The sequence below is a fragment of the Watersipora subatra genome, chromosome 3 (genome assembly GCF_963576615.1).
Source record: "Watersipora subatra chromosome 3, tzWatSuba1.1, whole genome shotgun sequence".
NCBI classification, from domain to species: Eukaryota; Metazoa; Bryozoa; class Gymnolaemata; order Cheilostomatida; family Watersiporidae; genus Watersipora; species Watersipora subatra.
This window is the reverse complement of record NC_088710.1, coordinates 20,085,854-20,215,069: the sequence shown is the minus strand read 5'-3', so window position 1 is coordinate 20,215,069 and position 129,216 is coordinate 20,085,854. Positions and strand designations below refer to the sequence as shown.

The window sequence follows — 129,216 nt, the reverse complement described above, 5'->3', positions numbered from 1 at the left end:
AATCTGACAAATAAAACCATCAAGTTTTAAGATTCATGTACCAAACATCTAAGTTGTACTGAACTTGTACAAACAGAACAATGAGTGAATTCATTTAGATCTTTATGGAAAGTTTCTACAAGTAATAAAATTGTATATGAAATTTGCCACATTTACATAAAGAAATCGATAGGCTTGATGAAAGTGGTTGGTAGTTTGAATATCATGTTTAGAAGCATTTGGTCGTTTACGTCAAAGGATACGGTAGTCATTACCAAAGAAAAAATGAAAGTATTTGACTAAAACTATCATCATAAGGCAGTTGTATAGGTAACATACTAATGACTAACCATGTGAGAAAGAAACCCTACACAATCTTCAACTTACAAGGCAGCTTTGTAAATACCAACAAGCCAATTTTCCTTTTAAAAACGTTTACTTACCATCATCACAAATTTTTGTAAAAATATCTGCAATGACGGCAAAAATTAACACGAGACACCCTGCCACAGAATACTTAATGTTTACTGTAAGAGTACCTGGGTACTATTTACATGTCTGATTGAAATTCAACTGTATTTTTCACAATTTAAACATGTTTTGATTAGCGGCTTAGCCTGAGATCTAGTAGCTGACATGAGAGCTAATGTTCTATGTGATAAATGCAAACCATCATCGCTAATAGAGAACAAGCTTATTGCTTGGCAAGTTTGTGCTACATTGCCAAACCTGCAACGCTAATTTTAGGTATACAATAACTCATGCATACCTTATGCTTATTAACACACATATGTCACATGATGAAACTATTTTTGATGGCAGTCATATGCAAGTGTGATGAATTATGATTGACACCAAAGACATGCCTGTTTCAGCAAATGATGTCAGACATTATCAGCGGTGTAACATAACCATCTTGCTTATGTAGGCTAAACTTCACAAACAGGCTCAAAGTTGAGCTATTGATAAATTTCACCAATATTTGTAAAAAAGCAAATAGAAAAACAAAAAATTTTTTAAGATAATAATATAACTTTAAAATTATAAATATTTTCACAAATATTATTTTATGTAAATAGCAATGTAAATTCTTACAAAGTATGGCTAATATAATTTAATAGAATGTTATATACGTAAAATGTTTATAAAATAGCTATGTGCAGTCTTATCGTAATCATCACTTGAAAGGGCTCTTAGTGCCAGAAACTTGTGTAAGTGTGCTTTCTTGCTTACATAAAAACTACTTAAACTTGGTGTTATATAAGGTATGAGAATTGGGTAGAAGTAAAATACTACCTGTCGGTACAGTCAATTCCCTAATATGAAGTGAATTCGTTCAGAAGATTTGCTTCGTATTAGTACAGTGTGGTGATAAGAAACAGAGGTTGACTTGTTTCTAGTAGTCATTTGTTCTGATAGCGTTTAGATTTGCTTGTATATAAATAATAATACAGGTAACCAGAAACTACATTATGTACACATATTTATTGAGCCTGGTTTTTAGTAATACTCTGATGTACTTTTTATTTTGAATGTATTAATTTAGATGTTACAGCGATTACGCTGGTGAGATTTATAAAAGAGGTTTCAACAAGAGATTTTCAATGTGTACACGCGTATGACCATGCAAGAAGTGTGTGCTCACACTCTATTATCACTTTATAATTACTCTAATATCACAATTTATAATGTAATTACTCTATAATCACTATAATAATTTATCCATTACTCAAATTGTATCTCCAATCTGCTTTACCATCTATTACTTTCCTACTTTCCCAAAAGAACCACTACACCTTATACCAAACACCTTCCCAATTTATATTATAGAGCAGTGTTATGCAAAAATAGCTTTTTCTTTCAATATGCATAATGTACCTTACTATTTTCTGTTTTTGTCTCATGGTTTAACTCATTTTAAAGACATTGACCAGTGATGATAATGATAACATCTATTTACCTATCTATATGCTTTTATAGTGGTGTGCTGACATACATGTAAACACTTTTCCAGAAGCACAATGCATATTATGCGTGAGTGTTAATACCGTACACGGTGTATATGGTGTGTGTATGTACTGAGTGGTCTAGAACGACTGACTGAGCAACTGCAGCCTAGTGGTGTAGTGGTCTAGAATGACTGACTTGTATACAACAGGATGGGGTTCAATACCCAAAAAGGCCACTAGTGGTGACAGGAGTGACATCCAACCTTAAATTTCTCTCTGCAACTGGGTATGTCTCCAGTCACTTAGGTATCCCTGCTACTGGACTTAGATAAATCCAGCCAAGATCACAGGAATATTGTTTGTATAACAATCCTCTTAAAAACACACACAGCCTCTGCTAAGCAGACATCGCACTCAATCTTCCAGGGTTTGCTCTGACATAAACCATGTAATCTGGAGCTATAGCAGTGTATAAAAACTTTCTGTGGTAAGCTATTCATAATGCCTTTGTGTATATGGTACCATGCTGTGTATGTAGCATGTGAGTGTACAGTGTGTATGAGGGTTGTATGTAGTATGTGAATGTACAGTGTGTATGAGGGTTGTATGTAGTATGTGAATGTACAGTATGTATGAGGGTTGTATGTGGTATGTGGTATGTGAGTGTACAGCAAGTGTGTATGAGGGTTGTATGTAGTATGTGAGTGTACAGTGTGTATGAGGGCTGTATGTAGTATGTGAGTGTACAGTATGTATGAGGGTTGTATGTGGTATGTGAGTGGACAGCAAGTGTGTATGAGGATTGTATGTGGTATGTGAGTGTACAGCAAGTGTGTATGAGGGTTGTATGTAGTATGTGAATGTACAGTGTGTATGAGGGTTGTATGTGGTATGTGAGTGTACAGTGTGTATGAGGGTTGTATGTGGTATGTCTCAAGTGTAATAGAACAGTATGGTAATCACACAATTACAAGGGTAGATGACTTCTGTAACTGTACTTTCTATATCACTATGTATTGGCCTAGCTTTGGTCTCCTAGTATAGCCTTAACATACTGATATAACCCAAGTGTGTTGATATCACCTTGGCCTCCCTATATAACTAGCATATCAATATAGCCTTAGTGTGTCGATATAGCCTTGAGCTACCAGTATAACCTTTGCATATCAGTATAGCATTATGTCTATATAGCTTAGCATAGCTTGGAAAGACTAGCACAGCTAAAACATATTGGTATAGACTTTGTGTATTGGGATGGTTGTGGTGCAATGATATAGTTATATTGGCGCAAGCTTTGTATTGTTGAGTTTTAAATTTCAAGTCAAAAGGTCATCTGTTAAAAAGTCTCCTACATAAACAATAAAAATATTCAGCAAGCTATCCGTATCCGTACTGCACCCAATTTGTAGTTCAGTTCATCATAGCAGATCTTGTTACTTTTCGAACATCTCAACTGTCCGGGTTATCAGTACTGTTCAATAAACAATCGCCATTTGCCAATAACTTATCACATTCCTAATTGTGCCTAAATGCTAACGAGTATGTTTAGTACCGACTTTTGGCTATTCTATTTGACCTTGATCGACCAATGCCAAAAAATAGTGAGGATATATTACAAATTGCTCAAGCGGATAAGCATATCAAATTACCAGCTATTATTAAATATTTTCTTAAATTCCATTATCTTCTGAAATTTTGATATCGTATTTCAAGATCATATGAAAATGTAAGTCAGTCTTGATAGGTATATAACCTTGGAGCTTTGAGAAGTAGTTTACGTCACTGTGGGCTGTTGAAAATTGGACCCTATCTCAATTGTAAAGCTGGTATATTTTAGCAGAGCATTATGCGTGCTCATTTTGCAGACTTCCAGATTGTAAAAAACCCTCTCATTTAGGAACACCAGGTAATCAGATTGCAAGCCTCCATTGCTATTCACGACACAACAACATACACGTGTTACATTAGAAATTCAATAATAAATAAACTGATATCATATGCTTAAATGACCTTCTTTTGACAAGCTATGAGCAGTTATGATTTAGTGCCAGTCAATTTGACGCTAATTCTTTACAGCTTATGGAAATAGAAAAGCATTTCTGCCAGGTATTTATGATTATGACACATTCTATAAAATTATGGAGTATAATAGTTATCACGTATGCCTTGAGGCACACTATATCCGCATTGCAGCGAGGCATGCTCCGCAGTAAGCTCACTAAACTGAACCTGGGACCACCTGCTTGAAAGTGTCACGTTTTAACCTTCCTAGTTTATTGCACAGCAACACTGTCACACGCGTCCTGGATAAGAACCTTATACACACAACACGGCTAAAAAGCTTGTGTAAAGCACAGAATATTTTGCTAATAACAAAATATAACATATATGCTTAGGCTGAAAGCTTTTCTAGATATGTATATCTGGCTTTCATCTATTAGCTAGAAAGATAATTATGTTACAAAATGCTTTACGAAGGATATAATCACTCAGCTTGCATACAATTATGGAACTCCTCTCCTAAAAGCCAAGATATCCTCATATCCTGTTTGCACACAAAATCTTAAAAGTTTGTCTCTACTTACTTGCATTGCCGACTTGAAAAATACTGATGGAAAACAAAGAAAATGCTTCCTTCTTATTTTTTAATCGGACCCACTAGAATTTGAGCTTCTTGTCTCATACTATGGAGATGAATGTCTCATCCACTAACCAACACCACCATATTGAAGCTGCTTGTAATAAGATTGAGTATTACACCTACCATTACTTACTGTCTACTTCAACCCTGGCAGTCTGGGTCAGTGTGGTCAAGGAACCGTGAAAGATTGTCAAATGTAATAACTATATGTACAATTATTCCGGAGTACTAGGATGTGGTTGATTGGTGCATTTGTTTCAGTGATAGTCCGCTATGTCAATAATTGGGAGTTCAAATCCCACATGGTGCTATCTTTTTTCTCAACTGTCAACCATGGCTTCGGACAGATGGATAGAGACGGCTCTTATTATAGTAAATGTTGTCAGTAGTAATAAGCTTCATTATAATGAGAGCTGTATTGACATCTCTCTCAGAGCACGGGACTGCTAGTGTACTAGTGACAATAACCATAACAGTGGTAGCCTCAGTAAGCAGATTTGAAATGCTCTGAACCAACAACCATGGTTGTGGATTCAGAGCGTTTTATGCTTTTTTTTAATATATCTACCTATTCAAAAATATTGGTAGATATATATTTTTTTATTCTGCTGTGAATAACTCAAAATTAATAACAGTATGATACACTAAATCATCAAATATATAGTACCTTACTATAACTGTTATATATACTAGTCTGACAGTCTGGTGTGCTATGAGAGATCATCAGGTCAAATAACCATATACCGTATACAATTACAGGCAACACCTGTGATTATTTGAATAGTGAAGTTGTTAAAGTGTTGGACTACCATAGGGAAAAATCGTGAGTTCAAATCTCATATGCTACAATCCTTTTTGCAACCACCAGCTGTGGCTTCAGACAGGCAGACACACGATCTTATTATGGTTATAGATGATTGAATTTTCATTAGCTTTCCTGACTAGAGATACCAATTCGTGGTCGTGAAATTGGCATACAATTATTGGCTAAATGATGAATTCTTCAAATGTCTTAGTGAGCTATATAAGCAAGAGTCGTATGGGATGTAGGTAGATATATTAGATTACAAAAGTGTAAGAGTTACCTGCAAGCAAGTACAAACACAAACAGAACTGAACAGCCTTTGTTCGTTAATAGAAAAATAATAGATATTGTGTCATTTTGGTTAATTTACATATTTATATAATTAACATATTGCCTCAGTTGCTCGCGTGGGCCTCCATTTCCTTTTTCATTATTAATGTCATAATATGTCAATGACAACACCAGGAAAATATTTTTCTCAGTTAGCCATATTTGGCCATAAGATGGCCATATTTAGGCATAAACTTGGCAATATACTCACATGACTGTACCATCTCATCCTCAGAAAATAGTTTAGGAACAATGTTGACAAGTCATTAAGCCTACGCCAAGGTCAATTCAGGGTGGGTTCACGAAGATGACCAAGGTTGCCACCTTGCCTATTAACCAAGGTTATAATAACATTTGATTGGCTGCTGTGATTGCATAACACATCTAATTGGCTATTAGAGGCACCAAACGCCGAACAAGGCCGATGGCGCAATACAGAGCTTGCTTGTTGTATTCCTACGTAAATACACAAGTTTCCTATATCTGTCATCAGTGGTGTACTTGTCAAAAGTAACTGCCTATCAAATATTTTTATGCCAGTCATGCTAATTTGGTTAAAAACCTAAACATGTTTTTCTTTTTTATCATGCTGTGAATAATTCCAAAGTGAAAAACAGTATGATACACCAAATCACCAAAAACATGATGCAATATTCAAAGCAATAAGTGCAACACCCCTGCAGATGTTCAATAAGGGCTGATCAGGCATAAATCATCATTTGCAAATATCCTAGAAGGGTAACAAAATTTCGAAAATGATCTATCACATAATATGACATACAATAAGCATTTATTTAGTCACACGTGTATCCGTAAACTTGAAGTTATTTCCATCATGCTACTTTCAAAGATATATGACCAACGCAGTAATTACTCTATCAATGACACATGAACAAATTTAATATAAAATATTAAATGTGTTTGTTATAAGGCGAGTGTTCAATTATCGTAGCCTGAAATGTTAAAACGCTTATGAAGCTGTTGGAACATGGCTCTTGTGTGTGTACCACTACTGTCAATGAACTTAGTTATTGTACACATTCGAGTACTCCAATCAAGGCAAGAACTGGACTATTCCTTTTAAACTCTGAATGCTTCAATTCTGCTCAATCATGTACTCGCTACTCATAGGGAATCTATAGAAATTACTTGTATCTACTGTGAATAGAAACTAAAGCCTGTTTCCCATATATGCTGCAAAGCACCGGCAACAGCACCGGAAACAGCACCACAGGCTATCAGCGGTGAAATATGAGCCTATGCGCCGGGTACCGCCGAGTACTGCTGGCAGTTGCCGGCTGCTACTAGACTCATATGAAACAGCATTATAGTGCTTTACTAACATTTCCTATAGTATTAAGTTCTCTATTTATCACCCCTTACCTACAACCATCTATTGTATATATACGGTAGAGGTATATACACATATACTTGTATATGTATGTATGTATATATATATATATATATATATATATATATATATATATATATATATATATATATATATATATAATTAGACAGGTGCTATGACTACGGTTTCTCACGGCTCCCCAAAACACTGTTTCATACTTGGTCTAAAACAGCAAATATATATATATATATAAAGTATATAGTACTTTTCAGTATACAGTATTTGGTATAAATTGTATGGTATACAGTATATGGTATAAATTGTATGGTATACAGTATATGGTATAAATTGTATGGTATACAGTATACGGTATAAATTGTATGGTATACAGTATATGGTATAAATTGTATGGTATACAGTATATGGTATAAATTGTATGGTATACAGTATATGGTATAAATTGTATGGTATACAGTATATGGTATAAATTGTATGGTGTACAGTATATGGTATAAATTGTATGGTGTACAGTGTATGGTATAAATTGTATGGTATACAGTGTATCGTATAAGTTGTATGGTATACAGTATATGGTATAAATTTCATGATATACAGTATATGGTATAAGTTGTATGGTGTACAGTATATGGTATAAATTGTATGGTGTACAGTGTATGGTATAAATTGTATGGTATACAGTGTATCGTATAAGTTGTATGGTATACAGTATATGGTATAAATTTCATGATATACAGTATATGGTATAAGTTGTACGGTATGCAGTGTATGGTATAATTAGTATGGTGTGCAGTATATGGTATAAGTTGTATGGTGTACAGCATATGGTATAAATTGTATGGTATACAGTATATGGTATAAATTTTATGATATACAATATATGGTATAAGTTGTATGGTATACAGTAGGCCCTATATGTTATGAATTGTATGGTGTACAGTAGGCTCTATATGTTATGAATTGTATGGTGTACAGTGTAAGGTATATGGTTTCTTAAACTCACTCAAAATAGTTCTTATTTTATTTGTGTCATCTACACACTAGCCAGTGAGACAAGCTGTCACGGTCATTGTGGGACGAATAGGCAGAGTGTCAACATATCCACATGTTTACGAAAAGGCTACAGACTCATAACTACATTTTTGAGTAGCAGAGTTTTTCTTTTCTTATACAAAGTCATGTCATTTGTTGCTTTATATAAAACAGTATATAATATATAAAATATATAAAAATATAATAACAATATATAACAATATAATAATATATAAAATATCTAATACATATCACATTTTATACACAACTTTATTGACTGACAAAATACCTATTCATAGATATAACTGAATAAATTAGCGAGAAGAATTGTCAATGACCTTCAGCGGAATAATTGACTTTCTAGGATAACCTGAAATATCAATAATTTAATAGGAGGTTGACTACCCTATGTACCTGCAATCTTTAAACACTACAATTATCTCCCACACTAAATATCAACATGATAAGGACTCCATTATGTTATAAAGTCGTCATGTGCCAAACAGTTTGATGGTAAGAAAGCATTTATGTCTACAAAAATGTTGACCAAAGTTCATAGCTTGAGACGTTTCTTTGCCTCCAGACTGCATGCAACTCCAACTTATCCAACAAAAAACTCCAAATTAGCTCTCCACCAATGATCTCTTCTCTCATCACTCCTAAATTGAGGCTAGTCGAATCTAAGAACACTAGTAGAGCAGGAACATGAACTTATCTTTCAGCCTTTTCCTTTGGAGGGTGGGCTACTCAAACTAAGATGTTTTATAGTCAGAAATTTATGCTGAATTCAATTATAATGTTTCTACACCTATGTGTTTGCACATTTCTGAGCTAGAGAGCATTTTCGAAATGGGAGGGGGCAACTCCAATTTTGCTTGGAAAACCTTACATATCAGACAAAGAAAACTATTTTATAATCTCAAAAATTAATAAATGCTTTTATTTGAGATTAAGTGAGTCAATTCTCAGCATTCCTTAACTCATGCCAAGGATGCAGCAAGACCGCTTGTTTCACTGTCTTGATTAGTCTGTGAATGAAACCCTAGTCAGAGTGACTAAACTTCAATATGAGACAGCCAAACAGTGTTCAAACAGATGGTTGATATTGGAAGAAGAGAGCATTCAATGTGAAATTACTCAAAAAGTGCTAATCATTGAGAACTTCGATGAGAGTTCAGACTTCTTGTCATTATGCCTGTTATAAAAAGTATTGTAACAAACTCGTTATGGAAAAAGCTGAGAAAAGACATGAGAAGAGACAGAAAGAATGTAATACAGCAGAAGAGGTGAGATCAGATATTTATAGCTTTACAAATTTATGATGATTACTCTATGATGATGGTACTTTGGTAGGAGAAAAAGAAAACATTTTCATTTTTGTTTGCACATTTTGTGAGCAGCAAAATTAACTCTTTGCAGTTTACATGACTTGTTATAGCCTACAATTTGGACATAAATTTATAGATAAATTACTTGTATGATCCTTCCTTGGTTTTTTGCATATGACCACACAAACTACACTAAATATGGCATGCTGTACTATGCAGAGATGACTAATCTGAAAGTATGGTGTAGCAAGGTGTATGAGGCTCTTGTGAAGAAGAGGTATTTTACTTATCAATCACGACATCATGCACGGTCCATTCAGCTCTATCGCTTGTGATCAATCTATTGAGCAAGCAGTTAAAAGAGACTCAAAGTCTCAACATAGAATCATAGGGTTTAACAGGAATCATCGGCCTCTCAATGCTGGACTCTATCTCACCCAGAACGAACAGCTGTGCATACAGACATGAAGAAGATGCTAGTGCCTGGTGATTCGGATGCAGCAAGTTATGAGATGCGTGAAAAGGCATGGAAGGCTCATGAGGAAATGAGGAAAGTCATGAAAGACTCATAACAGCAAGAATAAATCCGTTTGCGTTTCAAACCACCAAGCTAGTACATATTACCAGTGGTGCAAAAGCCTCCATTGAAGTGAAGCAGGATCTTGAAATGGCAAATGTGATAGGAGAGAAACAGCTTTCAGAATTTGTCCAGAGGAGGTTAAGCACCCAAGCGATTGATTTCAATGCATCCATCAAGCCAAACAAGCTCAAAACCTTCCCCACATTACCATCAGCTAAAAAAAATCAAAATAAAAAGTCCTAGCGTGTTCGCACAGACTGTTTGAGAATTTGTTAGTGATCAGCCAACAGCGTAACTTGGATTTAAGAAAGGTGTTATCATTCTCTCTTGGCAACATCAGCTGGTCCCTGGCTAACTCTGATGGCTCCATATTGAAGACTGCTAAGTTGGCTCTAATGGCTGCTGTTGAGGAAGATGCTGATGATCAACCATCAATCTATGTTAACCAGGATCAGCTACCAGTCTTTGACGCTGTTGTGGTTGATGCCATGGCCGAAATTCAGACCCTGAAAGCTCCTCCAACTTTTGGCATGGTTGCAAGTCAGCTTTTGCAATGGATAGTTAGTATTGCAAATGTATATCACACATGTCGTGTGGATGTTGTTTGTGACACATACCCTGATATCAGCATTAAAGGAGGTGAGAGAAGTCATAGAAGTGTGGAAGGAAGGCAGAAGGTTGCTGTGTTTAGTCTGAACTTCTGAATTTTCAGCAGATGGCTCAAACAAGCCTGCTTTAGTGAAATTTTTAAAGGATACATGGAGGAAGTCAACTGTGAAGCAGAAACTAGATCTTGTAACAGCTTTTTCTCAAGAATGCCACATGATTAGCTATGACCTTGATGGATCAATCGCTGTATACCAAATAGATAGTTTGACACCAGACCACGAGGAAGCAGATACGCACATGTTATCACATATCGCAAAGATATTGGAAGACAAACCCAGCTTAAAAGTTCTAGTTAAGTGCCAGGACACAGGTTTTTTCCTATGCTGTCTATCTCTAGTGAATGAGCTGCCATCACAAAAACTCATTTACTGCTGTGGTAAGAAGCAGTTGAGATATGTAAACAGGCTGTCTGTCTACTGTCCTCACATCCGAACGATGCAAAGCACTGCTTGGGCTCCATATTCTAAGTGGATATGACAGTGTAAGCGCATTCTATTCCAATGGGAAGATAACTTTCTTCAAGCTGCTATAGAACAATCTTGAATTCTGTAACACACTGAAATCATTGGGAACAGATTTTGAAGTTGATGGTGCAATAAGATAATCTATTGAGACATTCATATGCAGATTATATAGTGAAGAGACAAATTCCATCAATGAAGCAAGGTATAAGATCTTCTGCTCACCGTCTCGCACATCACAACCAAACCTAACACCCACACTAGATGAGTTAAATCTCCATATATCTAAGGCTGCCTATCAGGCCGCGATATGGAGAAGAGCCAAGAAAATCATCATCAATGTCCCATCCCCCAGCAACATGGTTGGTTTATGGAAGATGGAGAGCTTAAAGCTAGATGGATAACACAACAACCAGCACTTCCTGATGTGCTCGTGGACATGTTTTGTCAATGCAAAACTGGGTGCCAGTCTTGTTGCTGTCAGTGCAACAATACAGATCTCAAGTGCACGGACATGTGCAGAAGCAGCTGCTGTAGCAATAAAAATAAAGAGGATGGAGATGAAAGTAGTGATGCAGAAGACTCAAATGACTGTGAATTAGAAGGTTAGTATTTGAGTGGTATTGTAACCAAAGGTGCACTTCATGTTTGATTAGAATACATACATGTATGTGTCACACCGTATAAAAGACTGACTAATTGCGATTTCACTTGCATAATAAAGTAAACGGTTCAACATAATAAGCATTAATGACAAATATATGTACACTAAAATGTTATATATACATGGTCTGAGTCTTTAAAAATACTTTTCATGTTGTTTTGCAGATCTGTAATGATATATGAGTTGCGGAATAACAAGGACAAACTGTAAAGCTGCCACAATATCAACCAAACTGAAAACACATAATATTATATAATACAATTCTAATATTATAATATTTGAAGAATAAATATTTTAATGCTATCAGAATTGATTCCAACTTAGGTTATTGCTAATTATTTAGCATTTACATGCCATTTTCATTATTACAATGTTGGTAGAAGCACATGAAACATTACAGATATTTATTTAATTAAAATAATATATTAATTAAATTGCTCAAAAATGAGCAATCTGAGAGGTGTAGAAACCAGATATTTGAAATCAGCTCAAAATTCTGATCTAGATGCCACTCTTATCACATAGCCCACCTCCAAAAGGAATAAATCACTTTTTTGACAGCTTTTTGATGCCCTCCTGCTCTACTACACAGGTTCTTATCACAAAAGCTTTTAGCAGCTACAAACAGGCAGCAAGCAGTAAACCACAAAACCCAAAATAAGTAATGCATACAATGTGTTTACTTATTCTATGAAAAAAATGAATTACAGTTGTCAAACATCAGTTCAGTGTAATTTTAATAGAATTACAATGCTCTAAAATGGTTGCAGTGTCCTGTTATTACTAATTGAGAATACAGAGTATTTTCAATATTAATCAGAATTAGCATATGAAAAATCTTATAGAGTAATTGTTTTAGAGTTAGTCTTAAGTCTAATCTTGAAACAAAGTCTCCGTGCTAGCATTATAAAAATTTCTAACTACATGAATCTGCTTGATAAACAATAATATGTGAAAATCCCTTTTGTTAGCCTAAGAACTAGATAGCGTTGTATAATATAACTTCATGAAGACTAATAGTTGTTGGGTGTGACACACTGGATTGCGACTTTGGGATTTTTCATTTTTACCATGATAGATACGATGGTTCCACATTTAGCTGTCATCGCTACCTACCGGCACATAGTGAAATGCTGTTAGTTGAAGCTGCTAATGAAACAATACAACAAAATATACAAAATAGCTAGAGCTCAGACTTTTACATTTTTGTGTAATAATTATCCTTAAAAACAATAATATAAATGATTTATCAAGTTGTGAAAAAATAAATTCATTTTTAGCTTATCCACTAAAAAGTATAACTTTCATAAAACTGGCTTGTTTCCTTCTTCACAAACAAGCAAATTTACATGACATGTTCATTTGTTAGTAGCTAAATGTGTTTTTAGAAAGCAAAAATCCATTTAGAAGATAGTTGAAGTTTACTTTTATTTGACTTGGACTCGGAGTTACGCATTTTTGTGATCTAGCTTAAAGTTAATTTCTTTAAATATTTTAGTGTGCACAAACTCTTTTTCTCCAATTTTAGGTAACACCACCGAAAGATGATGATAGACCGTTTAGTTGTCTTCTACAGTAGTAAATTGATAAAGTCAGAGTTGTCTTCTTTCTTCTATAATACAATGTTTAAGGCTAAAACAGAACGAGCGTAACGTCTCGACCTCGTTGCAAAACCTGAAGCTCGAACTAATACAACGCAAATTCTCAGCCATTAAATGAAGGAGCGCACGCTATATTTATCGATCGTGAGCTAGGGTCAAACTTAGGGTTAAGAGCGTGCTATAGTTTCGAAGTTCCCATTCAACATTTTAAATACCACTGCGTAACAATTTGCAAGTCAGAGTTTACGCGTCCTTCCCGACACTGCTCAGAAGTTCGCGGGTAAGTAGTAGTTATAAAAAACTAGCCAATATGTGGTACGGTTTAGGTTAGTGCTACTCAATGTATCTAAACCGGCTTTCTAGTTTAGTAACGTTTGAATGGTTATATCACGGCACACCAACACTTCTCTCCGTGGCATTATTTTAGCAGCAATCAATTAGTAAGTATAGTGCCTTAAGTTTTTTGCTTTAGTGCTGCTCTGTTGGGTTTTCAACAATATATCTTTATTAACTATATATTTGCTGGTTTAAAACCTGTTAAATGATTCATAGTTCATTTCTTTTTATTATTGTTAGCTCCTGATCTTTGCAGAAGTAAAATAGTGATTTATGTTTACTTAATTCATGTTTTAAGTTTAGTTTGTATCAGAGTGAACTAGGCATTTTTGGTTAATTCATAAATTTAGTCATGTATACAAAATTATCTACTCTGTAACATCTGCCTTGAAATATAGTCTTGTCTATTGGAGAAGCAGGGTTATTCAGCTAACAATTACATTTAGCTAAAATGACCAACTTAAGTGTAATCTCCAAGACTGCCTATTGACCAGCACTGACCATTAATTTTACTCAGCCTACCTTCTAAAGTTTATCTTGTTGTTACACCAACCTGAAAGTTTCTTGGCCACGACTTATCCTAGGTCATTGCATATGATGTGCATTTTAAGTTAAAACTCTTTGTACTTAATAAGCTAGATTTAGCATACCTGCTAACCAACACATGGCCAACTCTAAGATGTCTTTTAATAAAATATATATTCTTCATATAATAACTTTATTCCTATTAAGGAGTCTTATGTTTGTAGGGAATAAAAGTAATGCTGTCTTTTTATACTGCTTTGCATATTAGTTTGTTGTAGGAAAGCAATTGTGTTTGACAGTTTTAGTTACTGAAATTTTCAGTCAATATACACTACTTTTTACTTGCTTATCCTTTCGTAGTCGGTCACTCTGCGTTCACATCTAAATTAGATAGTATTGTTTGTTTATCCAAACAACAGATCGGCTCTAATTGATAAGCGCAGGTCGTGTTTTACACGAAGCCAATTAATTGTTGTTCTATGACTACCAATGTTTTGATTGCTCTCCACTCAAATATGCCAGGAGGAGCACTACAACTACTCAAGTTAGTAGGAAATTTCCTAGTTGGCTGACTGCTCCAATCATTTCTAAGTTCCGTTAATAACGGTAAAAATTGTTATGTTTTGGTACGGCGAAGCTCTGCATTGACATGTGATGTAATATATTAATCTCGCTAGGAAGTGATTTACAAGTTGCACCACCTACGGTGGTCCTATATTTAGGCTTATCATTAATTGCACTTTGTTCTTTTACTTTGAAAATCAATCTTTGCAAATCATGAATGCCAATGCGTAGCCATAAATCAGTTTTATCAGAAATCTTCACTCAATGTTGGACGATTTCATAAGATTTCTAAAAGCTCTTGAGCAACGGGAATAAAATTGGTATGAGTCGAGAATGGTCAGGAATCATTAGATCTTAAAATGTTTGTAATTAAATAATAATAACAAGGTTGGATTTTAAGTGACAACAATTATATTTGGCTATTGCAGGTTGGCCTGGCAGTGAATGTAGCGGAGATGAGAGCAGTTATAATGCGGTGCTGCCATTGGTTTGTCATGTTGTGCCTCCTTCCTTTTGCCACGGCATCTTTCTACTCCAACCTTTGGGCCGTGCATATTGAGGGAGGCGAGAGTGTAGCTAGATTAGTTGCTGCTGAGACGGGCTTTAGCTACGTCGGTGAGGTAAGGTTCATCCTGGCTTCCGGGCTCCGGCTCAGCTATTCCTGATCGCACCTCTTTTGGTTGATGAATGTCCGCAGATCTAATCCATTGATTAGTGCCTGTCATCTAATGGTTCACTCGGTGCAGGGATTTACATGATAATTATGTGAATGGAAATATTAATGTTACGTAATAATGACAAATGATTAGGTATGGTAACATATACATAAAGCAGGAGACAAAGACTGTATGGAATGACGATTTCAAGTGTTATGGTATTGTAGATATTTAGCTACCTTTTTTGTCCATTGCCATGTGTTGCATCATTATGTCTACACAGGTAATACTATACATTCATGTGGCCGCCGAAGTGTATCGTTTCCGCTTCCACAACTAATTCTGTCATCTATTCCATCTCTTTTTGTGTTTATTAAAAGATAACAATACTTTTAAAATGGCTAGGCGCATTATCTTGAAAAAAGCAAAAAAGAATAGATGACCATAATATGTCTGAGCAATTCCTTGAGGATCGAGTATGATGTGATAATTTTACTGCAAGCAGAGGCTGTGTGTGTTTTTAAGACCATTGTTGTACAAACTATGATCTTGGCTGGGCATGTCTGAGTTCAGTTACAAGGGAACCTCGATGACTGGAGACATGCCCCGTTGCGGAGAGCAATTTAAGTTTAAATTCCTGTCACCACTAATGACCTTTTTAGAGAATTGAACCCCAACCTGTTGGTTGCAGGTCAGGTGTTCTAGACCAGTAGACCACGGCTGCTTTCTGTGGTCATAATAAGCGCATGACTTAAGCAGAAACCTGTACAACTCAGCCTGACTTAAGCAGAAACCTGTACAACTCAGCCTTAATACTCTTATCCATCTGTCTTATATTTTTGTGTAGTGCCAAAAAAATTATTCATTTCTGTTTGTTTTCAGATAATGGCAGGCTTCTACCACTTCAGACATAATAAAGTGCAGAAGAGATCTACGATAAATAGCGCATACCACAGTGAATTATCACTTCATTCAAAGGTTTGTTGTCTGCCAAATTTTTACTGAATAGCTGAGGCGGGTGCATGTCAATTCTTTGAAGGTCAGTTTCTTATGTTTAATATGAAATGGTAAGCGTTTCACCACTGACTATATCGATGAATGCAGTTGATTTGTCGGCCAAAAACACTTTGAAGTCAGCGAGATGAAGGTGGCGCTGCCTGCATACTCTCATTTAATAACATAAATTTTGTAAGAGAAAGAATAGTAACATTTATTTGAACAGCGTTTTAAGAGGTATACAGACAACCTGGGGTATGTTTGTTGCTCACCCAGACCTTTGTGAGATATTTTATATTCGTAGCTGGCTTACAAAACAGGCTACCACTAATTGACTGAAATATGTACTGCTATTGATTAGCCCACATCGATGAGTTTGTCTACATAAATCAATGGATATCAAGGAAACATCCCAATAAATTGGTTTAATTTGTTTCAACTAGTCAGTTAGAATCAGGGTGGAGTACTGAGCTGACACATTTATTTGGCGCTTTTTAGGTCATCTTTTTGGTTTAGTACTGAGAGATTACAACTATGAACTAGTGTACCTTTTTGTTAATTTACCCACAAAGTCAGTAGTTGCTTGATCTACTACATTCAACGACCAATTTGCCTGCCAGTGTTTTATCTTCCACGCTGTTGGTAGGAGCATTATCTGTATTCAGACAGATCGGCATGATTGTTTTGCTCAGAGGGGGTAAAGGCATTGTACTAGAGAAAGTATAGGTTGTGTGAGTATAGGCTATGCCTGCATTCATTCTACTGGTCCTACTGCTGTCTGCCGCCTCTACTGAACAGCTCATTGTCCTCAAAACCTCCTCAACAATTGTGGTGAAATATATTGATATTGACAGCATCTCCAGGTCAAAGGTCATGCCGTTATCCTCCGCTCCTGATATATCACCTGGCTATAACACTTGAGTCTTGTTGACAGGTGCTGTGGGGTGAACAGCAAAGGATAAAGATCAGAAAGAAACGTGACACGCTTATGTTTAATGATGAGAAATACAGACAGCAATGGTATCTGGTATGTCCCTCAAGCAGACAAGAGTTTTAAAGATTTTTGGTTACATAGAGGTTTGAGAGCAATGGGTTGTTAGCTGGGTTAAATATTTGGGTTTATGGGATAGACGGTTATTGAAACATTTTCTGATTTGTATCTGTAGTGGCTGTAGCATAAATAATATTTAGGCTTACTCCATGTTGTGACCATCTCACATTCTTTCTAACCAACCTCTTATTGCCATGATCAAACCTATCTGAAACTGAAGCAGCACGGCAGGTGACAGCAGGTGTTTGGTTCAATGAAATCGTTCATTAGTGTGATTTTAGTTCAAAGTCTACATGAACAGATAATGTATAGTATTTTTCAAACAGTGTTGAAGAAGGTGGAAGGAAAGAGAGGAAATGGTGAGAGAGATAGGGAGAGGGAAGATAGGAGACTAGAGAGAAAAACGATAGGTTGGGAGAGAAATGAGGAGAGACAGAGAGAGAGTGAGCTAGATACATAGGGAAAGAAATGGGAAAGGAGGGGATAAGGAAGATAGAGGAAGTGAGGAGGAAGAGGGAGCAAGAGGGGACAGAGAAGTGGACAAAAAGCTGGGGAGAGCTAAAGAGAATGAAAAAGTTACATGTACACTTATTGCACTTATGTATATTGCAGCAAGACCGGGGCAAGCGGAACGGCATAACCATGGGAGTCGCAAGTGCCTGGCGACAAGGCTACACCGGAAAGGGAGTCGTTGTAACCATATTAGACGATGGTATCGAGCGCTCTCATCCAGACCTCATTGACAATTATGTAAGTCTAGGTTGCTGGGTGCCTGGCTGAGTCCGTTTAGTATCAGAATGCTACGATTGCCCTCACATTGTGCATTCTATTATTGATTGCTAGCCAGACGAGTGCTGTTGCAAGGATGCCAACTGCAATTTGAACAGCTTTGTTCCATCTTCAACTATTGATTGAAGCTTGATTCTTATACAGAGGTTATTCAGTATCCATCCTCTCATCTCCTCATGCACTCTCTCTTCAAGCCCAATATTTGGCAACGGCGTGTTCAATTCAAGAGTCGGAAGTTTTTGTTCAAATTGTTTTTGTACCCTATTCTCTCATTTGATAAATTTGATAGCTTTGCGCATAATTTGACATTTAGAGAAATTTCCAGAAATTATTAACTCACTAAGATTATAATTATTTTTACTTTTATGAAAAACTAGAAAGATAACTGGCTATACTTTTGGTTGATATACAGCAATCAATTATATAACTAAATAACAAGAATGAAAACATGGATTATGCTAAAAAAATGGCATCAATGTTTGACATGCTTAAATAAAAAACATCTGTTTAAAATCCTTCATCGAACATGGGTGTCTCAACACAATGGCATGTGCATCCACGTCTATTATATTCTTCTATCTGTCTGTCATTCTCTATCTAATGCTTTTGATCAATTAAGATATTGCCCATGGATGTAGAAGACAGTTTTGTCCTGCATTGATTTACATATAAGATTCAGTTAAACTGTGAACCTTGTTTGGCTGATATCCAATTCTTTTATGCCAAAACAGAAATTGTTCCTGTCTTGTTATGTTTATGAGACTACTCTCCCTCTTCAAATACCAAAGATTCCTTTTAGCCATCTTTGCTAAGATCTGGGTGGCTAGCTACAAAATTTGATCAATTGCTAATAGCTGATGTCCATATAAAGTACATATAAAGTGAATTAACTGATGAATTGAAGGGTTTTATTGGAATCACAAATTATTGGAATGTTACAGTGAAATGCCAGATGATAATGGGCATTTAATTAATTTACAGCATGCTGAAATTTCTGAGTATGACTAGTAGCTGCATATAGTCTGTAGGTAAACCACTAGACCACGAAATGCTTTATGGTTTCGCGCATTTCCTCTTCTGCAGGATCCCGATGCGAGCTATGACATAAATGACCAGGATAGTGACCCGACACCTCACTATGACTTCACCAATGAAAACAGGTAAGGTCACAGACCTTTAAAACACTCAAAACTGTACAGAGTAGCGGGAGTTGGTTTCAATTTGTTAAAATTCTTTAACTATTCTTTATATGAGATTCCTCTGTAAGGTTTGAGGCGCCTCTGTAAGGTTTGAGGCGCCTCTGTAAGGTTTGAGGCGAATATCTATTTTGTTCGTAAAGTTTTCGTTGGGCTTTGCTAGGAGTGGGACCATTTTTTAACCACACAACGTCTCAATAAAAAAATTCGGGTTTGATTTTGCTCACGAGAATTGGAATGGTATATTATGTGTTTTTATCACTGAATGTGAGTTACTGTATGAGATGTGAGTTACTATATGAGATGTGAGATACTATATGAGATGTGAGTTACTATATGAGATGTGAGATACTATATGAGATGTGAGTTACTATATGAGATGTGAGTTACTATATGAGATGTGAGTTACTATATGAGATGTGAGTTACTATATGAGATGTGAGTTACTATATGAGATGTGAGTTACTATATGAGATGTGAGTTACTATATGAGATGTGAGTTACTATATGAGATGTGAGTTACTATATGAGATGTGAGTTACTATATGAGATGTGAGTTACTATATGAGATGTGAGTTACTATATGAGATGTGAGTTACTATATGAGATGTGAGTTACTATATGAGATGTGAGTTACTATATGAGATGTGAGTTACTATATGAGATGTGAGATACTATATGAGATGTGAGTTACTATATGAGATGTGAGTTACTATATGAGATGTGAGTTACTATATGAGATGTGAGTTACTATATGAGATGTGAGTTACTATATGAGATGTGAGTTACTATATGAGATGTGAGTTACTATATGAGATGTGAGTTACTATATGAGATGTGAGTTACTATATGAGATGTGAGTTACTATATGAGATGTGAGTTACTATATGAGATGTGAGTTACTATATGAGATGTGAGTTACTATATGAGATGTGAGTTACTATATGAGATGTGAGTTACTATATGAGATGTGAGTTACTATATGAGATGTGAGTTACTATATGAGATGTGAGTTACTGTACATGGTACGTGATGTTTATATCTACTGCCTTTTGTTACGTTGCTATTACTCCCTGGTTGCTTGCAGACACCTGCTTTGCCAGTGAAAATCGCTTCCATCCAACTCCCTCTGTGACCTCTATGACCCTTGTACATGAGGTTATCACAGTACATGTTCAGAACATTTGATTTTAGATCCTTTTGTTGTGGCGTGTTGTTTTAGGCTTGTTTCATCTGCTAAGAAGGGTTAAGCGTTGTTTTTAAAGACAAACTTCCGCAAAATTTCAGTAGATCTTATCAGCAAGTATTACTTGATATTTTTCTATCATTCGTGATTGTTTTTGATGTTTAAAATGATCTGATTGCCGGAATGTTTGAAGATTAAAATCGACAAAGCATGATCGCAGTTAAACACCGAAGAAAAATATGTTTCAGAATGATGTCACTAGTTACGCGGCAGCATGTCTCTCACATTATTGATATCGGCTAATGCTTTCAAGTTGCAGCGTAATATGTCTCTTTGCTGAAGTGCAACTATAGATGTCTACATCACCCTTCTGCTTAAATCTTAGTGTTCTAAATGAATGAGACAGGATCTCATTCAAACTATAATATCTCTGGACTGAGTCTTCAAAGACAAAACTTACATCAAATTGAAGCTTGATATCTTACCTTTATATTAATTTTATTTCATTTGGATCACTTCAATGGTGTAAGTTCACTTTTATACAAACAAAAGTATTACAAGCAAAGCGCGATGTGTTTGAGCCACACTACCGGCATTAAACCGATAGATGACTGTTGACATGACTAGCTAGTTGATGGTATAGTTGGTACTAAAGGTACACACTAGGCTATATTTAGTGCGATATCTCGCTGCATGGCGCTAATTTGCGCTAGAACTCGCTCAGCGAGCTCATGCAGAGCGATAGTGCCAGTCATTCTCTAGCACAACTTTATCGCTCGTGAAATGCATTTCGAGTAGTTGGTTTTTCCCATAATGCAATTTTATGGCTGGTAATTTTTTGTATCGATGTTCACCAACGTACAGCAACAAATTTTGCTATTTAGTTACGATTGAAACATCATCAAAATGAACATCGAGTTGTTCATAGATTTAATAAAAGCACACCTAGTCTTGTATGACACAACACACAAAAATTACAAAGGATCCCAGTTGAAAACCAACATTTGGGAGTCAATCGTTGCGCAGGTTGACCATCTTGATAATGGTAAATATTTATTATATTAAAAATAAACAACTATTATAAAGTAAACTATATATAAAAATCATATGTTAAAAATACAAGAGTCATTTTTTTTATTTCTTGTAGTGTACAATCCGTGAATAGGCCTAATAACAAAAGCCGAAGTTAATTATGTCGTTGCCTAGAAGACGCCATATTGACTTGAAGTCATTAATAACTCTGAAGAAACTAATGATACTGAATTTTATTGGCAGTTTGTGAGTGTGCAGAAGTTATGGCTTGCTGGTAAATCGCTGAAGTGTGTTTAGGCATGCGCCAGCGATATATCCGCGGTCTTCATGACGCACGCGATAAAACCGTTTAGTGTGTTCGCACCTCAAGGCTTATAGCGCAGTCCTTGTCCTTGATTCGCCATCGTTCACATTTCGTAGTCCATGTGTTACTTGAATATGTTATAAAGGTGATAGATATCTTCTCCAGCTTGAAATATGGCTACATAGCTGGTGTTTTGCAGTTAAATAGCTTGCCTTCTTTTGGTGTCACTTTCAAATTAGAAACTTCAGAGAATCTCGTGTTCGCTTTGTTCAAACACATTCCTTGATTCCATAATTGAGTACCTTATCAGATGTAATTAGTGGTATGACTCTATCCTACGGTAGTCAGTCAACCGGTGACCACATCGCTGTAACGTTTGCTACCTACGTATTACACGTATGCATGCATCGCTGCGTGTCATGTGTTGCTGCTCACGCCGCACATGGCATGTTATAGAGTCTGTAAAAGATTGCTTTGACTAGAAAATTTTGTAATGTGATGTAATCTTTCAGCGAATATTTGACTTCACACTTGAAGTAGTTTTCAAAATGGATGTTCGAAGTTTCTGGAAGCATCCGCACTTTCATGAGCAGTAGTTTAGAGACATAAGAACTGCCAATAAAATGAAAAGAAAAATCTATACGTTAAGTTGGTTTAAGTTCTCTGGCCAAGATATTTATGCTGGAGATTTCTATATGAATTCACGACAAGTTTTTTACGTGTTGTAAATTCCAAGCTTAGAATTACGATAATGTTTCTTTTACCTAAAACCTTCATTCAGGCGGTGTTTTCAGTTTTTGAGTTGTGGAACAAATTAAAAATGGCTAATAGGAATATATGCTCTAGCATACGACTGTTTTAGCCTAACAGATCTCTGACCACATCAACTTTATACATAGATGGTTAAATAGGCATTTGCATGCGTGTTGTGTATAAATAATACTAGGTATTTCCATATTAGTTGATACACTTGGTACTCCTCTTCATTGTACGATCTACAGCTGCATAGTAAATATTTGGACATACACTCTACATTATATTACACATCATGGTACGCTTGATAATTATTCACTCGCTATACCAGTACATCCCTTAACAATGGTATATACATGTACACAATTTATTATTCATTCATAGGCATACTTAGAGTCTGCTCACGATGGATATATTAATACCCTAACACAGCGTGCGGCGTTCTGAGAAATATGTGTTCTAAAACACAATGTTACAAAATCTTTGTAACATTATAAAAAAATATTCTGTGCTGGAAAACTACATGAAGGAACAGCAAACAAAATGATTTCAATCATTTTTTTGCTGTTCTTTCATGCAGCAAATTGGGCAGGTGTCCAGCACAGAATATCTTTTTGCGGAATTTAGGATGTCACATCTCCCAATGTTGTTAGATGAATACTTTATAGTTGATAGCTCGTAACTGTGTCTGGCAATTTGTAGCAGGTACTATAAAACAAGGTATCTCTGCAGATATCATCAAGCCGCAGTCGTTGACATACCTTTGCTGCTAATGGTAATTGGACCCATGGGTAGTTAGGGATAAATGCAGTGAAATGTGAAATGCTTCACAAAGCATGTCAGAACAAATGAGGCTTTGGGCCCGAGAGGTGTGATCTAAGAGCAATTAGGGTGATTGGCCACAGCCATGTTTACAGTTACTGTTTATCTTATCGCAACTTTGTATTCGTTGAGATCAAGGCATTCACTTCTGCAAACCGCTTCGTCTGCTGCAACTGGATTGCCGTTGCTTCAAGCTAATTCTGTTGTATTCTTCATACACTTCATTCTCACCTTCTTTTTCCTTTTTCACATTTGACCTACATTCGTTTCCTCCATTTTTTTGGCATTTACTTAACCTTCCACTCTCATTTCTTAATGCTTGTTTTTTCTATAGATTTTGATTCATCTTTCCTCCTGCCCTATGGCTTCCCTCTCAGCTCTTTAAATCTTTAAATTTTATTCTCCTTTTTCTCCCTATTTTTTTGTTTCACTCCATTTTCTCATACTCTGTGCATGATATTTTTTCATAGATCATTGGGCTTCTGAGCATTTAAAATCTGTGATTCTTGAACTTCCTCTCTTTTTACAAAAGATACCATCTTTGCATTATTCCAGTTTTTACTTGCCGAATACCACCATATCTATTCTGACTGGTCTTTTAAGCTTGTCTGCTGTCGCATGCTATTCTTGGAAACATGGAAACTTTGTTCCAAAGAGACTAGAAATTGCAACCATGACCAGTTAAAGGCTATTATTCATGAGGGGATCTTTCTCACTAAAGGTCTTAATTCCTCCATTGAAGAATTTCCTAGGCTCTTGTTGCAGTCGGCATTGAGACTTGACTGAAACAATGATAATCTCCAAATGTCATCAGGTATTCTTTGTCTTTGCACACTGAGTGTCAGCTATTGCTGCCTCCTTGACTGAAGGAGCTTACATCTGACAGTCTGCCCTCTCATCAGCTCATATGATCATCGAAACATTTAGGTGACTGGAGTGCTGACAAATATTAATCCTCTGCTTATTCCTCTTGGCCATCTGCTCCTGCCTTATGATGCTTGTTGACTCCCATTAACTCTCCCGATTAGTCTAAGCTTCCTGCCATACAGTATCTTCTCACTGCTGCTTTCTGACAACTTCTGACTCCAGCTGAATGTGCTGAAAGTGCTGATATGCTATGCATACTCCGCATCTCTCCATGTCAACAATCACTATGTTTCCATGACGCAGTTTGTGTCATCGCAAGATGGTAACAACAGAAAGTCAAGCAACTTTAGTTACTTGCAAATTTTTATCGAATGTGTCATGTTTGCGAATGATGGAAATGGCACTCGCGAATGACGCACAAGCTATTCAATTTCCAAAATTCAGTCAATTCTTTTTAGGAAAGCCAGCTACTAAGCGAGACAGAAATACAAGCTATCACCTCTGATGCAGAATTCTATATATTTTGTATAAATGTCAATCCGCAACACGCGAGTGTCAATTGAAGTACTTATCACACGGTAACTCATCGTGCGCACAATTCCAAATCCGTATCATCGGCACAATAGAAACATAGTGATTAAGATAAACTCCAACACGGCTGTTGGAATCAGGAATGTTCTTGTCAACTGCTGGCATTCGGCACTACACACAGCTGCTTGTTTTACTTAGGCCCTCCGATATAGCCAATATATCATAGAGAAACTATTTTGGTTGTGGTGAGTCTAGCTCTGGGAATTGTGAGCCATGCCGCCTCTAAATGTCCTAGATTGTTTTGTGAGCACATAATTATTGTCAACTATAATAACGGTCAAGCCTTTCCAAGCCTCCTCTGAACAGACATAATTACTTCCGGCTCATTGGCAATGCTATCTTTTATTCTCAGAATAGATTAAAACAAAACTTGTTCCAGAAGAAAACATAAGAGTCACACAGCTAAGTCAGCCATTGTGTCGTGTTATTTGAGCGGCAAGCACGCAATAGTTGTTAATCATCGTCCTTCTAATGTTCTGCAATCGTTCTTCTAGTAATAGACATCAAAGTCAGTCTACTTTGTGTTTCAATCACAGCCTATGTCAATTATGCACTTAATCAAATGCCACACGAATATCTTGCCCAATGAATTTCTCAAAAACCTTGCTCACTTTTGACTTTTCCCGATCTAGTTTCCTGTGGTGAGTTGCATGGTAGTTGTTCTCACCGTGTAGAGAAACTTGACGATCCTCTATGTTGACTCGCTAGCTCACTGGCTTATTGTCTATCTCCCCAACAGGATTCAAGTAGGTTTCGGTCATCTACCCTGACTCTTTTAACATCACTTCTGTGTGTCGGCTCCTTAATAGCTGCCTGAAGAGTTAGACTGCCACTAGGCTATCTAGTCCTCAAGTACCTTTTGTCTGCTCTAGTGGATCCTAAATTACTGAGATGATTAACTCCTACCACTTTCCATCGGTGTGTTAGCTTAATCGACAATTGAGCCCAGATGCACAAACCTCCCTGATATGTCGCCAAAAATAAATGCATTATTTGTGCATTATCTATAATAGTTAATTCATTTTCAGCTTTGCGCCATAGCCGGATATCTGTCTGTACATTTGCAATTGTATTTATACACATGCTTATTCAGGTATATGTTAACTAGAAATGAAAGGTCTATATGAATATGCAATATATGATCATATCTCCAAGTAGAAGTACATGTGGATCTGTGAAAGATGCTTGCCTTAATTGCTGTTTCCATGACACGGACTTGAAGGTGTGCGTTTGTTGAGTTCTGTGATGTTTCACTGAACATTCTCATGTTGCGGGTTGATGCGGGTTTTTATATCTTTGTTAAAAGATATAAAAATTTTTACTCCAAAGCTCATAGTGGCGCATTTGGGACTGCCTAAATCGAAATAAGAACGACTCAAGTGTAGACAAGGTTAAAATGGAATGCCTTGCACGACGTTTTCTCACGCATCATTCGCAAGTGCCGTTTCTATTTTTGCAAGTATGAAACATTCGGTAAAAAATTACGAGTAGCAAAACTTGCTTGCGTTGAGAATTTTTATTGCTTCCATCTTGCAGGATTAACCGCGTCATGGAGACATAGCGGTAGTATGAAGAAGTTTTTGGGCATTACGAGCATACCAGTTAACATGCTGCATTTTCGTTGTGACTGTCTCAAAGTCATTGCAGCATTGCTTGAGTGGCTCAGTTGTTATACTGTCTCTTGGTTTGGTGGAGGATTGAATTCAGTCCTATAGAAATGCTGTTCTCAGGAGGCGTTATCCTTCATAGAAGCGCTGGCGGGTGTATTTTACCTTGTTATTAGATGATATGTAAGCAGAAATCCATAACTTGAGAGCTACACAGAGTTATGAGCTAATTTATGAATGCAATACATTCTTTATTGCCCTTGACAGTTGACAGCCCTTGACAGTTAACAGCCCTTGACAGTCGCTTTTATGGTTGCAACTAATTGATATTTTGTAGTTGTTCACATTTTCCCATTTATTAGTGATCGGTGGTTGTGATTTCGGTTTAATTTCAAATTTCAATAAATTATATTAAGTTCTGACAAATGTTTGTAGCCAAAATTTCAATGCATGGTATTCAATGCAAACCACATATTGTTTATAAACTCAATTAAGATCTTGGGGTGTTACAGATTTAAATCATTAACTGACAGATCGTAGGACCCATTCTTCAATAACTGATCATAAAAGATAAGCCTTCTTAAAATCTTCATATTTTTGCGTAGCTTTGTGGTGGTGATAGCACTATTGTAGAAGGTTACTTTAGTACCCTAAACATAAAATGTGTAAAAATGAGCACTATGACTCAACAAGGCGTGGAGCTAGCATAGAATGAGTATTAAAATTTAATACTTTATCGTTTGTCTGGTCTATGAAGGATTTGTGGTTAATGAAATCACCTTCGCCAGTTATTAAGTAAGTAATCTGCAGTCGTGGTTTGTTTTTAATGTCGAGTTGTCACCTTCATTCACTCTGTAGGTTTCATTTCTAAATGAAGATACTAATAGGCTATATTGGGTACTGAGACATCAGCATTTTACTTATACCTAAATGTAGTTTATTGTTCTGCTGGTTTTTTATGCACTACTTTTAGAATATATAATTATTTTATCGCAATATTTTTTGTTATTAAACTTTTTCATGAAGGTTGACAATATGCCAGAGTTAGGTTGCTATAGATCAGTCACCTTTATCTGTCTCTAAAGTCTCCACAACAGTCTAAATATAGAACAAGAGCCATTATTTATGCATTTACTACTCGCTTGTTTTTTGTATTTTGTCAGCAGACCGACAGCAATGACCTGTCTTTCTTTTTCTTCTTTTTCAAAAATATCACTTTTTGCATGTTTATCAGACATTTTGGTAACCTTTGGCTTCTTGCATTGCAGACATGGCACGAGATGTGCTGGAGAAGTCGCAGCAGTTGCTAACAACTCTGCCTGTGGTGTCGGTGTAGCTTATGAGGCCAGCATTGGAGGTGGGTAGTTAAGGTTATACCACCCGATGCTTTCATATCATTGAGAATGTTTTTCGAAATTATCAAACTCTAGCTTACTGTTCAGTGCATACATGTATATACAAGCTCCCTATGTAATATCATTCACTCACTCTGTGCAGTACTGTCAACTCACTTTATCTGGTACTGTCAACTCACTTTATCTGGTACTATCAACTCACTTCAAATGGCACTGTCAACTCACTTTATATAGTACTATCAACTCACTTCAAATGGTACTATCAACTCACTTTGAGTACTCACTGGTAGTTCTATTAGATTGTCCCTAACAAACACACTGTTTACAATTTCTACTTGTCTTTCAGGAATCAAAATGTTGGACGGAGACGTAACAGATTCCGTTGAGGCGATGTCGCTGAGCCTCAGAAGAGATCACATCGACATCTACAGCGCCTCGTGGGGTCCGGACGATGATGGTAAAACAGTCGATGGTCCCGCGACCCTCGCGAGAAAGGCCTTTCGAGACGGCGTGCTCTGGGTGAGTCAAGAATGCGGTTCAGGTTCTCTTCCAGAGAGCTCACCTCGTGACAGGGATTACGTGTTTGTCACAATTTCCATTTCCATAACATTTCCATAATTCGTTTTCATATTATTTCCATTTCCATAACATTTCCATAATCTATTTCCATATTATTTCCATTTCCATAACATTTCCATAATTCATTTCCATATGATTTCCATTTCCATAACATTTCCATAATTTATTTCCATATTATTTCCATTTCCATAACATTTCCATAATTTATTTCCATATTATTTCCATTTCCATAACATTTCCATAATTCATTTCCATAGTTTTTTCCATTTCTATAACATTTCCATATTATTTCCATTTCCATAACATTTCCATAATTTATTTCCATATTATTTCCATTTCCATAATATTTCCATAATTCCTTTCCATATTATTTCCATTTCCATAATTCATTTCCATATTTTTTCCATTTCCATAACATTTCCATAATTCATTTCCATATTTTTTCTATTTCCATAACATTTCCATATTTCTAAAATGAAATTTCCATATCCATTTCCATAGAAATTATGGAAATATTTATGTTTATGGAAATGGAAAAGTAAACATTTCCATAATATGTTTAGCGATCCCTGGTGTGTACGTATGTGTGCGCGCTTGCGTGTCAAATGAGCGTGTGTGGGTGTGTGCAATCGTCAACTCTTCCCGAATATGTGATTAATTTATATATAATATGAATATGATATTTGCTTGCTAATATACTTTATTTAGGGTCCAGGCAACATCAAAACTGTATGCTACCATTGCCTATAACTAAGCCAGAGATGATTTGAGATGTTTTGAGAGTTTCTTTCAGACTCCCTTAATAGTTTCTGTAATACCACAGATGTTAGCTGGGTTTGTGTGTTACCATTGTCCGTACATGTAGCCAAGTCCAGAGACAATTTGAGTTAATTTCTTCCAGACCACTTTAATAGTTTCTGTAATACCACGGATGTTAGCTGGGTTTGTGTGTTACCATTGTCTATACATGTAGCCGAGCAAGAGACAATTTGAGTTAGTTTCTTCCAGACCCCTTTAATAGTTTCTGTAATACCACTGATGTTAGCTGTTTGTGTATTACCATTGTCTATTCATGTAGCCTAGTCTATACAATATAACTCCCCTCTGTTTATATCTTGGATTACGTGTATGTTACAATTTCCATAATTCAATTCTATATTATTTCCATAAAATTTCCATAATTCATTTCCATAATTTCCATATTATTTCCATTTCCATACCCTTTCCATAATTTATCTCCATATTATTTCCATTTCCATAATATTTCCATAATTCATTTCCATATTATTTCCATTTCCCTAATTCATTTCCATAGTTTTTTCCATTTCCATAACATTTCCATAATTTATTTCCATATTATTTCCATTTCCATAACATTTCCATAATTCATTTCCATATTTTTTCCATTTCCATAACATTTCCATAATTCATTTCCATATTTTTTCCATTTCCATAACATTTCCATATTTCTAAAATAAAATTTCCATATCCATTTCCATAAAGTTATGGAAATATTTATGTTTATGGAAATGGATATGGAAAAGTAAACATTTCCATAATATGTTTAGCGATCCCTGCCTCGTGATAGCTGGCAGAAGAAATGTAATTTCCTCTCAAGTCATTACGAGACAGTGACCTAAGCAATGATGACATCTGACAAGCAAGTCCGTCACCTGACCAAGCATGCCTGGATGGCTGGGTCATAGGTTGAAAGTCTGGTGACCTGAGACTACCGATATGTAATTGATATTGAGTCCACTGGTCCGGCCTGCCCTCAGCTTAATTCTAACGGCCGTATTATGATTCATTGTTTCATGTAGTCAGTGGTATAGTCGTATTGTATGTTGAAGAAGCACTCACTTTCTCAGTTCATTGGGATTATCTGGTTATAAATATATCATGGTGAGAGTTATTTGCTTAATTCTAGTTAATCTATGAATGATGTAGCTGCACGTGTAGAGTTCTCATGAGTAATAATCTTGCTTAAAACACTAGACCAGACGCATTGTTAATATTGGTTAGTGTCTCTATCTAGCTCAGACACACATACACACTACATCTGAAAATTGAATTTTTTCAAATATGTATAATAACATCATATATTAAAAGATTAATTATATATAAATATTATAAGATAACATTAATATAATATTTATGTATAATTTATATTGTAAGATTATAGTATGATTATAATATAATCTTATAAATATTTTAATGTAAGATTATATTAAAATATAATTTTATATTAAAATAACAATATAGTATCATATATTACAATATATGGTATATATTTTAATTTAATCTTATATTAAAATATATATCAGATATTATAGTATCATATATTATTTAAATGCTATATTATAGCATTTAAATTACCTTTTTCATATTAGATTCTCTTTTTCTTCTCTGTTCTTATGCTGAATTATGAAATTAAATGCAACATTTATTACTTTTTTGCTTCATAATAGAAGTGCTTTGAAATATTGTTGATGTACTAGCCGTAATTCTTAAATTAGCAATGCTTGGTTTTTAGGGAAGAAATGGAAAGGGCTCAATATTTGTATGGGCCTCAGGCAACGGAGGGAGTCACCATGACAACTGCAACTGCGATGGCTATACTAACAGCATTTACACGCTCTCTGTTAGCAGCGCGACAGAGAAAGGCGATGTACCATGGTAAGTTGAGCCGAGTTGGTATTTGACCAGACATAGGGTCACTTTCACCAGACATAGGGTCACTTTCACCGGACATAATGTCACTTTCACCTGACATAGGGTCACTTTCACCAGACATAGGATCACTTTCACCAGACATAAGGTCACTTTCACTGGGCATGGGGTCACTTTCACCAGACATAGGGTCACTTTCACCAGACATAATGTCACTTTCAATCGCTGTTGTCTTAGCTAAGACATGTTTGGTTTCTGTTCAGCATCATAGACAATAATTTGTTTTTTGTGTTTTTATCGGATCTTTATTGATCTTCTACTTCCCTGTTTTTCATCGCTCTCTCGAGGCAGGCGAGGATAATTTGTTGAGTGAGTCGAAGCCTTGCTGGAACATCAAGTCTAGACTGGCTTCACCCTAGCTGATAATGCTATCATGCCAGCTGGCAGCGGGCAGCCATTCTGTAGATATTTTATAGGAATGACTTTCCTCCACTGCTAAGCTGACGGCATACTACGAGAGTTCCTTTAATTACCTTGCATGATCATGCATGACCGTGCATAGCTGAGGGTTAAATTGCATTTGTAAGATCATGTCTGATGATTCATTCTAGCCATATTCTTTAGAAGGCTTGGAGAGTTTAACCTATTTAGTGCCCTATTTTATGATCATGCAATCTTTATAAACACTAGCAGTCTAGTGTGTCGTGAGAGATAACCGGGTGTAATAACTATATGTACAATTATTCCTAAAGTCATGAGTGGTTGTTAGGTGTGGTTGTTAGGTGTAGTTGTTAGCGCGACGGTCTACCACGCTGAAAGTCTCAAACTCTGGAAGTTTCCCACTCTCACTGTCACCTTGACCGGATGGACACGACCCCTGTTATAGTAAACATTGATCTATAGCATTTAGTCTACAGATTTATCAAGTTTGCTGGGTTGTTATAAAGTAGGTACGGCATGAGAACTAAAAATTTTGCAACAATTTTGCAGTTTGAAGTAACATTGAAATTTCTTTCATCATGTCTTTTTCAATCGTAGATTCAAAAAAATGTTCACCCTGATAGTTTGATTCTCCAGACATATTGCTTCATATAAACTTATGCAGCGCAAACAATCATACATCGACAATCTCATATTTTTATATGTATTTTTATTTAAAAAAATACAATATTTCGTTGTTTATAAACTCTAATAACCTTTAAACTGTTTCAAAGTGGGTCGTAATGCAATGGATGTTTGTATAATGATTATAGCTGATACAACGGGCCTACACCTTTCAGCCCTAAATAACTAAGTATATTAGACTTGGTACCTGTATGATGTTACAAGGTTGTTATATCTCTAATGTGTTGTAAAAATAGACAAGATTCTATGACTGCACCATTATAGAGCATTAGATTTTACTACCGAAATGTTGATGCAGGCTTGCAATGATATAGTCCTTGAAAGGAAAATTTGCACTGATTAGCTAAATGAGTCTGGATGAGTTGAAACAGCGTCGAACACCCTCGAGAATGCACTCTCTTCATAGAGTTTTATAGGAGTTTTATTTTTGGTGTTTCATCGTTACACGGGCAAGCGAAATTGGCTCGTTTCACTGAGCATAGCATTAGAAATGAAATTAGCTCTGAACTGCGTTTAGATCTCCCTGAACTTATGGTATGTGTCTGAAAGGTTGGCCGCTTCATCTGAAAACTGACAAAGGGTGTGCTCCATGTCTTGCTGGTTTATTAAGGCAGCTACATTAAATATCATGTGCCTGTTTTCATTCTGAACCGAGTTTTTGCAACCAAAGCAAACAGTAAAAATGATGAGACGATTTTATTGCTACATAGGATGACCCAAATGTATTGAACAGCAAGTGGAGTTCTATGTCTTTTACACCGCTCATTTAATATTTAATAGTGGTTTTATCATATAAGGGTTTCCAAATGAATGTGGCGGCCAGGAATTTTTTAGGCTGTATGGGCCCCCAAATGTGCCTTATATGAAAGGATTTATAAAATGGAAGAAAAATCTAGCGCGTTGATAGTTCGGAGGTCTAACTTTGAAAGTTCAAATATTTGCCAAAATTTAAGACTAGTGCCTTGGCAGTCCATGTAGTAAGTATGTGCACAATTATTCCTATTTTTATTAGTCTGTAGTGTGCCTCGCTGCAAAGCTGTATATTCAAGTTTGATTCCTGTGTGATGCAATATTTTGGTCCTACCCTCTGACCTCTGAGCATGGCTTCAGACGGACGGACACAGCTCTTATTATAGTAAAAATTAAAATATAAAAAGAGAAATTGAAGCATGTTTCCAGTTGTTGAAAAATTTTTGGTTGGATGGTAGATTTCGGTAGGTAGAAGCATCCGCAGACTGAACGAAAATCATATGGTGTTTGTCAAAATTGGACCATGTCTGTTTCAGGTACTCCGAGTCGTGCTCTTCTACCCTTGTATCGACCTTCAGCAGCGGAGGCAATGATGAGAGACAGATCACAACCACTGACCTGAGGCGTGGCTGTACGAGTCTACACACAGGCACATCTGCCAGCGCCCCGCTAGCCGCTGGTATCGTGGCCCTCACCCTTCAGGCAAAGTAAGCCCAGTATAGCGAGAAGAATGAATGAAGGGTGGTGGTCTGTTATGTAAGAGTAAGAAGGCTCCATCTATTATAACTGCGAGGGAGTGGCGCGTTTGCTAGATTCACACGAGCGTTTACTTTAATCTCATAGGATTATCGGCTGCTCAGTGGTTCTCCTCGCCGCGCTTCGCTTCTGGTGCTCACCACGCAAATATTTTTCTTGGAAGGAAGTAAAGGCGTAACGCCGTTCCACTTATCTCTGTGGATTACATTTTGCTCGTGAATGTAATTTGATAGTATTTAAAATTTCAGCTTGTTATATACGGTAACCAAGATTTATAAAGGAATGCAAAAATGTATCAATTCGAAGTTCCCTCCATCAACAGTGTACCATTGCTTTTACCTTACAGACCCATGTTCACAAAAAACTAATGTTTCAGTATGAAAACTAATCAATCATTCAGAGGCAGCGTTTTGATTCTTGAAATCTGCTGCCTAAGAACATGCCATGCCATAACTGAATGCCATTGATTATATATAATGCTTTATCTTTTCATGGATTACTCTCATATAGCCCCTCTAATAGCCCCTCCGCTGCCATTCTCATCTACATCTTGATGGAAAACAGAATTATTAGTTCTGGCTTGTAAAACCTTCCCATCATGCTCAGTCAGGTCATTAAATAGAGCTTGTGTATCAACTCAACTGCCATCTATTCAGACCATCCACCTGTTCTCGTCTGCAGCAGCCATTGTTGTGACTTGGCAAGTTTGATAACTTTATATTTCATAGCAGAGGCACTAAAGTGATTAATATTATCGCTAAATGTTGTTGGGAGTCCCCAAAGCCTCTGTCTAATTGTACACGCCGTAATATAGATGAGAGTATGATGGAGTTGTAAATGCTTGCCCTTAGCCTGTTTGCAGACCAAGGGGCAAGAGAAATCTAATTGATCTCTGATGGTCATTACGGGCGGCGCTTGTGCCCTGGAATACTGACTGACTCGTCGCTTACATATCAATCGAATCTTATAGCCGTGGCGACTCATCGGGCTAATTGCCCCTCTCATCGCCCTAATAAATGCCGCTGATCCATTGACCAAGAAAAGTTTTTGCTAAGGAAATCATGTCCTGAATCATTTTTTTTACGAGAAATAACTATTTTTTTAGCTGGTTTCAGTTTCTTCCGACAAATACGTGAATACCAAATCAGCTTTAATCAAAATTTAGCAATATTTAGCTTTATCCTTGAAGTCTGTTTTCTCACATAAAACATTTTAAAAAGACTTCGGAATAAGATGTATCAAAAATTGACAATTTTCCTAACAGTTTACTCTACTGTGTTTCTGACGTGTCATGTATAAGTGCATTTTTGATATGATAAATGGGTGTGGTTAGTTTTTGTTGTGGTACCACCGAATCTTTACTTGTTTAGCAGAATGTGGGTGCATTGAATTGGGCTATTAAAACCACGATGCAGTGTATAATTAGCAGATATAACATTTATAACAAAGACTGAAACACGCTAAAAGAAATATCAAGTATGTTGATATTTATATTTAATATGTGTCATATTTAATGCGGTGCATTAAATTGGACCATTAAAACTATGATGCAATACGTAATTAGTAGATGTGCAACTAAGTTATAACAAAGGGATGTTGTTTACATGGCCCACTTAGTGTTAAGCCTGGTCTGTACAAAAAGTATTTTCTGGAGCACTCCTGGAGTCAGCCATCATCTGGCTTGTCTCTGTATGGCTGTTTTGTACTTCAAGAGGCTGTTACATTTGAAAAATGAGGCAGTGCACACCTCTGTTCTTTAGTTTATATGGCAGTTTTGTTCAGCACCGCCAGCCTAAAACAAAATTGCTTTTATCCAGATGTAATATTAAAAATATCAACCAACTCTGCGGTATTACGATAGGAGAACAAGGTGAGGGCATCGAACTACAATGCTTAAAATTTACAATTACAATATTGCTGCCTTCATATCATCACATAACTCACTGAAAATATATTGGTCTTGTAATATTTTTATAGTTATTGACACGATTTCTCGAGCTAGTCTCGTGAAAACGATATATTGTTGGCAATATATTCCAAGAGTTGCAAAAGTACCTATTTTGTTGGAAATATGACGAGTTCAAACAGAGTAGTGAAGCCGGTAAAGCATGGTTATGGAATCGAGATATTTTATTTGTCTTGTAATCCGTTACTCCGTCGTCATCAGATACTCGGAACACAAAGAGAATGGACCACTTTACTTTTCAATTGCCTTTAAAAATTTATATGACCCCCTAGTAGTCACACAATATGAAAAGACGTAGCTTTAAACAATAGAGTGAGCAGTTGATTCTTTGCTCGGCTCCTTAACAGGTTCGTAAGGCACGTTCTTTGATTGCGATCACTTTCTGCAAACAAAGCTCATTTGTTTTATACTATTTGTCTTAGCTTTCCACTCCTAGGGCTTGTAACTCGATTGACTGCACCGGCGAGTCCCTTCCCGTCTGTCCTTTCGCCTCTGCTTGAGATGCTGTCTCTTCCACTCTTAGCGGAAAAGCGTTCTTAGGGCTGTCTCCTTTGGGACCCATCATCCCTTTCATGTATTCGCTGCGTGCAGCTGTCCTGGCATGATGGTTTTCACTGCAGGCTCTTATCGCTAATTCTATTCAATTGGCGAAACATATGGACCCTGCTGATGGGTTATTGATAAGAGAGTAATGAAATGAGGTGGCATCTGTGTCATATGCTGCCTCAGCAATACGCGGCAGCATCCAATGCTGACCTCAACAAACCACCCTTTTGTTCTGTAGTCCATCTCTGACCTGGAGAGACGTGCAGTATATATCGGTGCTCGGAGCAAGTTCAGCCGGTCTCGACGCTGACGATTGGATAAAAAATGGTGCTGGAAGAGAAGTTAGCCATCACTTTGGGTTTGGCATGATGAATGCGAAGAAAATGGTGGAGATAGCGTCTAATTGGACAAATATTCCTGAACAGCATGTGTGCGAAGTTGCTTCACCCGACAAAATGGTGTAAGATTTCTTAGCTATGTTATTGCATGCAAATATTAGTGTCTAAATAAGGGGGAGGCAATTCTTAATTATGAATATATTTGGAAATTGCTGTGTATGAAGCTGAGGGCAGGAACTATTATCTCTCTTCTTTGACCGGAATTGATAAGAGTTTTACTGACCACTTTCTAAGCATATGCAAATACTGTGGCGATATCTTCCATGCTTATCATAACTGCATACCTATAAGGTATTTTTATGACTTGTTATTTCTTTGCCTTCAACAAGATTATTACTCTATCCAAAATGTATTAAATTCACAGACTGATGTACAGGTCGCAAGAGGAATGAATAGTTTACAAGGGCTGGTCACATGACTGATAGCTAAAACAAGTAGTTTACCTGTCAGCCAATTACTGGATATAAAATGGGAGCTGCGCTCATATGACTTTTTCATTGCATTCATGAAAATTCTTTATTCGTATCAATTTAGAAAGTGCTATTTTTAATGAAATATTTATGTTGTTTATAAAATAATTTTTATTCTTTTTATTACTAAGCAAAGATTTTTTGTTTACAATCACATGCCAACCATCCAATATCATTTCTTGCATTTCACTGCATTTCACAGAAATTCGCTGTAGTTGCCTGTTGTATTGAAGGCTGGGTGTTCATAGGTTCCAGAAATGTTACAACTGTCACTTAGCCGTGATTGTTGGGCTGATTTTCAGTGAGTAAATTTTAAAATGATGTTCAAAGAGTGTTTAGTAGCAATAGACTGCTGAACTCTGAATAATATATAAATTATGAAAATATTAAGTAAATTATATTTTAAGCATCATACAACGTAACATAAATCTATTTTAGAGATTTCGCTCAAGCTTTCCGCCGCGCCTTGTGTGCTTTGCAAAGCGTTTGTTAGAAGGCTGATACTAGCGCTAGTGTTTCATAACACTTATCTCGTCTCTCGTCTGCTTCAGTCTGTCAAACAAACCATTGTTTGCGCTTGCTGTCTTTTTTGTAACATTAAGAGTGGCCTTGATGACTTTGTGTAGATTGATAATGCCCAAGGAAACTCGAACTCTGAGGCTAACTACCGCTGGTTGTCAGGGGAGTAACAAGGAGGTTCGGTATTTAGAGCATGTGCAGGCTAAGATTACCTTGTCTAGCTCTTGGCGGGGCGACCTTCAGATATGGCTGACATCACCGTCTGGAACTCGCTCTAGTCTCCTTACTTCGAGGTAGGTGTGACTTTTTCGTTCGTCAATTTGGTGATGCGGTACATATGTTATCAGGAGAGGCTTTTCGCTGATATAGATTGCTGGATAATCTACACATGGTCACAACGCAGAGATAGATGTAATTTTTTTTTCAGCCTGAGTGGTTGTTGCATGGATTAGGAGTGGTTGTTGCATGGATTAGGAGTGGTTGTTGCATGGATTAGGAGTGGTTGTTGCATGGATTAGGAGTGGTTGTTGCATGGATTAGGAGTGGTTGTTGCATGGATTAGGAGTGGTTGTTGCATGGATTAGGAGTGGTTGTTGCATGGATTAGGAGTGGTTGTTGCATGGATTAGGAGTGGTTGTTGCATGGATTAGGAGTGGTTGTTGCATGGATTAGGAGTGGTTGTTGCATGGATTAGAGCACTTACAGAGACTTGCTTGTTAAAGATAAACATGCACAAAATTTTGGTAGACTTTATCTGAAACCATCAGTATCAGTATTTGAATAGCATTTACAATAGTGTTTTTTTATTTTGGAGATGATCGGACTGCCAGGATGTTTCAAGATTGAAATCGTCCGAACTTGATTGCGGTTAAAATGCTCGAATCAAGAGAAAGTGCAATCATGACCTCTATAGTTTTCTACAGAATAGAGACACGTAACCCTGCAACTTGAATACAATATCCGATATCAACGATATAAACTAGCGACGTCATTTCGCACCTATTTTTCTTTGGAGCATTTTAACTGCGATCAAGTTTTGTCGTTTCTAATCTTGAAACATCATGGCAGTCAGATCATCTCAAACATTAAAAATAATCACAAACGATAGAAAAATACTGATACTTTCTGATAAAATCTAACATTTTATGTAAGTCGGTTTTCAATCTTATTATTACAAGCACGAGCTAGATCATACTCTGTACTTGTCAACCTATCAAAACATGGGACAGAGGAGATAACTACGCTATTGATTAGCGTAGTTATTAATGCCAAAACAATCCATTGTTTTAGCATTCCATTGTTTTAGCATCGCTCTGTAACTACAAGATCCTGGTACATTCTTGTTTAATAGTCAGAAAAAGTTAAGCTGATCCAATTAAAGCTGTTTTCACAAAATAACTTTCCATTGTGTTTGCTAACAAAGCTCTACAACTCCTCATTGGTCTACCTGGTTTGTAATCTCAAGTATTCCATTGTCTTTGGACTAATTGTGGCGGATAATCTAAAATCTCTAATTGCAATTCATTTAATTACGTTGTGTAACCTGATATGTTCTCCCTGGATTCGTCAAAGAAATCTTAAATGCTCACTCACAATAGGCGTAATGTGTTTGTCGAAACTAAAAGTTGTATCCTGGAAACACTAGATTTATAAAGATGGCAATAGCCAGTGTAAAAAAGAATGTAATTTACAATAAACTGCTGTTCAAGCTAAATATGTACATTTTTATTAGTCTTATTTAGTAAAGCATCTTGTCTTGAGCAGGATGAGTTTAACTAGAATTTATGTGATTTTAGCCAAAAATTTCACAAAAATATATGTACATTACCAATTTTGCCTTTTATTGGAGGCTATATTTTACCTTTTATTGGAGGTTATATTTTGCCTTTTATTGGAGACTATATTTTGCCTTTTATCATGGGCTTTATTTTTAAAAGTTTCAGATTTTTATTTCCCACCAGTCTAAATTTGCTTGTAAAAAAAGGAATGCCTTTCATGAAGTTTTTTTTCTCTTGTTGCACCAAGAACACCGATATTAAGACATTTGAAGAATGGCTTGGAGTGTAAGGAATACACTAGAGCTGGTACAATGAATGCCACAACTATTAACTAACTACTTATAGCTGCTGTTCAGCCCTCATTTGTAAATCCTTGTAACCCCAATATTATTTCCTATAAGATTACAAAAATATTATAGAAATCCCAATTATATAAAGTTGCAATAACTTTCAGGAAATCTGAATGTCTGATATAGGTTGTAAGTTTTCATGGAAGCTAATTCCGTTACCTCATATAAGTATAAACCCTTTCTATCACGACAACATTAAAAACACACTAACCGCATGGTTTCAGCTCAATGTGTTGTCAATAAATGTACATCGGTTTCAAATGATACGCCTGTTTACTGGCCTTGACATAATATTGCTTTAGGTAGATATTGGTGCATTATTTCTGCTACAAGAAAGTTTTCCTCATTTTGTCGGTTTATTTTTTCTCCATTAACAGCGACAGACTTCTCGGTAGTTTGATGTAATCTATAATAATGCTGTTTGACAGGGTTAATGACAATTCCCGCACAGGTTTTAATGAATGGGGTTTCCTTACAACGCACAATTGGGGTGAGACGAGTCAGGGAGAATGGATTCTTGAGATAGCTAATGGCTACAGGGCAGGTGAGGAAAAATGCATGACTTTATAACAGATGACTTATTTTCCTGATTTGAAGCTAGGAACCATCATGGAAATTAAAAAAAATTTGGTAATTACAAGAACTGGCCAACTTATTTATTAGAATTTTTTTTCTAAGTAAAAAGTTTATTACAAACAGTTTGAAAGAGAGTTTGTCTCTTAGCTACTTGTGTTATCTAATTGGCTTGTTGAAGAGAATTGCAAAACGGCTTCTGATTTTAATGGAACTGAGAACTTTTTACCTGCCAAAATGCGTTGTATGGTGCAGTCAAACCTCTGCATATGACGTTAATCCATTTTTGTCCAGCTTTGTATGATAAATCCTTTGTATGTAGAAACATATATTCCTGTGAAAATGCATAGCAAATTCTTTAATTCGATCCAGTTTTAAAGCCATTTCATAACCATGTCATAAATTCAGCAGATATTTGCACATAACGTTCAAACAATTTAATATATAAAACTAAGTGAGCACTAAGTTAAAGGAGTAAGTATAAAATAATTTTAATTAGTAAAGGAGGTTTTTATCGTTACTTTCCCTTAGAGGCAGGTGAACACAAGTGTAGGTTCAGCCATGAGTAGGTTCAGTGCTAGAGTGATTTGGGGTAACTTACTGTAAGTTAGACTAGGTACTGTTTCAACTAACTTACTCTGTATACTTTTATAATTTTTATTTTATTTTTTATTGTTAACTAGCATGCTGACAGTCCGCTGCGCCATGAGAAATCGTCATGTGTAATAACTACGTGCACAATTATTCTTCGATGGAATAAGGTGTTAGAGTGGTGTAGTGGTAGTAATGTTTGGTTTTGAATCTGAATATCCTGAAAATCTGGGTTCTATTCCTGTGCGGTGCGATCTTTTTTCCTAACGATTCTAGTATGGCTTTGGACAGACGGAAAACGCGGTTCTTATTATAGTAAAGATTTGATCAGGCTCTCCACTTTCACTGATGAGTTCTAACGTGTCAAGAGATTTTGAACGTCATATGTTGGAAATAACATTGCGTGTGGAGCCAAATCATTGCTGGAATTTTACTCTGTTGAAATATTTGTATGTTAAGGTGATAGTAGTTTGGTGTCTGACTGTGTTTAGATCAAAATATTGTTCGCAGGCAAGAGAGCCCGTCTCAACAACTGGTCACTAGTTCTCTATGGAACTGCCACCAACCCTATCCAAGCCCCGCCAACTGCCCCAGTTCCTCTTGAAAAGGTTAGTATCCTCACTGCTCTACCTCATATGTGGTAGGAAGATAGCGTGTCACTCACAGAGAGTCAGATCCGTAACAGGAAAATCTCCAAATTTTCATAAACCAAATTTATATGTATTATTTTTATGGAGGATTTCACTCTGGCTGTCGATGTTTCTAATTTTACTTCACCGAACCGAGACCTGACAATCATGGATTTCTTACTAAATTTTTGTTCAGTAACGTTTATTGATGTTTATTTGGTCTTTAGATCACGTATGTACGTACGCAGAGGATTTCTATTTTGGACAATGTCAAATCACTTGATGGCAGCTACGAGTGGGAATATTTGGATGATTTGACCAAACTAATAAGATTACAGGCCTCTAGCTGCAATTAGCTATGATGTTGCTCTTATTGCTATATTACCATATATCCTCGCATATAGGCTAATTCTAAAACCCAAAATATTTACCAAACTAAGATTTTCAGCTTATATACTATTGTCCAATAGATAATCATCAAATGTTCATTAATCTAAAATTTGTGAAACCTATATAGTTGTAAGGTGTCTGATCATCGTAAAGAAATAGCTATAATAAAAAAAACTACTCGCCAATCCGAAACATTTTGTACTAAGCCTGCAAAAGCCGCTCCATTTCCGCAACCTTTTGCTTAAATAGGTACGTGCGGCGTGTTACGATTTATAGGATCGGGTTATATGTGGGATATACGGTAGGTGATTTGCTTGTATTTGCGTTGTTGATTCATTCTCATGCCATTGTTGTGTTCACTTGTGGACAAGATTCATAACACTCCTAAAGCAAACTCGACAAGCAAGTGATTGTAGTTTGCAGTTCATTCAAAAGAAACTAATAGTTATTCATATCTCCTTTAGGTCTGCTGTGCTATATTTTATTTTACTATGCAGTTACAGGTGTTTCATGAAATAATCACCGTATTATCAGTTAATAGATGAGAGGAACAACAAATAATCACCGTATTATCAGTTAATAAATGAGAGGAACAACAAATAATTTTAAACTTGAATAGGCTAGTTTGATGTTTTCTTTGAAATGGAAGCCACAGAAATGTTTAAATGTTTACAAAATTGAATCACTAAAATAAATAAATTAATAATTAATAAATAAATTAATAAATAAAATCACTGGTCTGAAATAATTATGTTCAATTGCGGTGTGCTTTATTCATATTATTTATTATAAGATATAGGAAAAATAATATCTGGCCTAGAAACTAATATTAAGACATGGCGAGACGCACAAACACGGATCTGATGACGGCTTTTTATCATTTAGCAATGAAGGAGGTTATGATTCTGATAGTGGCTGGGATGCTAGTAGATGCTAATTATTTTACTTATAAAATCAATAATAGCTAATAATAGCGTGTTGAATAACAACAGCGTTGATGTTTGTGTCGACGGCAGCTGCAATATAAGGAAAATAAAAGTAGTGGCTGAAGGGTAGGTGTTGACGATTTTCAAATTCGTAGCATGATGTAATTTGAACTATGGCTTTCCTTGAAACCTTGCTTTGTAGCTAGGTGTGTATCATTATATAAATTCATAGATATTAGATATATATTCTCAGATTTTTAGATATATGCATAGATAATAGATATATATTCATAGATATTAGATATATGTGCATAGATACAGTAGATATTAAATATAAATTTGTAGCTATTAGATAAAATTCATGGATATTAGTTGATCAGTAATATTAGTTTAAACAGACCATTATGAATATTGATTATTGAATATTGGTTTCTTAGAGATATAATGAAATACAATAACTGTACCTGAGATATCTACCTTCTGGATATCTACATTTATGTTACTATAATATAATCACTATATTTGGTGTACATACTCTGGACAAGCGCATAGTGTTTGACACTCAACACGTTCAATACCAGCTTTCCTTGGTCAAGCTTTCACTCCAAATATCCTTATTTTCTAGACTGAGACTGTAGAGGTTGACATTCATCCCTTCAAGTTGGAGACGTTCATCACTACAGCCCCTTTACAGCACCAGACCGCTTCGAATGAGCAACCAATTATTAACCACATTCCTGAACTTCTCTCCTACCCTAAAGGTAAATGCAACTATTCCTTCTCTTTCCTTTCTGTTACACTTTCCTCTCCTACCTTTTCTTTTTAATCGCTCGTGTCCTATTTCTTTTTCTTTAGCACTTATTCCGTAAAAGTAATCATTGTTTTCAATCAATCATCTCGGGCTTCGACATAATCTATCACATGTCAAAGTCATCTTAAGGGCAAACTTACACAAAATTTTAGTGGATCTGATCAGAAAATATCGGTATTCTTCCATCATTCGCAATTGTTTTAGATGTTTGAGATGATCTGTTTGAGGTTAATTAACATCGACAAAACTTGGTCACTGTTAAAACACTCAGAAGCAAAATATGTGCTGAAATTACGTCACTAGCTGCTATTGTTGCTATAGTTGATATCAGCTATTGCATACAAGTTGCAGCGTTATGCGTCTCTATTCTGTTGGTCTCTTTGCAACCATACATGTCATAATCGCACTTTCACTTGATCTGAGCATTTCAACTGCAATTAAGGTTTTTTGATTTAAATCTTGACACATCCTGGCAGTCTGATCACCTCAAACATAAAAAAACATTGCATATGATAGAAACATACCGATTCTTTCTGATAATCTTTACTAAAATTTTATGCAAGCTCGTCGTCAAGAAGGTTTTTGGCTTCTCTTTATTGACATATTCTATCTAATGTCAAATTCACTTTGAGTTGCCATATTATATTATGCATGAGTCAGCCATAGCATTTCTCATAGCAGCTGTGAACAAGATGAAATTTTGAGGATTATCTATCGAGTAAGTTAAGGATTATCTAGCGTGTAAGTCAAGGATTATCTACCTTGTAAGTTAAGGATTATCGCCTGTATGTTGTTATGTTGGTGTACACACTGTAGATTTTCTTCACACGTTGATGTCAGGTCATTTACGCCCTATCACCATAAATCTTTCAGGTGACGACATTGATTGGCTGGATGAGCAAACTACGTTAGCAGATGTGGAAGCTGAGGAGAAAACAGCACGTAAGATTGTTAAGAATGATTGTGAGATACTGCTAAGTGCTATAACTGGAAAAGTTTTTGATTAATGCTCGGATAAGAGGCATATCTTCATAGTGAAAGTAACCGCAAGGTATTTGACGCGTTACGGCTGCACTGGGAATCTATCAGTCAGACCGGTGCAAGCACATATGCCCTGCCCATTCATATGTCCGATTTGAAATATGGTCTGTCTGAGCTGACCACCCTACTCTGTTTATTCCACTGTCTCGCCTACGTCTCTCTCTCTCGCCTTTCTCCCATCAGTGAGTTAGCAGACAAAAATAAGCCGTTCACGTGACTTTCGATGTGTACAAAAATAACAATGAAGTTTGAAAAAAAGTATGCTAGCATTTCTGAGTGCACAAAATCTATCATGGTCAGTCAGGACACAGTATTTTTATTTGTAGTTACGTAGTTTTACCCTGATATATGGGAAAACATCAACTCATACCCGTCATGAACCACTTACTTAGTTTAACCGGAGGAGGATGCGTTTTTGTTAAAATAGTTCAGTTTGTAGCATCCAGATATAAAAGTGTATTATTTTGTAAAGAGGAAGTTATAAATGCTTTACAATTTAACATTCAGGTATCTCTATGTTTGGGTGTTCTAGTTTCTAGCGTTATAAGAAAGGGAGGTGTGTCAACTTCCTGCATACTCTAGCATAAGTTCAACAAATATAGTCTGATTGATCTTAGAGTTGCGTTATAAACAATTTTATTTAGTGAATCATTCTGATTCGATCAAGATGAGTCACAGCTCTCAACTAGTTCCTTATAGCCACTGTTCAACCCTCACTTGTAAAACCCTGTAACCCCAATATTATTTTCTATAAATTTACAAAAATATTATAAAATCCCTTTGTGTAGTTTCAGGTTGCGTAAAGGTTGGTTGAACGCAGAAGTTCTGAAAGTACACACATAAAGGAACTTTTGCAAACGTGATTTTTATATTTAGAAATAATTTTTGGTTTACGGCGTTTTTGCAAACGAGGGCAGAGGTGTGTAAGAACAGTAAACTATTTTTTTGTCAAATTCTAGTGCAAAACCCTGTTTAAATCCTGCTCTGAGACTAACCAAAACTTATTTTCCAACTCTTTTTTACCAAACACAGAGCCTGTGACTGTTTTTATGGTGGCCAGAATGTTAGGCATCCTACGAGCATTACATTTAAAGTTAATTGATATTCTCCGATGATTTCATTAACTATACCTGATGCTAACTGCAATAATAATTAGATTGACTACATTCTCCAATAGCGCTATCACCATAGCAACCAAAAATTAAAGAACTTCAGCTCTGATTAAAATCCTCTTAAGAAAGTGCTAGAAACATCTTAAATCTGAGCTGATCAGCGCATTTGGAAGATTAGAGCCACACCTTATCTTACAGAGTGAATGGAGTGCTGCAAAGTTTTAATTATTTTTTAGTCTTTTCTATTCGCTGGTGCATACAAACATAGTTGAAAAGTGAGAGAAAAATTTATTATTTACTTGTACTACTTTGTGTACAATTTTATTATTTTAATCTGTTTTTATTTTATTTTTTGCTAAAAATTTGCTTGTTTGTACTCCAGAACCAGCTGAGAAAAACTAACATTTAGTTCAAATTCATGCCTGATGAGGTACAGCTGCACTTCTTTTCTCATGCATTGGCCACAAAAACATTGTTTTTAGAGACCTTTTTGCCAAAACGATTTTCGTCATGCTCACCATATAGTAGCATATATTCATAATGTTTTTGTTGACCATTTCTGCCTTCTGTAGGTCAATGCCCCCTTGAGAAGTACCGTATGAGGGACAGGTGCTTGGACGAGTGCCCCAGTGGATTCTATCCAGCAAAGGAGGATCGTCTCTCCCGAGTCTGCCTCTCGTGTCACGAGTCATGCGCTGAATGCTCTGACACTCATAACCACTCTTGCACTGAGTGCTACTTTCAGTATGAGCTGCGCAATGGCCGGTGTCTCCTCACCTCCCTTGGTTAGTTCACCCACAGGGGCATGTGTGATCTTTTTCTAGTTATGGAGAGTGGGCAACGCGTGTGGTCTCTCGATAGCTATGAACACTCGGTGTGGTGTGTGGTCTATGTGTAGCTATGAGTGGGTTATGTCTGTGTTCTCTAGGTAGCTCTGAACACTTGGTGTGGTGTGGGGTCTGTGGAGTTACGAGGAATGGATATGGTGTATGGCCTAACCTTGAGGAATTTATAATATCAGGTATTCTGTTTGGCCAAATAATGAAATGTGATGCCAGTGCATAGTAACATCTTTGATGTAGAATCCCTTGTTTATTGTGCGATCAGCTTAGTTCCCTCTAGCTAATGAACTGTGCCTTGAGAGAAAGCTAGTATCACTATCTCAATCTCAAAATTTATGTTTGACTTGCCGAGAAAGGCGTCTCTTTGATATCCTTGAAAACCTCTCTCTTATCTCTGATTAGCACCGCTGAATTTCTTGGTTCTCCTAAAATTGGTTTTGAAGTGCTGTACCATTAATAGTTAAAATCTGTCTACAGTAATGTATGCTATGGTGTCATAACTATTGTTAGAATATCCTTATTTTGGCCTCGCACAGTAGCTTTACCAAAGCTAGCGCTTCTTTTCATTACTTGAATATTGCATCAAGTTTGGCAAATAGGATTGCGTAGTTTGATTTTTAAAATGCTGCTATTTTAGTCATATTCATGTAATGACAGTTTCATTTAAATTTCTGTTGCAGAAGTTCAGACTGGTGCATCTAAAATCAACATAAAAAGAAGGTTCCCATTACCAGCCATCACTGTGAAATCTATTATTTACGGAGGTCTAGCAATATTATCCATTCTACTTGTCGTGCTAATTTCATTAATAATATATTGTAAACGTAATCAATACGTAAATAGACAGCGAGGAGCAATGAGGACAATCACAGTATACAAGCCTGCCAACCCACCTGATCACACGGCTGGCTCTCAGCACTCGAGTCAGCAGGAATTGATGGACTGCGATGGTGAAATATCAAGTCAGGACAGTCAATATCGAAGTAGTGACACCTCTATAGAATGCAAATATACATCCTTGCAACAGTACCCCATCCAGCCTGTTTGACATATTTCCGCACACGTTTGAATCAGTGTAAATGAAGTGGCGTGCCGTGGCTGGCTAGTGTCAAGGTGCTTGGTGGCAAGTGTCATAGGTGCTTGAAAGGTGCTGATCTTGCAGCTCATAGTCTGGCACTACGCCTTACCATTGGCTTTGAAAGCATATCGCAATCTTCATATGCTCAAGAATATTTCTATGGAGCAGCATGCTTCCAGTAGAGGACAACTCCGCCTCCACGCAATGTAAAGTCTTGTTAAATGGAATTCAACCTACACAGGTGGAAGATGTTTTCTTCCACCATATATGAACATCATGGCACTTTCACCTATTAACATTTTAGGGTTCCATCGATGCCGAATATATTTTACATAGTTGTATCTCGCATTGCGATTGGAACAATGCTATATTTTTGGGTTATACCTTTGCTGATTTGTATTGTTGTTGGTTATTCAGATGTTTTTTTTACATCATTCATGAGGGCACGCAAAATTAATAGAGAGAGTGAAATAAATCTTTTCTTTTGTTCAGTTCACTCAAGTTATATTTTGTGAATTTTTTTACCGCTGGAAGTTATTTAATAAACATCCAGTTGTTTCCATGGCTACCAAATGACCAATAAAATACTCATGTTGTTAGAAGGTACTAGAAGATTTCTGTTTGTGCTACTCATTGGAAAACTTACAAAACAAATACCTTATGAGCTAAAGGAAGGATGATTTTCTGAGGTTTAACATTGTAGTAAATATGCTTTGGTTTGTTTTCCATTGCGATGGCAAGATGTAGTTGTTTGTACTGTCATATTCCTACTTTTTCCGACTTCACTTCCTCAAGCTTTCAAATGTCTTGATGATTCTTCATTCCAGTTGTGTTTGTCTGAAGAATGACTACTTTGACCAATCGGTGACTTTTACTGCCACCGATATGTGCGCATGAGTATTCTGCCAGTGTCGTACTGTAATTATCATTTGTTATTATTACTGTTATTAATATTATACTGTACCCTATTGTAGGTATAATCATATTTTACTCTCTTATGTGTACTCTATATGCGTATTGTATCGTATTGAGCCTGTGAGTATGTGTGTGAGACAATACAGGCTGTCTAGTACAGTACTGTACAGTAATGTACAATACTGTACATTACTGTACAGTAATGTACAGTACTCAATTTGCAACGTCTGTACAAGGCCCAGTTGTACTAGTCTAGAAAAATGAGGATTGGCTGTACTGTTTATTTTGGTGATCAACAATCTGGTTTTCTTTGTGGTGGAAATTAATATATAGTAGTCAATAAAGATGCCATATAACATGGAGAGTAATGATGTGCACCTGGTTTGTTAAATGGGCTGGGCAGACAACTCTCATCAAGTGCAATCCAAAGTGGTTTTTTCGCAGAGAAAGCTTCATGGCGCTGGCTGATCTAGCACAAGACCAAAAGCTCCATGTAATGATGGTATATAACAGAAAAATATTTCAACTCACGGTTACACGTAGGCCTATATAAGACTTTACGGGTATAATTCTCACGCAATAAGATTGTTTTACAGATTCGCCCAGCAAAAATAGCGATTTGATATCTTTGAAGTATAGGCTAAAATAAAGTGCTTTCTGAAGCGTATTAAACATGTTTCTAACACAATTTTTTTAACTCTCTATGAATTGTTCAGTAGATTCTCTTACCATATCACTGATGATAAACATTTGTTATTACCGTCTGTAATGAGTGAAAAGGGGCAAGATTAAGGCTGACAGCTAAAATCTTTTGTATATTGTAATAATACTGTAATAAATATTGCAATAACATTTTAAATTGTGAGGGTTACTTCTATAATTGACAAAAATAGTGTTGCATATAATAACATTATTTGAAATGTCCTTTAAACAACCTATTATAAAGTGGAGTTGCCTTTACTGAGATTAGACAACTCCAAATAGATTAATGTGTTATGTCCACGAAGTGTATATATAGCCTACATACTTTATACAGAAATAGATTTCATGAAGATGCAAAGCACATGCTGATACAATAATACTGTGTAACCGAAAATGACTGCTCAACTAATTCAGCATTATTAAATTAATAAAAAAGTTAAAGAAAACATTGTTACTTTACAAAATGCAGAACAAAGACAAAAATAATTATTAGCTTATGATGTTATAAAGAAAGAAATAGCAGCAAAAATACTAAACTGCTTACTTTATACAAAAGTAGGTGATGTGTTTTATAAAAGAAGCTGCCAGTACGGTATATTTAAAAAGAGCCAGCAACAATGTTCGAAAAGAAGAATGACCAAGATAAGCATTAAAAATGCACGCAAAATATTATTTTGGCTAACACTGTAAAGCATTTGCAAGCGAGACATAATTGCTGTCACAAATGGGTTCCTGCTCTTTGGCTTCGTAAATGCAAGGACTTGACATGCAACTTGCTGTCTCTACAATAAATAAAAGACTACTAAAGGAAAGTCTTTTATGACCAGTGCATCCAATCACAAAATAACATTGTCCTTTCAGTTGTATTCGTACCATTTGAGTTCAAAAACCATGTAATAACATTTACAACAGCTATGCTAAACCTTTGAAAAGCTTTTGTCTTAAGAGATTCTCTTTTTTATTGTTTTTCTTTTTTCTCTCACAATGCTAATACAAAATGAGATCAAAGCATCCATTGCAAACGGCAATGACAAAGATTGTTAACAGTTTACATATTTTAAAAGATGAAATGCAGTTTAATTTACATATGTTATTAGTTTTTTCTGACATCTTTGACTTTTATAATATCAGACATTGAGATGATCTTGGTGGAACCTTGAAACGTTAGCAACTTACCTGATGATCGACATAAGTGTGGGAGAGTCACATCAACGAGTGGAGTTTCAGATGGAACATCCGGGAAACAATCCTTTGAATAAAATAAAATAAATTTTTTAAACAAAATCTATTATAAATGTAGAAAAATACTTGAAGGTCTTTTTAATCATTTGCTGGTTGGCAATACCAAACGTGCTCAGATGGCATTTAGTTGATTTTTGTTCACCTCGTGTTGCTATGCTGATAAACAACCATTGGCATATACATGCACATATAAATTGTACATGCATATACACTTATATGTAGTAGCGTACATATGTATGTACAACCACTGGCAAGTGTACACATGTGTGTGGCTGGTTTGGGTTTCCGAATCCGGCTTAGTAGAATGCATATACATGTATGTGCTTTTTTGTATCATTTATGAGGGCAAGCAAACTTAATGAAAAAAGGTGAAATAGTTTTTTTTCTTCCATTCAATTAAATTTTTTTTGTTAATTTTTTTATTGCTGCAAGTTTTTGTAATAAAAATCCAGTTGTTTCCATGGCTACCAAATGACTAATAACAATACACATAACGTTGTTAGAAGGAACTAGGAGATGTTTGTTTGTGCTACTCATTGGAAAACTCTCACAAAACGAATGAGTGATATTATGTGAGCCATGGAGATGATATTCTAACTGTGAAGGTTTGATATTGTAGTCGATAAACTCTGGTCTGTTTTCTATCTTAATGGCATGGTGTGTTTCTTTGCAATCTACTCCCACTTCTTCGAACATCACTTTCTCGACTTTTAACTGTGCGGATACATAGCCTGTGATCAGCCATTTAAGCTAAAGCCTTGCAGACAGTGTAAGGAAGAGCCGGTGTTATTTAATGGTGCTATTTAATGGTGCTATTTTGCTTATGCATCAACAGACCAAGAGCTGCGTTCAACCTTCAACTAGTGACAAACAGATTGTATCCATATCAACCATGTTGTCATTGTTATCAATAGCAACATGTCATTTTTATCAATGACATGTTGTCATTGTTATGAATGACAACATGTCATTGATAACACTGACATGTTGTCAGTGTTAGCAATGATACAACAGTGACTTGAAAAAAGGAAGAGGGAAAGGGGAAGTCTCAGATGATGTAGAGATAGACACAAAAGTAGTAAGGAGAGAAGGGAGAAGGGCAGGGAGCAGAGTAAGCAAATGGAGAGGAGAGAAGGAAGAGAATACAGCAAGAGATGGCACAGTGGGTGGTCAAGTGAGGAGGAGGACAGAAAACAATTTAAAGACTTTAATGATAACATGGTTATTGATGACATGATGATAGCATTATTGTTCTAATTGATAACATTGATTATATTGTTGCGATACAACGCTAACATTGATAACATTGTTAGCATTGATAACAACAATGCAAACATTATTATTACCAATAATGTTATCATAATAATCATGTTGATAATAATAATAACATTCATAGCAATAATGTTATTAAGGCTATCATCATTGTTTATCAACAGTGACAATAGCCTTGGTATTTCAACCCAAAGCTGTTAGTCATATGAAGTTTAAAATCACCCCAACATCAATGCTATTCAAACGCCACCGATGATGCTACATGTACATGTAGGTCAGCAATTTTAAAGTTTTTGAATCATTTTAAATTATTTGTCGAAGTGATTTGATTGCATTTTGCATTAATTTGCTTTCATCTAAAAACTATTTTGCTTCACAGGAATGATGACTGGTGATACAAAACTGGTGGTTTTTCCAGAGCTATCTAGCAAGACTCATTCATATGGTTATTTTATGTTCAGCCTAGCATTATATTAGAATATTATTTCTTTAGTTTGCAATACCTTAATTGTTGTCAGCATTTTAAATGTTATTGCATGAAATCTTTTCTAACCTGAAAAGTTTTCTCTATCTGTAGTTTGCAAATAACACCTATTTCTACTACCTTGGCTCTAGCATGTTTGCGACCCTCATCATTTGAATAACCTGGTTTATTTGTATATCTATTTATTGTATATCAACATCATCAGTTTTTAGGAGTCTTTAGGCTTGCTAATATTATATCAATAAAGAAATATAATGCAAATATCAAACATTAGCTTGTCAAGTAAATCATATTCATAGGAGTTAGAATAGTCGCAGTGTAAAGCTATAGGAACTCTGTGGGTGGGTAAAATACCGCCTCTAATAAAAACTACTGTATTTAGGACCAAAAATTGCTCATATTTCTGCTTATCAAGAAATGGAAATTTCAGGAGCCCAGGTAATAAAATGGTAAACAATTCTTTTGATTTAAAATATTCAACACTCCAGCTAATCTTTCATTTTTATCTATTTGATTACAGATTGAAGTGTTTGTCAGCTAAATCTAACACTAGTTGTAAAAAGTTACTTTTAGAGCAAAAAAACTTTAAACTGCTAGCAGAGTTCCTCAGCATACTTGCTTTTTCAGCCATTAAAACAAAAATAACTTACCTTTGACTGCTCTACGAAAGATTCGTCTACATTGCTGACTCTGCTAAAGCTATTACTGTCTTGTTCTTCTAAAGCCTAAAAAATCAATGGCAATTAAATGAACACAAGCTGGCTTGGCATAATTAATATTTTTATAAAATACACTTTTTAAAAAACAGAGTAAGTGATAAGGATGAGAAATAATAATGACCTGTTTTTCCCTGTTTTGAAGGAGCCACTCAGCAGCAGTTACACTATTTGAAGAAGGAACCCGCTCATAAGTACACCTGATAGGGCTGGTATCAACTTCTTCATCCTTCTGCAACTAGATGATCCTGTGCAGTGCAGTCATGCAGCAAGTTACGGTCATGATGAACGGATAAAAAGCAAAGCTAATTCAAATTTGCAGAAAAATTTACTTTCATCCATGCTTCATGTGCATGTTGAGCAAATCCAAAGTTTTATTTTAGAGAGCTAAAAATTCGATAAAATTTACTAGTTTAATTGTAAGCTAGGTTTTATTGAGTCTCTCAAACTTTCTGCATAGTTTCATAAAATTCCATAACTTCTCTCTAAAAGTAAAACTCAGAATGCCAATATTTCTTCAGCATTTTTATCGTCTGTATATAAACAATGACTTGTTAGAGTGTATGTTGACATACGCACCATGCTGTGGGCTGTGATGTGAACTGGAAAAATGGTTTTTACTTTAATGTTTCTGTAAATCCGTCTCTTGCTGCAATAATACCAAACCTAAGCTATACTATTTTTGAAGGCATCCTGACCTCCTCAATAACTTCTTTTTGCCTAAGAGCAAGATAACTAGCCAAGCCTTTCACATTTGCTCTCTAGCAACACAATATATCAATTTTATTTTCTTTGATCAGTGTACACAGTTATATATACAACACATATGCCATACATATTATATAATATTATTGTATAATATTATATATAATATATGTATTAATCTAAGACCTACTGACGGCTCTATGATCATTCATAACACTGCCGCCAGATAACTGTGACTACTTCATCAAAGTTTTAAATACTTCAGCACTTGTAAAACTCCTTGATATTGGTAATGAGTTTTAGTTAATCATAGATGTAAGTGCCAAATTGACTGGCTGTATACGCAGGCAGCATATTGTGACTATAACCTATTTTAGCTATAACAAATAATGGTCGTAGCAGACGATGGCTATAGTAAACTGACTATAGTAAACCATGGAGCTTTTTGCACCAGCTGAATATAGCCACAATTGTAATTGGTGTATCTTCACTTTATACTTGATACAATTTTTTGAGCAGCAGTTGGTATGTTTTTCTGCAGACATCACTAGCCGTTCAGAAAAAGCTGCAAGACCATGAGAGAGAAACAGGGAAAAAACGGAGAAAAAAGAAAAGGATAAAGAGAGGGAGGGAGAGAGAGGGAGAGAGAGAGGGAGGGAAAGATGGAGAGAGAGAGGGAGGGAGGGAGAGAGAGAAGGAGGGAGAGGGAGAGAGGGAGGGAGGGAGGGAGAAAGGGAGGGAGAGGGAGGAGAGGGAGGGAGGGAGAGAGAGAGGGAGGGAGAAAGAGAGAAAGAGATGTAGTCAGGAAGCTCTGATATCTTGAGATTCCTTTGCAGCACCAAACTGCTGTCAGCACCCTTGCACTATTGTTATTGTTATTACTATTGTTATTGTTATTACTATTGCTATTGTTATTACTATTTATTTATGTTTTGACATTTCGAAGAATGAGCAACTCACCGAAAAATGTAGTAGCCGGTGGATATGATAACAGTAGCCAGCACTATTCCGCCAGAAATCAATGAGCAGATCACTAATACGTTGTTGCTACCTAAAACCATAAAGTGTCAGAACACATTTACTGTTATTCATAAGACCATAACTTTAGCAGTACCAGGTGCTTTGTCACAGCTACTGTCCTAAACCTGCATACCACATATTTAAACTGCTATAAAAACACAATGTAATCATTTTTTATTTTTTATGCAAACCAACCCTTACGCGTTTTTTTTGGATTTTCAAAACATACAGCTTAAACTTACATATGAGTTGTATATAAAGGTTTTTACTATCAATATCTTGTTTATAATGTAAAATTATTATTTGCTTAAAAAATTAGTTTTTACATAATGCCTTGAATGCACGGAAATGTTTATACCTTTCAGAACCTTACAGTTTGACGAAAAAATTAAAAACATAATAATAGAAAAATCCCATTTTGGAGATCTGTACACAAAGAAGTAACATCAACATTTTAAAGCTGCCATATTTTGTAGAATCTTAAAGAATAATAATAACATGTTTATTTGCAGCCCTTAATAAACTAGCACTAAGAGTGGAATTTTTTGAAGTGTGTACAATAAAAACTCTAAAATCCTCCCAAGTCGAGTCTCTGAGACATATTCCCAAACTATGCTGGGATAAATACAGTAACACTGTAATAAAAGGTGAACATATAAAATAATAAAAAACAATAAGTTATAAAAATAATATCCCATATCCTTATTTGTATTATATTTCCTATATCATAAATCCATATAATCACATCTTTGAGTCGCTTAGTTTTTATTTTGTACTTAAAGAAAGTGTAGTTTTTATGTTATGCACAAACTCAGCATACAGAAATCACCAAATCATAATATGTTGAATGTAAACTGGTCTCAAAATTGCATGGTAACATTATAACTAAGTGAAGGGGGTCAATACAATTGGCTGATTTATTATCCAATCATCTCGTCAAGTTTTAAAATGCTAAGGAAAATTTTTATGTCTCACAATAAAACAATATCATATATTTAAGCTCACAAAATTCTCCTCAAGTTCACCAAGTTTCTTAAAGTTTATAAAAAATTCTTACCACATTGACAAAAAACTTTAATAGCTATATAGTTCTCTAAAAAATTTTCAAGCAACCAACACAGCCCTAATCAAAAACTTATACTTTAACAAACCAGACTATAAAGTTAGGTGAAACTATGATAACAAAACCACCATAATGTGTAGGCAAATCAATGAAAAGTTTCAACAAAGCCGCTACTGTGGTGATGTCAATGATTTTTATATCAGCTTCATCTATGTGCATTAGTATGCTATACATCAAATGTGCTACTTGGCATTGCAAGAAATTTTTTATATACATACTGTTGTATTTTAAGTTGAAATGCTCTGTATGAACAGCGGAAAAAAGTTAAATCTGGCCTTCTATGATCATGGTGTAACCATCAAAACATGGTGCAAAGAACTACCTTTTGAAAGGGTTAACATACAAATTCTTAGTTCTTTAAAAAAACTTCAAATCCTACACCACATTAAAGTTATATTCTACATCCCACACTATGCCTCTTGTCAACCACAAAGTATTCTAAACTTAAATCACATGTAACAATTTTTGTGTATGGTGTAGTCCTCGACCCAACTCTGTAATTCTTTTTTACTATGCAACTAACAGAACCTATCTATTTGTAGTCCAAACACCAATATACATCACTTGTCTACTGTACATTACTCTATATATATTGTTTGTTTACAGTGTAGTACTCACAGCTCATTTTACAGTTTGTTAAAAAATGCATACCTTGTTCACCATTCATCTCCACAATGAATGAGTAGTCCATTTTTGTCTGATCTGCATAGATAACATTTAACTTGAAGAGTTGGTTTGTGTTGGGCTGTACTTGTACAAAAACTGTCTGCAAAGTTCATTGTAGAATATCAGCAACTCTGCTTAGCAATAAAATATTCCTAAACAGATATTTCATGAAGTTTCAGTGATGATGGAGATGATAAGGATGGTGTGGGGGGGGGAGAGGGTGGATACAGGTGATTTTATGACAATGAAAATGATTGCTAGTAACTAGAAATTCCACTGTCATACAGCCCATGACCAAATGATATTGGAAAAAAGAAAGGGTACTGATGGTTGAGAAATGCAATATTAGCAGTCAAATGGCACTGCAGTGCAATAGGATAACTGCAATGGTAGATGTAATGTACTGGGTGTAAGTGTTATTATATACAACAAATAGTAATAATGAAAGGAAAAGATTATATGTTTATATCTCTTCCCTGCAATAGGAGAAATGCAATATATTGGCCAATATTAGAAGTAAAGTGCACTGATATTATTAGAATAACCAATAATATTAATATAGTAATAATGTAAAACTAATGCACAATTTTGTTTACATTTCAAAACGTCATAGCTAACAAAACCACGAAGTTGTGATATTTATATAGATTTTTAGAAAATCTGTACTACGTAGTCATTGTTCTGTAGTCATCCAAACTTATGATTAGTTATTGTAATCATCTCATAAGAACCGTTAGAAAAAATATCATTGTCATTTCCTTTACTTACACTGCGTTGGACATCAGTTAGAATACCAAAGTACTCAGCTACTTTGAAATCGGCAAAAATGAAACAATTTCAGTACTCCTACGTTAGTTACAGAAACCTTCGGCAATTCGACAATGCTATAGACTGGTGAAATGTACACGTTATTTTTTTCGTGAAATGCGCACGACTTAATCGTTCTATTCTTTGTCGCTCGGCGTTTTAATTTCCGGTCTTAACTTTAATAAAAGCGAGGCTTAGCAAGTTTTAATAACGATTTTTAGCCAAATATATCTGTCTATTTATGTATAATCCGATCAGATGGGTTAGTTTTAGGAATTTGCGGTAACCTTTCAAAGGCTTGGTAACATATTTAAATAGGTTTTTATGCATTTTGTATTATTATTATTATACTTAAACAACTTTACAGAAAAATAGTTAAATTTGCTGATAAGATTTCATTACAAGGGTTTGGTGACGGCCGTTAACGGATAATTTTTTGGGAGTTGTGTGCACATGTGCATTTATCATAAATCTCCCAAACCTATCACTTAGCTCGTGTTTGGTCGTGGGATAATCATACTGAAAACAATGTCATTGATAAAAAAATGATGCTGAGGATGATGGTGATGATATTGATAATGGAAGAGTTGATGACAAACTTGACGATTATGATAACCATGCACTATCCACTGTGAGTAATTTAACTATTCCACTATGTCAAAGTTAAGTTGGTGATGGTTATGGTGGTGTGATGCTAACATTTGTAAAAATGCTAGTAATGATGATGCCGATAAGAAATACCATGGTTTGACACTTTAAATGTCATGAATTCTAAAAATAGACTTTAGTCACAATTACTCAAAAGTATTATTTAAACTACAATTAGTAATATTATGAAAAAATCTGTTGTGCAATTATATATCCAGATGACATTTAATTACTAGTTTAAGCAGTCTTGTGAGATGCTTGTATGGGTACGGATATTAATCACTTAGCTACTGGCATTTTAAATATTGTCAGCAAAAAGATTTATTTTGCACCACCTTGAAGTTTACTACGTACACTTGAGGCTCCTAGAGTCTTTCCAGACACACACAAGCATGCGCACGCTCGCACATTCTCATGCACGCGCGCTCACTCTGAGTTGCATTGATGAGGCTTCAATAGCCCAAACAGTACTGTCTGTAGCATGAGTGTATGCTCTGTGAGAGATGCGGCACTATTAGCCTTTGTGCAAAGCTCATCACTTTTGTGATTTGAGCACTCCGGTGTCATCACATTGACTTTCTTAAAGTCTGTGAGGCAGCTTAGTTGCTTCATGGTAGAAAGTCAACTTTCATTGAAAATGGGATTTGTCTCCCTTGACTGCTCTGAGCTACACCGATGAGGCTTCAATAGCCGAAACAGTACTGTCTGTAGCATGAGTATATAATACATATAGATTATATATATATAAATATATAGATATATAATCTATATATAATCTATATATATAGACTATATTTATGTATATATATAATCTATATACATATATATATATATAATCTTAGCTGCAGTCTACAATAGGATGAAGCTGAAGACTTGCATCATACTAAAATAGACTCTAGGAGCCGTATAAATGTGTGGGAGGTAATTAATACTTACCTTCTGATTAAATGAAGCAGATATGTAGGTAGGCTTGGATGAGACATTGCTAAGACTTAAATAGATTTTTTCTATCATCTTTCCTCCTTCTACGCACCGTAGAGTTACTTTTACTATGACATGTGTAGAGTTGTGTTGTTGAGCGTAAAATGTCACATCTACAAGTTGTTCATTTCCATGTAAGTACAGTTTCAGCACTTGAACTGATACATAAACTACTAGTAAGCAACTTACTCTAACTTACAATTGGAAAAGTTTAAATTAACTTAATTGATATATTTTTTTATCATTTTGTCGTTTTTTATGTTTTATTGTCAATTTTGACCAAATACTTTGCATTCACTTACATACTTTAATGTTTTGAAAAACTCTGAATGTCACCAGTTGCAATTTACTTTTGTTTAAAGTTAAACATTCATTTAAATTTGAAATCAAATGTTGAAAAGTTTATATATTTAGAGGATTGTTGATTTGACTGTACAGTATATAGTACGAGCTGCATAAATAAATGAAGGTCAAATAGGCAACAGCAAGAGAGTTTGAGTTGTAGAGAGATAAATAACAATTTCACTTAGTTTATTGCATTAAAAGCTTTTCAAAAATGAGGCAGAACAGTTAGCTGTAATAAACAAGAATGATTTATCACCAAATGCAAACAAAGAGTTTTTAGCATTTTCTGATTGTTGTATTTTTGTATTGTTTTAGCTCAAGTGCATAAAAAATCTGCTCTAAACAGTGAAAAAGCCTTTTTAAATTTATTAAGACACATATTCAAACTAGAAATAAAAAATAATAAGTAATATAGCGTCAAAATGCGATACAAAAACTAAAACTTTCTCTGCATTTGTCTATATCTAAATTTTCCATACTTATGGGTATGCTATTTTGTCTTAATGTGAAAATTGCAATTACCTTTTGAATACAAATTTTTTAAATGCTTTAGCAGCATACAAAAATATTTACTGTTGAGTAGTGTTTGACTTTTTTGGAAACTAAAGCTGCTTTGTGACTGCTCAGGTAGAAAACTCTATTTCACCTAGATTGACCTTTTGAATTTTGAGGTGTAGTTAAAGAGATAAAAGACAACCGACTTAGAAAGGCTAGTAGGATAGCATGTTTTATTATAGTTTCAAGCATGCATCAAGCAAATAGTTAAGCGCTTATGAAGAATTGTCTTACCCCGATCGTCGTGCCGAGGCAAAGCATATCCAAGCAAGCAGGGAGCCCAGATTATTCCTGACATGGCAGAACCTTGAGTCACTCCGACTCCATACATATAGTCACCATGACTACTTTTCATGGATAAAGACTTATATAAAGAGTAGCTTCCTTTCTTCATCTCCATCCAATCAAATTCCTCCTGTGACATCACAAAACTCATTATAAAACTCCTATATTTCAGACACCAGCTTCTGCAGGAGGTGTTTCTGAGTAAATTTGTTGTGCTTTGTGAGCGAGCATTAAACAACTTTAGCCTGTTAGACTGGGTAGGATTCAGTCAATTCTTTACATACAAGGTTGGACTCAATTCATATGCTTCATATATATATATACATATATATATATATATATATATATATATATATATATATATATATATATATATATATATACAGTGAAACATGGATAACTCGCCCTCGGATATAGCGAACACATGGTTAACTCGACTGGATTTGCTTGGTCCGTTCCCACGCAATGATAAATGGCTCTATATAACTCGAATTCAACACTGTTATAACGAACTGTTTTTTGCCCAACGGCTACTGAAACGGTTGCTATCGCTTTAGAAAATCACTTTATTCCAAGCCATAGAGGTAAACCTCAACTTTTTGTAATTCATAAGCGTCGTTATTACCTCCATCAGCAAAATATTTTTGTCAACGACTGTTCTAAAGGTTTGGTGAAATTTGATTTATACTGCTATACGATGAATAGAACGGGCTAGCCGGGTCACGGGCGCAAGGATTTTCGCCACGCACATACAAAACAAAAACAGGATGTTGTTTTTGTTTTGTATTTGCGTGGCGAAAATCCTTGAGTGCGTGACCCGGCTAGCCCGTGATGAATAGTTTTCCGACGTTGATTCCGTGTTGAATTAACGTCGGATTGTTGAATGTTTAAAACGTCTTAAGAATTGTTGTAGTCAAACGTATACGTTGTCTTAGCTAAAAAAAACTATTCATCGTTTGACCTAAACACAAAATACGTGTGTACATTCAATAAGTATCCATTCAAAAAGCGTGAGTGATATACGATGTACCGTAAAACCTCGTAAAACTTTTAATTGAACTGCCTCGGAGTGTTGCTCTTAACGAATCCCAGGTAAAGTAAGGTAATCTTTCCATAAACTTCAAGAAAGATTGGCAAAATTGATCGTGGGTAAAACGCTCAAAAGAAAAAGATGTCTTTTCTTTGAGCATTTCAGCAACGATCAAGTTTTGCCAATGTCAATCTAAAAAACGTCCTGGCAATAACATCACCTCAAACAACAAACCAATCTCAAGTGATAGAAAAATCTCTATACTTTTTGATAAAAACGTTTTAAACTTTACATTAGAAGCATTTAATTTGAAACAAGCCATTTGTGCTTTTGATTTATATTATAGTTTGTATATGTTCATGTATCTACTAATAAATAAGTAAATACATGGACTTGTGACAGTGCTCTGATAACTTGAACACTTTAATAATTCGAACACTTTTGCTCGGTCCCTTGAAGTTTGAGTTATCCGAGTTTCACTGTATATATATACATATATATACATATATATATATATATATATATATATATATATATATATATATATATATATATATATATATATATATATATATATATATATATATATATATATATATATATATATATATATATATATATACATATACATGTATATATATATATAAAGCATATACATTGCTATATATATTATGTATATGAAGCTTGTACAGTAAATTGGTATATATATTATATATATACATAAGTATTATATATATTATATATACATAAATATTATATATATTATATATGAATTTATATAATATAATACATAGGTTAAAACCATCTTATGTTAGAACAACTATACCTATAGGACTACATTGTGAGTCATTTAATTTGTTCTACAGCCGAAAGGTAGATGATAACCTTTTAATATGTACTTCTAGTAATTCCACATTTTACTAAACAAAATCTTGTAAAAAGTTTATTCAAAAGATTAAATTGTATATTAAAACCTGAATTAGTAAACTAATAATCAGTAAAAAAGATTAATTACGTTATTTTGTGTGAGTGATCTCTCGAAAATTGAGAACCTCGACTACCAAAGACACGCTCAGTTGAAAAGAGCAATTTATGGTTGGATGTAACTCTTGTCACCACTAGCGACTTTTTTTAGGTATTGAACCTTGACCTGTTGTCTGCAGATCAGACATTTTAAACCAATAGACCACGGCTGCTCTTTTTACCTTAGAGACACGTGAATCCAGGTGTAAGCTAACTGGTGCAGAGGTAGATGAGATAGCAGAAATAAACAGAACAATTTATTTTAATTTAGACTAAAGTTCAAAGGGTAAAGTTCAAATTACTCTTTTTGATATTCTTTTATTATTTTGTCATTTAGTTTGCTCAACTGTTTATTCTTACAACCTAATTTCTTCACGCTCATTTACATACTTAAAAAATAATAATAATAAAAATAAATTAATTAAAAAAGAATTTTGAATGTCATCAGCTGGAAATTACTTCTTGTTTAAAGCCAAACATTCACATAAATTTGAAATCATGTGTTGTGAAGTTTATAAATTTATGTGATCATAGGTAAAGGTTTGACTGTATATAATATAAACAGTTCAAATAGAAAAAAATCAAATAAATGTGAGAAAACAACTCATTTACCTGACACAAACCTCCTTGATGCTTACACCAGAATATAGTGTAAGTAGTGTTTGTTGCTTTGTTGGACAAGCTGAGGTAGTCTGAGAGAAGTTTCCAGTATACTGTTGTAGAATTCTTATACAGTCTGCTCTTGCACGCTCTGACTAGGCCACTCGGTATATCTATGGCATCAAACCCGGGCTTTAATAACTTGATAGGATCAACATGCAACGTATAAGACCTATGAAATTAAAATGTCTCAATGTAGCTCCATTAACTTAAATGGATGTAGTAAGTTTGGTTATTAGAATATTTATTATATGCATTTTATTGAACACCTGACAAGTGAAAATGTATATATATGTTTTTATGAAATCAATAACTTCACAAAAGAAAACTTTTTTCAGCAACAGTTTAATACGATAAAAACTTTACATAAATTCAAACTGTCTTACAATAAAATCTAATGCAGTCAGATAATCGACGCAAAATTATTTTGTGTTAAACATGTTACTTGATGTTCTATGTATTCGAGATATGTGCATCTATCACGCAGGTAGATGGCAGTCAAATCTGGATATAGCAAAAATTAAGACCACACAAATTATAGCTTACAAGGTTAAATATCTTAATTCTTATTTAAGAATGAAACATTACAAGCTGCCGCTGCCAGACAACTTTCATGGGTTATCACATTCAGTATAGTTTTAAGAAGCAAGGTTGGATCCATTACATTCTTGAAAGGTTTTCACACAATATCAGCTCCAGATATTTCTTTTATATTTCTCCAGATATTTTCCACACTATGAATGAGTCACAGATATCTCTCACACACTGTCAGTCACAGATATCTCTCACACTCTGTAAGTTACAGATATCTCTCACACACTGTAAATCATGGATATCTCTCACACACTGTAAGTCACAGATATCTTTCACACACTGTAAGTCACAGATATTTCTCACACACTGTAAGTCACAGATATCTCTCACACACTGTAAATTACAGATATCTCTCCCACACTGTAAATCACAGATATCTCTCACACTCTGTAAGTCACAGATATTTCTCATACACTGTAAGTCACTGATATCTCTCACACACTGTAAATCACGGATATCTCTCACACACTGTAAGTCACAGATATCTCTCACACACTTCAAGTCACAGATATCTCTCACACACTGTGAATCACCGATATCTCTCACACACTGTAAGTCACAGATATCTCTCACACACTGTAAGCAACAGATATCTCTCACACACTGTAAGTCACAGATATCTTTCCCACACTGCATGTCACTGACATTTTCACACATTCCAATTGATGTATAATTATTAGCAACCAGTTATCATATATATTTTTCTTATCAAAAAATTTGCCTTCTTCAAGGTTTTTCTGTCTAAATTAGACTTTGGTGGTATTCATCTTGTTTATCTATTTGGCATTGAAGATTAGTTATTACAAGTTAAGAGTTGAGCTGAGGTGAGTAGTAGAACTCACTGATAAGGCTTGTTGTACTTGGTGCAGAGAAAACTGATGGATGAGTTCCCTTTCCTTTTTTATTGACAGAATAAATGGAGACTTGTTCTCCATCTCGAGAGACACACTTCGAGGTTTGTCTTGCCTCAGCCTCATGTAATTGCTCTTGTATAGAATATGAAGTCACATTCCCGTTTGCACCGTCACCAGCATCTAAAGCCTGATATAAAATGGTATTTATAAAAAATTATATCTATATATCACACAAATCAGGCTGAGCATTGGCTCTAAAAGACTTCTTGCATTGATGTGATACAGTGTACATAGGATAGACTAGTATACAGTAGTAAATATGATAGACTAGTATACAGTAGTAAATATGATAGACTAGTATACAGTAGTAAATAGGATAGACTAGTATACAGTAGTAAATATGATAGACTAGTATACAGTAGTAAATATGATAGACTAGTATACAGTAGTAAATATGATAGACTAGTATACAGTAGTAAATATGATAGACTAGTATACAGTAGTAAATAGGATAGACTAGTATACAGTAGTAAATATGATAGACTAGTATACAGTAGTAAATATGATAGACTAGTATACAGTAGTAAATATGATAGACTAGTATACAGTAGTAAATATGATAGACTAGTATACAGTAGTAAATATGATAGACTAGTATACAGTAGTAAATATGATAGACTAGTATACAGTAGTAAATATGATATACTAGTACACAGTAGTAAATATAATAGACTAGTACATAGTAGTAAATATGATAGACTAGTATACAGTAGTAAATATGATAGACTAGTACACAGTAGTAAGTATGATAGACTAGTATACAGTAGTAAATATGATAGACTAGTATACAGTAGTAAATAGGATAGACTAGTATACAGTAGTAAATATGATAGACTAGTATACAGTAGTAAATATGATAGACTAGTATACAGTAGTAAATATGATAGACTAGTATACAGTAGTAAATATGATAGACTAGTATACAGTAGTAAATATGATAGACTAGTATACAGTAGTAAATATAATAGACTAGTATACAGTAGTAAATATGATAGACTAGTATACAGTAGTAAATATAATAGACTAGTACACAGTAGTAAATATAATAGACTAGTATACAGTAGTAAATATGATAGGTTTGTAGGAAAGAATACCAGCCAAAAAGGTATATAAGTTACGTCTGAACTAGTTGAGCTATCTTACCTTCCAGTAGAGCTGAATTCTATATTGCTCAAGAGGACAGACTTCATCAGTGACGGAGAACCCATGCTGGTTAAGATATGGACCCCTCTCAGGCACTGTGTTAAAAACATGCTGGTAGGCTGACTTTACATTTTATTTGGTTATAATAGCCATGGTGCGTGCTCAACTTGTCACCTATTAGATGTTTTCAGAAAAAGAGCGATATGTTATTCATGCACTGAGCCACCTAAACAGGTTTCTTCACTCATTACGCAACGATAAATTTTTAAGAATGCCAACAATGCTTTCTCAAATACCTTCATGCAAATTGTAAAGACATAACTCCTAAAGACAACTCGCTCGTATAGCTTACAACTTGTACTGAGCCAACCAACAGACTAAATTTTCCAGCAAAGGCAATACTTCTGCAAAACACGCAAAATCAGTCCAGCAAAAACACAAAGCCAGTCCCAATTAATATTGCACCAACTCTCTCATAACAGCACTAAAAATTGCTGAAACCTAGAAAAGACAATTATAGCTGTGCAAATTATTACAAGACCCAACGAAGAATAACTGTGGCTACGCACTCTAAACAGACATAAAAACATTTGTGAGCTACAAAACCACCTAGCAAATTTGTAACAGTTTTGCTTTTAAACAGCTAGGCAAATATTTTATCAAATCTTTGACAAAATTAAGCAATTGTTCGTATTATATATCAAATTTTTATAGCTACTGCGCCTCTATGTCTGACTTCCTACCATTACTAAGTTTTGCACAGAATCGGACGACTCCAACTTATTTTCTGCTATTCTGGCTAATTGCCATACTTGTTACACTGTAATTAATTAGAAATTGTTAAACAAAGTAGAAAAGAGAACAAAAGAGAATATGCTGACTTACGAGCTGAATCTGTAAAAAAAATCAAATCAGTTGGCTCACTCCAGTCTCTGAAGCTGCTGTTGAGCCTCTGAACCATTTGTAGTTTATAGGTTGTGTAAGGTCTCAAGTCAGCGATGTCAATTGAGTGAAAGTTGTTAGCATTGGTACTGTTAGGAAAGACTAGTTGCTCTATTTCTTGTGGCTTTTTATAGCTTGCCATCTACAATCAACATGCCAAAAGTAACTCTATGAAATTGACAGGGTAGGCTTATTCAAAACAATGTATATTGCTAATAAATAATTATTTGAAATAAAACTGACCTATCAGAAGTACTCACACATGAACAGGTGTGTTGTTATTAAACCACTATGAAATTAAACTGACATGGAAAGACAACTCAATAAAATGTTTTTTACTAAAACTAAAATCATGAAATTAAATTGACATGGTAAGCCTACTCAACATAATAATTGTAGCTAGCAAACTTTCTATACAATAAAAATGTTTGATAGCTCTATGAAACCAACAAATGGTTTAACAATTTGGCTGAATAGACTTCCTTTATCGATAGTTTAAAAGTGCTCCATAGATGCATGTATTGGCAGCATGAAGACTTCGAGTAACAAATTAAACAATTTATAACGGAAGTTATTCTAAAATGACGCCTCAGCAATAGTCTTCAATTTTTTCCCTGTTAAAAACATTTACAATATGCAAAAAGTTTTTCCAACAAAAGAGCCAAAAGAGTTTTCAACTAGTTGAACACGTCTACATATTTACAGAAGCAATGTAAAATTAACGTACAAGTAGTATGGAAGTAATGCAGAAGCAGCGCAGAAGTAGTGCAGAAGCAATACAGAAGTAGTGCAGAAGTGGTAGTGCAGAAGTGGTAATGCAGAAGTAGTGCAGAAATAGCAGTGTAGAAGTAATGCGTAAATAGTGCAGAAGCAGTGCAGTAGTAGCACAGAAATAGTGCAGAAGTGGTGTAACAACTTTTTTGAACGTGCTATTTCTAATACCCTGCATACAATAAAGGTAATATATTATATATATATGTGGCAATCCTCTACAGTTAATAAAATTGGCTCAAGTTACCTGGGAGCTTGTTGACGCTGACTCTACAACTGAAACAGTTATCTTAAAACGGAGACCAACTGTGCTGCACTTCTCACTGTACTGTGGAGTATTGTCACATTGCTGGTACCACTGCAAGTTTGCATTTCTACTACCAACAGGATCGGATAACTCCAGCAAAGGTTTGGAGAGCCGCTCTTTGAAATAAAACAGCATAGCTGTAACGGAGACAGCCTCAAGGCTTCGTAACTATGTCAGGAGCAGTTAGTCTGACAGGCTTGCAGTTAACCAGAGAATTGTGATGGCATAACATTGTACTGTGTACAATAATTATATTTACTAGCGATCTTCCACTCCAGTGCGCTGTGAGAGATCATCATGTGTAATAACTATATGCACAATTATTCGGTAAGGCAGCAAGGTGGTCAAGTGGTGCAGTTGGGAGTGTACCTGAATGATAAGCCAAATATCTGAGTTCAATTCTTGAGTGAAGCACTTTTTTCTAATCTCTAAGCGAGGCTTTGGACAGATGGATGGACATGGCTCTTATTATAGTAAAGATTTAATAATAAAAAATAATTATTTATGTAATAATATTTAATAATAATAAGTAACTAATTAGGAAAACATAGTCAACAATAACAAAGAATACATTTGAAGTTGGTTATTATGTAAGTAACCAGGGTGGTTCAAAATATTTTGAAGTAGCTTGTGTATATAGAGCCAATATTTGAACAAAGGAGGAATTAAAAAAACCTTGTATTTATTTATGTAAAATGGATCAAAAACAGGAAGTAAATATTAGAGCAATAGCTGAACAATGATAAATTATACTTAGTTTGTGTATTACTGCAGGTCAGTTCTCAACACAAGCATACACATTTAAGCAGTTCTGACATAATTATAGCATTATTTCATTGCTGATCAGAGCACGCTGTTTGCTCGTCAATCATAGGTTTATGTGCATAAAATTTTTTTAATTTGAAAAATCAAAAACTAAAAATTCTATTCTAAATGTCAATATACAACTTTTTTAAGCTCTTTAACTAAACTTGTGATTTACATTTTAAAACAATTATTAAAAACAAGCTCACAGTCATGTTTGAGTAAGAAATATATTTTACTAACCTCGGGTTGGTTCATATTCGAAGGTCGTTTCAACGTTGCCAAACTTGTTGCTGCCGTTAATGAATATGATAAATTTGAATGGGTAGACCATATCCTCCAGGTTATAGACTGTAAAACTTGAGTAGTTTGATTGACAGATGAGGTCACTGAAAATGGAGGGCTCAAGTGACAGACTGTAACAGGTGACCCTTTATATCAGGCTTGAAGTGTCAGAAAATAGTATTGAAGAGAATGACTCATCTAATAGCAAGGAGCAACTTGACAGCTATCAAATGACAATTAGCATTAAGCAACTAGGAAATAAGTGATGTTAAGTCTACCTAAAGACTAGAATGTCATAAAGTAAAGACCATGATTATTTCTGCCTTACAGGAGTATTCTATATCTCCATATATCATACCGTAAGTAACTCATAGATGAGTTAAGTTTCGGGCTATGTTCTTGCCAAGAATATATTTTACGCTTTGTTGCGTAGCCGATATATCTTGCCAGCTGACACCAACACTATTGAAGGCCAAACTACTATAAATTTAGATTGCAAATTCTAAACTGATAAGGATAATAGAGAAAGTGACAACGCAGAAAAGTTAGAGATGATAAAGAAAGCAAAAATGCAAATAAGACTAGAAGAGCAAAAATAACCAGAGGAGTAATCCAAGGACTGAAATCGTTGTGCGAGAGATTACTAAACAGAAAATACCAATAGTAACACTAATCTCTGCATATCCAGCAAACAGTCCAAATATCGGTTTAATGGCTTTGAGATTTAAACATGCTACAGTAGTGTTTTGTCTCTTTGTGTGTAAAAACATTGAATAATGTCATATCAAAGCCATTTTATTCTCAGCCAGCATACAGATAACTCTGTGGTATAAAACTCAACATTTGAACTGAGCGGCTTTTGTGAGTAAAACAAAAGGAGGCAGGTGAAATTTTGGCCATACTTGTCTAAAAAAATATATAAAATACTTTTCATGTCTTTTATATATATAAATCTCAAAGTTTGTCATTCGTTCAGATGTCTGCTTGTCAATTATAGCTATTAAAATCTTGGAATGAAGAATCCGTATCACAGAAGATTTGAACTTGCATACTCTTGTTCCCCAGACAATATGTTAAACCGTTGAGCTACACAAGATTGATGGATTCGTTGGGTAATATGCATGTATGTTGCTTTGTGGGTGAAAATAGCATACCGCTCTGCGTTACGGCGCAACATCTTTTTATGCATGCTCTCATCGGCTCTTATTAGTAAGTTTAGCAATACTAGCTTACTCAAATTAGCCATTGCCAAGCTAATGACAAGTGACAGGCAACTACATTACCTGCAAGTGTTTACAAGCTGTTTTTTAATACCCGTGCAATGCCGAGCCTTCGGCTAGTATATCTCTAACGTAACTATATCAAATAGATATCTAAATGCATTTCAATAAATTTACATTATATTTATTTTTTTAGGTAATTATTTGTATATATTTAACTATACTTCATGTATTATTTATACCTTATAATATTATTATGTATAAATTATAATATTGATTATCTTATAATAATTAGTATGTATAAATGTATCTATATATATATGCATCCGTATGAACACATGTACTCACTGGTTGAAATCTGCTGCATTAGCACTCTCCTCTTGCCTAAAACAGTAATTTTATATAAAAAAGAGATATATGCTCAGAACAGACTATAAATATAACATTGCTTTGATTTGAATTTCAGAAAAGAAGTAAAATGCTACTTACTGACAGAGGTGTGTTTTTGAATAACACTAGAAACAGAATATTTGCTCAAGGTTATCATTAAAAAGTCAGTTGGTGGTATTTCAACTAAGAAAAGTTTTACTGCGCAGTATCCTTGTATGACTCTTGCTGGTGCACAGTACCCTTGTATGACTATTGTTAGCACGCAGTATCCTTGTATGACTATTGTTGGTACACAGTACCCTTGCATGACTATTGTTAGTACACAGTATCCTTGTATGACTATTGTTAGTACACATTATCTTTGTATGACTATTGTTAGTACAGAGTATCCTTGTATGACTACTGTTGGTACACAGTATCTTCGTATGACTATTGTTGGTACACAGTATCTTTGTATGACTATTGTTGGTACACAGTATCCTTGTAAGACTATTGTTAGTACACAGTATCTTCGTATGACTATTGTTAATACACAGTATTTTTGTATGACTATTGTTGGTACACAGTATTTTTGTATGACTATTGTCGGTACACAGTATTTTTGTATGACTATTGTTGGTACACAGTATCCTTGTATGACTATTGTTGGTACACAGTATCTTTGTATGACTATTGTTGGTAGAGAGTAGGAATTAAACCCTAACCCAAGTTTATAGACCACCAGGCCTCTGCTGTTCTCTAATTGAATAAGTGGTAGCACATACTCGTACTTGGTACTTCCTTACCATGGCTTGTAACAGAAGGTCCAAAGAATGTAAGGCGCTCTCTGTTCATCCCACGAACAATCCATATAATTGAAGTCTGTTACTATACACTCAAAGTTCTCTGGTACTTCTGGTTTGTCTATAGATGGATAGAATGCTTCATACACTTCAAATGTTATAAAAAAAAAGAAGGTAAATTTATCGTTTTCAAGCCTGTACTTTGGAATTTATAGCTAAAGATAAGACCATCAAATTTTACGGCGATCAATCAATATTTTTTGGAATTTTTGTCAGTACTTTTGTTCTATTTCATCAACAATTTAATCTTTTTTAGACTTTTAGAAATAGAATTTGTCATTGCATATCCAAAAATTCAACATTTTAGTGATTCAACTTTTTTATATTATCCATATTCAAAATGGCAGCAAAGCTGAAAACATGTTCAAGCATAGAGCAAAGTGCTGTTATAAGATTTTCGACAGCTGAAAGTGTAAAAACAAGTGTCATGCACACAGTAGAATGAAAGAACAGTATGTATGTCACAAACAAGCAGCTATGAGTGGCTGATGAATTCAAGAACAGGCAAAAAGAAGTTAATTCCATCAGTAATGGAAGACATTACTGATGATCCAAGAAGTGGTAGCCCAGTAAAACTTTTATGTAGGAATGTTCATACTTTTTGAGTGGCGTTTGCAAATATTGAACTAATGTAGAGCAGGAGCAAATGCTATTGGCTCTCCTGTCACTCTTCCTAACACCACCAATGGTCCTTGTTTGCCTCGAACCACTAACTTGCCATTCATAAGCTGGCGCGCCAACAACTGCACCATGGCTTCTCCCTATATTCATGCTAGAAATCTCAATCCATTGTCTAACTTGGATAAATGACACATGTAGTGTTACATACTGCATTAAGTATGGTTGGAAAAAACCGAACAACAATTTCAGCATAAATATAGACTTAGTTTAACATGCCCTGCTATAAGTTTCACAGGCTAATTGGCCTTTAGCTATCAAGGAGAGAGTTTTGAGACTGAAAATGTTAATTACTAAAAGCAAAAAGCAGCTACTCCAGTAGAGGCATGTAACTGGTGCCTACCAGTTATTGCATAAGTAGAATATATTCAATTACAAAAAGAAAGGCTACAACCAATAAGAACAGAGGCTATGCTGAAGTCCCACTGAATGAAGGAAATTTTCGATGAATTTGACATATTATTTATATTATTACTGTTACAGTACAGTCATTGGTTATATTATTATATATAGTCAATTAATACTGATATTATAGATTTGTTAGCTTTATATTAAGTTAATTACTTATATTACTATTGTACTCTTTAAAAATGTCTAATAATATAATTAATAACAACATGATAACATAGCAAACAGAATTTAAATAAAACCACAAATTTTTCAGAAATGAACTTTTATGTGTACTCACAGCCAATGACAGTGTAAAAGTACGGCTCCACATATTTATGTTCGAGCTCTTCAAGGCTACTCGAATGTTTACAGAGGCACAAGACAGCTATCCGGGAGGTCGGCTGTCCGAACTTTAAGATGAACACCGCGCTGTCGCTCGCCATCTTTTCTATTTCCCAAGTCAGCAATTCTTCCAAGTTATCAGACAAGCTGCAATAAAGCCTTGCTCATTATTTTGAGAAACTATTGGCACAAGCAAAAGTGAGAAACCGGATGTGCAAAGAAGAATACCAGTCACTTTTTACAGTATTAATTAAGCTTTTACAATGACGTCGGCAGCAATGCCATGACATAATAGAGGGTTCAAGAGAAGCTGGCATCACCAGAGTAGCTGTTGAAAGGTTGATGACTTTACTCGATGATTTTCAGCAATGCTGACGGTATGAACTATATTTGCCTTTTTTAGTTGCGTACCATATGCTTTTTTATTTATAAAAATGCATATTTAACAATTTTTTGTTTGTCTCAAACCACGGCTAAAGGCTGGGAAAAAGAATTGCACTGTACGGGATTGAAACTCATGATATTAAGCTTCATAGCCAAACTCTTTAACCCACGCATCAACTGCCTGTATTTTAGCAGCTCTGAATTATTGTGCACATATTTATACCCCATGCTTTATCAGCACATCTGATGATCTCTCATGGCACACTGGACAACAAAGATGCAATTTTCATAGGATAATGTTTTAGGTTATAAAATAACAGCTCTAAACAGGTGGCTTGTGCGAAGAGATAAAAACAAAGATGCCATATCTAGCACAGGTACTGCTATAATTGTGATTTCGGCAGTTCCTTTAAAGAGGTAGTGTCACACCAGCCATCTTAGCTCCAATAACTAGTTTATGTTAGGATCTACACTAGTTCTCGGCAAAAAAAAGTATGGCATATGAAAGTATCCTAAGAAGGTTTTAAAATGTGTACCGTAAAGTTCCATTGAGGCAATCGCTGTCATTAAAAAGATCTACAGCGATTCGAATCGTGCTGCTAGTCGGCACATAGTAGAGGTATTCTCCTCGAGATATGAGTTGGCGCTGCGGAGGTCGGTCACAGGTGCTGTCCAAAACTCTCATCACTGAAACATATAAAAAAGGTGGTCGGTCACAGGTGCTGTCCACAACTCTCGTCACTGAAACATATAAAAAAGGTGGTCGGTCACAGGTGCTGTCCAAAACTCTCGTCACTAAAACATATAAAAATAGTTCTAAATTTTATAAAAGTTAAAAGTTTTACTTTTATTATTTTTGCTAATAATATTTCTATCATACTGCTGCTGCAAATAAATAGCCACCTGCTGTGCTTTCGCTCCTCACTGGCGACTAATTGAAAAAATTTCCTCTACAATTTTAAAAATCAATTGTAGCTTTTAGAGAGTAAAGTGTTAAGTATGTTAATGCATTTATATACTTGTACTTGTATGCATGGGACTAAAACATTTGATATGACTTTTAAATGTAAAAATTGTTTACATTTAAAGCTTCCCTTTGTAAATGCAAAAAAGATGTACATTAAATTTTAACATGGGACCTTTAAATGTAAAAGACTTTTTTACATTCAATGTTAATATGTGGCTTTTATATGTAAACAATTTTTTACATTTGAAGCAGCAATGATAGGTGTTGGCATTCTGATGAACTGGCGGCAGTAGCTAGTTGCTAGCGGTCTGTTCAAATTTTTACTATAATTAGAGCTTTTATTTCTGTCCGTCTGTTCGTCCGTCTGTCTAAAGCTGTGCTAAGAAATTTAGGAAAAAAGATTACCCCACACAAGGTTAAACTCAGATGCTGGTATTTTAAGCCTAGCACACTACCCCTGCACCACTTAACTGCCTTGTCACAATGAAGGATACTTGGGCACATAGTTATTACACATGATGATTTCTCACCGTGCCTGTGTAGATGCAGTACTGCATCAATGTTTTTATTAACAGTCAATAACCTGTTATGGATAGGATTAACCAGCACCACTGCTAATTGTTGGTAAACTTACTAATAGAAAGTTGGAAAAAGGGAGGCATAAAGATAATCTATTATTGATTGATGCTATATCAATGTTGTTGTTCGGTAGGGTGCAAATATCAATTGTGAAAACAAAAAAAGTGTATTTGTTGTCACAAAAAAATCTGAGTGAAAGTTTTGTTTCATAACTAGTCCTAATCTCTCAGCGCATCCAAATAATGGAAAATCATGGCATTTTGTATATATACTGTATTGCATTTCTTGACCAGAAATGATCTCAAATTATAAATCGATAACAGATTTTGTTCTAAAGTATCATTTGGCACATTTTTTATTGCTTACTAACTATATGTAGAATGCGCTTTATATAACTGATCGTTTTCATGTATCCCGAATTTGTATGTTTTTCATCATATTCTGGGCCTTTTATGTTTCATGTAAAGCAAGGGCTGAGAGATTGCCCTCATCAGTTGCTTGGGGCTCAATAATAAAAATGAAGAAGAAAGTGCTGGGCTACATGATATCCAACAGGTGTGAATTATGCCAACTCTTAGATTTGGAGTTGTCCTCTACATGTCACTTTTAATGATATGCAATAAGCAGCTATTACTCTAAAAGACAAATATTGCAACTGTCAAAGAAATATGCCAGCTAAAAAAAGTTATCTCTTCAAAGGAGGTGAAATTTCGTTTATGTTATAGAGATCAATTTGTAGCAGAAAGAAAGATGCATTCAGTTAGAATTGCTATGACGACAAAGTTTAAAAGACGCTGTCAGTTTCTAACAGGAGAAGATAGAAGACTCGTGAGTATGAAATCAGTTTGGGTAATAATAGAGCTGACACCAATGTATGTTTTGCTACTTGAAAACCTGCCCCCTACACCTATACCGGATTAAAAATTCAATTTCAGTACTGAAACAATCTTGTCTCTACAAGTTTTAAAGATTTTGGTTTGATCTTAAATTTATTAATATAAATTAATAAATTTAACATAATTATAAAGCAATACCAACAAAATCAGGCTGTGTAGAAAAAATAATATGGCAGTTCAGTAATACTTAAAAAATAAATTATTATGATATAAGGATAATTTAGTGAGTGCACCAGATTTATGAGTGCAGCTGAGAACAGCCTGTGAAAAGAGAATTTTTTGGAACACTCGGTACACTTGGTACATGCGTATGCTGGTGTATGAGCAGTGGCTCAACTTAGATAAAAAAGTGGCCATTTTATCAGGTTTAAGGTAGTGCAAGCAATTGAAAAAGAATAAAAATCAGACTAAAAAATTTGAACATCAACCGGCTGAAAAGTTCGTTAAATCTGAACTGGGACACAAATACAACAGAAACAACTGAGAAGCTAACTCAAGACTGGGTTGATACAAATAATTTAGTGGAACTGCGCTAAATGACCTAGATGGAAAAATCCTTCAATGCTTGACAAGGAGACAAGGCCAACCTACCACAGATTTACAATACAAATACTGAGAAAATCAAAAAAATAAAAACAGCGCAAACGAGATCAACATCTATAATAATTATTAAACACCTCTTTGTCATTGTGTCTGTCTGTATGAAACACTGCGTTTCCACATATTGTTGGTCGATTTTATTCCAGTTTCCCATGCGCATACTCTTTGACTTCCACCTGGTTACTAAAATATTTGATCTCAACACTTTATCTGGTTCTCCAGAACCAGCCTTTTTAAGACACCCATCACGAGTATCGGCGGGCTTAATGCTAGTCCGGCAGTAAACCAGAAAGCAGTCAATTAGTGCAGGTAATTGAGAGTTTGTCTTCTAAGCTAAATGTTATGCATTCGAATTCTGTACAAGAAAATTTTTATGAAGCATTTTAATCACTGCTTATATTATTTTTTATTTGCAATGATTTCAAGTGAGATTACAAGACAATCAGAGTTTTATAAGTATAATTAAAACAAGATTGCAATCAATTATGACTGCAATCTTTACTATAATAAGATTGGTGTTCCGTGTCTTTAAATACTTCTTGCGTGATGGAAGAGTTGTTAGAGCAGACTGCTCGAGCTCCATGTTCCAGCTCGGCTTGTTTGATGCAAAAAGCATGCCCAGTACAAGCAACGCTGGAGAATGAAACAAATCTCGGGCAACGCCTGGCTTAACTCCGGTAATGAAGAAAATAAAAATGCAGATGGGACCAGAATAATAAACAGATTGACAACGAGGAAGAGTTCAGAGCAATGAAGAGAACAAAGAAGCAGAAAAGTTAAGAATAAGGAAAGGAATGACAATGTAAAAGAGCTTTTCGGGTAATAAAAAGATTGAAAATGTGGAAGAGTCCAGGATATTAAAGAGAGATTGCTAGTGACAATTAGATAGGCAGGAAACCTCAGGCATTATTCATAGCGAATGGTATATAGCCACATGAAGACTTTATCAAACTTCACTGATGAACTTCATCAAACTTCTAAAAACATTTATAAAGAAGGAATCGTAAAAATGAAAATTTTCATTCTACTCAACTTGATAATTCATGCAAATTTAAACCTACCCACTCGACTTAATATCATGAAGCGATGTAATTCATCAAATGTGAAATAACTTAAGAATGACTGCTGAAATTTATTTAAACGTCAGCCATCGTCTACTTAAAATGCAGCTAAAATACTCAATTCATGAAGACCTATAAGAAATCCTACCTTTTGTACCCTCTTCACATCAGTGAAAACCTACATGTAAGTGGCACAGCTACTGAGGAAACTCTTTGGTTTAGTTAGTTAACTAGTTAGTGACCTAATTAGTTACTGACCTAGTTAGTGACCTAGTTAGTTAGTGACCTAGTTAGTTAGTGACCTAATTAGCTAATTAGTTAACAGCTTGTCATGTGTATCAGCTACTCAATGTGGCATGAGTTGATGCAAGGCAAATCTAGGCACCAGGCATGTTTCTAACAAGGCAACCCAAGGTGAATATGACATTTATTGATCTGTGAAGGCAATTTAACTAGGTCACTGACCGACTCTGCAGGATGTGCTATAAAAAAGTCAAGTATGCAACTTATTCAGCCACATCAAAGGGTTTGTTGTAGATTAAAGATGATCTTGCACAACATTTTGGTAGATTTTACCATTTGCAGTATTTTTCTATCATTTATGTTTGTTTTGATGTTTGAGGTGATCTAATTGCCAGGATGGTTCAAGATTAAAATTGACAAAACTTGTTTGCAGTTGAAATCCTCAGCCAAAAAAGACGTGCCCAGACTTCTTCAAAAATGAAGTTAGTAGCCACGCATATTGTTTATAAGGGATAATATAGGTCTCACCAGCATTGGGTACTCATATGTTTACATGGCTTCTAGGAATGGGACAAATTCTAACCATTATGTCGTTCAATGGCTTAAAACATCGTCATCAATTTTGTACTCGTATGTTTACACAAAATTTAGAGAAAAACATCCTCAAATTTCTAACCAACCTGTCTTTAAATTATTGGAAACATCTAGAAAAATGTAGCTGAAGCTATATTTTAAAATTGCTTTTAGCAATCAAAAGCAAATACAACATAAGATACAGTAGGAGCTCCGACAACGTAAATAATCCGTTCCAGCAACATTTAAGTTATAACGATTTTCCACTATAAGAATAGTAACACACATGTAAATTGCCTAATCTGTTACAAGATCATTCAAACTCATCAGTTTGGCCTTACAAAAAAAGCTATACTTAATTTTTAATTTGTAGGCTGTACCGCAACTGCAGTATTATTGGTTTGCATCAACAACTTTTCTCCTTTTTCTGATCAATTTTCCTGGTTTTATAGACTATGATTGCAGTGATTTTACAATAAATTTATGGCAAAGGCACATCTTCGGCATCTATTTACAACGGTTTGTTCATTTCATCTAGACAGCAAAGTCTATTCTGCGATATAAAACTAATAATAAATCTTTTATACGTCTACAATAAGGCAAAAACAAATATTTTAATTGTAAAAAGAACGGTGTTTACCTGTTTGTCGTCTATCTGTATTTAAGGGTCAAGGTTGGAATAAAAGATAACTTTTGACAATACTCCAACCCGTGACATTCAGACTGGTAGTCCAATTGATAATCTTTGAGTATTTTTGAGCACTTGCGTAGCTACCTATTCTCTGTCTTGTCGACACGAACTAAAATGTCGTGGAATTTGTATGTATAATAAACAAAATGCTATACCTACATCGCTTTTTTCTTTTCTTTTTTCTTTACAAGTGCAGCGAGATATTTTATCATATAAATTGATCTTGAGAATTTGCCTCAACTTGGTGCTTTACAGTATATGAAATTTTTTACGTAGTACGAAGCCAAAACTTTGCATGAATTTTTTATGTTACCTGGAATTTACGTTGTAAGAAGTATACGTTATACGTAAGTGTGTCTACTGTATATATGCCAATAGATACGCAACTTGAATGTAATAGCCAAAGTCATATCGATAGGAAAACAACAGGAAACACGACTACTGACTGTCATGCAAGTGCCAAGTATTATTGGTACTTTGCCAACAAACATTATGCTTTTTAGCTAAAGCTTTATACAAGCTAATATTATATAGTACTGTCTCATTATAGCTATTAATAATGCTTGTAGCTTTTTACAAAGCTTTTCTATGACCTAACATATAAATACTTGGGTTTTCTGTTATCAAATCAGTTGTCTCTGGAGTGTGCAATAAACCATTTCTCTAATTTAATACTCTATTTAATTGCTTCTGTGCAGAAACATAACAGAAGCTAATTGGCGACAAGGATTTCTCTTTTGAACAGTTACAAAGAGTTTTGTTCAGATTTTATCATTGATAAAATCGATACAAAGAGTTCTAGTTTATTACAAGAGTAACTGTTCAAAATTGCACCACTACAATGGCAGAAGTAGCAGACCTGATCAAGCTAATGCAAAAGCAGCAGGAGGACCAGAGACAGCAGCAAGAGGAGCAGAGAAAGCAGCAAGAAGAGCATAGACAACAGCAGCATGAGGAGTTCAGGCAGCAACAAGAGGAATACAGACGTCAGCAAGATGAAAGAATGGAGGAGAATAAGAAACTGATGGAGCTACTACTACAAAACCTACAACGGAAACAAGAAACAGCTGCAACCGCTGTTCCAGCCTTCCCAGGTTTTGACCCAACAGCAGAGCTACTAACAGATTACATAGACAGATTCAACACATTCATTGCAGCAAATTCTATTCATCAAGACAAGATTGCTGGCACTTTTCTCACCAACCAACAGCCTACACTCTACAAGCAGCTTAGTAATATGGCAGCTCAGCTTTCAACACCCAAGCAGATCAACGACCTCGACATGGATGAAATACTGGAATTTCTCAAAGACCAGTATGACCCTAAGCGCTTCATTGTTAGAGAGCGTTACAAGTATTGGAGTGACATGCAGAGGAAACCTGGAGAAACTATTCAAGAGTTAGCTGCCAGAATTCGTCAAGATGCAACTACATGTGCCTTCATAGACATTACAGATCCATTAGATGAGGCTCTCAGAACAAGATTTATCTGCTCTGTAAACAATGAAGCAGTTCTCAAATCTCTCTTCAAGGTCAAGGACAATGAACTCAACTTCAACAAAGCTATACAGGTAGCACAGGAAACAGAAGAAGCAGCTAAAGTTGCTAAAGAGACAGTTTATGGAAACTCGTCTAAAGTCAACAAGGTTGCTCAACAGAAATCAAGATACAAACCAATCCAGAAAAACAACTCTACACCTGACAAGCAGAAGGAAGGAAAGCTATGCTACAGATGTGACCGAACTAACCATACAGCGGATGACTGCAGATTCAAAGCAGCCACCTGCAACTTTTGTTCTAAACAAGGTCACATAGAAAGAGCATGCAAGAAAAAGAAATCATCTGCAGCAGAAAAACCAGTAAAGATGATAGAATGCACATCAACCAAGATGGTGAAACTTGCTGAAAACATCAAACTGGAGGGAGACAACTTCACACTTGAACTGGACACTGGAGCATGTGACAACTTCATCTGTAAATCAATATGGGAGAAGCTAGGAAAGCCAAACCTAAAACCTACTACAGTTAACTACAAATCAGCCTCAGGACATCTCATAGAGACGCTTGGCAGATGTGAGCTAACTGCCCAATTGGATGCACAGAAAGAAGTCAGACTACCATTTGTGATTAGTGCTGTACAAGATCTCAACCTACTAGGAAGAACTGCTATACAGCAACTAGGCATCTCTATTGATGACAAGCTACAACAGAACCTTGTATCAACAATCACAGAGAACCAGCCAGATGGGAGGTTACAAATCAAGTGTAAGGAGATGTGCAAAGAATTTCCAGAAATATTCAAAGACGAGCTAGGATGTCTCAAGAACTTTGAACTAGAGATAAACTTCAAACCTTCAACAAAGCCAGTCTTCTGCCGACCCAGACCAGTTCCTATTGCCTTGACAGAAGAGTTCAACCAAGCATACGAAGCAGGTGTAGCTAAAGGCATATGGGAACCAACTCAATTCAACCAGTATGGAACACCAGTTGTACCTGTACGCAAATCTACAACAGGTCAAGCTGCAGGGAAGATCAGAGTATGTGGAGACTACTCCAAGACTATTAATAATCAGCTAGAAACACATAGGAAACCTATCCCACTACCAGAAGATCTAATCAGAAAACTAGGTGGAGGCTATTGCTACACAAAGATTGATTTAGCAGATGCCTACAATCAAATATTGTTGGCACCAGAAAGTCAACGACGACTAGCACTATCAACACACCGAGGAGTACTACTACAGAAGAGGTTGCCCTTTGGCATAAGCTCAGCACCAGGGTATTTTCAAGAAATCATGGAGCAACTGACACAAGACCTCCCAGGAGTAGCAGTATACCTAGATGATATACTAGTGAGTGGAGCCAATGCAGAGAGCCATCTACAAAACTTACGTCGACTTCTTCAAAGATTAGAAGAAAGAGGGCTCAGATGTAGAAAAGACAAGTGCTGTTTTGCTCAACCTACAGTAGAGTATCTGGAACACAAACTCACTTCAAAGGGAATCACTAAAGGAAAGAAGGCAGATGCAGTACAACAGATGCCAGTCCCAACAGACTTAACTCAGCTAAGATCTTTCTTAGGAGCTACACAATTCTACAGCAAGTTCATACCCAATCTGTCACAACTCACAGGACCATTGCACAAACTGACATGCAAAGGAGAGACCTGGAAGTGGGGCACTGAACAAGAAAAGAGCTTCAACAAACTGAAAGATATGCTATCAACTGATAGTGTCTTAGCACACTTCAACCCAGATCTTGACATTGGAATCTCATGTGATGCTTCAGAAACTGGACTGGGAGCTGTACTATTTCATCGTTATCCTGATGGAAGTGAGAGACCAATAGCCAATGTTTCAAAAACACTGACCAGCACACAGAGGAAATATGGACAAATACAAAAAGAAGCTCTCTCAATCATAATTGCTCTAAAGAAGTATCACCAGTACCTGTATGGTCGACGGTTTATCTTGGTAACTGACCACAGACCTCTTCTCACACTTCTAGGACCTACCAAAGGAGTTCCAGCTCTAGCAGCCAACAGACTAGCAAGATGGGCACTGGTACTAAATCAGTATGACTACACCATAGAATACAGATCTACCCAGCATCATCAAAATGCAGATGTCCTCTCAAGACTGCCAGTTGGACCTGATAAAGAGTTTGATGCAAGAGAAGATGAGGATGATGTTGATACAGTATGCACTATTCACACTATTGGACAACAGCTCAACTCTACAGACTACAATGTTCTAGCAAAGGAGACAAAGAAAGACCCAACACTAGCCACAGTAATGCGCTACACAGCAGAAGGATGGCCTGGTAACAAAGAGATGAAGGAGACTCAGCTGTCACTCTTCCACAAGATCTCAGATTCACTTTCTATCACTGAAGGTTGTCTTCTATATGGCAACAGAGTAGTCATTCCTGTCAAGTTACAACAGGAAGTATTAAAGATCCTTCACCTTGGACACTTTGGAATGGAAAGAATGAAGAAGCTAGCTCGAACTGCTGTCTATTGGCCTCGCATTGACTCTGATATAGAGGAGACAAGCCGACAGTGCACTGCCTGTGCTGAACACCAGAAGCTTCCACAGAAGTATCCTATACATCCTTGGATGCTACCTGAGAAGCCATGGAGTCGTCTTCACTTAGATCATGCAGTGAACTTCATGGGCAGCCAATGGCTAGTGATGATAGATGCCTACTCAAAGTATCCATGCATACACAGGACGTCATCTACTTCTACCAGAGCTACCACAGACATCTTAGAGGAGATATTCGCACACTTTGGATACCCTCACACCATAGTCACTGACAATGCTACCAGCTTCACCTCAGGAGAGTTTCAGCAGTGGTGTCAAGAGAGAAGCATTGTTCACCTCACTGGAGCACCCTACCATCCAGCTACAAATGGCGCAGCTGAAAGACTAGTACAATCCTTCAAACAAGCCATGAAGAAATCGTCACTCTCACCTAAATCTGCACTACAACAGTTCCTGATGCACTATAGAAGGACACCACTTCCTACAGGATACTCTCCCAGTCAGCTGCTGAATGGAAGACAGATGAGATGCAAGATTGACACCCTATTGCCATCACCCGCACACATAGCACAGTTTCATCAATCCAGAGAAGTCAACCGATCGGCAGAAAAGACAGTTAGCAAGATACACAGCTACAATCTTGGAGCACCATGCTATGCCTTGTATCATGGACCTAGACGCAACAGAAAACCTAGATGGGTTCCAGCCATTGTTACTAAGAGATATGGAACTCGTAGTCTCAATGTCAAAGTGGTACCAAAGGGACCTACTTGGAGAAGACATGTTGAACAACTCAGACCAAGATACTCAACAGAAGAAGATCAAGACCCTGGAGATAAACCTGATATAACAGAGGAGACAAAACTGCAACTACCAGCCCCTACAACTGTAACAGAGCAACCGCCGTCTAGAAGAAGACCACGCAACCCTCGTCTACCTGATGGAGATGAGTATAGCAGAGACAAACCCCGAAGGTCTAAGAGAACCAGAAAGAACCTTTAGCTTAGTGAGGAGGTGTCATGCAAGTGCCAAGTATTATTGGTACTTTGCCAACAAACATTATGCTTTTTAGCTAAAGCTTTATACAAGCTAATATTATATAGTACTGTCTCATTATAGCTATTAATAATGCTTGTAGCTTTTTACAAAGCTTTTCTATGACCTAACATATAAATACTTGGGTTTTCTGTTATCAAATCAGTTGTCTCTGGAGTGTGCAATAAACCATTTCTCTAATTTAATACTCTATTTAATTGCTTCTGTGCAGAAACATAACACTGACATAATTTGGAGATGTATTTTTTTATTGTTTTAACCATGATCAAGTTTTGTCAATTTTGATCTAGAAACATCCTGGCCACGGCATCACTTTAAACATCAAAAACAATTACAACTGATAGAAAAATACTGATCCTTTTAATAAAATTTTGTGCAATGTGTTCATCTTTGGAGGTTTATAGAGAAAATGTGTAATGTAGTTCAGGGAGCTGTGCACCATTGAGTAGTGCTTAGTCTTAGAATAGTAATGCTGAGTTTTCAAATAGCATGATAACCAGCTCCAATTATGATCTATGCATTTAAAATTCTAGGAGAAGTTTTATCGAATGGTTGATTTTCAAGATAACTAATAATAAATTAATAATTAATATTAATAATTTTCGCAACAGCCATTATTTTGATATATACTGACAACCTTTTGCATTACAAAATGCAGCTACTTTGTATAATGGCTTATGATAACCAAAAAACCTTTTGCTATTACTGGTATGCAGGTTGCCGATTAAAGCTGAAGCGTTTTTGCCAAGCTGGAAGCTAAATTTTGCACAAAGTAAAATAGTCTAACAGAAATGATCAAGAACTGACAGATTTATGTTCTAAAACTATATAGTTACTAGTCTATGGTTAATAAACTTCTAACTTCTGTTCACATACATAAATCTTTATAATTCATGATTTAATCTATACTATGATAACAGCTGCGTCATTCCGTCGCTCTGTGGCCACGGTTAAAGGTTATGAAAGGAGATCAACACTCTACCCTGGCACCAATCAACCGGCTTCCGGCCTTTTAGACCAACTATGCACATAGTTATTCTCTGCGTGTTATAAGCATACCTGACGATCTCTCACAGCACGCTAGACTGTCACAGTGTTGGTATTTAAAAAATCACAATATTTACCATTTTCAAACCAAATGTGACAGAGAAATAATAACCAAAATAAATCTTTACTATAATAAGAACCTGTTCGTCCGTTTGTCTGAAGCTACTGTTGGAAGATGAGAAAGAAACTGCATCATATGCGATTCGAACTCACACACCCAGTTTAACAACCAGGCCTCTAGCATTTGCACCACTCTACCACCTTGCTACATTTCATAATAATTGTGTTGATATTTATTATGTCTAGTGATCTCTTACGATGTGCAGAACTCCTGCACACTGCACAATCTCTTACGGCACACTAAACTGCCAGGGTACTGGCTTTTACTATAATAAGAAGCCATGTCTGTCTGTCTGTCCAAAGCCAAAGTTGGCGGTTAGATAAAAGATTGCTTCATATAGAATTTAGCGCCATAACATCCAAATTGATAGACCGACACTTTAACACCTGCACAGCTCCACCACTTGTTAGCATTGCAGAATAATTGTATGTATAGTTATTACACCTAGCCATCTCTTACGGAATACTAGACTTCAGAAGTTCTAGTCTTTACTGTAATAAAAACCATGTCAGTCTGTTTGTCCTAATAAAGTTAGAAAACAAAGTGCCTCCCACAGCAATCGAACCCAGATATGCCAGATACAATGTTAAGAAATGCTCAACCACTGAACCACCTTGTTGCACCATGAATTAATTATGCTTATAGCAATTACAAATGATGATCTCTCAGCCTACCAGACTGCCAGAGTACTAGTAGGCATAATAAAACAATTGTAGATAATAAAATCAAGCAAATATATTATATCCATAAAATGATCTCAATTGAGAGCAACTGGGTTTGGTAAGAGAGGACGTGCTGTGTTTGGCAAGATGCACCATTTTTAAAGCAAACAATTATTTCACCATTGCTATCTTACATGTGGATGTTTAACTGCTGCAAATAAATAGCATTGTTTAACTGTGTTTATTTAAATTCTTCTCCATAAAGTATTGTCATTGCCATTGTGAACAAAATTTTTGGCATTGCGATCTTACCTAGAATAGTGCTGTGCCATAAGATATTTGTTTGAACATAACTATTTTAAAATTGTTCAAAGCAAAATAAGGGTGTCACTCTTAGCAACTTCAGAGCGGAGTCATGCTTGCCTGCACAGCGACATGGTACTTGATTTTATATAGAGCTCAGCGGAGCGAGATAACCCAAGCAAGCATGTTACTCAAAACTTGAAAAAGCAGAAATAACAAAACTTCTTCAGCTCCGGCTCTGATGCTATCACTTCACTTCTATTACATTTTTTATTTAGATTTCTCCATAAATTGATACAATAGACTTAAAACTACACATGACAGTATATCACCAATACACTTCGGCATCTGACATGTGACATTTGACACAAGACTTAGTGGTCAGCCGAGACCTAGAAGTCTAGAATGCTTGACCTGCAAAAAGCAGGTCGGTGTTCATTCCCCAAAAAGGTCCGCCGGTGGTGGCAAGAATAACATCCAACCTTAACTTGCTCTGCACCTTGGCATATCCACAATTGTTGAGGTTGTCATGCCACTGGACCCAGATATGTCTAACCAAGATTACAGACAGAGACATTGTTTGGGCAACAATGATCTTACAAAACACACACTGCCTCTATACTAAGCAGACGTCATACTCAATAATCAATAATCAACACTTTGTAGCATGAACTTTTTAAAGGTCATCTCTCACTGATGTCTTAGCCTTGTTTATTTGCTATTTACAAATCTACAGTAGATATAAATCAACACCTGCAGTATAAACATACATCTAAAGTATAAATCTACACTTACTGTATAAATCAACACCGGCAGTATAAACATACATCTAAACTATAAATTTACACCTACTATATAAATCTACACCTGCAGTATAAACATACATCTAAAGTATATACCTACACCTACTGTATAAATCTACACCTGCAGTATAAATCTACACATTGAGTATAAATCTACACCTACTGTATAAATTTACATCTAGACTCTAGACTATAAATCTACACCTACTGTGTAAATCTACACCTGCAGTATAAACATACACCTGCAGTATAAATCTACACCTGCAGTATAAATCTACATGAACAACCAGATAATGACAGGGGTGATTCATTATGTTGATAATTACGAAACCATCCGATGTTAAAACTTAATCCGCTACTGTTTATGACGTATTACACATTTCTCATTGCTTTCAAGAACACATGTACTTGATAGCATAAAAATTCCTACCAGGATTAATACTAGGCCATTTAAAGATGTATTTTTTGTAATGAAGTGATTTGGTTTGAAAAATTTGCAGAACAGATCGCCATATGATTTAATTTGCTGCCTTTCCCTAATCAAATCATATCAAAGCAGAATACATGCAAAAGAACTAGTTATTGCTAACTAGTGAAAAGCCTGTTCTTGGCTGTTTCTCTATCTTGTCCATAGACCTATTAGCTATACTAACTATACTAACTATTAACTATTAAGTATAGTTAATAGGTCTATGATCATGTCTATCAGTTCAAACTGATGCAGATACACTCGGTCTAACTTTCGGTTCACCCATGCAAGTTCATAGGATCATTTTGCACAATTATGATTTAGTATAAACTCGTTCAGATGTAAAATTATTTGGTGTACCTTTGTACAAGGAAATCATATGATAGTACAAAGAATAATCTCTTCTCACGAGTCATACACCAATATTAGCTAAATGGTCATGTGACCATTTTCTGAATGACTTTTAGTTCTCAAGTACAGTCGACCCCTGCTTCTTCAAACTTCCCTTCTTCATACTTTCAATTTTCCGGACAACTCTGGGTCTCGATGATTGGTTGATGCGGCCGTGTTTGTCCGAGGAATAGCAAGTTTGACCAATAGGTGACTGTCGAGACAGACGATGACACAAGTAACACGTGCGAGTGAGTTTCTAAAGTGTTGTACTGTAATTATGATTTTTTATTATTATTACAACTAATATTATACTGTACTCTATTGCAGGTGCAGTGGAACCTTTACTTACGAAGGTAATTCATTCTGGAAAACTTCAGTGGATGGTATAAATAACAACTTTTACTACAGCCATACCTCCCCCTTTGCTTCTTGAACCTAATTTCCCCCAAACTTTCAATTATCTCGACAACATCCAGTTTCGATGTGGCCGTATATGTCTGAAGAATGACAACTTTGACTAATAAGAGGCTCTCGGGACAAATGACGTGTACTTGTGAATGTCCCGTGAAAGTGTTGTACTTTAACTATCATCTGTTATTATTACTAATAATAATATTATACTGTACCCTATGGCAGGTGTAACCATATTTTGCTCTCTCATATATACTGTGTATGCATATCGTACCATATTGTAGCCTAGGAGTATATGTGCAAGACAAAACAGACTGTTTAATGTACAGTACATAACTCAATTTTTAATGTCTGAATTTTTTCTATGTTCGGACATGGACCAATCTCTATAAACCAGAATAAGTGAGGATTATCTGTACTATAAATGGTTACCAATGAATGAAAACAGTACTAATATATGCATTGCATAACAAACACAAATACATGTAGAACTATGCAAGACGAACTATGAAAGCTTTTAGATTTCTTATGTGTACACTAGAGTACACAGAGTAGAGTGTACGCTAGATTCCATTAGAGTACGCAGAGTAGAGTGTACAATAAAGTGCACTAGAGTCCACAGGGTAGAGTGTACACTAAAGTACACAGAGTAGAGTGTGCACTAGAGTACACATAAGAAATATATGTGATTTTCATCTATTAAAAAAATCTAAGTAACATTATATTGAGCAATATCTGGTTAAAATTGGTTATTGGTCAATTATTGGTAAAGTTACAAATATTGGTTAAAGTTTATGTATGGACCACCTTCATTTGTTCGGATCTACAGAGACTGGACTAGCCTATGTCCGGATATTGAAAAAGTCACGACATTGAAAATTGAGTCCTGTACAGAAATTTGAACAGTCTATATTGTCTCTTACACATACTCTTAGGCTACAAGATGATGCAATATGCATATTACAACGGTGGAGAACCGAGATCAGGGCAGGCTGCCGAGTCGGCCTTACGATCGACTACACGACCGGACTGAGTCTCAGCGCAGCAGGAGTCTCGATCGATGAGCCAGTACATTACAAAAGACTGAGAAGAGCCTAAAAACCGAGCCCAAAAATAGGGCGAAGTCTATCACACCAACTGGCTATATGTATAAGGAGCCCAGAGAGAAGACGTGAGCAGAGATAGCGGTGATCTCTCTGCATGTTGTTACTTGTTCTTACATTTACCTTCATGTATTTGTAAATATACTGTGCAAATAAATACTTTCAATGCTGATACACTCGGTGTATTTATTTGTGTGGAGAATAAAGGAAACCAGCAGTTTCCTTTACATTTGCACAAATTCGAATCTTATTTGTTGATACATGTTAATTATAATCATAACAATATACCTGGTAGCCTGCTGCAATTGTATATGGATATATACAATTGCAGCAGTTGTATTTGGATATATACAATTGCAGCAGTTGTATATGGGTATATACAATTGCAATTCATATAATATATTATTATATTATAATAATATAATAATATATTATTATAATATTATTATATTGTATTAGTTTATTAAATATATATATCATTGGCACTTAACACTCAGTGTTTTTGTTTGATTGCTTTGTGGAGAGTAAAGGGAACCACCAGTTTCCTTTACATTATTTAGAGCACACATGGGGGAGTAAAATGTGGTTATACCTACTATAGGGTACAGTATAATATTAATAACAGTGATAATGACAAATGAAAATTGTGGTACAACACTCAGGCGCATGCATTGCTGTCGCGAGATCTACCTATTGGTAAAAGAAGTTGTCATTCTTTGGACTGACATGACCGCATCTGATAATCCTCAGGACCCCGACCATTATTAGAAAAACGGAAAGTCTGGTAAAGTTAACTCCGAAGAAGTGGCGGTCGACTGTACTTCTTAGGTATACAGAAATGTGAAGTTATCTTCTATTGACCACTTTCAACAGTGTGGCCAATGTTGTAATTACTCTATCGACGACCAGACAACAGAGAATCAAATAAACCATTTTTATTGTACACTGATTGCAGTCGGTGCAAAGCATGCGATTGGTTGTTGCAGCCTACAAACAAAATAATTTATAAAGATCTCCGGTCAAGGTCTTTATGATGCGCTCATACCTTGACAGTCCAGTGTGCAGTGAGTAAATGTCAGCAGTGTCTATAAAGCACATAGAATCACTATACGCACAACTATTCTAATACTGCGGAAGGTGAATGATCGGTATGTGAGGTAGCATGCCAGGTGATGGAGCCCATTGTTGCGGGTTCAAATCCTGTAGGATGCAATCTTTTTTCAATGGGCAACAGTAACTTCAGACAGATGGACAAATGCGGCTCTTATTATAGTAACAATTTCCACACAGGCTCTTATCTACTGCAAACAGACCCTACTTGGCCGGTTATTACCTACCCTCGTGTACCACAAACAAGGCAAAATCCACTATAATTCTCAAAAAGCTGTTAAGGTTTATGAATGGAATCTAAACTGCTATGTAAGCAATCGAAAACTTGCTGTATGTAGAAAATCCGCATCAGGAAATAGTTAAGATTATCCAGCAAACTGCTGCAGAAATGTTGAAAGAGTTATTTTGGCCTGGAAATCATGCGTCCATGATAACAGTGTACTAATCATCCGGACAGCTTAAAACTCTCAAATACAGAAATTTTTATGTGCCGGTTATGAAATCTTGACAAATGTAAGCATTGCACAACAACTGGACTACCTATATTAAGAAATAGTCAAGGTGACCCAGCGTGACGTTGAACTAGAGGCAGAGGTATGTAGACGATAGCTTTGATTTTTAGCTATCGATAATACTACATTCTTCTCATTGTAAAGGAATTACCGCTAGGCTAACATCATCGCGGTTAATTTAAGAACGGTATGCCTCATTTACATTCAACAGGAGTATTAAAGCAGATAGACCAAATGCAAAACAGCGTAACATAAAAAGACTATCTAATCGCTTTGGGAGATACGGTTGACGTGACGGTCTGCAACATCCCAAATGTACAACTCATTCCCAACAGAATTGGAAAGTCAAACCAATGATTCTAACTAAGCTGACAGCTTGCCAAGAAAGACCCTTTAATCCTGTACATTAATTATATGAAAATATGGCTCATAAATCCCTTCAGGCAAATGTGTCTCACATGCAGACTGGACATTAATAACGTATGAAAGAGTAACAGGAAAGTCCCCTGACAGCTTCTTCACTAGCAGGTTGCTTGCCAATATTCATTGTAATTGTAGTTTATGAGCTTCCACGGAGAGGTATGACAGGATAAATCCAAAACCTTGTAATTTAGTCAAACAAAAATAATTAAAACTCGGCAAGTATTTCTTGCCGAGTTTGGGTCAAACAGCTTTAAATACCCAACATTTTACACCCAACTTGAGAGCTATAAAAATGAAGTTTCACTTTTGTTTCTCATAAAATTATCTTGTCATCACTAATCTGGAGTTTGGTTTGGATTAGTTTTCGAGATCTATCAGTATTTTCTATGAAAAAAATTACATCGGTATGGCTGTCATGCAATGTCCATAAATTGTACAAATTGTCATAGTAAATTGAAACCTGATAGAAGCATAGCCAAGGAGTTTTGGCATAATGTTTTTAATGTCACAACCGTGTTGAACAGCTTGGTTCAACACAGTAGTGACATTAACCTTGACATTCACATTGACATTGCGGAGAATGTCAACAATAGCAAAAAATGTATTAATATGAGTCAAGATTTTTTTGTGACCCTGAGAAACCTATCACGTTTTGGCTGATCATGTTTTGGTGCGATGTCTTGTTTCATTTGTCAATAATGAAATTGCCTTAGTAACATTGCCATCTCAAAACTTTGTAAGTTAAAAAACACTATGTGATCTCATTTATATGCCAATATTGAAAAAGCACTATATGACAATTTTTTCAGTAGGTAGTACTGGCTTTATTTAAGTACACGTACCGCTATTTGTGACTGTCTATAGGCAGAACTTGATACTTTTTAAAATATTGATTGTGGTAAAAATTAACTTTTCAACATTTTTAATTGATTTAAGATGATTTGTAAGATCAATAGTTTTTAATTTAATCTATGACTTCTCATTCTGATAAATGTTAAAGCAACTGCCGTAGTGATCACACAAAAAGTGTGTCAAGGTTGGTGACAACAATAGACGATTCTGCCTCATGGGTCAAAAAATTCTCAAATGCAGTATTTATTGTTTGCAGGGGTACGGCCACTTTTTGGGACAACTGGCTTGATCTCTTAGGGCCGATTTTCTTCCATCAGCCATATTTTTCCTAGAAGACCGATCTTTTATATTGCTTAGATTTACTTCAGTTGATTTAATTATGCCAGTTTTTGTTGTCGTATTTAGTTTTATCAACCTGCTAATTTCAAGACCCTTTGTCAATCATATTGGTATGACTGCAGCTCGATATTGTTTGTTTGGCTACGGCTATTCTGCCTAATTTTTCTTGTCTAGTTGGCTTATTATAAACACTGTCTCAATATCCACGGTATGTCATGTCCCTACCAACTGCATTGCTGTCTCAATATCCACGGTATGTCATGTCCCTACCAACTGCATTGCTGTCTCAATATCCACGGTATGTCATGTCCCTACCATCTGCATTGCTGTCTTAATATGCACGGTATGTCATTTCCCTACCAACTGCATTGCTGTCTCAATATCCACGGTATGTCATGTCCCTACCAACTGCATTGCTGTCTCAATATCCACGGTATGTCATGTCCCTACCAACTGCATTGCTGTCTCAATGTCCACGGTATTTCATGTCCCTACCAACTGCATTGCTGTCTCAATATCCACGGTATGTCATTTCCCTACCAACTGCATTGCTGTCTCAATATGCACGGTATGTCATGTCCCTACCAACTGCATTGCTGTCTCAATATGCACGGTATGTCATGTCCCTACCAACTGCATTGCTGTCTCAATATGCACGGTATGTCATGTCCCTACCAACTGCATTGCTGTCTCAATATGCACGGTATGTCATGTCCCTACCAACTGCATTGCTGTCTCAATATGCACGGTATGTCATTTCCCTACCAACTGCATTGCTGTCTCAATATCCACGGTATGTCATTTCCCTACCAACTGCATTGCGTCATTGCAGTGCCAGAGCCTTATAGTTTCACAGAGTCCCATGACTAACGGAAGCGTATATGGAACTCGCTCATTTCCAAACAAACAGGCCACACCCAATATTTTTATATAAGTTATAATGGAGAGACCACAAAATTAACCAACAAAAACTACACCCATTGGCAGTCACTTTAAAATTGATTGTTGCATTATACACCATTTGAAAAAGGACAAAATTCCCTACAAAAAGCTACTAATAACTTTTTTGTGAAAACGTAGAGTAAATGCAAAAAAATAGCGGTATTGAAAGCGAGGTATGAATATGCGATTAGAAATCAGTATGTCGATCGGGTTTGTTTGGAAACAAGCATTTTTTTTCTGGTTTTTGATGCGGGACTCTGTGAAACTATACTGCTTTGCGCAGTTCGATACGCAGTAACTTTGCAGTGCATTACAACTTTTTAATGCGCAGTAGACATTCACTACTGTAGACATTCTGCTACCGCCACTGTACTCCTACAGTAAATTGCTCACTGCGATCTATTGCACATTTACTTTCACGACGCCTTACCTGAAGCTCAGCAAATTAAGCATGTTACGAATGCACATTCTTCAAAACTAGTAACTGTATGTGTACTGCAACTATGCATTAGGAAAAGGTTATTGCTGTGTATCAACAGGCGCTGCTGACTTTTTGCGTGTCTGTACTGCAATATCACCGTTACTGTGCATTGTCCAAAGTTCTCAACATCGCTGATGGTGTTTAAAAGTTAAAAACACAACTGGATTAAGTACATAGCTTTATCTTTAATCACCTCCAGTAATTACCATAAACTAATCTAATCACCCATGTCTGGTCTCAGCAGAATGAGTGCTTTCCTACTATTTGATGTTAGAGAAATCTACTACAATCTTCTGAGACTACCTGAGACATTCTGGTTGCTGAGGTAGGCTTACACGTAAGCTGTGTTCATATGAAAGCTAATTCCAGCCATACATATAAATGAGGCCCAAACATTGTTCCCTATTTGCAAACAAACCATAATAAATGCTCATTTCAACCATATGTAACAATTCGTTGTAATTAATTTGTTAGCTCACTCATACTCAAGTTTAGACAGCATTCACATCTTGTAGTTGTGTTGTGGTTGTGTGAAAGTCAACTCAATACTTGCTTCTGTGATGAGTTTTCATAGAAACGTGCATGAATGTACGGTGTAATGCAGAAGTACCTCTGCATCCGGCACTGCAACATGTGGCTACCAACACATACACTGCATCCAGGAATGAACACTGTCATAAGTAATACTGCCATGGCATCAATAGTGCTCACCCTGCATTAGAAAATAGCTGTAGTGCATGTATACTGTGTACTGAACAGTAGTACATGTACTCAATGCATTTATAGTGCGTAGCTGTAACATCCTTGCTACTGAACTGCTAAGGCAACTACATAGATATCCAAGCAAAAGTTTATTGCAACTGCAATGTATTGTATATCTGGGCATCAGTGAGTACTTATCAATGCGCAGTTATGATTTTTTCTTAATGGTCACATCCCTCATGTTTACTGGGCTACTATATCTCCTTCAGCTCTAGCTTTATTACATATATTTCCAATTCTATGGTGTTCTTATACCTTCTGCACACCAGTGTTCCCTTAACCACAATATTTATCATGTTCTATTTTTTGTGCCCCTATATTGATGACTGCCGGCCCATGTTTATTCAACTCCTACATCTACCAGTTCCTATGTTTAAAGCCCCTATGTATAGTGAGTTCCTATGTATAAAGCTGCTATATCTATATATAGATAATGAGCCCTTATGTATAGGAGGCCTCTATGTATATTAAGCCCATATGTGTACAGAGCCCTTAAGTATATCGAGCTGCTATGTATACCAAGTCCTTATGCACATTGGGCCCCTATGTATATCGATCTAGAAAGCCTCTATATCTGGAAAGCCCCCTATATTTGAAAAGCGCCTATACCTAGAAAGCGCCTATGTCTATGGGGCCCTATGTCTATTGATGCCCTTCCTAACACCACCAATGTTCCTTCTGTGATTCGAACCACTGACCTACTGATTATATTTCAGCGTACTAACCACTGAGCCACAGATGCTTCCTATGCTACAATTTGATAACTGAGCTATAAAGGTGCCTTGAAACTAATCTGTTCTGCACCTTACCTTTTATAGAGCATAAAAACTAATAAAATATGTACATAAGTGAAAGAATACTTATGAACAATGACCAAACTGATCAACCTCAGAAGGTCCATTGAGTTTGTAGCCATAGAAATGAGGTGCCACAATATTAATATCGCTGCTCTGCAGGACACAAGACTCGCAGAAAAAGAAAAGCTGAAAGAAAATGTCACTGAGTATATTTCCTTCCAGCATGGAGTTGGCATTGTCATCAATAGGGAATAGTGTGAGCAGCCTCTGAAAGACCATAATGTCTGCTTAACATGCTGTGTGTGTTTTTTTAAAGCGTTGCTGCACAAGCAATGTCTCTATGATCTTAGTTGGACATTCTGAGTCCCTTGGCAAGGGAACCTTGACAACTGCATACATGCTTAATTGCAGAAAGCGATTTGAGGTTGAAAGTCATTTATGCCAGCACCAATGGTGCTGGCATAAATGACTTTCAACCTCATATTAGGGTGTCAGGGTGGCCTAGTGGATAGCAGTTTTTGATCGTCAACCATGGGGTTGGTGGTTTGAACCCTGCTTAATGCCGATCTGACAGGTAGCTATTTCACTTGCCCAATGCACTTTGCACATTGGGCAAGTTAAATGGCTACCTGGCTCTGTCAGATTGGACGTGTTGCAAAATGCATCCCTTCGGGTTAATCTGACAGTTCCAGAAAAGCTCTTGATAAGTGTTAGGACCACCCAAACTAGCTTGTAAAAAACGAGTCTTGGCGGTATGTTTTTCTACTAGAGAACACGAGAACACTACCAAGCATTATTACCACATGACAGAAGCATGCCATTGCTTCCACTTCAATGGTGGTGGCATAAATGACTTTCAACCTCCATCTGTTGTCTACAGATCTGGCGTTTCAGACCCCGAGGCCACAGCTGTTCTCTAGGTGAAAAGTGAAATAATTTAGAGAAATATTGAATCACTAACTGGAGTTTTGGAGAATTATCAACTGGAATTAATGAGCAATGAATGTCTAGCTGAACCGAGAATGATCAGGATGGGAAAGCCATTCTTATCTCAGCAAATGCCCAACAAAGAAGTACTCATCTAAGATGAAGAAAAGGTTTTACAAAGAGCGTGACACAAATGTTTCATCTGACCACACACTGCTGCTGTTTGGTCATTTTAATTCACGAGCGAGCAAAGATGCTCAGATGTGACAAGATGTCAACAGGAAAAAGAGATTAGGCATCAACAATGCAAATGGTCAGATGCTGTTCACTAAATGTTCAACACATGGTCTTGCATAAACAGACATTATATTTTAATAGAAATGGAAGAAAATCATTATGGTGCCATCCTTGCTCATCACACTGGCACAAGTTATAAATTATATGCTAGTTAAAAACCAAGCAAGATGTTACTAGCATGAAGCCATTTGACTGTAAGATGGCTGCTGGAATGATTACAGAAGAATCACATTAAGGATGAAGTCAGCACACCGACTTTTGCAAGTGTGGTGTGCTTCTGCTCATTCTTACTGAGATGACACTCTTATTGTCTCTACGTGTTAAAGAAGGTAGTCAAAGTTTATGTTCACTCGTAAAAATGACAGACAACTAACAGCTGGAGATGTCAGAATGAGGTAAATACTGTATGTATGATGCAAACAGAAATGTTTGGCATGGTTATACTTTTGTATTGGGTATTCAGCTTGAGCAAAATGAACTGTGATACTGCTGTGATGTGGAGCGGGAGGGGGGGAGGGGGGGGGGAGGGGAGGTAGGGTGGGGATAAAGTTACAAAGTGTTTACTTTGAGCCAGGTTTAAAAATTTTATCTTGAAGTCATCAGCATAAAACAGCTTTTTTGTTGTAACTTAATTTCAGCCAAATCTGACCTCCTAATGCTTCATAAACAGAGACAGTTTTAAAGTTCTTGAGCAAGCTGACTGGCTCACTGAATAAAAAGGGCAAACCCATCGTGCTTAGACCCACTTGTACTGCATATCTTCTAATAAATAAGAAGTTAGGCAATACCAGTGGGTATATTTGAGAAAGGTAAGCAGACGTCATAAAGATTGATCTGATGCAAATTAGAACTACATCACAAGGTTTGCCAGTGAGAAACATGTGTGTTTGAGGAATAACAAGAAAGCTGATAAAAACAAGACTATTCCTGATGTGAAAGATGGCTGAGCAACATATCACTTGGGAGATCAGAATGACTAGTAGAGGTAGACAACAAGAAGAACTCAAAACTTAGCATAATTGAGTATGGACATACAAGTTTTATGCAGCAAACAAGAAAATCTGTGAGCTTGGTTGTCAAAGCAAAATGCCTGTGATGATCAAGGCTGGCAATTTCATAAAAGATAAAAGTACAATCAGAAACAGACGGAGAAATTTTTTTGACAAAATTCTTAAATTGTTAAGTTGATAAAATACTTAACCAACCATCTAAAACTATCTAGACCAGCTAAAGCCAAATGGCGGATTTAGATCCAGATACGGATCTCTGTAGTTTTTTTGTGGATTTTTCAAGTTGGCTGTCAAACAATATTTTTGAAGTATTTGTTTCAAATTTGATTTAAAAAAGATTTTTGTAAACTTTTCTTAGAATTTTTGTAAATTCATCATTTTCCTCACTGATATCAGACATATTTATTACAGCATGTTTGTTTAGTGATTTTTAGTCAAATTATGTATGAAAACCAAGTTTTTCAAAATCATAATTGACATTTTGTTTTAAGATATACACAAATAATTGCATGTTTATGTATGGTAAATAAGAAAAATGCACATCTTCAGCTCGTTGTGGATCTTTAATTTGTCAGATTTGGCTGTAGCGGATCATGACCAAAATCATTTGGCCATCCTTGGTCTCGACACTGATGATATTCACAACTTGCAGAGCCCCAAACAGACTCAGTTTAGTTTAGAGAAACGCTGAGAGTGCTGAAGTAAAATAAACCAGCAATCTGTGATGTAATCCCTTTAGTAATGCTGAAGGTGAAAGAAGTGAACTATTAAATAAACTTTACAGACTGTTGCTCTATGTATATAAATTTCAGTCTTTGTTTGTTGGTCTTTTTGTTTTCATCTCTGTGTCCAGTTATAGCGATTATAGTCTAGCAATAAAAAACCACATCGCAGAGGATTTGATCTTAAAACCTCCCTTTCACAAGGCGACAGGCTAATCCATTAAGTTACAAGGGTTATAACGGATTCATTGGACAGATAGTAATTATCTGGGTTAAAATACGCGTAACAATACGTGTTAGCAATACTTATACTAGCTTACTCAAATTGGCCAATAGCAACTACATTGTCTGCCCATGTTTATAAGCTGTTTTTAATACCCATGCAATACCTGGGCATTCATCTATAGTATTTAAGAAATATAATAATAGCCTTAATATAATACAGTCATTGCCACGATAGTTAAAAAAAGAGAAGGTTAACATACAGAAACTTTAGGGATATCTCTGTCATCACTCACTGAACAAGTTCAGCCTAAGATCTTGTTTCACGGAAGGTTCCTAATTGTAGAAATGTTTCTTTCAAAAACTCAATGTGGCTGACAGCCAGAACGCACCAAAGTTAACACGATGTTCACAACAAGACAAATTCAAAAGAAATGCATTGACCAGTACTGAGATCTAGACTACTGTTTTTATTGACCTAACCAAAGCCTTTGACACAGTTGATCAGAGCACAGTCTGGTAGATCCTTCATAAAATTGGCTGTCTACCAGAATTCACCTCTATCGTCTGACTGCATCAGTTTCAGTTGGCCGAGAAACAAGAAACCGACTGAACTGGAAGAAACCAACCAAACAGAAATGTGCGGATTGACCTTGCAATCTTTTGAAATTTTCTACTACTCTTTCTACTCATAGTTCAGAGTTGGATGCCAACTAATTTGAGGTAAAGTTCAGCCTTTATCAACATGAGGTTCTAATGACCTTAATGACCTTAAGGTCAGGTTGACCTTAACTCGACATTGACTGTGCATGAACTAGAGTCTGATGACCACAATGTGATTATAGCTCATGCAGAAGAATATCTATGAGTGAGGGTGTAGAATTATGTATATGCTTCTACAACTTTTAGTCTTAAGGAGAACAACAAAAAACAAGTTTTTTTTACAAAATACAGTATATCTACAAAGCTAAGGTAAATAGAGAGCTTTTTGAAAAGACTGAAAGCTTCAGCTATCCTGGCAAAACTCTGTCACAAAATGCAGACATTGATATACATCTAGAAGTAGAAAACTATACTCATTTAGTAGCTCATTTGCACGTGAAAAAACAAAAGTTTTTAAAAAAGACATCTGGAGACAGTCATTAAAGATAAACTTACACAAAACTTTAGTAGATTTTATCAGAAACTATTGGTATTTTTATATCATTTGTGATTGCTTTTTATGTTTGAGGTGATCTGACTGCCAGTATGTTTGAAGATTAAAGTAGACAAAACTTGATCGTGGTTAAAATGTTCAAAAGAAAAATAAGGGCCAAAATGATGTCACTAGTTGCGTAGCTGCCTGTCTCCCGTTATTGATATCAGTTATTGCATTGTCGTAGAGTTACGCATCTCTATTCTGTTGGCCTTTTTGCCGATGTGTACAGTTTAATAGACGTCATAATCACTCTTTTGCTTGCATCTGAGTATTTTAACCGTGATCAAGTTTTGTCAGATTGAATCTTGTAACATCCTGTTAGTCTAATAATCCCAAACATCAAAAACAATCACAAATTATATAAACATACTCAGACTTTTAATATAATCTACAAATACAAAAAAATTAGTGTACAACCATCATTAAGGAAGGTAAGTTGAAGTCATTCAGTACTAAGAAAACCGAATTTGTTGTTTTACAAGTCTCTTTTTGCTCGAAGAAAAAATAAAACTGTTTTGTCGGTTCATTTGCTTTTTCTACCCAGTCACTTTTTTACAGAACCGATGCACCCCAAAGGAGCTTACACCAATTGATCTAATGACAACACTTCTGTAGTCAGACCTTCGCAGTGAATGTCCTTGAATGCCTGCTTACTCAGGCGAATAAGAATGCCTGAGCTGTTTACTTTTTTGTGGTGCGTGATGAAATCGATACAAAATCACTAATAGTATTAAAGGGACTTAATTTGATAAATTATTACATCCCAGTTGAGGTGTTTTCAGTGTTTATATTCGCCAGTTGACTACAGAATAAAACTAGCCAAATGCTTGGCGTTGCACGAGTAATAAAATAATTACCCACTAAATTTAAGTAGCTCACCTCTTAAACTAGTTAGTAATCTTTAGTAAAACATTTACCATGTTTTTAAACGGTTTAATAATTGGTCCGTTACGTGTCATGATCAACTGTGCTACTTAATAACTTCAAGCGTTTTAAGCCCAAGTATTTTGACTTACATTGTATGTATTGAATATCTTGACTATCACTAATAGCTGCGCTTAGGTGCACACCTGGTCTAATGGTTAGGTTAAACCACCTCCAAACCTAGAGGTTGTGAGATCAAACCCAGTCCAATACAGATTTTTAATTGCTAGATTTTAATCACTTTAATTGAACACTGAGATAAAAACAAAAAGACTGACAAAAAAACACTGAAATTTATATATATACACTGACATACACTGACATAGATATAGACATAGATATAGACATAGATATAGACATAGATATAGACATAGATATAGACATAGATATAGACATAGATATAGACATAGATATAGACATAGATATAGACATATAGACATATATAGATATAGACATATATAGATATAGACATATATAGATATAGACATATATAGATATAGACATATATAGATATAGACATAGACATAGACATAGATATAGACATAGATATAGACATAGATAAAGACATAGACATATATAGACATAGACATAGATATAGATATAGACATAGATAAAGACATAGACATATATAGACATAGACATATATAGACATAGACATATATAGACATAGACATATATAGACATAGACATATATAGACATAGACATAGATATAGATATAGACATAGATAAAGACATAGACATATATAGACATAGACATATATAGACATAGACATATATAGACATAGACATATATAGACATAGACATATATAGACATAGACATATATAGACATAGACATATATAGACATAGACATATATAGACATAGACATATATAGACATAGACATATATAGACATAGACATATATAGACATAGACATATATAGACATAGACATATATAGACATAGACATATATAGACATAGACATATATAGACATAGACATATATAGACATAGACATATATAGACATAGACATATATAGACATAGACATATATAGACATAGACATATATAGACATAGACATATATAGACATAGACATATATAGACATAGACATATATAGACATAGACATATATAGACATAGACATATATAGACATAGACATATATAGACATAGACATATATAGACATAGACATAGATATAGACATAGACATGGACATAGACATAGATATAGACATAGACATGGACATAGACATAGATATAGACATAGACATGGACATAGACATAGATATAGACATAGATATAGATATATATATATATATTTATATATTATATTTATATTCAGCCCACAAGCATTACAGACAAGTACTAAACCGACAGCCATATCTAACTAAAAGTGTACCTATAAAACTTTTACAGCTTATGGGTTGAGATTGTAAGATTAAAAATTGAATAGGTTGACATAAACTTTCCTGTAGACCTTTCTTAAATATACTTATTATCTGTTAAAAGATTCAAAGTGGATACAACAACTCTTCCTAACTACTTCCTCTGATGAAACCTTTGTCAACTGATTCCTTTTATGTCTCCTCTCACTCGCTAACTCAAAGAAACAGAACTAGTTGCTTTATAAATCATTTTAATAGGTCATCCTATGGTTAAAAAGGTGTAACCATGGTAACAGTAATGCCAAACTATTGAGGTAGACAAAAATGTAATAAAAACAGATAGATGCGCAAAAAACGTAAATGGACATGCGTATTAAATGATAAACGTGTTTACGGTGATTGAAAGAACTATTTTCGAATGTGAATCACTTCACGCATTCCTAGCATAATGCCAAGATTCTATGTTAATTTAGCCACAACACAAACTCGTTTGTTGCTATAAGCATTAGCATATGTAAACAAAAAATCTCATCTAAAAATTGTTGTATTTTATACTTTACTATCAAATTTGCATCAGCCTTTGAAGTACCACTTACCGGTGTTTTATAACCTTAATGGTTTGTGAATAACATTACTAAATACGGAAATGCATAATGATTACTATTTATAGCTGAAATGTCTCTTACTATATGATTAGTATTGGAAAATAAATGAGTTGTCAGACACTAAAGGCTTAGAACTTAATCTTTAGCGAAAGCTGCCATCAGAAAACATTTAGCTAGAAGGTCACTTGGCTAAGCATTAAGATAGACTTGCACAAAATCTTAGTAGGTTTTATCAGAAAGTATCGGCATTTTTCTATCATTTGCAATTGTTTTTTATGTTTGATCTGACTGCCAGGATGTTTCAAGATTAAAATCCACTAAACTTGATCGCAATTAAAACGATCAGAAAGTTTGATTATGACATCTATAGTTGCAAAGAGACTGACTGGATAGAAACACTTAGCCCTGTAACTAAAACGCATTAGCTGATATCTACTATCACAACAATAACAACTGGTGATGTCATTCCTTATGTATTTTTTTTAAAGAGTATTAACGACAGTCAAGTTTTGTCGATTTTAATCTTAAAATATACTGTCAGTCAGATCACTTCAAACCACAAAAACAATCGCAAATGTTAGAGAAATATCAATACTTTCTGATAAAATCTGATAAATTTTTGTGTAAGTTCATTTTGAAAACACCTGAAAGCATAACATAAGGTGTTGATTGCCAACATAGTTGCTGCTATGGCGGTCCTGCTGTGGGTAAAAAAGATGAAAAATGGATGTGAAAAAAGAGTCAATTAAGTACCTCCTATGCTATTCGGTGCGTCTTTTGTTTCAGTTGGAGTCGGCCATGTCACTTCACACATTTCCTGCGTCGCGGCTTTTTTCTGTCTAGTATCAACTACTGACACTATACTGAAGAAAGTCATAAGAGCAATTAAGACTGTGGTCCATTCCATCGGTTTCATCATGCTGAAAAACACACACACATCATCTCTAGATGTACCGAACAGATGCTATAAAAATTTAGTTTTACTTTAGTTCAATGAATGCTGCATGTCAGCTGAGTTTGTAAGTGACTGCAGTATGTCTGTCTGTCTGTATGTACAGTATGTCTGTGTCATCACAAATAACTTAAAAAGTTTATCTCACTCAATTTTGTTAATCTTTGGCGGCAACGTGATGGCGTGTAGTTTTCTAGTAAGTAGCTACGTAGTGAGGGAAGAACTGAAGCATTGGAGGTAAGTTTAGAGGTATGGTAAGTCTTCTGTCTTTGAACAATTTTTCTATTACTTAGTAACATAGTGATGGAAGAACCCGAGTGATAGAAGTAAGTCTAGATGTAGCGTAATCTGTCAGATCTGAGCAACTTGATTGGTCAAATTGTATTTTTATGGTTATCTCTTATATTACGACTCGGAGCATAAATAAATCCATCATCAAAAGCATCAACTATTGGATAAGATGAAGTAGCTGTAGGTCGTTAAGTAATGGTTATAAAATAGCAGACGAGTTATCATTAACAAAAACTCATAAGAACTTTACACACTTGGCTCAGGTTTTCCTCCTAAGGATCGTACTTACGGTTGTTTAATAAATTATTTTCTAGTGCAGATATCTGAAAAAAGACAGTCAATAATGATAGCAAAACCCTAAACTTGAAAGTATAAGTTGAAAGTGCTGCCTAAAATGAATAATAGACTAAAATTCAGGCCCACAAGAAGTTTGTAAACGCATTGCATTTTTCTAGTTTAGCAAATCAATATCTACACTTCAGCTTATTGCGTCAATAATTGAGATATAAGAAAAGTAACAGCACTAAACTGATATCCAAACTGGTTCCATGTTTCCTATCTTTTACCTCGATATTTGATCAAAATGTAAAATCTCATTCTCATTCTCACCATAGAAAAAGCATTATTTTCACTTCGCTTCCTTTGAAAAAAACGAGACAGTTTTCTTTGCTAAAGCTATCAGTTTAAGGCATCACATTTATCACACTACCAAAAACAAAGAAACATGTCATATAAGGCATGACTATTCTTGTCTATTTAATTGAAAACTTTATACTTATAATCAGACACCAAGGTTACAAGCTACCTTTTTACCTCAGCAGTTTAGCTAACTATCTGTGTTGGTCTAGACTCATATCAACTGATAGATCACTGATTGTCTTTTTGTTTTTTGGACTGTCTGACGTATTGCCTTTACAATGTCAATGTATTCACTTATTCAGTCATAATAAGACTGCTAGTATCATCCTTTAGACAAAAACCTCTTTAGATGGGCGACTGCATATTAAAAGACTGATTGATACCTTTCCCAAGGTCACCAAGTATTTTTTTGCCGGCTTATTTTTTTCCTTTAAAATCTTCTCAGCATCTGTATGAGTATAAAAAAAAACTGTTTTCTGCATCGAGACACACGTACATGGGATAAAAATGTCACCTTATCACATGGTTATTAAAACCACAAGTGATTTATTAAGTGGTTTCAAAAGTAGTTGGACAACTGTACATGCGTATGGTACAAATAAACGGCTGATTTTAAGGCATTTAGTTTTATGAGATATATTCATAATTTACAGTGTTGGTTACTTTTGTGAAGAATGAAATCTCAAGCATCTTGTAAAATGCATTAACAGAAAGACCAAAAATAATGGAGAAAGGTTTGCTGAAAATCTCCAGCTTAAAGAAACTATTTATACACCCTAGCAACAGCCCTAACATGAACAAGTTTTACTATTTCATAGAAGAAACGAATAATATTATGATAGTGGTTAAATTTATGTATGATGAACTTTAAACTTTACTTAAAATTGCTGTCAAAAACATCCGTCTCGGATGTAGATGTCTTAAAGTGCAACTCTCAAAAGAGAAACTGTAAGAATAAAACCCATGGTTTCTCTTAACTGCACAGTTAAAAGCTATAAAATGTGAGTATGTACAGTAGGAGTATACATTTCTGATGTTATAAATAACTAACAATAATACTTATGTTTTCTACTGTGTTTATTATTTGTTAAAAAATGTCTCTAGTGCAGACAAAATCTTGATCAAATGAGAACTAAAGAACCTGAATACCAAAAGCATATCTGAGTCGCTATGGCAATGTCTAATTAAATTCTATCAAAATGCAGTTTATGGAGAAATGACCCTTGAAAGATTAAATTGGCGTATTGTTATTTCAATTGGTTTATCAATTATTCATTGATAACCTAATGGCTTATCTCACACAATAAAGATGTTGATTTAAAAACTGTTTATAGCAAGTTTTTTTATAAAAAGCCTGAGCAGTGAACAACAGGTATAGCCTCCATTCCTAAGCTAGTAATCGATGATAGCAAAAGAAACATCCCAACCTTACATTGATCTCTTGGATTTTTAGTTCAACAGTACAGATTAGTCTGTGACTTACTCAATTACAATTCGACCAACATAGGTCAAGAGAAGGAAATGTGTCATCAGATGTTTGTTGATCACCATATACAACGTGTAGCTGTATACAATTAATCTTTAGGAAATGCATATATTACTTGTTACTTAAGCTATGGCAATGAAAAAACTTAAACAATAATTATTTGCTTTGAAGCAGGTATGATGAAAAATCCATTCTCCTATTATAATCATATTTGACATTAATGGTTGGTCAAAAACTTAAAAAGGCTCTCTAAATAAAATCAGCATACATCATTAAGTAGGTCAAATTTTTTTAAGATTACTGTGTTTTGTTATTTCTACTAGTACACTAGCAGTCCTGTTTGCTGTGAGAGATATTCTTGAGTAATAAAAACTTGCACAAGTATTCCTAGACATGAAAAGGTGGTGAGGCAGCGCAAATGGCAGCACGCATGGTTGGGAATCCGGACTTCTGGGTTTGATTCCTGTTTGATGCAATCTTTTTTCTAATGCTCTTAAAGTTCGAACAGGTTCCGAACAGATGGACTGACAAACAGTTGGACAGATGGATAGGCGAACGGATGAACAGACAGATGGGTAGAAGGATGGATACAGTTCTTATTATAGTAAATATTATCATGTTTAATGCTGTCCATTTGTCAGTTATTCTTAAGATTATATATAAAAACCATCAGAAGTAGCTCCCACAAAGGGAGAATAAACTGCATCGCCTTTAGCCGGCTATAACTGTCTTCTTAGTAACAGCAGATGATAACAGCTAAAATTAAGGTGAATTACTAACAAAGCTAAAGCAACAAAATTCATTGCGAAGTTAAGATCTATAGAAATCGGTAGGAAATATTTTAACTTTAACAGAAAATGATACAAAAAGTTCACAGGACCAGTTTTAAAAGTGGAAGATGCTTATTTGTAGACCTTTAAGCTAAAGTATTTATTGCTAGCAAGAATATAGCAGATATAGTTTTTGTAGTTTGCCCTAACTAGTGAGTTAGTAGGAAATGTTATACTATGCTATTAAGGCAAATATATCATTTACTTTATATTTCTACAAAGCAATTTAGCCTGCATGTGCTTATGTCTGGTTTGACTAGACAAGAGTTTTGGCTATTTTCAACAGTTATTACCTGGTCTTCATTTTGAAAGTCTTTCCTGATGGCTGTTTTGAAAGCAGTTTTGTACCTGTTCATATCCACCTCATTCACCATTCTAATTCCATAGACAAAATCACACTCAGGCTGCCAGAGCCACAAAAGGTTTTGTGTATCACAGCTAGCCTTAAGGGAATGTTGCATATAGTTGAACATAGCGGGTGTCATCGAATGTTCATATTGTGAAATAATATCTTCTCCATGTCCCATTTCTTTTTTAACTAGTCTACCTCTTGATATTTTTGTTTCTCAAAAACTATTTTAGTGCGTTAAAAAGTATTTAGCAAAAAGCAGTCCCTTTTTAGACAAAGTAACTTTGTTTGAAGTTCTGAATGTTACAGCTGTTCTATGTCAAAAGAAAAAATCCTACAAAAATGCTGTTTAATTTGTTCATTGAAAGCCTTATAATCCCTTGATATGTCTTTAGTGAATACTTCAGCTAATTACATGTACTGCAGCTTTAAAACCAATATTTTCTACACAAGTAATCGAATTTGCGTATTTGATTTTGAAAAAAATAAGTAAATAAAGCAAGATTAAAATATATGCTATTGTCACAGTCCTTCACATATACCTGATACACCCAGAGTGTAGGTAAGGTGATGTGTAGGTAAGGTGATGTGATGTGTAGGTACAGTAAAATATAACAATATTATAGCACAAAATAGTAAAATATTTTGGCTTTACATTCACAAAATCAAATTTAAAAAACTAAGTAAAACGTTAAAATTTGGAAATCATGCACTGAAATATGTCGCCGATCAATCTAATGGCATCATTGGCCAATAAAAATGTATTTAGGTAAACACTTAGAAAAAACGCAAACTTTTCTGCATACATTTCTTTTATGAAAATACTGCACCAAGAAAGTATAATTAAAAAGTACTTTCATGCAGGTTGTTAAATAACCAACCTACAGTTTTCTGAAAATTAATGCATACATTTTAATTTGATTTTTTACTCGGCTGTGCTACAAATAAAGATGGTATGTTTGGCTGCGCTCGCTAGACTAGATCCTATAATTGACAAATAGAAAACTAAATCAATGCCAGTACAAAGGTCATTCACCCGAGTTTATTCACCGACCTCAGCTTGACATCTACTAAGCGATCATAAAATCAATGCTAACAAAATCAAGCACAGATATTTAGAAACGCTCATTTCTCATCTCAGTAACCCTGTTTACAAAAAGCTAATCAGATCCAAAAATCTAAATTACGATTTGCTCATATTAACTAGGTCAGACAAACATAACTATAAACAAAGACTCACCTTGATGTTAAAAATACCATTAATTTTTATGCATCATCAAGATGATGCGAATCATCAGGATAAAAACGTTTAAAATATTACTGTTGGGTGGTTCGTTGCCTCACTAGGAGCTAAGAATTTGAATTACATAACAACCATCTGATCTTGCTTAGAACTGGCTGGGAATAATCTGATTTGATTTTAACTCTGCACATGGATGACCCACCGCAATCTCACAGTTAGCAATAGAAAGTGCAAATGCTTTTCGTACGCACTATTGGAACTTAAGCTAGGGTTTACATTTTTATTTTATTGCTTGAAGCATCCAAAGAATTAGGAGAAAATGTTAACTCTTCCAACACTACCGCCATATCAACACTCGGGCTATTTTAATGTCGACTTCATTATAAAAGATGCTCTCTGCTTTGAAACCGCCTGAATTCTCTATCAATAATATCTAAGCATTTTGACAGACAGTTTAATTTGTAAGGTTCTTTTTTAAAAGCAGATATCAATGCATTGAATTGTTACAACCAAGAAAATTTCTTGATAACACTGACTGTCTGTGTGTCTCACAACCTGTGGTATTTCTAGTGGCTTCTACCAGCTCTGCTTTCTTATCTGTGTGTTTTAACCTAAATTTTGCACTAATTGCAGCTTTAAAAAACATTCAAACAACCCAAAACAAAAAATAAAACCATAGTTACATCATATCTTAACTAACTAGTTTCAAGTCTTCCTTATAAGAATTTTCATTTTCATATTTATGGCTCTACATGGCAATGCCTTTTCATTTATCGCTTTTTAGTTTTTGTGGTATATTTTTAGACAAATGATTATGAACTTCTCAATAAAAGTGTATATGCATATATTATATACATGTAATACACGTAATACAATATATACACGTATATACATGTATATATATATATATTCATGACACTCTACTAGATTTAGAACTATATACACTATATATACAGTTCTAAATCTAGTAAAGTGTCATGAATAATCTAAATAATGGTTAACCTGAAACAGCTTACCACGAGTCTGTAGAAATGGTTCAGCTTCTGGTTTGGTTGGCTAATCAAAACAGAAATGCGTGCTGCCTTCTAAGGCCACTGAAGCATTCTGCTGTTAAGTTTTTTATGTTATGCGGCATGTAAGTCTGCGAGTACACTCAACCATGAAGCTCAGCAAGTCATATGTAAAGCTGAAGGGGATGAGCCAGTATATCAGTGTATGATTCATCTAGCCAGCTAGTCCGGCTCCCTGTCTTTCAGCCCTTGATTGGTTGCCTAAGGTATGCTAAGTATCTTTTAACCAATAAATTGATCCCATGAATGTCAACTGTAAGCTGGTACAGTAGCTGTACTGATAACAGGCGTGTTCTGGGTTGGAGCCAATCTCATAGCAGAGATAGAGAGACATTCAGTCACATGATGCAAAAATTCATGATATCTTCACAGTACAATCAAACTAAATGGCTGTCAAAAGTTTGTTTAGAACAAGAGTTCATATGAGTTCAACCAACTACATATGATAATAGTTGTTCTTCCGATGAGTTATTTTCTCTTTTCTATGATAAAACTAAAATGCGCTTGATTTTCTCTGTCAATAACATCAAAACAACTGAAAACCTAATTCCAGAATGAAAATAAAGCTTATAAAGTTTTAACATGAGAAAATATTAGAACAAATTTGAATTTTCTGCTTTTAAAAATGTCAAAACTGGCTGTAGTAACAAAACATCAATTTCAAAATGCTTTATTCAAAAGATCCCTTGTATCAAATTTAAAAAAATTTCACCAGAAGGTATAGAAACTTTTTATTATTCAAAATTTTATTTGTTTTTTTAGTTTACCTGACTGCCAGGATAATTTAAGATCAAAATCTACCAAAATTAAATTAAGGTTAAAAAAACTCTCAGAAGAAAAAGCAACAGAAAAAATATCAAATTATAGCAAAATGTTTTTACTTCCTGATAAAATCTGTTAAAATTTGACATGAGTGACTGTTTAAAGGGATTTTCTAAGCATCCCGATGCAGTTGATCATCTCACACTGAATGCCAGTAGAGTTTTCAGTCTGTCCGATTTCTGGCAGGCAAAACCATGCCATTGATTTCTTCACTGTGTTTAACAGACTTTAAACTAGAGCTAGAGGTTAATTTTAAAAAGCTACATGTATGTCTGCAGTGGGCACTGTTGTAACAATTGGTAAGTTAGTGGAGAATAATTTGGGATGGTATTTGATATATTTATAACCTAAAAGTTTTTTAACTGGACATTCGTCAAACATGTAGCAAATTACCATAGCTTGAGCTCAATAATGCTTGTAAGAGGCAATTTGATTACAGTTTGATCGTATTGAAGTTAACAGACAGCCAGCAAGTTTTAGCAACAAAACAGCTGTTTTATAATGATTATTTAGAGATAAAATTCTTAAACCTGGCTCATTGTAGTAAACACTTTGTAACTCCCACTTTTCACATCATGGTTCACGTTGCTCAAGCTGAATACAAAAGTACAACCATGCCAAACGTTTCTGTTTGAATCGTGCATACAGTATTTACGTCATTCTGACATCCCCAGCTGCTAGTTGTCTGTCATTTTTACGAGTGAACATAAACTTTGACTCCCTTCTGTAGCACGTAGAGACAATAAGAGTGTCATATAAGTAAGAATCAACAGCTCTCTTACGTTACTTCCCACACTTTTGCAAGAGTTGATATGCTGACTTCATTCTTAATGTGATTCTTCTGTAATCACTCCAGCAGCCATCTTACAGTTAGATGGTTTTTATGATGGCACCATCTTGCTTTGTCTTCTTTTAACAATCCCACGGTTTAACATGTGCCTGCGCCTTAAGCAAAGCTAGCAGTGTAATGTTTCTTTGTTGTTTCTGTAGATGTTAATGGATGTGCTGACATTCTTAAATAATATCTCTGGTAATTTTATCAGACTAATAAATTAACTAATATCCCATTCTTGTGCCAGTATAACTTATATATTATAAATTATCTCAATTGTTTCAAACAAAATGTACCCTAGTATGTGTTGTTTGCTGTACTTGGCCAAACTGTTGTCTGAGAATTTCAAAACTGGCATACACAGTAATTGATTAGAACGAAGTGTTTTCCCATAAGCTGCAATCTTATTGGCTGATCATGTGCAGCTTTCAGTGAATTTTTGACTTTTTGTAGAGTTTAATTCATTTCCAATCAAACCTCTATACAATACTGTTCAACCTCTATATACTGCATGCAGGCCTCTATGCACTACAGTCAAACTTCCTTTTTTACGATCAAACCTATAGATACTACAGTCAACCTTTACATACTAAAGCCAACCACTACATACTACAGTCAACCTCTACATACTACAGTCAAACCTCTACATTCTACATTCAAATGTCTACATAATACAGTCAAACCTTTACATACTACAGTTAAACCTCTACATACTACAGTCTTATCTATACATACTACAGTCAAACCTCTTTGTACTACAGTCAAACCTTTACATACTACAGTCAACCACTACATACTACGGTCAAACCTTTTTGTACTACAGTCAAACCTTTTTGTACTACAGTCAAATCACTACATACTACAGTCAAACCACTACATAGTACAGTCAAACCTCTACATACTACAGTCAAACCTCTACATACTACAGTCAAACCTCTACATACTACAGTCAAACCTCTACATACTAAAGTCAGACCACTACATACTACAGTCAAACCACTACATGCTACAGTCAAACCTCTACATACTACAGTCAAACCTCTACATACTACAGTCAAACAGTCTATATACATACTAGATAGCCAAACTACTGCATACCGAGTTAATCAGTTTGAAGATGCTTTTTTATATGTCAGGTTTTTGAGCTACTTGAGCAGATATTTGTATAAAAATGCACAGCAACTTATTCACTTTGTTTCAGAACTCAGAAACATAAAATAAAACATATAAAAGTTAAGTTAATATAAAAATAATCAATAGAAAAATGGTTTTATTGTTCCCTTGACTTTACAGACGCCTGACCAAAAAAGCAGGCTCAGAGGCAAAGGTGGTGATATAAATATGCACTGTAAGTTACTCCAGCTAAAACTACGTAAGATTTAAACCAACTTAAAGTATATACTGTATACTAGCACAACCTTTATTTTTTTTGTTTTCTCTTTGATTTTCACAAGTTTCTTCCTTTTCCATACAAAACTGCAATGTTTTGAGAAACTTTGAACATCATATGCTGGAAATTACTTCAGATATAAAGTGAAACATCTGCTCAACATTAACATTGTATGATAAAAATTGGATATTAAAGGACCAAAATGCTGTAAACCTTTGACAGTATTTTGTGACCATTAAACTTGATGAGGCTGACTGAATGGTGAAGATACTGGAAGATTTTGAAAATCAGCCACAAGCCATTTTTACAAAAAGCTACATTCAGTTATCATGCAGATCTGATAAAGCAATCTTTCATTGACCTCCACAATGTTTAAGAGTCTTGTCTCTCTGTCCATCTGCCCGTTTGTCTATCTGCCCTTCTACCTGTTTATCTGTCCAAAGCCACGGTTGGGAATTGTGAAAAAAGGTTGTATTTTATAGGATTCAAACTTGTACTTTTAAACTTGTCTGAATGCAAACCGGAATAGAGCTGAAGCAAATGGCAAAGAGTGAAGTTCATTTGAAACAGGTTTTGAGAAGGTACGTAAAGCATGAGTAAACTAAATTTTATTTATATTTGTTGAATCTGAAAATAATTATTAGGGAACTACGGCAGTTATTTTTTATCCTGCAGTTTTATAGTTATTCTGTCATGTCTGTTTGTCTGTCTATCTGTTGGTCTGTCTGCCCGTTAGTCCATCTGTGCTTCCACCTGTTTACCTGTCCACAGCCATGGTTGGGAGTTGCAGAAAAATGTTGTATTTTATGGGATTAAAACTCATACTTTTAAACTCGTCTTTATGCAGCCGAAATAAAGCTGAAGAAAAGGACAAAAAGTAAAGTTCATTTGAAACAGGTCTTGAGAAGGTATGTAAAAATGAGTAAACTAGATTTTTAATTATACCTGTATTTGTTGAATCTGCAAATAAGTGTAAGGTAACTCCGGACAGCTATTTTAATACTGCTTTTCGATATTTGTATGACGACAAATGAGAAGAATATCACCTACCAGAACCAGTTCACTCTGAGGAATGCAAACAAATTATAAAACTTTTGCTTATAGAAATAAAAAATAAAATCTTGCTAATTTCATAATTTCTTATTTTTGTTTAAAATGACATTATTGTCAATAAATTATTAAAAAAACTGTTCTCTAAAAATGTTTTGTGTGTGCTGTAATGACTTTGCTCTATCCATGTGCAAAGCTCTTTTGTTACATTATTAATTCTTTGAGCCTATATGTACTGTTTTTATATCTTAATCATCTGAATACATTATTATTAAACTGATATTGTTTTATATTTTATCAGCGATAATTTATATCTTTGAAACTATTTATCCAACCGTACGATAGCCTTAGAGCCAAGTTTAAAGTCGAGTATTGAAACAGTTTCAAAACATAATTTATAGTCTGGATACATTATTGAATCAGTAATAGACAGATTGCATTCAGAGACAAGCAAAAATTAAAGTTAATAAAAGTTTTGGTTGAGCTGAACATGTAAGAAGTTTCGAAGATTTTCCTTTTTTGCCCCGCTAAACTGACAGCAAAACTTGGCTTAAAAAACATAAATTTTATTAATTGAGAACTACAGAAGCCTAAAAGATTTCTAATGAAAGGCAATTCTTCAATTTAATATCACTTAAATGTAATCAAAATCCTCTATTAAAATATTAAACTTCTTATGCTGAGGAAGACTGTGAGAAAAAGGAATACTGCTCCAAACACCTATAAAAAGTTCTAAAGAAGCTAGAAAACATAAAACAACTCAACTCACCTGCAGAAAAGCTATAATACTTTACAAGATGAGTAGAAAAAACAGAAAAGATATTTAAAAAAGTCTTTGAACCTTTAATTATGTTTTAGCTGTAAGGTTCGCTTTCGCAATTTTCCTTTAGCTTTAGGGGCAGTGGGACATTTGACACATCAAGTTCTTTAGCGAGGGGCAGTGGGACACTTGACACATCAAGTCCTTTAGCAAGGAGCAGTGGGACACTTGACACATAAAGTCCTTTAGCAAGGGGCAGTGGGACACTTGACACATCAAGTCCTTTAGCAAAGGGCAGTGGGACACTTGACACATCAAGTCCTTTAGCGAGGGGTAGTGGGACCCTTGATACATAGAGTCCTTTAGCTTTAGGGGCAGTGGGAAACTTGACACACAGAGTCCTTTAGCGAGGGGCAGTGGGACACTTGACACATCAAGTCCTTTAGCTAGGGGTAATGGGACACTTGACACATCAAGTCCTTCAGTGAGAGGCAGTGGGACACTTGACACATCAAGTCCTTTAGCGAAGAGCAGTGGGACACTTGGCATATCAAGTACTTTAGCGAGGAGCAGTGGGACATTTGACACATCAAGTCCTTTAGCGAGGGGTAGTGGGACATTTGACACATCAAATCCTTTTGCGAGGAGCAGTGAGACACTTGACACATCAAGCCCTTTAGTGAAGGGTAGTGAGACGCTTGACACATCAAGTACTTTAGCGAGGAGTAGAGGGACAGTTGACACATCAAGTCCTTTAGCGAGGGGCAGTGAGACACTTGACACATCAAGTCCTTTAGCGAGGGACAGTGGGACACTTGCCAAATCAAGTCCTTTAGCGAGGGGTAGTGAGACGCTTGACACATCCAGTACTTTAGCGAGGGGTAGTGGGACACTTTACACATCAAGTTCTTTAGCGAGGGGTAGTGGGACACTTGACACATCAAGTACTTTAGCGAGGGGCAGTGAGACACTTGACACATCAAGTCCTTTAGCGAGGGGTAGTGAGACGCTTGACACATCAAGTACTTTAGCGAGGGGTAGTGGGACACTTTACACATCAAGTTCTTTAGCGAAGGGTAGTGGGACACTTGACAAATCAAGTCCTTTAGCGAGGGACAGTGGGACACTTGACACATCAAGTCCTTTAGCGAGGGGTAGTGAGACGCTTGACACATCAAGTACTTTAGCGAGGGGTAGTGGGACACTTTACACATCAAGTTCTTTAGCGAAGGGTAGTGGGACACTTGACAAATCAAGTCCTTTAGCGAGGGACAGTGGGACACTTGACACATCAAGTCCTTTAGCGAGGGGCAGTGAGACACTTGACACATCAAGTTCTGCCATTTCTAAACAAATTTGATATTGTAGTTAACTGCAGTAATATTTACTCAGTGCGACCTGATGCATACTAAACAGAGATGAACTGCTGTTGTTGCTATCATTGTGTTTCTTTCCGAGAATTCCTCTTACCCCAAGTTTCATATATGTTCATTTATATTTAGTCTTGCCATTGGTAGAGCAGACTGCTGGCTCAAAGCATTTTTTTATAAGTTGGACTATCTGTGAATAACTTTATACAAGTTTTGTAATGTGTGTGAAATTTGAATAGCTAGCCCACCAATGTCCAGCATGTGTTTGTACAAACGTCCAGTTTGTGTGTTTGTATGTTTGTATGTCTGTATGTTTGTATGTCTGTATGTTTGTAAGTTTGTATGTTTGTATGCCTGTATGTTTGTATGTTTGTATGTTTGTATGTTTGTATGTTTGTATATTTGTATGTCTGTATGTTTGTATGTTTGTATGTCTGTGTGTCTGTGTGTTTGTATGTTTGTATGTTTGTGTGTTTGTATGTTTGTATGTTTGCATGTTTGTATGTTTGTATGTTTGTATGTTTGTATGTCTGTATGTTTGTATGTTTGTATCTTTGTATCTTTGTAGTAGTGAATGCACTTTTGGTAAATTTCTATATAAAGTAAAGTTCTTTGAATGAATTTAACAAACTTTTGCTTTTTGAAATGTACGTTTGAGAGTACAATATACAATTTACATACAAATCTCAAGTTTTTAGAGACAACTCGATAGCATCAGTAAGGAAGATAAACATCCAATCACAGACAAGTATGTCAACTATTATAAAATACTTTTTACGATCTGAGCACACGTTGACCTCATCATCTGTTCACCAAATAAAAATTACTAAAACCACATTTTAATTCTAAGATACCGTGATCACAACTAGATATGTAGCCCGTGACTACAGATCACAAGACTTTCGCTTGAAACACACCAATGTTCTCTTTTGGCATACATTATTTATAAACCACCAGCAGGGCAAAGTCTTGGAGAAGGCTTTGCCCTGCTTATGATTTATAAATAGCGTACAATGTAAACTGATACGCGACTATGCAATCTGCCGATTGTGATAACAACTGTAAACAGTGCGTTTGTTAGCTGCCAACTCTATGGGTTTGGAACATGCAACTGAGAAATGAAAAAGTCGGGTTTTTGGGCAATAGTTGAATAATCACTAGTTTGATAATTATATAGTACCCGTTTTTACCCTAAAAAAGTGGTACCCTAAGATAAAGTGGTACTCATTTGACCAAAGGAATAAACTTCTTAGTAAAGTGATAACCTTGTTGGCAAAGGAATACATTCGTTCTGTTAACACTGGTGCCAACAATCACATTCCATTTAACCAGCGGTCTTAAATCATCGGTAATAGAAATACTTGATTCCCCTTTCAGCTAGCATGAAAACACTTTCATTTCATTTTGCAATGCTGAGGCATGCTCATATTGCTAGTCAATTAGGCCTCCACAACTGCTATTATAGACCAATGTTGTTGTAAAAACTGTCATAATGTTTTTACAATAGGGAGAAGCACACAGTGACAATTTAAACCCGTTGCATGTGCACTGTACAAATAGGTACGTCTGACATGTAGGAATCCAAGAGAATTCTACATATATCACAAACAGCTAAAAGCTCGTGTTCCTGTTTTCAATGTTTCTAATGGCTTTACATGACCTAACCAGGTTTTAGATTAACCTGTGCAGTACTCGGCAGTATGACAGTGTGTTTACATCCTAACATATGAGACCAACAACATCAACATCGACAATGCAGTAGCATATCCACATACGAGTCTGACAACATGATTGCTTGTCAAAACAGTGGCATACCGACATACAGGCATAGCACCGTGTCAACACAGTAGCATAACAACAGTACTGTGTCTATGTAGTAACCATACAACATACATGTGGTTGTGTGTCGCAATAATGTAGCATGTCAATACACTAGCATGCCAACATTGTACCATGTCTACATATGAGCGAAACAAAGTTACTACCTGTTGATACAGTAGCATCCTAACATATGAGCATACCAACATTGCTACCCGTCATCACAGCGGTAAATCAACATGTGAGCAAGAAAACATAGCAGCATATTAATGACTACATAATAGAACGTCAACAACAACATAACAGTATGTTAATGACAACATAACAGCACGTCAACAACAACATAACAACATGTTAATGCCAACAAAGCCGTTAAAGAATGAGTGCAAACTGTCTGATAACAGTGCACAATGGTACTTTTACTACCTGTTTGCTGTGCTGACAACCTTATAGCTGGAAATTTTACTACAATCAGAGCCACGTTTGTCCATCTATTTGTCCAAAGCAAGTTGGAAGTTGGGAAAAGATTGCACCTTACACGATTCGAACCCTCAATATTCTGCATCGCTGCCCAGTACGCTATAACTCATCTTCAACAGTTCAGAAATTATTGCTATAATTGCTAGCTATAGCGATTGGTAGTGTAGCGTTGCTACAGCTATTGAATAGCTATGGAATAGCTATCCTCAGTGCTTTGTTGGTTATTGCTTTCTGATAATCTCTCCCAGTACACCAGGCTGCCAGAGTACTAGTTCCTATTCAACTTACAACTTCAAAGTCAACTAGAAAAACCTTAAAACGTTACCTACAACCTGACAACGTTACCTAAAACCTTGCAAGTGTTATAAAAATAAAGGAATTTAGGTATGAATATGCTGTAGTTATGTGAAAATCACCTACAGACAGTTGAACAAACACCGACCTATTAAGAATCTCAAACATATGGCTAGGAGGTTAAGTTAATCTCATGAATGAAGAGTAAGCACCTAATGTACTTAAAAGGATTATATGAGCTCATCTCAGCAAGGGTGCATGTTTATAATCCGTACCATTCACTAAGAAACATTTTACGTCCACACATAATTCTCATGATTTGTTGCCTCCGTTAAAACTAGTCAGTATGACAACCGTGGTTGATAAGAGTGTGCTTGCCTATACAGTACTATCTTGTAAAAAATGGCTGTGAGAGTGACCTTCATAGCAAGGCCATATTTTTACTTGGTATATATCTTTTATTTCTGTTGAGTTTCTCTGTTGAGTTAAAGGCTGTTTCACACTATATCGCCGTATCTCGGCGTTGATGCCACAATATTTCGGTGATTGCTTGCATCAGTGATGTAGTGTTCTCATTTTTCTTTTTAAATTTTCGTGAAAAAACTTTTTGATTTTCGCGTGACTGAAATCAAATACTAGTCCCGCAGCAACAGTCATAAACGGAAATAAATAAACCGCGCTATCGACAACCGTGAATTATCATCACCAAAATGGTTCATATTTGAAAAGGGGTCATCGATGCTCGGCGAAAGATTGGGAAAGTTTGACAGCTGTAAACTTTTCGCCGTGTCCACGTTGCTTTGTCGATTACGATTCACATAATCGACGATGAACGCCGAAAAGAAAATGCTGACACACGGCGATATAGTGTGAACCAGCCTTCAGTTATTATATATGCCATGTTTCGCAGTATTAAAAATAACTCAGCAGGAGATGTCTGGTCAACATTCTTATTCATACCAAAAGCAGCTTCCTTGTCTACGGGTTTTCTCTACAAAGTTACTATTGCTCCTCTTAATGCTTTTGTTCACCTATAAAACTTCCAGAAGTTAATTTATTAAACTCTTACATGCCAAATCAGCACCCTCAGTTCACACTGATATAAAAGTTGATAGTAGAGAAAGTTGATTTATATACAGTTACTATCAATCAAACGTTAGTAGTAGTAGTAGTAGTAGTAGTAGTAGTAGTAGTAGTAGTAGTAGTAGTAGTAGTAGTTGTAATAGTAGTAATAGTAGAGTGGCTTATTTAGGACACTTGAAGAGTCACTCACCTGAAAGTTTAATGATTTTATCAAAAAATATAACTATTTTTCTATCATTTGAGATTTACTGTAGTTTTGGGTTATCTGACTGTCAGGATGATGCAAGATTAAAACCAGCAAAGTTTGATCGTGACTAAAATGCTCAGAAAAAAATGGGTGACCCCTAAAATGGCAGGCAAAATCTAAACTGATAGAACAATATCTATACTTTCTGATAAAATCTTTTGAAATTTGGTGTGAGTCACCCTCCAGTAAATTAACACTAAAAGTGAAATTTTACTAATCGCGTGCAATTGTCTGAATGTAGGTAAGAAGCGCCAAGCTCCACCATCAGGAATGGGGTTTGAACTGCATGCCTTGCAACTGTGAGTCCACAACCCATCTATTTGTGTAATTCGCAGCAAAATTCCTTCTTTCCCATATTTACTTTCTGATTCAAACAAATGTCAACAGATAATAAGGGCTGAAATTGACTCACTATGTACAGAGTTAAGAGGATCATAGAATTAAAGCATGAAAAGGGATTATAATAAAGCTCATAATTTGCAGCTACCACTTGAGCTGCACTTTTCTGACAGATAACCTCTGGTTCACAAAGTAGAGTTTGATGAGACATGCATACAACCGGTTCAAAAAAAAACTTCCACTAAATTTTAGTAGATTTTATCAGAAAGTATCGATATTTTTCTATCGCTTTTCTGTTTTTGATGTTTGAGGTGATCTGACCACCAGGATGTCCAAAGATTGAACTCAACAAAACTTGATCGCTTTTAAAACTCTCACATCAAGTGTAAATGTGATGATGATGCTAATTTTAATAGCTTTTAGTTGCAAAGAAGCAGCTAGAATAGAAATGCGTAACACTTCAACTTGAACACAATAACCGATATCAACTATAGCAACGATAACAACTAGTGACATCATTTCAGCACATATTTTTCTTCTGAGCATTTCAACAGCGACCATGTTTTGTAGAATTAAATCTTGAACTATTCTGGTAGTCAGATTACCTCCAACATCAAAATCAATCGCAAATGATAGAAAAATATTGATATATATATATATATATATATATATATATATATATATATATTCATAAAGTGGATGCTGCACAATTTGTTACAGAGTGTTCCATAATAAATCAGAGCTAAAATATGTAAAAGCTCCACTTTTACCTTTTATATATATATAAAATTATATATATATACTTTATACATATAAAGTATATATATACTTCATATATATTATATATATATGTATATATACGTGTATGCATACATATATACACAATAAATGTGTATATATATACATATATGTATATATATTTTATATATATATATATTTTCTACATTATACACATATACATAATGTAGAAAAGTCTACCATACCATCATTTCTTATTATAACCACCGTCAAAATTACAGCAGTTTTAATGCTGGTATGTCTATTGATAAACCTCCCTTTGACATTGTGTGTATGTTTGTAAGTGTTATGTGCTTCCTCACTTTCTGGTCAATTTTGTCCAAAGTTCTTGTGCATTTGCTCCTTGCCTTCCAACAGGTTGCTATCAATATTTGATTTTGAAACACCTGATTCTGAAGAACCAGCATCTTAAACACCCAACCGGGGGCTATCTGATTGATAATAAGAGAAAAGCAGAACTATGCCATGCTTACTGCTAGTGTTACTTTGGTCTGAATCTTTATGTCAGAACTTGAGATTTTAATATTAGTAAAGTTGATGTAAATAAATTATTTTTTGTTATCTTTGTTATGGAGCTCATTTAATAGTTTAAACTCATTGTCTACAGCTTTAAATGAACTTCATAATTATGAAAAGAACAACACAGTCAGTTACTACTAGAATTTCATATTCCTAAAGTAGTAGTGGCCCCCTCCCTCTTTTATCCCTCCTATCTCTTTTTCTCTCTCCCTCTCTCCCTCTCTCCCTCTCTCCCTCTCTCCCTCGCTCCCTCTCTCCCTCTCTCCCTCTCTCCCTCTCTCCCTCTCTCCCTCTCTCCCTCTCTCCCTCTCTCCCTCTCTCCCTCTCTCCCTCTCTCCCTCTCTCCCTCTCTCCCTCTCTCCCTCTCTCCCTCTCTCCCTCTCTCCCTCTCTCCCTCTCTCTCTTTCTCTCTCTTCTATCCTTCCTATTTCTTCTCTCTCTCTTTCTCTCTCTTCTATCCTTCCTATCTCTTCTCTCTCTTTCTTTCCCTCTCTTTCTCTCTCCGTCTCCGTCTCCGTCTCCGTCTCCGTCTCCGTCTCCGTCTCCGTCTCCGTCTCCGTCTCCGTCTCCGTCTCCGTCTCCGTCTCCGTCTCCGTCTCCGTCTCCGTCTCCATCTCTCTCTCCCTCTCTCTCCTAATTCTCCTCTCTCTTCTCTTTATCTCCTCATTCTTTCCTCTCTCGCTCTCCCAGTCGGTCATTTTGACAATGACCGTCTTATAGTTTAGGCTTTTCACTGACTTTCATGCAACTCTGTGTTCTCCCTTATCTTGCCATCTGTTTGTGTCTAAATTGGTTGACTTAAGAAGTTAAAAAACAATAATATTATCTGTGCTTCTCTTGTTTTATATTTGTTTTTATGTTCCTAAATTATATTTTATGTTTTCCTATCTGGTGTTTACATTTGCTCATAAACTATGAATGAAAGACATGCAGTATGACATGCAGTATGACATGCAGTATGACATGCAGTATGACATGCAGTATGACATGAAGTATGACATGCAGTATGACATGCAGTATAACATGCCGTATGACATGCAGTATGACATGCAGTATGACATGCAGTATGACATGCAGTATGACATGCAGTATGACATGCAGTATGACATGCAGTATGACATGCAGTATGACATGCAGTATGACATGCAGTATGACATGCAGTATGACATGCAGTATGACATGCAGTATGACATGCAGTATGACATGCAGTATGACATGCAGTATGACATGCAGTATGACATGCAGTATGACATGGTCACTAACATTATAATGGTGCGAAACCTTTAAAGGTTTACTTGCAACAAAATTCACATCACAGTTATTTGGTATCAAAAGATTCACCATGTCTTATTCTGCTGTGTTGTGGGTGCAAAATATATGGAAATGTAATTACAAGCTCTTAAAAGCTAAAAACTGAACAGTTAATCGCAGCCATCATGAAACCGCCTTACTTTGGAATATCTTTATTTTAATGACGCACTCAAACATTGTGGTTATTGTTTTGACATTAGATGTTATCAGGTGAAATTAAAGGCCAATAAACAGCTCAATATAAAACGTCTCATAGCACTAGTTTATGACGAACACTTCGGGTTCTACCAAAAAGCACCGTATCAAATATAAATGTTCACTACTTAACAGTTTTGTTCCAGCCTGGTCTAATCATCTAGTCGTAATCTGATCATGTGACTCATATTTCCTGCCATATTTTGACTATCACAGGTGACCAACAGGCTCCTCATGTTTATCAGACATTGATATGCACTCCTTCGAGCTCAAGTTAAAAAATTAAACTCATTTTTACGATAGGTTTTGAAATATCAGTGCTCAATGTAACAGCATTGCAATGATGATGAAATAGACGTGTAAGGACAATAGACATGGTTTTATTGAATGCGTGAAGTATGTTTGTGAAAATATTTTGACAAATAAGGTTGCATGAAAGTGTAAACAGAAGCCATCGTGTTTAGCTACATTTGAGCCTTTGGAAAGGGATTCCAATCTACAAAGTTTTCGTGATGGCTTTCATTAACTGTTCGTTTTTGAACTTTTAAGAGCTAGTAATCACATTTTCACATATTTTGCACCTATAACAGCAGAATAAGACATGGTGAATCTTTTGATACCAAATAACTGTAATGTGAATTTTGTTGCATGTCAACCTTTCAATATTAAAGACTGAGTTATACTCAGTCACATGGCTAAAATGAGAAGATAGAACTATAGAGAGCTTGGAACACGAAAGGTTCTCCTCATGTTGTGTAGTAAGATTAATGATCATAAATTAAGTCACACTAAGCCAAAAGGGATGTTTGGGTGGCTTTTGGTCATTTTGAAGTAAACTAAATTTTCTGTAAATTAAGAAAATGTTTTCATTTCTTTTGCATTATTTACAATGACACTGGCGGATCAAAACTAGCTTCGAGTACTTCATTGACATCATGAGTAAAAACAGCCACAGTTTTGGAACAGCAACCAAAATATCAGCAAGATGAAGCAATTTCTAACAGATTTTTGAGCAATATCAGCATTACATTGGCAACAAAAAGATGGAAATTACTTCTTTATTAAGAGTTTGTAGTGAGTAATAGTTACATACTGTATGTTATATGAGTAGCTCTCTAGCAGATATGAAAAAGCTAAATATAGCATTCTAGTTAAGCTTCCAGAATAATGATAAATGTGTTATTTTATTATTAATCAAAACATTCTGTACTTTAAACAAGGTTTTTGATTATTTTGTATATATAGGGCTCTTATCAAATAGGAAAATGTGCAGATATGGGGTGTATCATAGCAAATGTTTAGCAGTCTGGTTCGGTGCAATAAACCAATAAGGTTTAAGCACATTAAATCGTTTACAATCAGTGAAAGAACTTATAAAATTAATGATCTGTTGGATTCATTATGCTAAAAAGGCGAAAAATCTCAAATCAAGATAGCCACCATTACTTTGAACACCTGGCTTTTACGAAAAAAAAATCCCAGTTAGAATGGATATTGATAAAATTGGTAACATCTTAGAAATCTACACAGTTGGATACTATTTATGGCATATCAAAATGAAGACACAATTAATTCCTGCATTTATTTAGTAATGTACTATATCATAATAATTGTTAAGAAATGACAACTCCCAAACACAAAATTACATTAATGCTCCTTATTCCTGTCTAAGCAATCTACCTATATACATGTAGTAGTAACATTCAGTATATTGAGAGAGTAAATAACAATACTGGAGTTACCCCCTTCTTGTGATGGGCAGATAAACCTGGTCAAGGAAGATTGACAGCAATTTGCATACCTTCAAGGTCATTCAACTACCCTGTATTATGTTTTACAAAGCAGCACCATAATTAAAAATATAACTAATAACTAAGATAGATCTTTTTGAAAAGAATGGCTTATTATACAGATTAGGTTAATCTCAAACGACGTTGATGGATACCATGAGTTCTGCTTTGCAAATAATTAACACAGTTGGTCGCACTGGTAGGCCCCTGGTTAGCCTGTCTTGACAAACTGTTGTTTTTGCGGAGTTGTTCCCCCGTCGAGCAAGCGAGCAACACAACAGTTGTGTTGCTCTCCCACTCGACAGAGGGATAACTCCGCAAAAACAACAGTTTTTAAGACAGGCTAGCCCCTGGTAGGCCCCTGGTAGGAATAGCAGGTGGTAATGAGAGTATTGAAACTAAGCACTCTTGGCTATGCTGCCTGTCATATTATAAAATAAGTAGTACTTTATACTAGGTGCTGCTTGTGTTGGTTGCACCTGGAGTACACCATTGTAAGGTAGCATATAAAAAAACACATTATTCACGTTATTATGATTCAAATTTCTTTGCACTTTTTGAATAACGTGGTGACATTACTAGTAGAACAGACTGAATAACATGGTGACATTACTCATAGAACAGACTGAATAACGTGGTGACATTACTAGCAGAACAGACTGACGAACATGATGACATTACTAGCAGAACAGACTTTCCGAGCAAACCTTAAGATCTTCAAAAACCTATACACTTTAGCAATTATGCATGTGACATATTTTCTTGAAGATTTTTCTGTCCTGCCACGGCAACCATACCCAACTTGCGGCTTCAGTTTGGGAGAGCAAGCAAAAGAACTTAATCCTAATAGATATCAAATGAAGAGTTTCAACCATGCCAAATTCTTTTCCTTGAAGCACTAACCTAGCTCGTACTTGTTGACATATGAGCATGGCTACCTAGAAAAATTTCTACCTAGCAGTATTATAGCATGGCAACACAGACGCATGGTCTGATAGCAAGCTGTTAGCATGGTAGCATGCCAACATATATACATGAGGCTTTAGTATCAGTTTAAACTTAGTGAGTTTAATTGTCGCATTATTTAGTCATTGCTGCCTTAACCATGCTGTTTATTCATTTTGGAATGACGCAAAAAAGCAATAGAAAGTCAGGGAAAATGTTAAATTCTGAAGACAGGAATGTTTGTTAACGATTTTTCAATTGGAAATAAAACGTTCTTTGTTATTAAAATCACTACAGATATTCATCTACTGACATTGGGCATTAGTTCAAACCTCTGTGACACCCTATCACAAACCCTGGTTAGTTTGATTAATATGTGAGCTCTTCCAGACATTGACTCAGTTGCTGAATTCTCAACTTTATAACATCAGTCAAGAGAACTGGAGAGTTGATAGGTGAGGATCAGCTACCAATCTTATCGAATTTATCACCTGAATTGGTCAAAGTACAAAAGTGCTAGCTTATTTGTACTTTGTTACCAGTTTTCCAATAATAATAATAACAATAACGAGAGACTGAAAGCCTGATCATTGCTGCCCAGGATCAAGCATTAAGAACCAACTATAGGAAGGCCAAGATAGAAAAATCAACAAATGATCCGAAGTTCAGATTGTGCAAGCAGAAAGATGAAACAGTGTCCCACATAGTCAGCGAATGCAGTAAGATAGCACAGACAGCATATAAAGGGCGGCATGACAAAGTGGCCAGTGCAGTTCACTGGAGCATATGCAAGAAATATGAGTTGCCCCACACAGAAAAATGGTACGACCACCGTGCAGAAGCTGTATTGGAGAATGAGAACGTGAGGCTGCTATGGGACTTCAATGTGCAGACAGACAAGGTTATTGAAGCTAGAAGACTAGACCTGATACTAATAAACAAAGAAACCAAACAGTGTCAGGTCATAGACATAGCAATTCCTGGAGACACAAGGGTAGTACAGAAGGAAGATGAGAAGATTGCTAAATACAAAAAAGCTTGGGTTCGAGATAAACAAACTGTGGAAGGTGAAGACCGAAGTGATACTTATATTAATTGGTGCACTCGGAACAATATTAATGAGGCATGTAGCATACTTGGCGGAGGTGGGAGTGAACATGTCTTTTGAGACTACAGAAGACAGCCATCTTAGGAACAGCTCACATATTGAGGAAGGTCTTCTTTTAGTAAAATTGAGGAAGATGTTGGATCCTTTGGCTTTCTATTAAGGTCCGGACTCAACACGGACTAAAACCAGTCATTCACCACCACACGGCTGTGAAGAAAAACCTTTACACTAACAATAATAATAATATTGTTGATAGAGTGAGCGATCACTCATTTGTCTGTAAGAAGTGTAGCAAACTGGTTAGCTGCTAACAAAGTAGTTTAAAAATACAGTTAGACTCATCCTACTTAGTTTGTAGTTGTCTGCTCAACTCTTATATGTGCAGCTTTTTCACATGCAGGCGGGAGTTGTCTGCTCAACGCCTAACCAAAACATTGACTTCTCTATGCAAGGAGAAGCCAAAAACAGCTTAATGTAGCGATAAAATCTACAAAAATTTGGCAAAAAAAGTAAGCTTCATTTTAAAAAAACAATTGAATTAGTTTAGCTGTTTTTGCGATCAGCAGACTACAACTAAAGGGCTGGCAGCCAATTCTTTAATAGCTGGCGTTGTTGAGGGTAATCTGATTTTCAGTGCAGCTAGCATTCATCCTGTTTATTTATAACTTTACTGCTGATTGCAGTTGATTGTACTGTTGATTGGCACAAATATAATTCAAACATGTCTGTGACATAACTCAGCAGGTTTGAATAACTAGGCTATTGGCAGTTGTGTGAACTCGGCGAAGGATTCAAAGTTGTTGATTAGAGGTTGTTAAAGGGTTTCTATATTCAAAATGATATAAATAAAAAAGAGAAACCGGCCTATATAATAAACCGTTACGTACTAAATATAGTTCCACGGTTTTCTATTTCATTATGTCCACTAATAGCATGACTCACTGCACTCATTTACTATAGCTACATGAGCCGCACGCATGTGCTATTGGGTGACCATGTGAAAAGGCCTATTTTAGAAGGCTAAGGAATCACATTGGCTGTCTTTGAACAGGTTTCTAGCTCAACTTACTAACAAATACTTAGACTATAACCATGAAAGATATTATGTTCCACAAGAAACAGTCATCATTTTTGAAATTGTGAATCAATTCAATGTTTATTAGTTCCCAGTCCCACTTTCTGGTTTATTATAATCCTACTCCCATTTTCGAATAAACTTCTCTTCTGAGTTCTCATTGCTGTACTGAGAGAATAGTGGTACCAAAAAATAGCCAACCACTATAGTCTTTCATAATAGTAAACTTTTAGCTAGTTCTGAGAAAGTTCAGCCTAATTTATCAGGCCCGTTACTCTGAGAGTAATTTTATTGGAGTACAAATCTGCCCTTAGCTGTAATAAAATAAGGTTGCTTGAAAGACAAAGTGGCTGGTCGTAGAAAAATATCGAAAAATGAATATGTTATGTATTACGATAACCTTAATTTTAACAATAACATTTAACCTTATGTAGTAACAATAGCTCTGCGTCATTCACGCAGCACGCTGAGAATTTAATAGTGGCTTAATGGTGGTTCGTGGGACAGTTAGCATTGCCAAGAGCGATAAATTAATTTTTTGTGACATAGCTAGTATTGACAGGGGCATCTATTTATACAACTAAATGCTCGCACATACTGAATAGCTAAGAATACAGAACTATATCTCATCGTTGAAGACATATCTTCCATATATCTATGTTTTCTTTAAAAAACAGATTCAGTACTTCCAATTATTGAACTTCTCAGAGGTGTACGACACTAATGAGCGCCACTGAGTGTGCTAAATAGAAACAAAAAATTTCTGAAATATTTTTATTGCAAATTGCAGTTCTGGCACATGCCTGAGCGATTGTAATCGTAATGGTCAATTTATGTGAAGGAAGGAAAGTGTTAGGTGTAAATCGATCGGCTCAATAACTGCATAGGATTTCTGTTCAGAATTACGTTTGAAAAGACCTGATTTTGTGATAGGGGAGGAGTAAGAATAGTTACGCTATAATGATAAAAACAAGCGAAATGCATATCCGTGGAGTCAAATATTCATAGAGTAGAGTAACTCCATGAAGTCAAATGTCCATAAAGTAGAGCAACTCTATAGATTCAAGTATCCATAGAATAGAGTAACTCCATGGAGTCAAATGTCCATAAAGTAGAGCAACTCTATAGATTCAAGTATCCATAGAATAAAATAAAGTAACTCCATGGAATCAAAGTATCCATAGAGTAGAGTACCTCCATGGATTCAACTATCCATAGAGTAGAGTAAAGTAACTCCATGGAATCAAAGTATCCATAGAGTAGAGTACCTCTATGGATTCAACTATCCATAGAGTAGAGTAAAGTAACTCCATGGAATCAAAGTATCCATAGAGTAGAGTACCTCCATGGATTCAACTATCCATAGAGTAAAATAACTCCATGGAATCAAAGCATCTATAGAGTAGAGTAACTTCATGAAGTCAATTATCCATAGAGTAGAGTAACTCTATAGAGTCAAGCATCTATAGAGTGAAGTAACTCCATAGAATCACAT

The 129,216-nt window shown here is 35.6% G+C and overlaps 3 protein-coding genes across 3 annotated transcripts; 2 read left to right on the top strand and 1 right to left on the bottom strand.

Annotated features, from left to right (window-relative positions):
* The first annotated feature begins 13,628 nt into the window (after positions 1-13,628).
* Positions 13,629-48,523, top strand: LOC137391708 (furin-like protease kpc-1). The gene is made up of 18 exons (XM_068078239.1): positions 13,629-13,688; positions 15,262-15,453; positions 16,372-16,467; positions 17,420-17,512; positions 18,149-18,286; positions 19,409-19,485; positions 27,952-28,040; positions 28,385-28,557; positions 31,151-31,293; positions 33,699-33,869; positions 36,669-36,890; positions 37,925-38,110; positions 40,374-40,489; positions 41,620-41,717; positions 43,680-43,815; positions 44,739-44,807; positions 46,591-46,803; positions 47,541-48,523. The coding sequence occupies exons 2-18, from the start codon at positions 15,289-15,291 to the stop codon at positions 47,906-47,908; spliced, it is 2,553 nt and encodes an 850-aa protein (XP_067934340.1). The 5' UTR covers positions 13,629-13,688; positions 15,262-15,288; the 3' UTR covers positions 47,909-48,523.
* A 1,125-nt stretch (positions 48,524-49,648) lies between these two features.
* LOC137391222 (uncharacterized) lies at positions 49,649-109,555 on the bottom strand. The gene is made up of 21 exons (XM_068077629.1): positions 109,442-109,555; positions 103,389-103,555; positions 73,660-73,810; positions 72,696-72,886; positions 71,273-71,390; positions 70,446-70,481; positions 68,836-68,981; positions 67,729-67,904; positions 66,654-66,852; positions 65,769-65,863; positions 64,554-64,752; positions 63,070-63,230; positions 60,354-60,534; positions 59,175-59,332; positions 56,769-56,883; positions 54,935-55,025; positions 53,849-53,918; positions 53,394-53,501; positions 53,204-53,278; positions 50,732-50,804; positions 49,649-50,337 (listed from the first exon to the last, which is right to left on the bottom strand). Exons 2-21 carry the CDS (start codon positions 103,552-103,554, stop codon positions 50,234-50,236), a joined length of 2,613 nt encoding a protein of 870 aa, XP_067933730.1. The 5' UTR covers position 103,555; positions 109,442-109,555; the 3' UTR covers positions 49,649-50,233.
* A 3,497-nt stretch (positions 109,556-113,052) lies between these two features.
* LOC137390416 (uncharacterized) lies at positions 113,053-115,709 on the top strand. Its single transcript, XM_068076749.1, has 2 exons — positions 113,053-113,120; positions 114,722-115,709. Exons 1-2 carry the CDS (start codon positions 113,053-113,055, stop codon positions 115,707-115,709), a joined length of 1,056 nt encoding a protein of 351 aa, XP_067932850.1.
* Positions 115,710-129,216: the final 13,507 nt, after the last annotated feature.

What these genes read in the sequence shown, in the direction of transcription:
- LOC137391708 (XM_068078239.1), top strand. Translation starts at nt 15,289, where the DNA reads ATGAGAGCAGTTATAATGCGGTGCTGCCATTGGTTTGTCATGTTGTGC. An exon ending in ACAGACAGCAATGGTATCTG is followed by an intron (nt 17,513 to 18,148) that starts GTATGTCCCTCA and finishes TGTATATTGCAG; the next exon opens with CAAGACCGGGGCAAGCGGAA. An exon ending in TTATGAGGCCAGCATTGGAG is followed by an intron (nt 28,041 to 28,384) that starts GTGGGTAGTTAA and finishes CTTGTCTTTCAG; the next exon opens with GAATCAAAATGTTGGACGGA.
- LOC137391222 (XM_068077629.1), bottom strand. Translation starts at nt 103,554, where the DNA reads ATGATGAAACCGATGGAATGGACCACAGTCTTAATTGCTCTTATGACT. An exon ending in CGAATATGAACCAACCCGAG is followed by an intron (nt 67,905 to 68,835) that starts GTTAGTAAAATA and finishes TTTATTTCAAAG; the next exon opens with AGCGGCTCTCCAAACCTTTG. An exon ending in CAGCGTCAACAAGCTCCCAG is followed by an intron (nt 66,853 to 67,728) that starts GTAACTTGAGCC and finishes TGTTGATTGTAG; the next exon opens with ATGGCAAGCTATAAAAAGCC.
- LOC137390416 (XM_068076749.1), top strand. Translation starts at nt 113,053, where the DNA reads ATGCAAACCGGAATAGAGCTGAAGCAAATGGCAAAGAGTGAAGTTCAT. An exon ending in TTGAAACAGGTTTTGAGAAG is followed by an intron (nt 113,121 to 114,721) that starts GTACGTAAAGCA and finishes CTTTAGCTTTAG; the next exon opens with GGGCAGTGGGAAACTTGACA.